We start from the raw sequence: 144,179 nt of genomic DNA on the forward strand, positions 1-144,179 counted from the left end.
TCTGGCAGGTGTGAGGTGGTATCTCATTGTGGTTTTCATTTGCATTTACCTGATGTTGAGCATTTTTGCGCATGCCTATTGGCCATTTAGATGTCTTTTTTTCAGAAAAAAGTGTCTATTGAAGTCCTCTTCCCATTTTTTACTCAGGTTGTTCGGTTTTTTGATATTAAATTGTGTAAGTTCTTTATTTTAGATGTTAACCTCTTATTGGATATACGATTTGCAAATATCTTCTTCCATTAAGTAGGATGCCTTTTTGTTTATTTTTAATGATTTCCTTCACTGTACAAAACCTTTTTAGTTTGATGTAATACCATTTTTTAAATTTTAGCTTTTGTTTCCTGTGCCTGAGGAAACTGCTCTAAAAATTTTTGCTAAGATTGATATGAAAAAGCCTACTGCCTATGTTTTCTTCTACAGGCCTTACATTCAAGTCTTTACTCCATTTTGAATTTTTTATATATATATATAGTATAGGATAGTGGTACAGTTTTATTCTTTTGCATGTAGCTCTTAAGTTTTTCATTAACCATTTATTGAAAAGACTGTCTTTTTCCCATTTTTTGTTCTTGCCTCCTTTGTCATACGTTAATTGACCAAATACGTGTGGGTTGATTTCTAGGCTTTCCATTATACTCCATTGATCTGTGTATTTGATTTTATGACAGTACCATAGTGTTTGGATTACTATAGCTTTGTAGTGTAGTTTGAAATCAGGGAGCATGATACATCCAGGTTTGTTCTTCTTTCTCAAGATTGCTTTGGCTATTTGGGGTCTTTGTCATTCCATACAAATTTTAGAATCATTTATTCTAGTTCTGTGAAAAATGTTATTGTTATTTTGATGGGGATTGCATCGAATCTGTAGATTGCTTTGTGTAGTATGGACATTTTAACAATGTGAATTCTTCCAGTACACAAGAGCAGTGTATCTTTGCATTTATTTGTGTCATCTTTAATTTCTTTCATCTGTGTCTTCTGGTTTTCAGAGAAAGTCTTTACCTCCTTGGTTAAGTTTATTCCTAGGTATTTCATTCTTTTTGATGCAGTTATAAGTGGGATTTTTTCTTAATTTCTCTTTATGAAAGCTTGTCATTAGTTTACAGAAATGCAACCGATTTCTTTATGTTAATTTTGTATTTTGTGACTTTACTGAACTCATTTATTAATTCTTAGTGTCTTGGTGAAATCCTTTGGACTTCCTGTATATAGTGTTACCTGCAAATGGCGACAGATTTACTTCCAATGTAGATGTCTCTTATCTCTTTTTGCTGCCTAATTGCTCTAGCTAAGATTTCTTTTTTTTAATATTTTTTAGTGTTTATTTTTAAGAGAGAGAGAGACAGAGTGTGAGCTGGTGAGGAGCAGAGGGAGAGGGAGACACAAAATCTGAAGCAGATTTCAGGTTCTGAGCTGTCAGCACAGAGCCCGACATGGGGCTCTAACCCATAAACCATGAGATCATGACGTGAGCCAAAGTTGGATGTTTAACTGACTGAGCCACCCAGGTGCCCCTAGCTAAGATTTCTAATATGCTGTTGAATAAAAGTAGTGAGAGTTGGCATTCTTGCCTTTTTCCTGGTCTTAGAAGAAAAGCTTTCAACTTGTCACCATTGATTATGTATAATGCTAATTATGATTATGCTTGTGGTTTTGCCATACATTTATTATGTTGAGGTACATACCTTCTGTCCTCACATTGTTGAGAATTTTTATCATAAATACATATTGAATTTGGTCAAATGCTTTTTCTGCATATAATGAGATGATCATATGAATATTATCCTTTGTTTTGTTAATGTGATGTATCACATTAATTGATTTATGGATGTTGAAATATTCTTGCATCCCTGGAAAAAATCTCACTTATTCATGGTATATGATCCTTTTAATCTATTACAGAATTAGGTTTGCTAATGTTTTGTTGAGAGATTTTGCATTTGTATTCATCAAAGATATTGGCCTGTAATTTTCTTCTTTTTTCTTTTGGTGTTTTTTTTTTTTTTTTTTTTGTCTGATTTTGATATCAGGGTAATGCTGGTCTCATAAAATGAGTTTGCAATCATTACTTTCTCTTCCATTTTTTTGGAACAATTTTAGAAATATAGGTGTTAACTCTTTTTAAATGTTTGGTAAAATTCACTAGGGAAGCTGTCTCATCCTGGACTTTTAATTTTGGGGAATTTTTAACCAATTTTTAACCAATAACTTTCTAGTTCTTCTTGATTAAGTCTTGTAAGGTTGTGTGTTTCTAGGAATTTATTTCTCCCAGGGTTTGTCAATATTTTGGGCTATAATTATGCAAAGTAGACTGTTATGATCCTTTGTATTACAGTGGCATAATTCATTTCTGATTTTATTTATTTGGGCCTTCTCTCTCTCTCTCTTTCTCTCTCTTTTTTTGTTGATGACTGCAGCTAGAGATTTATCAATTTTGTTTATTTTTTCAAGAACCAGCTTTTAGTTTCATTGATCTCTTCTAATTTTTGTGTGTGTTTATTGTTTTTAGTGTCTGTTTATTTCCACTATGTAATTGTTTCCTTCCTCCTACTAACTTTGACATTTGTTTGTTCTTTTTCTAGTTCCTTTAGATGTAAAGGTAGATTGTTTATTTGAGATTGTTTTTGTTTCTTGAAGTAGGTCTCTATTGTTATGAACTTCCCTCTTAAAACTGATTTTGCTGCATCCAATAGATTTTAAAAGTTGTATTTTGCTTTGGTCTCAAGGTATTTTTTGATTTCCTCTTTGATTTCTTTGTTGACCCATTGGTTGTTTAGTAACATGTTTTTTTTTTTAGTCTCCACATGTTGTGGTATTCCAGTTTTATTCTTGTAACTGATTTCTAATTTCATACCATTATGGTTGGAAAAGATGCTTGATATTATTTCAACTTTCTTGAATTTATTGAGACTTTCTTTGGTCTAAAATATGATCAGTCTTGGAGAATATTCCATGTGCCTTCAAAAAGAATGTATATTTTTCAGTTTGGGGATGACATGTTCATAAATCTGTTAAGTCCATTTGGTCTAATGTGTCATTTCAGGGCAATGTTTCCTTATTGCTTTTCTATCTGGATGATTCATTGATGTTAGTATGGTATTAAAGTCATCAATTGTTATTGTATTACTGTCAATTTTTCCCTTTATGTCTGTTAATATTTGCTTTATATAGTTAGGTGCTCAGGAATTAGTATTTAATAACAGCAGTATTGAGTTGGTGTATTGATTATATATATTGAGTTTTATTGGTTGGACCACAAATATTAAAGCCAGAAAGCCTGGCTTATAATTTTGGCCGTACTAATGGATTTTCAGACAATTTGATCCCATCAGTAGCTGTGCTACATATTTCTCTAAATCATTTTCAGTTCTGTAATTCCACGATTTTGTGATAAAATATTCAAATTCCAACAGTGTAGTTAACTCACCACTATATTATTGCAATGGGGTGGCATAATGTTCATACATATGTGATTTACATAGAGGTGTTCAGAACGAACCTCCCCAAAATATGCCACTTTGGCATGTGGAGTATTTTGAGCTGAGGGCAGTCAGCAGACTCCGGAAAAGCTTTTACTTCTCCCTTAATTGGCATAAAGAATTTAGACAGGAAGCTTCTTCCGGAAAAAAAGCTATTTGCAGAGATAAATTTTGTATCTAGAAAGACGTATCTGCATGACAGGGGAAACATCTAATTACCAAACATTTTCCTTTCTTATCTTCCTGAGAACATTATCCTTCTCCTCTTTGAAGCCCTAGGCACCTCCATTCCTTAGCTCAGAATGGCTTATAAGCATCAACTGCCCAACTTACCTTTGAGACTCATGACCTATGGGGCTCCTGTATGTATGTAATTAAATTTGATTTTCTCCTGTTAATCTGTCTTATGTAATTTTTATTCTTAGGCCATCCACTGAACCTAGATGGGTAGAAGGAAAAAAATTCCTTCTTTAAAATGTTAATAAACCTTTTACAAATTTCATATTTCATGTTACCTACTTAGACATTAATTAATAGATTCAACAATAACAAAAAAACACTTTTTTAAAGAGGAACTACATACAAACAGTACATTGGCATGGGGTTATAATACTGGGTAAAGTAAATAAATTCATGCTCTTGTCTGCAAATATATCTAAAAAATTTAAAAGTAAATGTGATTAAAACAAGACAGACTCAACGTTTTGAGCAAAAATAAAACAAATTATGTAAACCGATGGAATATTATCTCATTTTGTCTTCCCATTAACAATTTAAAGTTTTTAAATCACTGTTTAAAAAATGAATGAAATGAGACCAGAAAGTTTACTTGACTTACTTATGGATGATCAGATAATTAGCACTCAGTCACCCATATCTGATAATCCAAATATATACTTTCTAACTTTACCACTCTTTATGCAGAAACAAAATTTATTGTTAATTTTATATACCTATACAAATATATTTATTTTAATAAGCTTTTAGTAAAAATTTTTCATTGCCTAAGTAAATAATAATTAAAGTTTTAGATATAAAATACAGTGTTTTCTTGAAATTTATTAGAACTTTTTTTTTTTAATCTCAGACATGGTAAAATGTAATTTCAACATGGTACATGCTCTATCAGCAGGGTCCTCTGAAAAACTAAGATGAATATAGCCCTCAAAGACACATGATGGATATTTTTGTGAGGGGATAAAGAGTGAAATTGATTTGTATAATATATATATATAGTATGTAATATTTCTATAAATTATAAATGTATATATAATATGTAATATATATAATATAAATGCATACATATATATAAAATCAGTGATGTCTTAGTGTATTGAGTTTATAATTATACTGCTGCATACATTATCACTTTAGATGAGTAAATTTGATTTCCTGCAAGAAGCATATTCTACATAAACGCAAGTAACAGTGACTTTCTGACAATACATAGTGACTTTTTGTAATAAATTGCCTCTAAAACTTAGCTTCATCAAAACATTACATCAGAACAATACACATTTATTTTCTCACACTTAATTATCTGATTTACCTTATCTGATAGCTTCTGGCTTGAGGACTCTCGTCAGCTTGGGCTGTGGCTCTTCTGAAGCCTCTACTCTGAGGATGAGAATCCTCTTCCAAGATCATTTATATGGTTTTTTACTGCAGCTCACAGTATTTTGTCACACAAGTCTCCACACGGCTTCTTTAAAAAATGGCAACTGGCTTCTGCCAGGATGAGTGACCCAGATAGAGCTAGAGAGTATGTGCAAGGTGGAAGCCACAGTTTAATTGTAACCTAACATTGGAAGGAGCATACAATATGAGATCACTTCTATCATATTCTACCACTTAAAAGTGTGTCAATAAGTCCAGCCCATATTCAAGGAGAGTGGATTGTAAACATGCGTAAAAATTGGGACTTGGGGAGCTTTGAAGGACCATCTTAAAGGCTGTCTACCATAATCTTATTATAATTTTGATTATAAAAGCTTATTTTATAAACTAATTTTAGTAGCACTGACATATGAAAAGCATTTATCTTCCATCAAAAGGTAAGGATTAGTAAATTAGGGAAACACTCCACAAATTCTCTGCTATTTACTATTTCATTGTTTTTGAAAACATTCTGGAACTCTTCTTAAGGCTATAAAACTCAAATCACTCATTTTCCAATCTTTTTTCCTCATTATGCTGGTGAGCTGGACCACACACATTGTTTTATGTTCCTCTCGCCCTGTGTGTTTCTCTATAGCTATTGTTTTTTAAATTTTTATTCCAGTCCTATATAATAAATCTGGAAAATGACTGTATCATGGGCCGCTTCTAATTATATGGGAAAGGGTATGATGTGATCAAAGGGAAAAATCTCTGAAATCTTCAGTGTGAGCCTGTTAGAGTGTCTGCACATCCACACATGGTTGCTATGTTCCCCATAATATCCAGTGAATGTTGACATAGAAATTTAATCTGTGGTTCCAATTTAAGTAAAGGTTTACTTAGATTCTGAAAAAACAAACAAACAAACAAACAAACAAACAAACAAAAACCAAAACATTTTCAGAAACTAAAGGCCTAGAATATGAGTTTAGCTTCCAATATACTAAGGAATAAAGAATGTCTTCATATCATAGAAAAAAAAACTGATTTTATGGTTGAGTAATATTCCATTGGTATTTGTGACAACATGAATGTACGTAGAGGGTATTAGGCTAAGTGAAATAAGTCAGACAGAAAAAGACAAATACTGTATGCTTTCCTTCTATGTAGAAACTAAAAAACAAAACAAATGAATAAACAATCAAAAAACGGAATCAGACCTATGCATACAGAGAACAAACTGATCATTGCTAGAAGGGAGGCAGATGGGAGGATGGGCAAAATGGATCAAGGGGCGTGGGAGGTACAGACTATTATTCTAGTTATGGAATTTAGTTAATTCCAGCTGTGGAATGAATAAGTCACAGGAATAGAAGGTGCAGCATAGGGAATCTAGTCAATGGTATTGTAATAGCTTTGTTCAGTGACAGATGGTAACTACAATTGTGGTGACCATAGCATAAGGTAACAAATTGTTGAATCACTATTTTGTACACTTGACACCAGTGTAACATTGTGTGTCAACTATACTCGAAAAAGAAATAAAAAGAAAAAGTTGATTTTAAATTTCAAGGGTCATGTAAAGCCATCATGTCGTAAACTTCATTAATTAATGAGAAGGTTAATTTATACCACTGAGAAGATACTCACTAAACAGGAATTATAATAGCTATGTATTTATTGGTTCATCAAAACTGTCATAATTATTAAGCGATAATTTATAAAATATAGGATATACAGTTTATATAACTTATCAGGTTAAAAGGGAAAATCCACAATCGCAGGCTATTTTGTTATAGAATCCCTAAAAACTACTGATATTTGATTCAACAAATTTTCCTAGTGATATATTATACATGCACATCAATTACAAGTGAAATTAATTTTTTAGAATACATTTGTAATTTGATTTAGGCCAAATTTTTCTATTTTTAAAATGAGTTTTAAATTGTGCCTTTTCTGAAAGGTTTGAAATCAATTTTCCAAACGAAGTTTACTTCAGCAAAAATTTTAAAAGTATTTGTTTTATTACAGCCGTATTTTACCTTCAGATATGAAAGATCCCTTAAAGCTCATTATAAAATTGAATCCTGGAGAAGTTCCAGGAGTTTTATGAAGTCATTTACAGAATTATTATCATATCTAATCCTAAAAACAAACTTTGCCCTCATATATTTCTTCCTAATACATACTGTTGTATATATTACTTTATATGGAATTATTATTAGGAAATAATGATAAAAAGTAAAACGATTCACAAGTAACTTAATACCATCAACTGGCAATATATTCAATTGCATATGAAGAATGAGAGATAAATACCTCATCATATTAGTGGGCAACACCATTCGATATTAAAAAAAAAAAACATGAAGAGTCTTAGAAAGACCCTGTGTGATGTAGGCATTTATAGCCAATCCAGAGAACACAACCATCGATGGAATTCATGGATATTAGAATTTTCAGTAATCTTGTTATTTGAAAATATGGGTTCCATCATGTTACTTTATATTTAATTTCCAAAACATGTTTCCATAAAAAACTATAACCTATAGACTGTAAACACTATAAATTATAAACTTTAAAAAGCAGGAAAGCACTGCAACTACTACATTTATTATGGTGTCAGAGTTTGAAGTTGGTATTATAAAAAATGTCAGACTGAGTAACAATCTTACGTACTTATTGGAAATGGTTCAAGGCATGGGTTAAGTTCTGCTAATAAATAATAACTACGTCATGAGTCTCAATTCCTTAATTTTCACTTAGATATTTTATATCTCCTGATGTTTTTACATCCTTGATGATTTATGGAGAGTTGTGGTAACCTTTTACTAAGTTAGTAAAACTTCCCTTTCTTAGAAAGAAACCATATTTTCCTTCATAATACACAAATAAAAAGTGAAACCCTATTGTTATTTAGAACCCACAAGTCCTATTTTTTCCTGAGCTGAGAGCACAATAAACAATTTATATATATATATTTTTTGTTGCCTACTGGAGCCAAAATAGAGCTATTTAGACCACATGAAATAAAATAACAAGAAGATACCTACTCTTAGGTACCTTACAATGCAATGCATTTTCCTTAAAGTGAAAGAGCATTTTCTGTTTTCTTTCTGCTTATTTTTTCTTTTATACTTAATATCAACTTGATACAAATTAATATTTCCCCAGGAGATATGGCAATATTTGATACTTATTTATGCCCTTAACTTGTATTGTCATGTTTGATTCCCTGTTTAAAATGCTTATTACAGAGCAGATTCAGGAGTATCTAGCTCCAATGTACACAAATCATTGGGTAAAGGATATAAAGAGTGATGACCACTTATAGTGTATTAGGTTTCTTTTTTTTAAAATATAATTTATTGTCAAGTCAGCTAACGTACAATTTATACAGCGTGCTCTTGGCTTCAGGAGTAGATTCCCATGATTCATTGCTTACATACAACACCCAGTGCTCATCCCAACAAGTGCCTTCCTCAATGCCTATCACCCATTCCCCCCACCCGCCCCATCAATGCCCATCACCCATTCCCCCTTGCCCCCCATCAAACCTCAGTTTGTTCTCAGTATTTAAGAGTGTCTTGTGGTTTGCCTCCCTCTGTCTGAAACTATTTTCGCCTTCCATTTCCACATGGTACTCTGTTAAGTCAAATTCCACATATGAGTGAAAACATATGATACCTATCTTTCTCTGACTTAGTTCACTTAGAATAGTACTCTCCAGTTCTATCCACATTGTTGCAAATGTTAAGATTTCATTCTTTCTCATTGATAAGTAGTATTCTGTTGTATGTATAAACCACATCTTCTTTATCCATACATCAGCTGATGAACATTTGGTTTCTTTCCATAATTTGGTTATTGTTGATAATGCTGCTATAAACATTGGGGTACATGTGCCGCTATGAATCAGCACTCCTGTATCTTTTGGATAAATTCCCAGTAGTGCTATTGCTGGATTGTAGGGTAATTCTATTTCTAATTTTTTGAGGAACCTCCATACTGTTTTCCAGAGTGCCTGCATCACTTTTCATTCCCACCAACAGTGAAAAAGGGTTCCCCTTTCTCCACATCCTTGCCAACATTTGTTGTTTCCTGAGTTGTTGATTTTAGGCACCCTGACCAGTGTGAGGTAGTATCTCAGTGTGGTTTAGATTTGTATTTCCCTGATGATGAGCAATGTTGAGCATCTTCTTCTGTGTCTATTGGCCATCTGGAGGTCTTCTTTGGAAAAGTGTCTATTTATGTCTTCTGCTCATTTCTTCCCTGGATTATTTGTTTTTTGGGCATTGAGTTTGGTAAGTTCTTTATAGATTTTGGATACTAACACTTTAGTGGATATGTCATTTGCAAATATTTTCTCCCTTTTTGTCCGTTGCTTTTTGTTGATTGTTTCCTTCACTGTGCAGAAGCTTTTTATTTTTATGAGATTCCAGTAGTTCATTTTTGCTTGTATTTCCCTTGCCTTTGGAGATGTGTCAAGTAAGAAGTTGCTGTGACTGAGGTCAAAGAGGTTGTTGCCTGTTTTCTCCTTTAAGAATTTGATGACTTCCTGTCTTAAATTTAGGTATTTCATCCATTTATAATTTATTTTTGTGTATGATGTAAAAAAGTGGTCCAGGTTCATTTTGCTGTATGTCACTGTCCAGTTTTCCCAACACCTTTTGCTGAAGAGATGGTCTTTTTTCCATTGGATATTCTTTCCTGCTTTGTCAAAGATTAGTTGGCCATACATTTGTGGGTCCAATTCTGGATTCTGTATTCTATTCTGTTGGTCTATGTGTCTGTTTTTGTGCCACTATCATACTATCTTGATGATTATAGCTTTGTAGTATAGCTTGAAGTCTGGAATTGTGATGCCTCCAGCTTTGATTTTCTTTTTCAACTTTACTTTGGCTATTCGGGGTCTTTTGTGGTTCCATACAGATTTTAGGATTGTTTGTTCTAGCTCTGAGAAGAATGTTGGTGCAATTTTGATTGGGAGTGCATTGAATGGGTAGAAGACTTTGGGTAGTATTGACATTTTAACAATATTTGTTCTTCTGATTCATGAGCATGTAATATTTTTCCATTTCTTTGTGTCTTCAATTTCTTTCATAAGTTTTCTATAGTTTTCAGCCTATAGATCTTTTACATCTTTGGCTACATTTATTCCTAGGTATTTTATGGTTCTTGGTGCAATTGTAAATGGGATCAATTTCTTGCTTTCTTTCTGTTGCTTCATTATTGGTGCATAGAAATGCAGCTGATTTCTGTACATTGAATTTATATCTTGAGACTTTGCTGAATTCATGTATCAGTTCTAGCAGCTTTTTGGTGGAGTTTTTCGGATTTTCCATGTAGAATATCTTGTCATCTGTGAAAAGTGAAAGTGTGATTTATTCTTTGCTAATTTGGAAGCCTTTTATTTCACTTTGTTTTCTGATTACTGAGGTTAGGACTTCCAACACTATATTAAACAATATACATCCCTGTTGTGTTCTTGATCTCAGGTGGAAATCTCTAAGTTTTTCCCCATTAAGGATGATGTTAGCTGTGGGCCTTTCATATATGACTTTTATGATGTTAAGGTATGTTCCTTCTATCCCAACTTTCTTGAGGGAATTTAATCCATTCAAATTCAGAGTAATTATTGAAAGATATGGATTCAGTGTCATTGTGTTATCTGTTGGTTTTATGCTTGTGCTGATGTCTCTAGTCCTTTGTAGTCTTTGCAGTGTTCCACTCACAGAGTCACCCTTAGGATCTCCTGCAGGGCTGGTTTAGTGGTCATGAATTCCTTCAGTTTTTGTTTGTGTGGGAAAGCCTTTATGTCTCCTATTCTGAATGACAGCCTTGCTGGATAAAGGATTCTTGGCTGTATATTTTTCCTATTCAGCACATTGAATATTTCATGCCACTCCCTTCTGGCCTGCCAAGTTTCAGGGGACAGGTCTGTTACTACCCTAATGTGTCTACTCTTGTAGGTTAGGGCCCGTTTGTCCTTAGCTGCTTTCAGAATTCTTTCTTTATCTCTGTATTTTACTAGTTTCACTATAATATGCTGTGGTGAAGATCTATTTTGTTGATTCTGAAGGGATTTTTCTGTGTCTGCTGGATTTGGATGTCTGCTTCCTTCCTTGGATTAGGGAAGTTCTCAGTTATAATTTGTTTAAATAAGCCTTATGCCCCTTTCTCTCTCTCTCTTCTTTTTCTGGAACTCCTATGGCACAGATATGCTTGCATTTCATGAATAACTTAGTTCTCTAATTCTCCCCTTGTCTTCTAGTATTTTCTTTCTCTTTTTCTCAGCTTCATCATTTTCCAAAAATTTATCTTCTATTTTACTTATTCTCCCCTCTGCTTCCTGCATCCTTGCTGTCACTGCATCTAGTTTATTTTGCATCTCATTTACAACATTTCTTAATTTGTTGTGACTATTAGTTCCTTGATCTCTACAGCAGTAGATTCTCTGCTGTCTTCTATGCTTTTTTCAAGTCCAGCTATTAATTTTATGACTATTCTTCTAAATTCTTGATCAGATATATTGTTTATATATGTTTTGAGCAATTTGCTAGCTGTCATTTCTTCCTGGAATTTCTTTTGAGGAGAATTCTTCCATTTCATCATTTTGGCTAGTTTTCTGTCCTTTACGTGTTTTAATAGCTTGTTATATATCCTGCACCTGGAAGCACTATTATATTAAAGAGGGGTCATACACTGTCTAGGGCCTGGCACTTCAGGTGTTTTTGGAGTGTGCTGAATGCTCTCTGCTGGTTGCTTTATCTCCCTACTTAGAGTGGTGGTTTGGACCTTCTATTAGGTATGCTTTGATTTCTTCATTGAAGTAATCCTGGAAAAACTTTAAAAGGGGGGTAGTGGTAGAAGAAGGCTTATCCCATACAAAAAGAGAAATGATAGGGGCAGGGAAAAAGAAAATAAAAAGAAAAAAAAATGATCAGGCAGAGAATCAGAGAAGCTATATGGCTTAATCCAGAGAGAGAGAGAGAGAGAGAGAGAGAGAGAAAGAGGGAAATAAAGAAGAAAGAGATAGAGAAGAAGTGTAAAAATAACAGATTAAAAATGTCTGCTTAAACAAACCAATAACCTGAATAGAGAAGGGAAGATATAAGAGGAAGAAAAGAAAGAATATAACAATAATTGACCAAGAACCAAATCAGAAAATGCAAAACCGGTGGACCTATATCTGATGGTGCCTTGGAACTGGTCACTGTCCTGTTCTGGAGGAGGGGCCCTCTTGTTTGGTGAATCAAGCTCGCTCTGGTAGATAGGCAGTTACCAGACACATACAGGGTGGGGTTTGGTGTAAGCAGTTCCTACCTTCATTGGGAGCCCACTGTCCTATTCCCTGTAGCCCCACTGGGTTGGTGATGATGAGAGAAATCGTGACACCCCTGTCACTCCTTCCCAGACTGGGTGTCCCAAACCACTCTGTTCAGGCCATCCTCACAGTGCCCCAAGGGTGCAAGCGGGCCAGTTTGTACCGCTCCACAGCCCGCTGCAACTGCCAAGTGCTTGGCTGGGATTCAAACCCCGATGTCTCAAAGGATCCTGCTCCAAATGCCCTGGTTCCAGGGCAGTGCCACTCTGCTCAGCTGACAAAGGGCCTCTGGCTGGTGGGCACCTGCAGGGTCTTTTGTCCTTGGGGACACTATATACCTTCTTCAAACAGAACTCAAGGGAGGGGGCTGCTCTCCCAGTGCCCCTCTGAGCTCACTACCAAGCCTGGGCCTGGCTCCCCTCCTCCCCAGACCTGTGCATAGGGTGGCACTTCCCAGTCTGGAGGAGGACCTGCAACCCTGTATCATCACTCCTAAGGTTGTTTGCAAACTAGACACTGGCTCTCTCTCCATTTTTTCTGTTTCCTAGTCCATGGTCCAGAGAGGTTTTTCTCTTGTCCAAATACAATCCTACACTTCCACAGCCTCTCTTTTTCTTTCTTTTGTCTCTCCACAGAAGGAGAAACCTTCCCTCTGTGCCTATGCTGCTCATTTTATCTCTCCCAATTTGTAATCATGAACTTATGGCCTGCCTAGCTGTTCCCCCGTGGACTCCTGGTGATGCTGTTTCAGTCACTTGGTAGCTTCCATACTATTGTGTTTGAGGAAAGAGGGATCTTTGCCCCCTCCCCCCACTTCTTTGCCATGTTGACTCCTTCCCCAGTGTATTTGGTTTCAAGAAAAGTACCTTATTTGTTTTTATGTTGGATACTAGGTTTCTTTAACAGCTGACAGTTTTCAAATTGTACTTGTTGGTTGAGCAAGATGAAATATTTTCCATAAAGTTTATTTAAGAAGTATAAGATGCAGTTTCATTAAACTGGAATTAATGTGTTCACTTGATACACTTAAAACTCAGTTAATATATTTAACAGTATTTAAAAAAAAAACATTTTGAATAATAAAAATTCCAGATAACCTCTGAACAAGACAATGGCATTATTTTTATTTGAAATGAATATACAGTTGCATTTCTGAGTAAGATAGAAATATACTACTTTACCTCTTAAAAGTTTTCCTTACTTTAAAAACTTTTTTATGGGTAAATGGCATCACTAGTCCTTAACAACAAATTAACTCAGAAGTTGGCACAACAACTTCTTTTGATTTCGTCCTGCTTATGATAGGCTTACAACTGAGCTATAAAGAGCATTGCAGGCTCAATTACAAGTTATGGCACAAGTTATGTTCACCCATGGAAGGCAACCTCGGGAAAAGAACATAAAATGGGAATGAGAGCGGGTTCAAAAGCCAAAGGAAAAATGAAATGAAGGTTAGAGATACATAAAAATCTACCAAATCAAGGAAACAACCTGAGATTAAATAGTTTTAACAAATTTAAATACCTAAGGTGAGAAGTGTCCATGGGAAGGAGATATAAGGAGCAAAGGGGTTTAGAAGAGTTGAAATCTTTAATAAAATGATGAAACTGACATTAGTGTAACCAGTTCCTACCAAAGCTGCATCAGTCTGTTTAGCAATTTGTTCACTAGAAATTTAAGTGAGTGGCAACAAATGATAAGGAGGGAACATTTGTAAGAATCAGGTGATAAAAGGCTAGGTACTTCTATTAAGTTTGGATGGCAAATTGAAGCCACCAAAGAATTTTAATTGTTATGTGTATTGATGTGTATTTATATTTTCATTTTAAATTAATATATTTTAGTTTTTATGAAATTGATGCACAAATATTATTAAAAACAAGATGTAATAAATAGCTCTATAATGAAAAGTAGTAGAATACTCCATACATCTCACCTGTGCTTTGCAGGGGAATATATCTTTAATTATTTTATGGTAATTTCTTTTTGTTTCTAATTACATTAATTTCATTAAGTAATATGCTTTGCCATTATATATTTATTATCTATTATAATAAATAAGAATTTATCTTATCTCAACACATTTTACTACATCCACCCAACACATATTGTAGGATAGATATGTAATTAACTTTGTATCTTATACTATTTCCTTCATAAATTTAACGAATACATTCACCTTTGTTTCTTGTACCTGCAATACCACCTAGTCTTGTTTTATCTACAATACAGTTGTCTAGTTAGAGTATTTGCTTTACAACCTTCTAGAACTGTCATCTTGGTTCTTGATTACCTCTTTTTGCCTCTTTTCCCTCATTTATGAAAAAGCAATAAGAATAGAACATACATTATAGAGTGGCTATTAAAATTCTATGAGTTTCTGCATTAGAAAAAACAATAAATTGGCACACAGTAAGGTTTTTTTTTCTTTAATGTTTTTATTTATTTTTGAAAGAGAGAGAGACAGAGCACGAGCGGGGAAGGAGCAGAGAGAGAGGAAGACACAGAATGCAAAGCAGACTCCAGGCTCTAAGTTGGCAGTACAGAGGCTGAAATGGGGCTCAAACTCATGAACTGTGAGATCATGACTGGAGCTGAAGCCGGATGCTTAACCGACTGAGCCACCTAGGTGCCCCAGCACATAGTAAGTTTTTAATAAGTGATAGCTATTGTTAGAGTTTTCACTCTTTCATCAATTCCAATATATACTCTTTTACTATTGATTGCAGATCATATTTTAACTGTTAGTGTTTTTCCCTGGAATATAAAATAATGGTGTATCTTAGAAATGACTGACCTTTGGATACCATACTATAATGGTGTATCTTACACTGACTGACTCTTAGATTCTACAAAATATTCTTTGTCTTGTAATTATTGATAGTATTAAACCTATATATTGAATCAAATTTGAAAATAAAAAATGGTGTGAATATTATCAATGTAAATACAGTTTGTGCAAAGTTATTCAAGTATTGTGATTGAGGGTTCCTGGGTGGTTCAATCAGATAAGCATCCAACTCACGGTTTTGGCTCAGGTTCATGGTTTGAGCCCTGCATCAGGCTCTGCGCTGACAGTACAGAGCCTGCTTCAGCTTCTCTCTCTTTCCCTCTCTCTGTGCCCCTTCCCTACTCATACACACACACTCTCTCTCTCTCAAAATAAATAAATAAAACTTGAAATAATTAAATACTTTGATTGAATTTTCTTTATTTTTTCCTATATTAAAAATATTATTAGTTACTTAGAATTGTGAAATGTTAGAATGTTCTTTTCCTCTGGAAACCTTCCTCCTGGACTTCTTCCATCATTTTGATTTATTTATTTTTTTTAATTTTTTTTTTCAACGTTTATTTATTTTTGGGACAGAGAGAGACAGAGCATGAACGGGGGAGGGGCAGAGAGAGAGGGAGACACAGAATCGGAAACAGGCTCCAGGCTCTGAGCCATCAGCGCAGAGCCTGACGCGGGGCTCGAACTCACGGACCGCGAGATCGTGACCTGGCTGAAGTCGGACGCTTAACCGACTGCGCCACCCAGGCGCCCCATCCATCATTTTGATTTAATCTTAACTCAACTCTTATTAGGAGAACAAGAGAGGAGTTCGTTGGGCACCATTTCACTGCTCTCCTGTTTTGATCCTTTGTTTCTTCAGTTAGTTCCATAAGAAAATTCAAATTTTGATGAAGCACATCATGCATAATGTGCCAAGAAATAGATTGTGAAAGGTTTTTTTCTAAGGACTTGTTTTTATGTGCAAAATGCCTTTATTTTGCCCGTATTATTATTCAGTAATTTAAGTGAATTTCATAATTCTATATTAAATGTCTTGTTTATTTTTTAAACTGCTTTCTGGCATCGGTGCTGCTGATGGGAAGTCTAATTTCAATTTAATTATCATTTATAATCTGTTTTGTTTTAGGTAATTTGGGTGATATTTTGTTTGTTTTTATTTTTTATTTTTCCTTCCAAGAAACTTTAATAATCATCGCTCTATTAGTGTTCTATAATGCCACAGTGCATATGTTGAATTTTGTTTGTGCATTTGTGTGTGTGTGTGTGTGTGTGTGTGTGTGTTCTGTGAACTCATTGATCTCTTTTCAGCTATAGAATTTTATCTTTTGTTTCTGTGAAATTATTTTGCATTATTTCTTTGGTATTTGCTCCTCCTATTTTTTTCCTTGCTTTTTTTTCTTTCCAAAACCTATCTATTTATAGACTGTTTTACCAGATAGATTGTGTTCTACATACATTGTTTTTTAGTATCATTAACTATTATTGACTATTTGTCTCACTTCCAGGAGATTTAACTAATTGGTGATAGACATGATCAAATTTGTGCTTTAAGAATGTAAATGGCCACTGGAAATGATAAAATACCTAGGAATAAACAAACTAAAGAGGTAAAAGAACTGTACGCTGAAAACTATAGAAAGCTTATGAAAGAAATTGAAGAAGACACAAAGAAATGGAAAAACATCCCATGTTCATGAACTGGAAGAATATCGTTAAAATGTCCATACTGCCCAAAGCAATCTAAACATTCAATGCAATCACTATCAAAATAAAACCAGCATTCTTCACAGAGCTAGAACAATCCTAAAATTTATATGTAACCAGGAAAGATCCCAAATAGCCAAAGTAATATTGAAAAAGAAGACCGAAGCTGGAGGCATCACAATTCCAAACTTCAAGCTGTATTACAAAGCTGTAATCATCAAGACAGTATGGTGCTGGCACAAAAAGAGACACATAGATCAATGGAACAAAATAGAGAACCCAGAAATGGACCCCTAATTGTATGGTCAGCTCATCTTTGACAAAACAGGAAAGAATATCCAGTGGAAACAAAATAGTCTTGGGGAAGCTGGGTGGCTCAGTTGGTTAAATGTCAGACTTTGGCTCAGGTCATGATCTTGAAGTTCGAATTCGAGGCCTGCATCAGGCTCTGCCTGACAGCACAGAGCCTGGAGCCGGCTTCAGATTCTGTGTCTTCCTCTCTCTCTGCCTCTCCCCGTTCATGCTCTGTCTCTGTCTCTTTCTCTCTCTCAAAAATAAATAAACATTATTTTCTTAAAGAAAAAAGACAATCTCTTCAAAAATCTATTGGGAAAACTGGACAGCAACATGCAAAAGAACAAAATGGGACTTTCTTACACCATACACAAAAATAATCTCAAAATGGATGAAAGACCTAAATGTAAGACAGGAAACCATCAACATCCTAGAGACAGGCAACAATTTCTTTGTACTTGGTCACAACAACTTCTTTCTAGGAGTGTCTCTAGAGGCAAGGGAAACAAAAGTAAAAATGAACTCTTGGGACTTCATCAAGATAAAAAGCTTCTACACAGCAAAGGAAACAATCAACAAAACTAAAAGTCAGCCTACGGAATGGGAGAAGATATTTGCAACTGACATATCTGATAAATGGTTAGTATCCAAAATCTATAAAGAACTTATCAAACTCAACACCCAAACAACAAAATATCCAGTGAAGAAATGAGCAAAATACATGAACATACACTTTTCCAAAGAAGACATCCAGATGTCTAAGAGACACATGAAAAGATACTCAACATTGCTCATCATCAGGGAAATACAAATCAAAACCACAATGAGATACCACCTCACCGCAGTCAGAATGGCTAACATTAACAACTCAGGCAACAACAGATGTTGGCGAGGATATAGAGAAATGGAAACCTTGCACTGTTGGTAGGAATGCAAAGTTATGCAGGCACTCTGAAAGACAGTATGGAGATTCTTCAAAAAATTAAAAATGGAACTACCCTATGACCCAGCAATTGCATTACTAGGTATTTATCCAAAGGAAACAAAAGTGCCGATTCAAAGGGGCACATGTACCACAATGTTTATAGCAGCACTATGAACAGTAGCCAAACTGTGGAAAGAGCCCAAATGTCCATTGACTGTTGAGTGGATAAAGAAGTGGTGTATATATATATATATATATATATATATATATATATGTATATGTGTATATATACACATATATATACACATATATATGTATGTATATATATGTATATATGTATATATACACATATACATATATATATATACATATATGTGTGTGTGTATATATATATATGGAATATTAATCAGTAATCAAAAATAATGAAATCTTGAAACAAAGTGGATGGAATTATAGTGTATTATGCTAAGTGAAATAAATCAGAATGATGAATATCATATGATTTCACTCATGTGGAATTTAAGAAACAAGAGATGAACATAGGGGGAGGGAAGGAAAAATAAGATAAAAAGAGAGAGAGAGAAACAAACCATAAGAGACTCTTCAGTTACAGAGAACAAACTGAAGGTTGCTGGAAGGGTTTAGGATGGGAATATGGGTTAAATGGGTGATGGGCATTAAGAGAGTACTTGTTGGGATGAGCATTGGGTCTTATATGTAAGTGATGAATCACTAAATTATACTCCTGAAACCTTTATTACATGCACTATATGTTAACGAAATTGGATTAAGTAAAATAAAAAAATAAAAATAAAATAAAAATAAAAAGGTAACTGGCTGCATTGTAGAAAACTGTTAGTAGTCCTTTCTCCAAAGGATTTTGCAGGAGAAATGAAAATACCCAGATAATAAGCTCAGATTTTTTTCATCCCTCATAAATCTTCCTTCTATCCTTTTCTAACTCTGAGAACATTAACTCTTGCTCTTTATATGAAAAAAAGTTTCCTAAAAATTGAATTAAAATAAAGTGCTTCTGACAGACCTAGAATAAGTATATGTAGCCTAAGCTAAAAATTATCTCTGTTATACTATTAAAGATGTATATCTACATATAAACTTGGAGGAAATGTGTAGCTGATAATCATCTCAGTTTAAATAACATTTTAACGCCATTTCAATGTTTAAGTAGTAAAGAGGAAGTAATTTTCCTGGAAATTTATAATATATAGTGTTATGCAAGGAATAAAAGAAATATAAATCTCAAGGAGTTCATAGTGTATTGAGGCTTTGGATATATGAACAAGTAAGTTTAATAGAATATTTAAGTGCTGTGAAAGAAACATATACAAGCAATACTTGAAATTCAGAGAATTAATGCAGTAATTCCCAGGTTTGTTTTGTGGGGCTTTGTTTGTGGTGAAGTGGGCATTAGGAAGTGAAGATATTATAAGTTTCTTCGAAGAAGTAACTTCTTAATTAATTAATTCGTTCTGGATTGGTAGGATGGTACATAAACCCAAAGACCAGATACAGTGAATCACATATATAACTCCTGTGATAATCATATGCCTTATTAATTGAAAAAGTATAGCAAGCTCAGTATTTTTTTTTAATATCCCCAGGTTCTTTCACTGATGGGTTTATGAAACATAATGTTGAAAATTGTGTTTGAAGAGTAAAGGTGAGACGAAGTTAATCGGCCTTGAATGTCAAGCTAAAGACTTTGAATCTTATAAAGATGGAAATATTCCGGTGAGTTATAGATTTTTTTTGAAAAATAAGTGTGGTATTATTATAATGTAGAGATGTGAATTTTTTTTTTTAATTTTTTTTTTCAACGTTTATTTATTTTTGGGACAGAGAGAGACAGAGCATGAACGGGGGAGGGGCAGAGAGAGAGGGAGACACAGAATCGGAAACAGGCTCCAGGCTCTGAGACATCAGCCCAGAGCCCGACGCGGGGCTCGAACTCACAGACCGCGAGATCGTGACCTGGCTGAAGTCGGATGCTTAACCGACTGCGCCACCCAGGCGCCCCTAGAGATGTGAATTAAGAAGTCTTCAAGTAACTCTTAAATCCTAAAAAAATTCACTATATTATTTCAGCATAGCACACAAACCATATAATTTACTCCTAAAATATAATCTGCCATTCATTCAACTTCTACTAAATTTAAAGAGAATAATAAACATGACACTGGAAACACACACCCTATTGATAGTCTTGCTTTCAACTTTGATCTTCATCTGGAATTGCAGAAATGAAATTTATGGCTGGGCTTCTTTTAATAATTAGAATCAGATTGGAACCATTGGAAAGGATGCCTAAGATGGTATAGTTTTATTATTGTCTGTGTAACCATATGGGAGTTTCACTCTTTACTCTCTGTCGAGTTGATTTATGCCAACACATTAGCATTATTTTCCTAAGTATATTTTTAACAGAGGGTTGCCATGTAAGACATTTTGCATTGTTGGACTTAATCTCTGGAGAAGAGAGGTAAGTATAGCCCAAAATGTTATAGAACTGACAGAATCAGGAAGAAAATTTCATTGCTCAATATGTTATTGCCTTTCTCTACCAATAGATTTCATATGGATATATCAAGAATATGTAATTTACTACAATTTCATAACTGGAAGTCAGATGGCATTACTTAGGCTAATCAAATGTGATTTAAAAACTTTATCTGCCTACTGTTTATTCCATCTGTTTGCTTGGTTCTTACCATATATCTTAGCATATGAAAGCCGCTTCAATGTAAAAAAAATAAGGCTTTAACATTTATTTTTATTCTTTTTAATTTTTATTTCTTAATTGAAGTTTAATTTACATACAATGTTATATTCATTTCATGTGTACAACACAGTGATTTGGTAATTCTGTACCTTGTGCTGTGCTTGCCATAATAAGTGTAATTACCACCTATCACCATATGTTATTAAATATTATTGACAATAATAGGTGAAGGGTGTAAATTTCCAGTATAACATTTATTTTTATATGTTCTTTGCAATGGTCAACTTGGAGGAAGTTCACTGAAAATGCAAAAAGTTGCTTCTCTGTGAATAGTATTTAACAGATCAATATTTTATAACATAAATATGGATAATTCAATATTTTGGAGGTATCAGTCTCTGGATGCCTTCTAGCCATGAAGAGTCTAATCTCTTTCAAGTTGAACTACAGCCATTTATGTTGGCAACTGACAGAAGAAGACTTTGACTTTTCTCCAAATGTGCTTGGGATCTGCAGGGCTTGTAGGAAGTGGGAGTCAAGGAGGAGAGATTTGCCAGTATTGACTTAAGCACACTCTGGAGAAATACTGACTTAGGCTGTTGAACATTTCGTTAGCTGCTGTCCCTGTTCAGTGTTTGGGATCAACTCAATTCTCTCTGGTTAAAAAAACTGTAGAGGAGTATTTGCAAGGGCTGTGGTCTGCCAGGAGGCAGTAGAGAAAGCTTATTCTACTTTTAAGTGTATGCTGTTTTAATATTTACAGTTCATATGTAAGTATCAATACTAGCTTATATTTGGTTATTTTCTATAAGTCTTTACATTCCTATGGCAATATATCACTTCCTAGTTTCATGTCTTATGCTCTTAATCATATGGAAAATTCATTAAAAATAATCTTTATTTGGGCAATGTGCATTTAATTTAATTACTTTTCAGTCTATGGTTGTTTCCCACCTCCCCCTAAATCCTTCAAAATTAAGTTTTTAAAACTGTCTTTTACTTTCACATTGGGTAAAGGTGAGACATATTAATAAGGATTTCATCATGTGATATATTGGAAGAATAAACACTGTTTCTGGATCCATTTCTTTGAAGTAATGATTATCCTTAAGAATCAAATATGTCAATAATTATATTTCAGATTATTTTCCAATAAACATTTTTAAAATATTGAACATGCTTAAGTTTAATATAATACAAATGTAAGTTGAATATTTCCAGTTAACCCAATACTGGGCTAATTGCCATTACAGACACAGAAAAATGTCCAAGTTGGTTCATGGTATCGATCTATCTATCTATCTATCTATTAGTTATCTATTTCCAATATATCATATCCATGGACTTGGAAGGTGGAATCCTAATGATTTACATAGGAAGCCTTCCCAATAGGGCTCTTTGGATGTCATATTTTAAGGACGACAGCTGATATTTCTAACATACCCTGGCACTTTTTATTTTTCATACAGAATCTCTCTTCAAAACGGTGTTCTCTGTAGGATTTCTCAATTTTTCTTTCTCCTGATGAATAAGAAACCACTTTTGAGGGACATTTATTAATTTATTTTCTATTCAGGAAATTCAAATTATAGATTCATGGAAATTTAGAGATGAAAGGTTGCAAATTCAACTCTCCACATCAGACTAACATTGAACTACTGACTTAATGTTCCTAAGCCTCAGTTTCTTCATCTATAAAATGAGTAAAATATTAACTGTGTTATAGGGATACTTGTGAGGTATAGAGTGAATGTGCTAAACAGTGCCTAGGATAAAATCTTATGCATAGTAAGTGCTCAACTCATGTTATTTTCCTCTTCTGTTACTCTACATATAAGGCAAATGGTCTAACTTAGTAAAAAACAACATAGTAATATATCCTAAATAAGCCGTGATAAGGAATGTGTTTATCTTGATCTTGATCTTGAATCTAAGTGATGTTGAGTGCTAGCCAAAATATCAAGTTGATAAGAAAGCACTGAATTTATTCTTATAGAATAAAAGAAAGAATTGCTTTATCAGATTAAAAAAAAATAAGTTTCTTTATTTTTGAGAGAGAGAAAGAGAGAGAGAGACAGAGTGCGAGCGGGGGAGGGACAGAGAGAGGGAGACACAGAATTTGAAGCTGGCTCCAGGCTCTGAACTGTCAGCACAGACCCCAAGGTGGGGCTCAAATTCAAGAACTGCAAGATCATGACCTGAGCTAAAGTTGGACACTTAACCGACCGAGCCACCCAAGTGCCCCGGCTTTATAAGATCTTAATAGCATCTCAGAGAGAGGGAAAGTAAATTTGGTATTATGAGGTTTTGAAGTCTTCGACCCAGGTATTTGACTGTATAAGGGGTCATAATATAGTGGTTTAGAACTGAGGGGCACATCAAAGTGAGTTTTTGTTTTGATGTCTTTAAAGAGTCCTGAAAAGAAAATAATTGTTTGATGACATCGTTTGCAGAGTTGAACAGTTTGATGTTCATTTTAGGAGAAAAGAATAATTACCGAAAGGAATACCAAAATTACTCTCAACATTTTCCATCCTGGACACAACTTTACTATATTAATAAAATTGTATTAATAGAGACAGTGGAAAACAATGCTGTATTTTTTATATAGTTGTTTTTTACTGTTTATTTTATTTAATTAATTAATTTATTTTTTAGAGAGAGAGAGAGCGAGAGAGAGATTGATTCAGAGTGTGAGCAGAGGAGGGACAGAGAGAGAAAGACACAGAATCTGAAGTATGGTCCAGGCTCTGAGCTGTCAGCACAGAACCCTACATGGAGTTCAAACTCATGGACTGTGAGATTATGACCTGGGCTGAAGTTGGCTGCTTAACTGACTGAGCCACCCAGACGCCCCTAACAATGTTGTATTAATATAAATAGTAAAATCTTTGTTTTAGGGTGGTTTGAGGTCTCGTTGTCTTCCTTTGTGGTCATTTTTCAGCCTAAGCTAAATGATATATCATTAATATATAGGGGTATGATTAATCCAGATAATGACAGCATGAGGTATCATACTCTCATTTCAAGTTTCCTGTTAATGGTTGTTTAAACCTCTATATGTGCCAACCTTTCTTATTTATTTCTTATGTATATTTATATTTATATATGTACCTATGTATAAAAATATATATGACTATATATATGCTACATATAAATATATATGATATATAACTATGTATATACTATATATACTGTATATAGTATATATACACTGTATATATTATATATACACTATATGACTATATAACTATATGTAGTTCTATTATTTATATATAATGTATATTTAATATATTTATATATAATATATATTTATATAATTGAATATATATGTATATGTATATATATGTGTGTATGTGTGTATATATATATATATATATATATATATATATACACACATATACATATACATATATATATTCTATTATAGTCCAGTACAGCAGTGAACATGTTGAAGATCACAAGTTGAAAATTTCAGCATAGTCAACTGAGAGAAGGATTATCATCAGAATTTATAGTCCACTTCTCAGGTGCCAAGGGTGTCTGAAATAAACCAGGAGAATAGAATAAAAATCCTGTAGAATAACACCATAACACCAGATATGGTATTATTCACCAAATAATCTATTTTTTTTCATTCTTTTCTTTGATTAGCAGGTCTTTTTGTAATAGTGTAAATTCTAGTGAACATTGCGGGAATATAAGCACAACATTCTGTTCCCCTGAAAGGCCAAACTTACATCTAAATTGATTTTCCTCTGAACCACTGCTTATCCAACTTCATGAATCTCCCAGGTTCTATAGTCTGGTTGGCATTATCTAACTCTGATATTCTCTAATCCACAGCACCTGGGATCCTACTTTGTGGGTAAAGTGTGTAAGGAGAAAAGAAATCAATCAAAAATTTCCCTTGAATAATTAAGATGTTGGCTCTCAACTCAGAGCCCATTTTTTATTCTTCTTAAATTATTATCTATTATCTTTTTATCAAAGAGGGTAAACTGATGGTAAAAATTGGACCCTGGTTGCCATGTCAGTAAATGTTTTTTTTTTTTTTTTTTTTTTACTTCCAAATTTTAATTTAAATTCCATTTACTTAACATATAGTGTGATACTGGTTTCAGGAGTAGAATTTAGTGATTCACCACTGACACATAACATCCAGTGCTCATCATAGCAAGTCCCCTCCTTAATACCAAACACGCATTTAGCTCATTCCCCACCCACCTCCCTCTATCAACCATGTCAGTAAATATCTTGAAAGAAGGAATTAGTTGAACAAGTTTGTATTTAGTCAGCAGATGGCTTTTGTGTCACAAATATAACACCGGGCATAGAAAGTCATACAATGATCTGTTAAGGACCAAGATACTCCAGTAGGATTTCTGAACAGTGTAAACAGTGTTAAAGTGTTATGGCACGACTCCTTTAGAATTGTCCACTGCCAAGAAATTAACTTATAATGGTGAGATCGTTAGGTAGATCTAAAGCAAAAGAGAAGTTTGTCTTCCTTGTAAGATCTGTGAAGTTGAGAAACTCCAAATACACACCATCTGTTTCCTTTTTTTCTTCCAAGTTCTATTTCTTAACAGTTCAATTAAAAACTAGTTCCCACATAAGGTCTTCAAGTCATATTTTATTGAAGAAAGTAATCTACTTTTCTATGAAAATTTGTCCTTTAGATGCTTAGACATTGGGATGTCTGTCCTGTTGTTGTGTTTGTCATCTATAAAAGTCACACGTAGATTGAATCCAGTTAATCAGGAAATGAACTGACTCTTTACAAATAACCAGTATTAAGAGAAGCTGAGTGGTTGTCAAAAAACTGTGTGTACAAATTCGACAGTTTATTGTTATGATTTAGCCAGTTCACCAGCCAACTGTAGTCAAGTATTGAACTCATAACAAAAAATGTATAAAGAAGTAACAATGTTAATAATAGAGACTTACTCTATAGTTAACAGAATTAAAAGTAGCCTTAAGCCAACCAAAGGGGAAAGAAGATTACTAGAAAAATGAAGAACCGGGGTGCCTATGTGGCTCAGTTGGTTAAGCATCTGACTCCTGGTTTTGGCTCATGTCATGATCTCATGATTTGTGAGATCGAGCTCCATATTAGTTCTGTGCTGTCAGCACTTGTGGTTCTCCCTCTCTCCATCTCTCTCTGTCCCCCCCCCCCCGCTCTCTCTCTCAAAAATAAATAAATATACATTAAAAAAAAAGAAAAAATGAAGAACAAAAGAATGAAGATCAAAATGTAACAACTCTTGGTTTTGTTTTCTGAATCTTCAGTGAAGACTATCTATACCTCACGTAGTTGATTTGGTCTGGGAAGTGTTGGGTGGAATCTGTCTCCTTACAGAGGTCATAGGCTTCTGGAGTTTCCCTAATAATCCTCAACTTGAAGACTCCAGAAGGAATTGTCTTCTAGTGATTCAAGGATGTTATATGCCTCTTTAATTGGGAGATGTGGACCAGTTTCCAACAGATTCCAAGGCAGATCTCTAGGTTTTAATTACTGCAAAATTTCTTTTGAAAGAAAGTGAAGAAAGGCTCTCATAATTGTTGATGACAGCCCTGGGTGCATTGCTAAGTCACCAGTAATTCGAGCAATGTGTTCTTGCAATAATATGGTGTTTATAAATGGAGATGATACATCCAAACACATGTTGCTGCCTGTTACTATCACATAAAGGGAGTATTGATGATACCCAGAAGGAGCTGATCTCATTGTCATTAATCGAGAGTAATACTTAATTTTTTTTATTTTTTTAAGTAATTAAAAAAATTTTTAACATTTATTCATTTTTGAAAGGCAGAGAGAGACAGAGCGTGAATGGGGGAGGGGCAGAGAGAAAGGGAGACACAGAATCCGAAACAGGCTCCAGGCTCTGAGCTGTCAGCACAGAGCCCCACGCGGGGCTTGAACTCACGAACCATGAGATCATGACCTGAGCCGAAGTCAGCCGCTTAACTGACTGAGACACCCAGGCGCCCCAAGTTTTTTAAATAATTTTAAAAAATGTTTATTTACTGGGGTGCCTGAGTGGCTCAGTTGGTTGAGCGTTCAACTTTGGCTCAGGTCATGATATTGCAGTCTATGAGTTCAACCCCTGAGTTGGGCTTTGTGCTGATAGCTCAGAGCCTGGAGCCTGCTTCAGATTCTGTATCTCCCCCGGTCTCTGACCCTCCCATGCTCATAGTCTGTCTCCCTCTGTCTCTCAATAGCAAATAATCATTAAAAATTTTTAATTAATTAATTAATTAATTTATGTGATTATTTATTTTTGAGAGAGCGTAAGCAGGGGAGGGACAGAGAGAAGGGGACAGAAGATCAAAGCGGGCTCCATGCCGATAACAACAAGCCCCACATGGGGCTCGAAACCATGAATCGTGACATCATGACCTGAGACAAAGTCAGACGATCAATTGACTGAGGCACCCAGGCACCACAATCCAGTGGTAATACTTTAAATGCATCTAAGTTGGAGAATCTCCGAGAGTTTTGCTACTTTTCCTTTCATGATTACATTTGATATTTCTACTTTTCTCAAAATTGCAAAACTTTGTAAAATTTTTGATATGACATTTCAGTAAAATGGGTACATCTGTCACTAAAGGATGCTAGAGAGACAGAATGAGATTTCTTGGATTGGTGACACAAAGTACAGTCATTGTTACTTATGAAAAATTAAATGAATGAAATTTATTTTTATAAAATTAAATCACATATATATATATATATTTTAAGTAATTATCACATTCTTAGGCAACAAGAAGGTTCAATCAATTCTGAGAGTAAGAAAACAATTGTAGACACATATACAATAGCCATTCAGGTGATAGTTATGTGAAAAAGAACTAATCAGGGGGTTACTGAGGTTTGGGCTCTTGAACCTTAAAAAAAATTTTTTTAATGTTTTTATTTTATTTCTGAGAGAGAGAAAGAGACAGAGAGAGACAGAGTGTGAACAGGGGAAGGCAGAGACACACACACAAACAAAATCTGAAGCAGGCTCCAGGCTCTGGGCTGTCAGCACAGACCCTGACGCAAGGCTTGAACTCATAAACTGTGAGATAAAGATCTGAGCCTAAGTCAGACACTTAACCGACTGAGGGCTCTTGAACCTTGTACTCACCTTTAGAGTTTTACCAAAATTATGCTGGTGACAGATGAGACAAACACTATAGACACCCTCAGAAATTTTAGTGATGTTCCCCCCAGTGTTGATTGAATACAGTAGTCTTGTGGTAGGCAATTTCATGTGTAGTTGCATGCTTTCATTTGTGGTACCCCAGTGCTCCTAAGCAGCCATCTTTGAAGATTATTCTCATGTAGCCTGCATTCATATTTTTCCCAGTACCTTTGTTTCTGACTCTGGTGCAATGACTCTGGTACAATAGCCTTTTGAAGCTTTTAAAGGATTTTTCTCTTTGGGTATGTAACCAGGATGTTAGTGAATGCAGTCTGTCTAGCAAAATGAACATCATGGGCATTATCTATAGTTTTTAGGTTATTCCCTTAATTCCACCTTTTAGTGAATCATGAGGGCGCACAAAAGTTCTTTAATGGATTGGCTACTTGTAGATATGGTCAAAAACCCTCTCTTCTTTTTAAAGCATTCCAAAATTATGGTCAATTCCCAAAAACTTATTGTATACATTACATTAATTCTCCTATCTCCAGCTAACTGACAAGCTGTGGTGAGAACATTGATTTCTACTTTCTGCGTAGACTTTGCCTCGGACTGGAAGTCATATTCTTGGGGTAAAGTCAAATCTACTGGGGACATACTAAGGGTGTTTTTCTGTTTTGGTCTCAAGATATAACCAAGTCTTAATATAATCAACCAAATTAAGTCTGTGTATTATAAAGGGTTTTCCAATAAATCTCCCTGAAATATAGCTCATGAATAAGAGGTTAGACAATTATGATTTTCCCTTCTCTATGTAATGAAATAAAAGTAGCAGTATTAAAAACATTACAATGATGAATAGAAAATAATAGAATTTCATAGAAGTAAGCCTGTTTGCTAAGAAATGTGTATTTTTTTGAGCAACCATTATAAAACACGAGGGATCATCAAGTGTAAAGGAGATGCTAAAATAAAATTGACGGAAGTGTTTGCTTAATTATCTATCATGACTATTACCTGTAGACAAAGTGGATAGGCTTTGGCAGGGAGTCAAGAAAGAGTCTATAGTTAGCTACTTGTCTGTGGTCATTCTCAAAACATTAATCAAGAATGCTGAGGGCTTGTCCATAACTCTGACATAATGAATAAGTAGAAAGGTTCATGATAATTAAGTAAGCCTACATCAGATGTTGAAGAGCTAATTTCATACACACACACACACACACACACATACACACACAGACACACACACAAATATGTCACTTCTTAGGTTTTCAGGGAAGAGTCTCCCTTGCCATAAATTTGGTTAAGTCATATAGTGTTTTGGTGATTTCAGAAAAGTTAAGGCCTATTACCTGTAGAAGTCAATAAGTCTATCTTGAAAGTGTCTGATCCTGGAAACTAAGCAGGGTTGGACCTGGTTAGTACTTTGATGGGAGGAGTCAATAAAATCCAGGAATTCCTTTATCTTTTTCTTTTTTTAATTGATCTGGGATAGTTTGAATGGATGTAGTGACTCAGGAATAAGAGATCTATCTCCTTGGAATAAATCATACTCTTGGGGGTAAACTTTATTTAAGAAAACATTTAAATACTCTTTGGAAATCTTTTGCCCTTTCTAAACTGTAATAGTAAGTAGATATATACAATCAATCTTAGAATTTTCCTTATCTTTAAAACACACAAAAATAGTCATACACATATTGAGTAAGAGTAGAATCACAAGGAAATGTAATGTTTCCTTAAGGTCTTAGTTGAGGACTTGTGAAAAGCAGTAAAGTTCCTTACTAAATCCTTGGGATATTACAGTCCAGGTATTTTTTGCTTTTTGCTTTTTTTTTTTTTTTCCAGGAGAAGGCAATTATTGCCTATATTGATCTAACTCTAGAGGGACAATAAAGAAAGCAGCACACAGATCAACAACTGCAAAATATGCAGAATCAGAAGGTACTGAAGGTAAAACAAATCTCAACTCTGTAATACAGTGAAAAACTAAGACCATTATGTTTATTTATAGCTCTCAGTTCCTAACTAAGCAGAGATCCTTGCTTACTGGTTTTGATAGGGAGGATAGGAGTACTCTAAGATCTAGTAAAGGTAGGTTGAGTTCTTCTCCATTATTTGGATTTTGACAGTTGGTTTTAGTCTCCTTTTACCTTCTGGTTTAAGAGCTAATTTTGTTAGGTTGGCCAGAGGTTTACATGGGTCAATAGGAACATAAATGGATTCAGCACCCAAAATCCAACCCCAAAAAAAGTAAACCTTTTCCCCCCCCTCAAGTGGTCAGCACCTCCTTGAAGTCCTCAGTTTGGACTTAGTTTAGGCACAAGGGTATTGGCAAGTCAGTGACCAAAATAGCTATTATCTCATTATGAAAAGGGATAGTCTCAGGAATTTCAAGATCACAAGGAGAGCATTTACACTGGTAATTCCACCTGCCAGGTAAAAGTCTCACAATTAGGTTGGTGGGTGTAGGGCCAAAAGGAAAGAAGAATGTTTCTTGTTTATAACGATGAGATAACAGTTTGGGACTAGAACACAGGGAATGTCTGAGGATTATGTTTATCAGAGATACCCACAATCTAAGAGCTTACTGAGTCTGAGAGAGAGAGAGAGAGATTATGTAACACTGTTTGGGTTTAAGGTGATAATGTAGTGCCTCTATCAGTGAAACTTTTTCAAAAAGCCTAAAAAAAAAAAAAAAAGGAATTTTTGTTTTTACTTTTATTTTATAGCCTTGTTGAGATACGTTTCACATACCATTAAATTCACATATTTAGGGTAAACAGTTCAGTGGTTTTTGTGAATTCACAGGAAAAAAAATACATATCACCAAAATCTAATTCTAGAACAGTTTTTCAACACCCCCCACCAAAAAACAAAAAACAAAATAAAAAACAAAAAACCTTGTACATATTAGATGCCATTCCAAATTCCCACCTCTTTCCTACCCAGCACCAGGAACTAGGATCTATTTTTAGTTTCAATGGATTTTCCTATTCTAGATGTTTTATATAAATGAAATGATGTAATATGTGGCCTTTAAACTGTCTTCTTTGACTTAACATAATACTTGAAGCTTTATCCGTGTTGTGGTGTGGCGTGTATAAACCCTTTTTTTCATTTCCAGCCGATATTCCGTTGTATCAATATACTACATTTAAAAAAAATCCATTCATCAGTTGTTGAGCACTTAGTTTGTTTCCACTTTTTTTAGCTGTTATGAATAATGCTGTGTGCTTTTGCACATACAAAAATACTTGTACATGTACAGGTTTTTACCTGGATATGTTTTTGTTTCTTTTGGATATAAGTCTAAGAGTAGAATTGCTGGGTCATTTGTAACTGTATTCAAGATGTTGGGGAACTGAAAAACTGTTTTCTGACACACTGACAAAGTGTCTGTACCAATTTTGCATTCACACTAGGAACTTATATGATGGTTCCAAATTCTCCACATTCTTACCGACATTTGTTCTTTACTGTCATCTTTTTTAGCCACCTAGTGGGTGTAAAGTGACATCTCATTGTGGTTTTGATTTGCATTTCTCTGATAATTATGTTGAGCAACTGTTCATGTGTTTATTGGCCATTTGTATATTTTTCTTTGGGGAAATGTCTTCAAATCACTAGCTCGTATTTTAATTGGATTTTTTTTATCTATTGTTAAGTTGTAAGAGTCCTTTATATATTCTGTAGAAAAATATCTTGTTAAGTATATGATTTGCAAATATATTCTAATACATGAGTTGTCTTTTTACTTTCTTGATAATGTCTTTTAAAACACATTTTTTTTTTTTTAATTTTGATGAAGTCCAGTCTGTGTATTATTTCTTTGCTTGGGTTTTGGTGTCATACCTAAGAAATTACTGCCTAAGTTAGTAAAGATCACAAAGTGTTACTTCTGTGTTTTATTGTAGAAGTTTTATTCTTTTAGCTATAACATTAAAGTAAATGATCCATTTTGAGGTAATTTTTGTGTGTCATGTGAGAGCAGGGTCTAAATTCAGTGTTTTGCTATGGATATGTATTTGATTCAACCTAATTTCTTGAAAAGACAATTATTTCCTTATTAAATTATCTTGGCACCCTTGTTGAAAATCAGCTGACTGTATATCTAAGGTTTACTGCTGGATTCTCAATTGTAATTTGTTGATCTATATGTCTACGTGTAAGAATGCATTGTCTTAGTTACTGAAACTTTTTAGTTTATTTTGAAACCAAGAAGGATGAGTCATCTAAATTTGTTCTTTTTAAGAGTGTTTTGACTATTCTAGGTGCTTTGCATTTCCATATGAATTTTAGGTATAGCTTGCCATTTTGCTAAAAATAAAAAAAAAATAGCTGGGATTTAATAGGAATAGTGTTTAATCTGTACATCAATTTGGGTAGTATTATCCTCTTAACAGTGTTCATTCATTCAGTTCATGGACATGAACTCTTTCATTTATTTAGATCTTTTTAAGTTTCTTTCAATGATTTATAGTTTTCAGTGTACAAATCTTACATAGTTTTGTTAAATTTATTCTTCATATTTTAATCTTGTAGATGTTATTATAAGTAAAATTGCTTTCTTAATTTGACTTTTGGTTTTTTTTTTACTGTTAGTGGATAGAAATGCAGTAAAGTTTTGTATTAATATTGTATCCTGTCACATTGCTAAATTTGTTTATTAGTTCTAATAATTATGGTATGTTCCTTATGGTGTTCTGTATATAAGATCATGTCATCTGTGAACAGGGATTATTTACTTCTTCCTTTCCAATATGGATGCTTTCTAATTCTGTTTTTGCCTAATTTCCCTACCTGAAACTTCCATGTTATTGTTGAATATAGGTGGCAAGATAGGATACATCCTTGTTTGGTTCCTGATTTTAGGTATAAATCGTTCACCATTAAGCTCGAGGCTAGTTATAGGTTATTTGTAGATGTTTTGTCAGGTTAAGATGGTTCCCTTTTATTCCCAGTCTATGTGTTTTTGTTGTTGTTGTTGTTGTTGTTGTTAATCATTAAAAGGTGTTGGATTTTTGTGAAATGATTTTGCTGTGTCTGTTGAGATGATTATGGTTTTTTTTAATCCTTTATCCTATATATATGGTATATTACATTGATTTTTGGATGGTAAATGACTCTCTCCTGTCTAGGAGAAATACCACTTGGTCATGGTGTATATCCCATTTTAATTGTTGTTGGGTTAAGTTTGTAATTTGTTGATGATTTTATGTCTATGTTCTTAAGGGATGTTGCACTGTGGTTTTCTTGTGATGGATTTTCTACTTTTGGTATCACCATAGTAATGACTTCATATAATGAGCTGGGAAGTGTTCACTCCTCTTCTATATTTTGAAAGATATTGTGATATTAATTCTCTAAATGAGAATTAATCAATTTCATTGATTTTACCATTGAAGCCATCTGGTGCTTGATTTTGTTGAATTTTTTAAAATTATTAGTTCAATATTTTTACTTTGTATAAATCTGTTTAGATTATCTATGTTTTCTGGGTTCAGTTTTGGTAGTTTGTGACTATCTAGCAATTTGGCCACTGCACCCAAGTTATCTAATCTGTTAACGCACAATTGTTCATAGTGTTATTTTATAATCCTGTTTTAAAATTTCTCTAAGAACAGTAATGATGTTCCCTCTTCCATTCTCAATTTTAGTAATTTGAGTCTTTTCTCTTTTTTCATGGCCCATTGAATTACATGTTTTCATTTCAGTTTTCAACCTTTTTACTTTTTTAAATGTTTGTTTATTTTGAGAGACAGAGAGTGCCTATGTACTTGTGCGAGGTGGGGAGGGGCAGAGAGAGAAAGAGAGGGAGAGAGAGAGAGAATCCCAAGCATGCTCCATGCTGTCAGTGCAGAGCCCCGCTTGGGCTCAATCTCATAAACTGTGAGATCATTACCTGAGCCAAAATCAAAAGTCAGATGCTTAACTGACTAAGCCAATCAGGTGCCCCGGTTTTGACCTTTTTAAATATATGATTTTTATTTCATTGATTCTTCTTACTGCTTTCTATTTTAATAATTTAAATTTTAATCTTTATTTTTATGCTTTAGATTTAACTTTTTGTTCATTTTCTAATTTTTGTGGTAGAAGGTTGATTATTGACTTTATATCTTTCTTCTTCTTTCAGTATAGATATTTACAATTATAAATTCCTCTGTAAGCACTGCTTTTGCTGCATCCCATAAAATTTGATATGTTGTAGTTTTATTTTCTTTCAAGTCAAAGTACTTTTTCAATTTCTCTTGTTATTTCTTCTTTGACCATTAGTTACTTAGGAGAATGTTTTTCATTCCATGTATTTGGGAATTCTCAAAGTTACTCCTGTTGATGTTTTACTTAATTTTATTGTGATCAGAACACATAATAAATATGTTAATGTTTCAATTTTCCGAGGCTCCTTTTATGGTAGAGATTTTCCTAGGGGCTATAAGTTAAGATAAATTTATTGACTGTATTCAGATTATAATGCTTTTAACAGACCATCAGAAAAGGTGTGCTCTGTCTGTTGTTTGCAGTGCTACTGGTCTTTGGTATCACATCAATGAGCTGAGGAGGTAGGAGATAAGGAAATCGTTCCAAGTTAAACATCTCCAAACCTACTGTTTTGGTTTAGTGATTTTTATTGGATAGATGATTTTCAACTCATTCTGTGGCTTTGATTAATGGCCAGAGTTCTGATATGGTTGATTTTAGTTGTCTAGCCCATATATTTGTTCTTATAACAAGTTCACTGAGGTACTCCCTAATCTAGTCTGAAAGTCATTTTCTTAAGGTTGTCTTTGAATATTTTGAGAAAATTCTTTTTCAGGTTAAGAGAACAATAGGAAATTGGTGCTTAATTTTTTAGTAACAACTTAAAATTACTAACTTAAATTATTAACTTAAATTACTAACTTATTTTATTTTCTTGGCTAACACAGGAAACTTAAAAATAATTATTTTTCTCCTGTATACAGTATCTAGAAACCCTGTTTAAATAAATAAGGGTGGAAATTTTTATTTTGATTTTTGTTTGTTTTAATTTTTTTTAATGTTTATTAATTTTTGAGAGAGAGAGAGAGCACGACTGGGGGAGGTGCAGAGAGGGGGAGGGGACAAGATCCAAAGCAGGCTCTGTGCCAGCAGCAGAAAGGCTGGTGTTGTTCTTGAACTCACGAACAGTGAGATAATGACCTGAGCCAAAGTTAGGTGCTCAACCAACTGAGCCATCCAGGTGTCCGTTGTTTGTTTTATTCTTATCTGTAATACCATCAATTTATCAGAGTTATAGTCTGCTTTGGTTCTAAGATTCTGAAAAGTTTCAGCAAAGTATTGGGAGGTTTGCCTGTGGGGTAATTTCTGATTCTAGTTTTTATTGCATATCAAATTTCCCACTTTTGACATAATATTAATAAAACTTGAGGAAAGAGCTAAGATTACATATATTTTAGGTTTTACTTCTGAATGTTGTCTATTTAAAAGTGTTAAAGAACTATTCCTAAAGTCCCAATGATTCAACCTTTGATTGCTTAGAGGACTAAATTGTAACAAAGCTATTTCACAGGAAAGATTTTGAAGACAGACTTCAAAATATCTTGTCCAACATCTACAGTTTTATCCAAACACTTCTTAATTCCTATTCAGTTTAGAGTCTTGTTAAGTCACCCTTGGAATCTCCCCATTCTTCATTTTCCATCCAAGGTTTTGCAACTGAGATTTCCACTAACACAAATTAGTTGGTATATGTCTAGAAGCCCTGGATTATATATTCTTATAATTAATATATGTTCTTCTGCAGATTTCTTTCTATCTTTTCAAAATCTTTGATGATGGCTGTCAATTCAGTAAAACACCGAGTCTTACATGGTCCTTCTTTGTTTTGAGAGTTATTTTACTTTAAGAAGTAATTGAGATTTGGGGCTTCGGCAGGCCTAGGGAAAAGGAGAGCGGTGCAGATAGAATTAGGTACAGAAGGAAATGAAGAAGCAAAGAGTGAGGGAAGTTATTAGTTAGATAAAGCATTTAGATTCTAGTTATGATGTAGAGGATCTAAAAGAAAGATAGTTTTAAGTTTTTTATTATATATATGTTTCAGAATTTTTCTCAGCTTGGCCAAGGAATAGATTTAGGAAGCAATTTTTGGATCTGAATTTTTTGGAGAATGAGTTTTGTGCAAATAAAAATAGACAATATTTTTGGTATGATGTCCCCCCATCTTTTCATTTTGAACTCAAATATTCAAAGACTTACAGTTAAAACAAACAAACAAACAAACAGAACAGTCTTTGATGTTGTTTACCAAAATTTGAGTGGTTTCATAAACATTTAAATGTTTTATTTTTCCCAAATCGAAAAATACAGTTATTTACAATTTGAATATTCTATTAAAGTGTTTTCAGGAATAATAAATTCATGTTGATAAATACAAAGAAATAGTAAAGTTGTGTTAAAGTACACAGAGAGTTAACTGTGTGAGTGTAAATCATTTAAGGTTTTTGTAGAAATGTCCAGTAGACAGTTAAACATATAACTAGATGCAATTTCTTACCAATTATTTTTTTCATAAAAATTGAACAGAAGAGATGGCTAGATATTTTATGAAAAATATTGTAGATAGCTTTGTTTTGTTCTGTAACTATTATCAGATGTACACTATATTTATATAATTTTCAGATGCATACTATATTTATATAATTTTCAATTCAATAAATATGAGATATAAATGTTTATTATGATAAATGCTACTGTACTCATTCTGACCGTGCATGAGCCACTTATAAAATATATTGTTAACTTTCAGTGTTATTTTGCAAGGCAGTTGATTAAGCATAAAGTGAAGTGTGGTGTGAACAGGGTAATGGAGAGATAAAAGGTAAGGTCCTGTTGTATGATGGCATTGTAAACATGAGCTCTTTTGAAGATTGCCACTTTTTGTTGCTGACTGAACCTAATCGCATGGCTGATTGCATGGATTTCTAAAAGCTAGAGGCTACACATATCTGCATGAACTGTAGGAAACCATGCTCTATATATTTAGTTATCAAATGAAATACATACTTTGATATTATGAAGGACTAAACATATTTTATACTTTCCAACACCATTCTAAGTGTCCATGTCTGTAAAATGTAGATAAATAATGTCCACTTAAGAGGATCTTCGTATTTAAGTCACTTAGGGTAATATCCACCATTGTTAGTTTCTTAGCTTATACCTTTATCATTGTCCAAATGAAAGTGATTCTAAATTGACCCCAACTTACATGACTATTAAGTTCTTGGTTCTCATGGAACTTCTTAAGATGGAGAGTCAATTTCTCATGTCTTCACACGTTCATCGACTATACTTTACTCTTAGTTAATCTTGGATATTAATGTATAGTTGACATTAATTCATCTAATTTGAGACTCTAAGGATATTTGATATAAACCTAAAGAAAGACCAAATTCAGTGATTTTCTTTAACAGTTATTGTTGGTCTCCAATCTCTGCCTGTGGGAAACTGTGCTGTGTCATGTAGTGTCCTTGTTCCATAGTCTTTTTTTTTTTTTAATGGACCCTGGAAACAAAGTTGGGCTAGTTTAATTCTCTAGCATCAATTTGTATATGTTCTTCACTCAATCTCTCTCTCTCTCTGTCTGTCGTTATTAGTAGTAGTTGTAGTGTTACCATCATCAGCAACATTTATTTATTTTATTTTTTTAATGTGAAATTTATTGTCAAATGTGTTTCCATACAACACCCAGTGCTTATCCCAACAGGTGCCCTCCTCAATGCCCATCACTCACTTTCCCCTCCCTCCAATCCCCCCCCCATCAAATCTCAGTTTATTCTCCATTTTTAAGAGTCTCTTATGGTTTGGCTCCCTCCCTCTCTAACTTTTTTTCTGCCTTCCCTTCCCCCATGGTCTTCTGTTAAGTTTCTCAGGATCCACATAAGAGTTAAACATATGGTATCTGTATTTCTCTGTAGGACTTATTTCACTTAGCATAACATTTTTAAAACAGCTAGATTTATTTTTTTCATGTAGAAACACTTTATTTATTTGGTGTAAGTATAACTTTATTTTTATTTCTTTGTAGTGTTATATTAATTTCAGCTATATAGTATAGTAATTCAACAATGTCTTAAATTATGCATATGAGTGAAGTAATATGGTATTTGTCTTTCTCCGACTGATTTCACTTAGCATTATACATCCTAGCTCCATCCACATCGTTGCAAATGGCAAGATTTCATTATTTTTAATGGCTGAATAATATTCCATTGTATATATAAATGTCTTCCAAAGAAGACATCCAGATAGCCACAAGACACATGAAAAGATGTTCATGACTTACCGTCAGGGAAATGAAAATCAAAACTACAGTGAAAAATCACCTTACACCTGATAGAATGGCTAAAATCAACAACACAAGAAACAGCAGGTGTTGGCAAGGAAATGTAGAAAGGAGAAACCTCTTGCACTCTTGGTGGAAATCTAAACTGGTGCAGCCACTCTGAAAAACGGTATGTAAATTCCTCAATAAATTAAAAATAGAACTACCTTACAAACCAGCAATCACAGTACTGGGTAGAATACAAAAACATTAATTCAAAGGGATACATGCATCCCTGTGTTTATAGCAAGATATGGAAACAGCCCAAGTGTCCACTGGTTGATGAATGGATAAGAAGGATGTGCTATAAAACTGCTAGATTTAATGGCAACCTCCTCTGAAAATTTTACTTGTCCTTGCTTCAGGAACTGCTAGGTGCAAGTCTGAACTTCCTATCCAGAAACTTAGATACCTACTTACCAGTGTATTTTGAAAAACACTAAATAGCATCCTTTACCAAAAATATCTCAACTATTTTTCTTCAGCATCTAAAATTTTATTTACCAGAAGTAGTGTGTGGTATAATGGAATGATCTGTGGACCTAATGCTAGAAAACCTTAGGTTATACTCATTTCCACATCAAACACTGTATCTGGGGCTAGTGGAAAGTCATCTGAGACATTTCCTTGCCTTAAAATTGGGACAATCTTGATAGTTTGATGTGTTGAGGTATAGACTGAGGAAGAGAACTTTCCAGAAAGTGGGGCACCTAGAAGGTTGGTTTTCCAAGGGAGAACAAAGTGTATATCAAGAAGAACTGAGAACATGCATATAATTCTCCACAAACACACTATTAGCTTTGGGGTAAGATTGTTCTTTGCAATTTTAACTGTCCCATATTGCAGATTATTTAGCTTTATCAGCTCCTACTCCACTAAATGCCAATAGTGACCCCCTTTCCATTTATATTGACAAACTAAAATACCTAGACCTGTCTCTTTGAGGAACATACTTCACATGGTTAGAACCTCAGTTAGAGTAGTTGGAAGAGGGGCACATGGGTAGCTCAGTCAGTTAAGCATCTGACTCTTGATTTTGGCTCAGGTCATAATCTCATGGCTTGTGAGATTGAGCCTTGTGTTGGGCTTGGGCTCTGTGCTAACAGCATGGAGCTGGCTTGAGATTCTCTCTCTCTCTCTCTCTCTCTCTCTCTCTCTCTCTCTCTCCCTCCCACCCCACCTCCCACTCTGTCTTTGACTCTTCCCTGCTCATGGCTCTCTCTCTTTCTCTCAAAATAAATAAATTTTTTAAAAAGAATAATTGAAAGATATATACCAAGAATAATAGATACCCTAAATAATGAAAGTAGATATGAGTGTTAGTGAATATTCTGTGAAAGAAAGTATCGTGGGAGGAAAACCACAAAGATTCAAAGACACAGTGAGACTAGAGGCAGCATTATTATTTGCCTTCTCAACTACAGTATAGAAACTGCATGAGGGCAGGGATTTATTCACAGTAATGTATTCATATTTGTATCTCTAAGGAATATCAGAATGCCCCAAATGCAGTAGATGTTCAACTAAGAATATGTCCAATAAACAATTAATGGGTATAAATTATTGGTACGACTTAAATGAATTCTCCCATTTTTAAGAATTTTGTGTTTTTCTTTTTTTTTCCAATATAATTTACTCTTACACACTTAAATTTAGTCTTGTTTTCTATTTGTCATTCTTGTCTTAGGTTTTGAAAAAAAAACACGTATTTATCCACTCCACCTACTGATAGCCCTTTGTATCTCATCTTTGTGGACTACCTCTTCAAGTTTTGGTATATCCAGTTGCCTTGAGATACTTTCTGAGCTTCCAAGAAGTTGATTATGATATTTAGTTGATTATGATATTATCCTCTTCTTGACTACTGAGTCCCAAGCTTGGTAATTCAACTCCACTGAAATGGAAAGACTTTAGACATAAGTCACATTTTAAGATTTTTCACAATTTGTTTTAATTTGTATAAGTTAATTCACCGGAGCCTTTCCTAAATACATGAGGGAAGGGATGATATAGAAGGGGAAATTCAAAAGTCAACCAAGAGTCCAAGGTATAATTTAGTTGTCTATTCAGCTAAAACTAGCTTCTAAAATAGATGAATATTTTTTTTTTTCAGAGAGAATCAAAATAGTTGTTCAGTGTAGCAAGACAGCTGCTTACTTTTAAATTGAATACCATTCTGTGCTCAGTTTGGGGAGCAAAGACCTATAAAAGTGGTTTACCGGTTTCATTCCAGCACAGGTAAATGTGTCACATGGTTAAACAGAACTCTTACCCTTAAACAAAGCTATAAAATGATAATCCAAGATTCTTGCTATTTTCAGTCATATATGTCATAGTACAAAGAATAGTTTCATGTTTAAAAATTAACACCAAATAATTCTACATTATCTGGATTTGTTGGCATAGCAATTGTTCTTTGTAAAAAGGTCTACTTATTTAGTATAATTTATATTTGTTAGCCTGTCATACGGTAATTTTTTTTATTCTTTCCATTTTTCTGTTTCATTTGCAGTCTTTTGTATAGTGACCCCTGAAATGTTTCTAACTTAATGTCATTTAAGTGTATTTTATATATTCTTTAACACAATCTGTATTGTAGTAAATTTATATTCACTCTGCAGACTCTCTCTTCTCTAATTATAAGGTGAATTTAAAATGTTTTATTTTAGTTAATGTTTAACTTCTAAGCCTGTCTATCTTTATTTTTCTTCCCATATTTCAATTTATTCAGCTTGAGAAGACAATGTAGCAGGTTGTACAAAAAGCGTTCTTGTTGAAAATTCCCAGTAATGATAAATGAGTAATCCAATTCCAATGAAATAAGTGAACCTATAAGAAGGGAATTGCTCTATATATTAGTTTACTGTTATCCACACTTCTACATCACCTTTTGGGTTGATGAATTCGGAATTATGCATATGAATAAGACCTTTCCCAGCTGTCAATTCATTATTGCTAACCCATAATATGGAGTAGTAATATTTATTGTACATTACATTCATCTCTAAATGTAGAATCAGATTTACTCATTAGTTCTCTCATCAGACACAAAGTCCATTTCAAAATGAGTCATGTTACATGAAGGCATAACATATTGTCCTATAAACTCTGGATATCTTATTTTGAAGACCTATTGTTAAATGAACTGCAAATCATTTCTTGATTATACCTCTGATGCTTCTGATGGATGGTGTGAAGAGAGTTTTGTCTCAGTGGTTAGATATATTTCTGACATGCAGATAAGGTATATGAGCATGTTTTAATTAATGCAATTGTTATGATGAGGCTGTTGGAAGAATTATAAAATCATAAAAGCCTGGAACTTTTGGGAAGCAGTAAATAAAAATAAATCTAACAAAGAGCCTAAATAATAACTTAAAAAAAACTTGTTTAGAAGTAGTTTTCCTGAGCAAACTATGCCAGAAATTATTTTAATGCTTTGCTAATGGAAATATTCACTCCCTGAGCCTTATATTTTATATATTTGTCTAACACTTATGAGTGGTCTATAAGTAGACCACTGCACACCTTGGTAAAACATACCTCACCCATGCTGGAGGCTGAACCCTGTCCACAATAGGCAAAGAGAGTCTCTGCAGACAACTGGACTGAAAGAAAAAGAGGCCAAGTCTCAAAATCAGAGCATACGCGACACACATAGGCCTGGGGGAACAGCTGACACTGAACTGCAGGGCACTACAGGACCTCTTCATAACACTATTATTGTTAAGAGAAAGAGAAACAGCTGACCTTCCTAACACACAGAAACAGACACAGAAAGTCAGATAAAATGAGGAGACAGAGAAACATCTCCCAGATGAAAGTACAGGACCAAACCACATCATGGGACTAAAACAAAATGGTTAGAAATAATATGCGTGAGAGAAGTTAAAGTACTGATCCTAAAGAAACTCACTTGACCAGAGAAAAGAGTGGAGGACATTGGTAAGATCCTTAACACAGAGATGAAAAAAACAAAAAAAACAAAAAAAAAAAAAAAACAAAAACAACCAATCAGACATCAAGACCACAATAAATGAAATTAAAAATATATATGATGGAATAAATAGCAGGCTAGATGAAGCAGGGGAGTGAAATAATGACCCAGAAGACAAAATAATGGAAAGTAACCAAGTTGAGCAAAGGAAAGGAAAGAGAATCATGCAAATAGAGTAGTCTTAGGGAACTCAGAGACTCCATCAAGTGTAATAACATTTGCATTATAGGAATATCAGAAGAAGAAAAAAAAAGGGGGGCAGAAAAGTTATTTGAAGAAATAGTTGAAACTTCCATAATCTGGGGAAGGAAACAGGCAGGTACAAAGGCACAGAGATCTGGGAGGCACAGAAATCTCCCCAGAAATTCAAAGCAAGGAGGTCCACACCAAGATACATAATAAATAAATTGGCAAAAAGCAATGATAAAATTGAATGTTTTAAAAGATGTGAAGTATATTTCTTTCTTTGAAGGTACTTTACAATGTAATATGTAAAATAATATTACATTTTATCTTTAAATCAAGTATCTTTAAATGAAGTATTAGTTCATTTTTGCATCTGTTGGATATTTACTTTTTATTTGTAAGGTTCAGTGAGCCCAGTAAATATATACCTTTTAGTTTTGGTTTAACTCTTTTAGATGTGTGTTTCTTAGTACAATAAATATTTTCCTCCAGTTCATTGCTCAGTTAATTGTTGAGGTAAATTCAGGAACTATTTCATGTGATTAAATTTATGACTTTTATTTGTCTTTGAGAGCTAACTAAGGGGAATGTTTTTGAAGAGATTTGTGGAGATACAGCTAAACATCCCATAATATACTGTAGAAGCAGAAGCAAAGTTCAGTCTGTTAGAGACAGATAACCATATCATTATTACACCTGTTCTGTCTTCAGGCTGAGTGTGAGTTTTTTGGGTCCTGATATACTTCTTGTCCAGGTCTGTGAATCCTTCGATGCCCAATACCAGAGGAAAACATGTTTTTGGCAGGAAAGCATGTTCTTATGTGTCATTCTTCCAAGATGAGTAAACACTTCTAGCTGGGAAATATAACCTTACCTACTAAATAAGCACAGCCTCTTATCCATTAGGCTACAGCATCTACCTAGGTAAGCCCTTCATTCTGTGGTGACACGCGCCTGATGGAGAGCAGAAAGAAATGGAACAAAGACAAAGGAAAATTGGGGATTACTGGAAAGCATCATGATTTTAGTTTTTGAAGATAGTGTTATTTCAGGAATGGCTAAGACTAGATCATGAAAGCTCAACTTTCCTCATCTACCAAATAGAGCTGTATTCCTTCATCATTTGAGGGTAGCAATCACAAATATTAACTCCAGAGTTACACTACCTTGTAAATTCTAGATTTAGTACTTTTAACTCTGTGATCTTAGGCAAGTTATTTACTTTCTCTGCCCCAGTTTCCTAATATGTAAACAAAGAAAATAATAATCCCTGTGCAATAGTCTTACTCGATTGATTAAATGGGTTATTACAGGTAGAACTCTCCAAACATTGTTATTATTCAATAAATATGAGTTATCATAGGGCATTGCTGTCCCTTGGAAGCTGGTAAACTTCCAAAGGAGTAAAGCATGTTCTGTAAATCACCTTCTGTTAGTAAAATGACTACCACTGTTTGTAATCACTGTCACAATGAATCATAGCAAACTAAAGGAAAAATACTACAGAATATTTCAAAGTCTTATTTAAATGCTTTGCTAGAACAAAGACCATAGGGTAGCTGAAGGAAGGTTAAGATATAGTAAATGTATAATGTCTATATATAACAAACTATAATCATATGACTCTTTCACATGATTGCATTTATTTTACACTTTTTTGTGTATTATGCATGAGCTTATTGAACACACAAAAAATGAGTCTAGGATATCCCTCTTATATTTCACTGATGAGCAATTATTTGTTCATTCATCAAGCATTTAGAGAAACTACTGAGTCAGACATCACGCTGCTTAACTTTACTGGATCATCAAAGGAGAAAAAATAAAAGCCGTAGCCTTACAAAGGTGGCATTCATTCATAGGTTGATACATTCGTATATACATAATGAGCAGTTATACCACACCAGATACAAGCATAGCTACTGTATATCCAAATGGATCTGAATACACACCATGTGGTCCAGTAGACCAGTTGCCAATTCACAGCATTATATTAGCATATGTCAGCAGAATTTAACAATCTGCTTATTCACCAAAAGTGAAGTTGACCAGATAGAGGGACAATTACTCCAGGTTGAGATTATAAACAAATTGACAGCATAGTCAAGAAGAGGAGCTGTAGGTGTGCGTGGGTGGCTCAGTCCATTGAGCATTTGACTTTGGCTCAGGTCATGGTCTCATGGTTCAGTTTGTGAGTTCCAGACCTGCACTGGGCTTGCTACTGTCAACGCAGAGCCTGCATAGTATCTTCTGTCCCCCTATCTGTCTGCCCCTCCCCTCTGTCTCTCCTGAAGTAGAAATGAAATGATCCAAATATCACACTGCCATAAAGCACTGCTATGGTGTTAAATATATATACAATAATGACCCTGAAATAGATGAAGACAAATGAATATGAAGAACTAACAATATTATAATAAACATGGTATTTAAAACCTAGGCATTAAGCTTTCTTCGAATGAATAAGTTTAATGTAAAAAAAAAGGACATATTTCACTTAGCATAACACTCTCCAGTTCCATCCATGTTGCTACAAAAGGCCATATTTCATTCTTTCTCATTGCCAAGTAGTATTCCATTGTATATATAAACTGCAATTTCTTTATCCATTCATCAGTTGATGACATTTAGGCTCTTTCCATAATTTGGCAATTGTTGAAAGTGCTGCTATAAACACTGGGGTACGAGTCATACGGAGAAAGACAGATACCATATGTTTTCACTCTTATGTGGATCCTGAGAAACTTAAGAGAAGACCATGGGGGAGGGGAAGGAAGAAAAAAGTTAGAGAGGGAGAGAGCCAAACCATAAGAAACTCTTAAAAACTGAGAATAAACTGAGCATTAATGGGGGGTGGCAGGGAGGGGTGGGTGGGTGATGGGCATTGAGGAGGGCACCTGTTGGGATGAGCACTGGGTGTTGTATGGAAACCAATTTGACAATAAATTTCATATTAAAAAAAAAGGATAGTACCTATAGGTATATACATCATCTGTTTTTACAAAGGTTCTTTCCAAATCTTGTTGAAAAAAACAGTATATTCTCATTAGATTACTCTCTTAAATTATTTTATGTCAAGTTCATGAAACTCAGTTATCAACTCTAGCAATGTCCTGGTTGCAAGAATATGCAAAGTATCATCTTAAATATTTTGGACTACATATATAAAAGTATATAAAAATTTTACCTACACACAAAATTTGAAATTAAAAAAAAATAGTAATAAATTTAACGGTTGAGCTCTTTTCATTTACAATCCCTAATTTTATATTTATTTAGTTCTTTTAAAATTTGAGTATAACTGTGGTGCCTGGGTGGCTCAGATGGTTGAGCATCTGACTTCAGCTCATGTCTTGATCTCGCCATCTGGGAGTTCGAGCCCCGCGTTGGGCTCTGGGCCGACAGCTCAGAACCTGGAGTCTGCTTCTGATTCTGTGTCTCCCTGTCTCTCTGCCCCTCCCCTGCTCACATTCTGTCTGTCTGTCTGTCTCTCTCTCTCTCTCAAAATAACAAATAAACGTTAAAAAAATTAAAATTTGAGTATAGTTGACATATAATGTTACATTAATTTCAGGTGTACAGCATAGTGATTCAACAATTCTTATATTTCACTGATGAGCAATTATTTGTGCTCATCAGTGCTCACTATGGTACTTACCATCTTTCACCATACAAAGTTATTACCATATTACTGACTTTATTCCTGATGCTGTGCTTTTCATCCCTGTGACTTCTTTATTTTATAACCAGAAGTTTCTACCTCTTAATATATTTATTTAGTTTTTCTGTTATGATAAATACTGATTAAGCCAAGTACTTGTGAAACATTTTGAATCCTGTATTATCTTAAGGGACATCTTTATCAATTTGTGTGTATGAGTGTTCAGCAGATACAGTTATCCTTAAACAAGAAAATGACACTGCAGGACTATCTGATTTTTTTTTTAGCTAAACATAATGCCAATACCAATAGGTAAAGCAACACTGGTATAATGCCAATGTTTGCATTCTTTATAATACTACTAGAGATCAATATTTGTTTGGTATTCTGTAAAACACCTGCATTTCTTTCACAGGATATGCTGATGAATGTCTGTTTTTCCACAGTGGAGAAGTGAGTGTTCAGTTATATTTTATAGAAAATTGATATGATTTCACTATCCTCAGGCAGACTTGTAATTCTTACTTTTTGATGGAGTATGCATATGATGGATTGCATATCTTGTATGAGGCAAATATCAATCACATTGATATGGAATTTTTTTAAAAGACATTAAAAAATTTTAATACACATTTACTTTCTTCATATATCATGCAGAATGTACTTAAAAGGTATTTGTCTTTGTAGATATATGTTCATAAGACAGAATTTGCAGTTGCATGCAACAGAAATTGATTCTGAGTAATTTAAGCATTAGGAGAATTTACTGATTGATTATTAGGTAGCCCATAAATTCACCAGCAAAATAAAAGGACAAGGCTTAGCAAATGAGGAAGGAAAAAGGGAATCTAGAGAATAAGGACTGCTGTCTAAATCATTTCACAGAAGCAATCTGTGAGGACCATTTTTCTTCCAGTGGACACAGATTGTTTCAGCTTGTACTACCACAACCACAACTACCAACGTCACCAACCATAAATTGACTTTGCTGCCATTTTTGCTATGGATGACCCTGAAAACTGATATGGCTTCCATTGATGTCATTATTGAATTTTTTGTCTCTGCTTATTTTAATCACTAGTCCAGATTAAAAGATCCACATAAACATGTCTGATTGGGAAAAATTTATACAGTGGGGAATTTCCCATATATAAGAATGGTATTAAATTGCTTGACAATAAAACAAGTAGAAACATCCAGTACATTTCATGCTACGGTATGCCACAACCGATATACACGATTTTTCCCCCAGAGGGTAATTCCAATAAAAAAAAAACAAACAAAAAAAAAAAAACAGCAAAATGTATTCCTAAAAAAATGCAATGATATCTTCTCAATTAAGCCTCACATAGCTAGTTTATAATTAATTCCCTCTCCGGGGCGCTTGGGTGGCTCAGTCGGTTAAGCGTCCGGCTTCAGCTCAGGTCATGATCTCACAGTCTGTGAGTTCGAGCCCCGCGTTGGGCTCTGTGTTGACACCTCGGAGCCTGGAGTCTGCTTCAGATTCTGTGTCTCCCTCTCTCTCTGCCCCTCTCCTGTTCGTGCTCTTTCTCTGTCTCAAAAATAAATAAAATTAATTCCCTCTCCAAAGAAGATTAAGGAAGGAAGGAAGGAAGGAAGGAAGGAAGGAAGGAAGGAAGGAAGGAAAAAAGGAAGGGAGACCATCAATCAAATACAAAATATGTAAATGTGTATCTCTTGGCTGCATTCAGGTCCAAGTTCAGAATCTCTCAGTGATGTATATTTCCCCTCTGGTTTTAGTCCTTATACTGTCATGGTATTCTGCAACCTATAGGCAAAAATGTTAAGAGAAGAGAAAGAAAGAGAAATTATTTAAAATGCCTGAACTTTGGGGCACCTGGGTGGTTTAGTCAGTTAAGTATCTGACTTCAACTCAGGTCATGATCTCATGGTTTGTGGGTTTGGGTTTGAGCCCCGCGTTAGGCTCTCTGCTGACAGCTCAGAGCCTGGAGCCTGCTTCAGATTCTGTGTCTCCCAATCTCGTTGCCCCTACCCCACTCATTCTCTCCCTCTCTCTCTCTCTCTCTCACAAATAAACCATAAAATAAATAAATAAACTGCCTGAACTTTTATTTTTCAGCAATTATAAGCTCTTAGTTGTTGAATTTGTATAGAAGTAGAGTGAACTTTCATTGATATTTTCCTCTGGATGTGGCAGTACATAGAGCATTCCAGGGAATTACCTGGATTCCATTCCTTCCCTCCCTTGCTCTGTTCTATAGAAACAACCTTATCTCCCCTGGATGGTCAAGATCAGTCATCCCAATCAATACTGTAACCCCACTGATTTCTGCTGACTCAGAGGTAAGAGGAAACCAAAAGATTGGGAGGTAATCTCAATCTCCATTTAAAATGATATTATTATGTATCTCCTGATGGAAACATTTTTTCTTTGGGTGTTGCATCTTCCAAAACTGAAGAACCCATAGTTGCGGGGAAAGGAAGCAGTCTTTGTGAAAAGATCAGTAGGCATCATTGTGAGAGGTGTCATTCTAATTTCCATCCTTTGACTTTAGAATGCATACCTTCTAGTTAGATAAGCGAGCTTACCATTTTATGATGTCTGGTTTGGGTGCTGTACCACTTCTGGAGGGACAGAATCCTCAAACTTGGAAGGAATTTTATACTTCTGAAACTGTAGCAGTATCTTCAATAAGTTATTCCATACATCAATAAAGCTAACATCTGAATATTTTATAAATAATTAAAAGAATATCTTCATCAGAAATAGGTTGTATGGGGGCCATGATGGTGAATAATATATATTATGGTTGGCAGAAAAAAAAATAGATGTAGTTGCTCCTCTTTAAGATGACTCCAGACACTTCCCCCCACTGCGCCCCCTGGCATGTATGTGCCTTTTTGCCAGTGAGAAGTGGTATTTGTGAAAAGATTTCTTCCTTCTACTTAAATCAGGATTTCCTTAGTGACTTGATTGGCCAGTAAAATGCACTGAGGTGATAGTTCAAACTGCTAAAGGTTGGTGATATTAAGCCTTGCCACTTTTGCTCAGATTCATTGAAGTGCTTTTAGAACACTGAAATAATTGACTTGGGGCATTGGCCACCTTTTAAGAAGACCAAATACCCAGAAACAGTTATACTATGATAAGTCCAAGGCAAATAGAATCTGAAGGAGAAATACCATATGGAGAGAAAGAGGCGAGGGGCAGAGACTCACTAAGGAACACTCAGGAGTCAGACATGTGAATGAAGAAGCCAATTTGGCAGTGGATTCTCCAACATAAGCTCACCTCAGCTGATGCTATTTGATTTAGAAATGAACAGCCCAGTTTTGAGGAATTTGTTATGTAGGAACAGATAACTAGATAAGTGATAGATAAGGAAGTTCAATCCAAATATAGTATCTCTTCTCATGAGAACATATTTCTAGTCCTTCCCTGAAGGAAAAAGTTCTGTATAATCAAGCTGCCAACAAATGGCTTGTCCACTCAGGTTTAGAGCACCATATCAGGTGCTTGGGTTGCTCCTTGCCACTGAGCACTGAGAAGCAGTAGTGGCTAGATTGGCCTGACCTAGAGAATCCATGTTTTTGACCCCATGCATAGTCTCCGTTGTTGCCATTTTACTTTGTTTATGGGTATACCAAACAAGCTGGGAGTTAAGGGTGACTGACATCACCTTTACGCTCAATCAGGGAGCATGTCCATAATGGAGATCTATGCAAGGGATTCCATGGGACAAAGATTTTCTTAAAGATCAAGCGTATTTTTACATTTTATTTTATTTTATTTTATTTTGAGAAAGAGACAGCGACAGAGAGAGTGAGAGAGGGAGCAGCAGAGAGGCAGAATCTGAAGCAGGCTCCAGGCTGTCAGCATGGAGCCTGATGCAGGGCTTGAACTCACGAACCGTGAGATCATGACCCGAGCTGAAACCAAAGTCAGATGATTAACTGACTGAGCTACCCACGTGCCCTGAGCCTATGTTTAATAGTTATCCCTCAAAACATTGTTCAAGTCTCCTTCTCTCCAGTCTTCTAACCTTTTATCTTCTAAGTCCCAGTTCAAAATCATTAATTACTTCCTATACACTAATATAGATCCTTATCTCAAGATCCTGATAGTATAGATCCTTCTCTTTATTTCCAGAAAAATTAGCAATATTCTGCTCAGATTTATGTTTTCCTCATTTACAGATCTTGAATTGAATTGAACCATAGCAACAATCTCCTTCCAAATGGTTTCAGTATGTCATTAAGAGTTGTTTGTGAACCAGATTCTAGTTTGTTTGTTTGTTTGTTTGTTTAGAGTCAACTAGTCATAGGCAATTACCCTTGAAATCATATGTGGGAGACTAAGGATGCAACTTAAGTTCTATCACTAGACCAAGATCTGTTTTTCAAAAGAAGAACATTATAAAGAGGGAATATCTTGGCTCCAAAACTAGTGGACTCCATTGTAAGCCTATTAGCAGGGATTTCTGCATCTTTACAGTATCCCTATCCATCGTAGACATTTTGATATTCAGAAAATTTTGATATTTGATATTTAATTGTTGATATTTAAGTACTGAATAGCAATGCTGCTTTTTTATAGGCTTGCCCAAACCAGCTGGGAAACCTTGCACTGAAAGCCACCCAAAGCTACAAATCTCTTATGTCATTTAAGGAATAAATGAGAATATCAGAATGCTTAGCATTCATTTAATTCAAAAAATGAAGCAAAATCACCTATATTACAACTTTATTAGTAGTCGAGGGTGTAAGATGCAGAATAGTTCTTCACTTTGGAGGGGATATGTAATATTTCTCTGGCAAATAACCAGAAATTTTGTTAGGGGAGCAGGTCATGGGTGTTGTCTTGGACCTCTAGCATGCATCTATCTTGTCAAAGCATTTAGGAACAGCTCTACAGATTCATATAGTATTATTTAACTTAAATAATCATTTATAGTAATGTTTTGTGTAATTTTTATATGACAAGGATACCTTGAATTTATAATGGTTTAAAGCCAATAAATTTTAGAGCAAGGTAGGAAATGTATATTGCTGTCTCTTACAGATAAAAGGCAGCTAGTTATGCTATTCTCCATTTTGGACAAGAGATAAAAGTGTTTTTATCCTAATGAGTGTATACTGATTGCCAGGGACTGTTTGATTTGTTCAAGCGATAAGTTCCTATCAGGAACAATAGCTGTAATTACATGCAGGTGATTAATTGTAAGACAATCCACTGCCATTCTCAAATATAATCTATCCCTGTACTAGAAAGTACAAATGTGGATGTGATAAGAATCAATATTCTTGAACCCTACAATCCTTCAATATGACACTAATTCTTCTATTCCCCTAGAAGTTATAATATTGGTATTAAGTTGCTATTCACTATTTTGTTAGTGGGAGTTCCACATCTTTCCACTTGACTGTTCTACCATCATAACTATTATATCTATATCAAGCAAACATTGTGGGTGTTCTTCCAGTGGGTAAAAGTATTTATTATAGTAATACATATTGGGGATAGGAATAAATATAGTATGGTTGATAGCTATGAGTTAAACTACCATGACGTGGATTTAGAACAAAATGAAGTTTATCTTCTGGTTCCATTACGCCTGCTCTTACCTATGGATCACAGAATTATTCTTAAATCTTTAGGAATTAGTATTATCTCAGAATCAGTGTCCAATAATACCTCAAGGATCTGAATATTGCACCTAGTGTAAACAAGAGGTCTAAAAGAGTTGAGAGAATAGCAGCATTACTTGTGGATGGCCAGAGAATTTCCATTTTTCTATTGCTCTTTGTGTTAGGAGGTGGGAGAAAAGTCCCACATGTGGATGATTTTTGTGCCCATGTGCCTCTGTGGTTTAGAATGAAGTGATCAGAATATCGTCTAAAAAATTATCCACATAGTATACCAAATAAATATATCTATTTCAGATTAATAAGGTCTAAACTGAAGTAATTAACTTTATAATTTGTAATGAATAAGTATGTTTTCAGAAACGTAGTATAAAAATACAGATCTTGGCTAGAAGATGTGTTATCTATCGATGCAAAATCTAAATTTAAAAGGCTCTCTAGTCTACACACCTAATATCAGTGAATATAATCTCTCTCAAAAAAGCAAATGAATGACATAAATAAGAGTATTTTAATTTTATTTCAAAATAATCAAGTGAAGTTGTTTTAGTAGCTACAAAATTCAGAAGCAATCTTGATAAATCTAGAAGAGACTAAACTTTGTTATTTAGATGGCTCAGGAGAGTTTATGCAAAGGTATTTTGGCTCACTGAATATATTTTACACTTACTCGCACTATTATTTTAAAGAATTTTACTACTCATACATTTTCTCTGCTAGAACACTAGTGTAAATACATTGAGGACTCTATGAAGTAATTGCATACTCTAGGGGTTTAATTAACAACAAAGAAAATATATATTAATGACACAGGCTGTTTTCAATTAATAACTTATCTAAATTAATTATTACTATTATGGTTAATATTAAAGGTATATTGTTCAAAACATGACTAGACTTTCAAAATTAATAGGAAGAAAGTATTGTGTTCTACTTTATGTATTTAATCTTAAAAGCTGAAAATAAAATTTATGAATTACAATATTTGAAGCTAAATTTTATTAACATTAACAGTAAATATTTCATTTAATTATTTTTTTGTTTTCCCTTATTTATAGTCTGGCATATTATATTTGTTAAATAGCTATATTGTCAAAGAGGCTTTTCTAATGTTAAACACCCAATGACATTTTGTCTTCTGAAATGTATAGTCAGTGATTGGCTTAAGGGAAGAGTTACACATTTCTTCTGTTTGCTTTTTTCTTTTTTTTTTTTTTTTTAAGGGTTATACTTTTCTGAAGGAAAACGGGGTGTTAGTGCCCCATGATTTCTCAGGTTATTAAATAGGAATGTTAGTAAACATAAAAGGAGTACTGAAAATGTTTTCTTTCTCTGGATCCTTTAATTAACAAATATTTAATGCATGTCCCTACTTTACCAGTCTTTGTGGTAGGTACTGGGTATGAATACTGTATAAAATAGATAACAGCTTCCACTTTCATGCAGGTCATATCAACACCACTTTTTTGACTCTCTTCATTAAACCCTGTTTATTCTTTGACTACCTTTTTGAATCATGTTTTTTTTTTCCTCCACACCATTCAGTTAAAATTGATCTTACTGTATTTGCTAATGACACCCTACTTAGTATATGTGTGAAATATGTTTATGTCCTCATAGTATTCGATGGCTATGAATTTGACATTGTGGAAATGCTCTTGTGTTTTCTGAGAATTTTTAAAAATATTATTTCTTTTATTCTTAAACAAGACTCTATTATCTGTGTGTTTTTTTCTTTGCTTCTCTTCCTCCGCTTGCCTCTTAGATGATTATGTTGTATTGCAAGACTTTCCTAAATGCTTTACTCTTTCCCTGTGTATATGTACACCCTCTTTTTGCCTTAAGACCTATAAAAGAGGAGAAAATTCGGAAAATTCAGGAAAACACACAACCAAAACTCACACAATTTTGATGTCCAGTGATGGACCTTTCATGGACTTAAAGCCAATAAAAAGGCAGTTTTTCCTGCTGAATTGCTTTCTAGTCCTCAAAGGAACTGATTTCAACGTGCAGTTGCAGTTCAGGAGAGGATGAGAACAAAGGCAATCTATGGATATTTCCCCCGAGTGTTCCTAGAACCCAGTGAAAGGATTTATTCTGAGAAATAAGCATGTGTGTATGTGAACAGAAGTAACCACATACAGTACAGGCTGAGGAAAATTTTGTGACTGGAAAATTAGGTGAAGAAACAAAATATTTTACTATGGAAGTGGTGGAAATTGAGGTGAAATGCTTTAGTAGACTATTTGCTTACAAAATTCTTAGTGGCTCAAAAAATTTTTACACAGCTAATTTTATGTATGTTTCTCATTTGAATTTGTGAGAATTCTGTACTTTACCTATTACTGAGGATATTCTGAGAATTTTTTAAAAATATTATTTTTTTATTCTTCAACAATTCTTAAACAATTGGGAAGAAGGGTCTGCCATTTTTTGAATCCTTAAAAGAATTGTCAACTTTTTCTTTCCTACTTTTTCTCCTCTCATTCTCTACAATACCACTGAATTGCCTTGTGTCCATGTCACTCCATGTTTGCTGCTCTTGTCAAAGTCTGAACTGACTTCTGCCTGCTAAGTTCAATGTTCTGTTCTTGGTTCTCATCTCACTTGCCTTCTCAACATTATTTAGTATTTTATCACTCTCTCTTTGAAACACTTGCATTGACACACTTCCAGGAATCAAACTGTCGTGTTTGTCTTTCTTTTTCACTAACTGTACTTTTTCAGCTAGCTGCACTAGCTGTGCTTTTTTTTCCTCACCTTCCTGTTTCTTTGATTCCTTAATGTAGGAGGGGTCCTTGGACTTTTCCATCCAAACTCACTTGCATGGCAAATTTATTTGATTCCGAATAAGTATGTTAGGCCCATAATTCTCCTTTGAAATTCAGACTCATTTAGCCAAATGTGTCTTCAGTTTGTTCACTTCAAAATTGGGATTACCCAATCTAAATTTGCAACCGGCCCCGTCAACCTAGTCCACCATCCATCTTCTTTAACTTAGATGTGGTTAAACATCTTAAATTACCTGTAGTCATCTCTTTTGATCACACTGCATCCTATATGTCAAAATATCTGGCTTCTTCTTCCTTCAAAATACAACGGAATGGATCTTCCACTTCTAACACTGGTTCCATCCTGGTAAAGCTGCTATCTTTGACCAAGATAGTTGTGATAACCTGCTATATGGCCTTCCTGCTTAAACCCTTTTTCTTGCAGTAAATTCTTGGCACACTTGTAGGAGTTTTCCTTTGTAAATATACATCAGTCTGTCACTCATGGTTTTCCATTTTATTCAGATAAAATCAAAGTCTATACAATAATCTATAAAGCCTATATATATAGGGATTCTTTATGTCTGCGACAGAATTTTATCCTACTCTCTCCCTTGATGATTTATTTCTGTTCATCCTGGCCTTTCTAGTTTTCCAGTGTCCTCCTTTCAAAGGTTTCTCTTGGCTCCTGACCTTTGTACTGGCTATTGGCTTTTTTTCAAATATCCATGACTTATTGCTTCATTTCCTTTAATTTTTGCTAACATTTCACTGGTCATTGAGGCCTCGTCTGACTGCTTTTTTTTTTTTTTAAGTTTATTTGTTTATTTTGAGTGGGAGTGGGGCAAAGAGAGGGAGAGAGAGAATCCCAAGTAGTCTCTGTGCTGCCAGCACAGAACCAAGAGTGGGAGGCTTAGTCAACTGAGCCACCCACGTGCCCCTAATCTGACTACTCTTAAAATAGTATATGGGGCGCCTGGGTGGCCTAGTCGGTTGAGCGTCCGACTTCAGCCAGGTCACGATCTCGCCGCCCGTGAGTTCGAGCCCCGCGTCGGGCTCTGGGCTGATGGCTCAGAGCCTGGAGCCTGTTTCCGATTCTGTGTCTCCCTCTCTCTCTGCCCCTCCCCCGTTCATGCTCTGTCTCTCTCTGTCCCAAAAATAAATAAACGTTGAAAAAAAATTAAAAAAAAAATAGTATAATCCACTCCTCTTATTCTGTTTTTTGTTTTTCCATGCCATACATAATCTTTTAAATATACTACCTAGCTTACCTAATTATTTTTTTTGTCTTCGCTAACATATGTCTTCTCTAACATGTAAGATCTATGATGTTAAACATTTTAATCTGTTTGTTTCCTGCTGAATCTTCGCCATCTAGCATAATTCTTACTGCATAATTGTTAGATAATTGAATTGACTGGAGGTCCTGAGATTACAGAAAACTCTGTATGTTATAAAGAACATTGGAGGGGTACCAGCTTTGTCTTGTTCTTGGCCACATCATTTGTGCCTAGCAGCACCAAGAACATAAGAGACTCCTAGTAAATATATGTTGATTTAATAAATGTCCTCGATAACAAGTGCTATAGATTAAATGTTAGTATCCCCCAAATTCATATGTTGAAATCCCAAGCCCTGAGGAGGTGAGGCCTTTGGGAAGGTGGGGATTATGATGTTTGTACCATCATGAATGGGATTAATGTCCTTATAAAAGAGGCCTGAGAAAATTCCCTTGCTCTTCACGATGTTAGCTTCTGTAGCCATCAGAGAGGATGGAGGCCCTCACCGGATATCAAATCTTCTTGTGCCATAACCTTGGATTAATAAATCTGTTATTTATTAAGCTACCCAGTTTATGGTATTTTTTTCTATTGAGTAGACTAAGGAAACCATTTTATTTAGCAAATACATTGAATATATATTATATATACATCTATATTTTGGTGCTATAAATATTTTGCCCAGATATTTGTATTTGATTTTTACCTAATTAAAAGTATATACATACTTATCTTTGAAATAAAAATATATTCCCCTATGTTTTAGATTTTGAAATAGATATAACATTTTATACATGTGTGACATATATAGTTCTGTGTGTGTGTGTGCACGCATGCATGTGAGTGTGTTGTATACACATATATGTTATAGTTTGGTAAGTTGTATCATCTTAAAATTAGCCAGGAAGGAAAATATTGTGTAAATGTTAATTGGCAGTTTACATATACAAACATATAAAGATAGTGTAATTTTAATATGATTAATCTCACATATTTATGACCACTATAGATTCAATCACAAGGAATCCACTTAAAGCAAGATAAAACATGAAAAAAGTATATCATTATTGAAAATAACAAAAGTCTATATGATTATAAATAGTAGTCATTTTTGCTTGTGTATCAACTAAAGTTTCCAAACAAGTAATCAAACTCTACAATTAAATTATGCAATAAAAGGATGGAAATGGAGTTCATTTAACAAGAGTCTTCTTTTCTGGTACATTTGCTCCTTTCTCCTTGGCTTGTCCCTTGATATTGTGTCCTGTTTTATGAATGTCACATTAGCTGATAAAGAATCAACTGAAATCTGAAGAGAGTGGGAAACACCTGTCACATTGTTGAATTACTCTAAATATTTCCTGTTAATGAGTAATGCATTTCAAAATTATATCCATATTTTTTCTTGGTCTATATGAATATCACATAAAATAACAGTCTGATACTTTAGTTTTGGTTCCTTTTTTAATTTGAATATTTAAAAATGAGACATTACACTCCTTTGTTAATGACACAGTTATTCAACTAGTTCATTGATTCATTTATTCTTGAAACATATACTGAACATTTAGGAGCTGTATATGTTAGCAAATCATATTTGGAGCTTACCTATTTTAGAGAAGCTTATAATCTAAAAGCAGAGGCATATATGTATACAACTAGTTATAGAATACAGACAGAAGTGAGTTCAAAGGTGAAGGAATATAAAAACAGATGATAGGAATGAAGAGGAAGTAAAGATTATATTATAACAGAAGGTATCAACTAATCTAAAGACAAATATTTATTTGCCCAAGCAAGAGAAGTCAGGAGTTTTAATCAAAGCATATAATAAGCATTAGTGGTAGGTGTTTGCCTAAAGAGATTCCATTTTTCATGCTGGCATCTGGACTAGCTCTGAAGAAATTGGAGAAAGGAGGGGATGTCTACAGAGGGTCTTGCCTATCTGGCTGTCAACTGCCCAAGCCCTGAGGGGAGGGTACTTGGAAATGAAGTTGATCCTCTTGTGTCTCCCTAGATAGCCTAAAGTTGGGAATTTTAAAGGAATGATTGCATTGACACTGAACATTTTGAATGAATGAAGTCTGAAGTACTAGGTCAGAGTCTTGTGGTTCTTCAATGGGACAAATGATAATCCTTTCATTATGGACATGGGGAAAAATGGGGGATTGTCAAGGAGAGGATAGGAGAGTGAATGACAGAAGAGGCACTCATAAATTTAAGACAGTGTCCATTAGTCAATGAGTAAAGAGTATTTCAAGTTTTAACAATAGAATACAGGTTTTCTTGCCATTGCCTAAATATCACCACTTTGAGGAAGAGTTTCATATCATAAGAGCAAGAGTGTCATTGAAGCCAACTTTCGAATACTTTTATTTAAAAGGTATTGAATATGGATGGGATCTATCAAGGAATAGAATGTATTTATGAAAATTCCTTTGTAATGTCTGCTAAAATTTTCACCGCAAAACTTTTTTTTAAAATTTATTTATACAACATACTCAAACATGTAATTCTAATTCTAACAGGAATCTTTCATCCCACGCATAGACACACACAAACAAATAAAGAATACAAAGAATTGCTATTTTGGTCAATAAAGCCCATATTTGAGTAACAGATGAAACTATATTGCTTTTTTACTATGTTGACATTTGGCTTGCTTCTTTCACCTAAAATTCAGAAATGCTTAATTTCAGATAAACTTAGCATGTTTACAAATTACTCAGCAGTTGACCTCCATCATAGATATTTTATGGATATATAACTGTAATATCAATATATTCTGAGAATAATAAACATTAAATAAATAACCTTAGTAGATTCATTATGAAATATACATTTTAGAAATAAATACATTATTTTATTCACAGATATCTTATGACCACAAATGAATACCAGAGATATATCAATGGTGATGATTTTTAATGTTTCCTCAGTTAACATTATTAGCTAGTGTTGATAGGAATGTATCTTCTAGAATAGCATATTTTATTACCAAAATCTATCTTTTTAAATAATAAGTAGAATTTTTCAACAAATTCTGTCTTCCTTTAAATTAATCTTTCCTCCCCCCGTTCATGCTCTGTCTCTCTCTGTCCCAAAAATAAATAAACGTTGAAAAAAAAATTAAAAAAAAAATAAATTAATTAATCTTTCCTTTCCCAATAGGTTAATTTTCTGTACTTTGTATCTTCAAAGGAGAGAGTTTGTAACTTCCCAATATAATTTATTTCAGAAATATGTAATAGATTATAATAAGTGCAGTAGAAAACATACTGTAGTGTCAAAGATTGGAAATTCTTTTCTAAAATTTAGAGATGTAATTGATCATTGATGAATCAATCATGCACATTGTGTTTATATAGTTTATATATATATATATTATAGGCAATAACTAAACTTATTCTTTGTGTAATTAAATTTTATTTATGAACAGTAAAAATATTGTGACAGTGCTTTCAATAAACGTAGTCATTTTTGTATGTAAGTACAAACAAGATAAGTAGTAATTTTCCTTTACTGTCATTGCAAACAACGTAAGGCCTAGTTTAAGACAGCTATACACTGTAGAGTCACACTTTATTGGAAATATTGACTAAGGTATCAATAGTTATGTCTTTTCCACTTATTTCAGATCAGGTCTTCAATGTAATTTTTCTTTCCTGTCAGTATGGTGAGAGTAATAACAGAAGTCTGTTGTTTATATGATATATATGCAGTGCATATGTATGAAGTCCCAGAAAGTGTTCTTCAAATTATTGCTTCTGTAGCCCATTTGGGAGATTGTTATAGTGCCAGTTTCTAGATCCAACACCATGAGATTTCTGATCCTGTAGGTCTAATGAAGTCTAAGGAACACACTACATTTTAAGACACACTGGTTTCATGGTGTATTAAAAAGTAAACACCCACAAAATGATAAAACACATAAATTAAGAGTAAATCTTAGTTTTTCTTTTACTTAAAATCATTTAAACAGACTTATATTCAATGAAGGACATAATACATAAAAATAAAAGAATTTTATCCTTTCATTCTCTTGAGGGAAAAATTTCACTTGAATTTTTCAGTTCGGTGAACAAATGTCTTAAATACTTTCTATGTAACAAACACTGAAAATACACAGTTATGTCAGTATAGTCAACTGGAAATAAAAGTGTGAATTTATTTTTTACATATGAATTTCTGTATAAATTAATTTCAGTCTTTTCTGTAACAATGTGGAATATGAAAGCAAAAGAAAAATAGTCTTTTTTCCTTTGTCTTTTAAAATGTTAGTGTTTTAATATATTGTCAGTCAGTAATGGAAGGAAGAAAAAAATGCATGATTAAGCCCACCTGATGAACTAACAAAACTCTAAAAAGAAGACTGTGCCTGAATACAGATACTGCTTATACCTTTAAAAATATTTGCCTATGAAAAATTTAAACATTTTAAAGCTGTGAAAACTAATATTAGGCAGCCATAGATTCACTGTTCATATTTTAACAAAAGTTAACTTTTTTGCCAAAGTCAAAGAAAAAATGTGAGTTAACTGGGAAGATAGGAAAGGTAACACACCTAATGATATAACCCTGAAGATTCACTGGGTTATGTCATCCTCTCACCTTGAGTGAAGATGAAAACTGACTTGCTTACAATCAAGGGAGATAGGACGTCACTCCTATGAGTACATCGCATTGTGTAAGACTCCATTATAGTAGACTATAAAGAGAGGCTCTACTATTGGCCTTGAAGAAGCAAGCGTCTAAAATCACTCTGGGGATGGGGTAAGAAATTAACTTGGAAGCCCTCCTTTCAAGAGCCTTGTAGTTTTCTAATAATCAAAAATATATTCACATATTTAGTGTAATAATATAAATATGAATACCAGTGCATGCTTCTTACATAATCGTTTATCATAACTGAAATTACCTTTATTGTGAATCTGTGGATGTGCAGTAAAACAAGGTTGAAGAAGAAACTAACACAATGTCAATAGGAATAACCAAATGAGCATGCAATTTTATAGGTTTCAAAGCACATGATGTTTCTTCTATTCAGAATATTTTCCCTCTTGATCCTGAATAGCTACTTTACTTGTGTTCAGTTTTACAAATCACAGAGCTCTTTATCATTCAAGATTTCCATAACTCTACTCTTCTGCAGTAACTGTGGCTCCTACTCTTTCATATTTTCTTATCATGATGCACTTTTACCAGTATCTGAGATTATTGATAGATTGTTCTGAAGAATTTCCATAAGAACTTAAGCTCGCGTAAGAATAAAGACTACATTTTTCATCACTGCTATCCTAGCAGTAACATCTCAGACATGGTAGTCATTTAAGGAATACTTGTTGAATGAATAGAAACCACAAACACACTGCTAAATTTCGCTTGATGCCTGCTGCAGCTGTAAGTGGTAATGATAGGAAAAACGCCTAAGAATATCCCCAAAGCAAAATATCATTGAAACAATTTAAGGAAAAAAGTCTACTAGAGTTAGGATATAATTCTGGCATGAAAATGATGAAATCTGTGGTTTTTCGACATACTTACTAAACATGAAAGAAAATATGAAATGCCCTCTAAAACCTTTAATTTCATAATTTAGAATGCTTTCTAGACCATTTTGGATCTTTTCTTTTCTTTTCTTTTCTTTTCCTTTCTTTTCTTTTTTTTTCTTTTCTTTCCTTTTCTTGAGATAGAGAGAAAGATTGGGAGGGACAGCGGGGTACAGAGGGAGAGAGAGAAAGATAATCTTAAGTGCTGGACGTAGGGTCTGATGTGTCGCTTGATCTCACAACCTTGAGATCCTGACCTGAGTTGAAATCAAGAGTTGGACACTTAACCAACTGACCTACCCAGGTGCCCCTAGACCTTTTTAAAATTCAGTCTTTCTCATTTTTAAAATTCATTCTTTCTCATTTCCTATTTTCTGAATGGAATTAAATATGTATGTATATATGTATTATTGTGTATGTATATATATATGTGTGCGTATATATATATATATATATATATATATATATATATATTAGTACATTTAGGATAAATAATGGCTACTTATATAGCTTGTATTGGAGGAAAATACCAATGGACTCATCACATTTACTGCCTTAAAACAAATATAATGCTAATTAGATTATATAAGGATAGTTTCAGTTTTTGTCTTTAATAATGTAAACTGACTTCTTAACTTCAACTCAGTCATATGTATGTTTAAATATAAATGATCTATTTGCATTGTGATGTTTTAGTTCTACACTTTTAAAAACAAACATTTGTGTTTTTAATAAAATCAAGATGAAAAGACTTGATGCATTATTTTATGTTTGTGAAGAAAATGAAAAAACATGCTATGTGAGGGTCACTCATAATTATATAACGCATGTGAAATATACTGCTATGAATCCCAGAATGATAAAAAGAATAGATTGATGACAACAACAAAAGCATTATTCCACTTAATGTTTGTTTAAACTACAAAAGCAGATTTCAGTTTTATTGAAAAATAATTGATATACTTTACTGTATAAGTTTAAGAAGTTGAGTTTGATGGTTTGATTTGTACATATTGTGAAATAATTACCCAAATAGATTCAGCTAACATCCATCATCTCCTATAGATATACTGATAAAAAATAAATGAAAAAAATTCTCCTTGAGATGAGAACTGTTAGGATTTACTCTGTTAACTTTTCTGTATATCATACAATGATGTTAACTATATCATCATGTTGTACATTACATATCTAATACTTTATCTTTTAACTGAAAGTTTGTACCTTTTGAGCATCTTCCTCCACTCTTCCCTTCCCCCACTCTTTGTCTCTGATAAACGCAAGTCTGATCTTTTGTGTTTTTTAAATTTAAAATTTTAAAGATCTCCACATATAAGGGAGATCATACAGTACTTGTCTTTTTCTGACTTATTTCACTTAGCATAGTGTATTCAAAGTCCATCCATGTCGCAAACAGTAGGCTTTCCTCATTTTTTATGGCTGAATAATATTCTATTGTGTATATGTAACACAACTTTTTAAGTCCATTCATCCATCAGTGGACACTGAGGTTGTTTCCATGTCTTGGGAATTGTAAAAAATGGTACTGTGAACATGGGGGTGCACATATCTTTTTGTAGTTAGTGTTTGCATTTCCTTTGGATGTATACCCAGAAGTGGAATTACTGGATCATATGGTAGTTAGATTTTTAATTTTTTAGGATTCTTCATACTGTTTTCCATAGTGCCTGTACCAATTTATAATCCCGCCAACACTGCACAAGGGTTTCCTTTTATTCACATCCATGCCAGCATTTGTCTTTTTGATGATGGCCATTCCAGCAGGATTGGGGTGGGTGACATCTTACTGTGATTTTAATTTGTGTTTCCCTAATGACTAGTGATATCGAGCATCTTTTCATGTACTTGTTGTCCTTTTGTATCTCTTTGTTTGAAAAATGTCTATTAAGATTCTTTGCCTATATTTTAAATTGAGGTTTTTTTTGTTTTTTTTTTTTTTTTTTTTTTTTTTTTTTGCTATTGAGTTGTATGGGTCCTTTATATATTTTGGCCTTTAACCTCTTATCAGATATATGGTTTGCAAATATTTTTCCAATTCCATTGGTTTTATTTTTACCGTGTTCATGGTTTATTTTGCTGTTCAGAAGCTTTTTACTCTGATGTAGTCCCACTTGTTTATGATTTTGTTCTCTGTACTTTAAGGTGTCATATCTTAAAAGTCATTACCAATATCCGTATTGAGCTTTATTCCTATGTTTTCTTATAGGGGTTTCAGGGTTTCAGGTCTTATTTTCAGTCTTTAATCCATTTCAAGTTAATTTTTGTGAGTTGAGCAAGATAGTGTTTCTGATTCATTCTTTTACATGTGAACATCCAACTATCTTAGCACCGTTTATTGAAGAGACTCTTTTCTGCATTGGGTATTCTTGGCCCCTTGTCAAATATTAGTTGGCCATATGTACTTCTGCTTATTTCTGGGCTCTTGATTATGTTACATTGACCTATTTGTTTTTATACAAGTAATTTTTCTGTTACTATAGCTTTATATTATAGCTTGAAATCAAGGAGTGTGGTGCCTCCTTCTTAGTCCTTTCTCATGATTTCTTTGTCTATTTGGGTTTTTTTGGTGATTCCCTATACATTTTTTCTACTTCATTTTTGAGATGATAACCTAACATTTAAATATTTTAAATAATCATCCACTAGGTGGTGAGGAAATTAGAGTTTGTGATGTGCTTCCAAGAATTTCATTCGGTCGGGGGAGATAGTCTTTCCCATTTCTGGTGCCATGGGCATAAAGGCACACTCTTTTTTAGTAATTTCATTACTCCTGACTATATTTAAGATACAAATAAATTTATGCTCATAAACCTTACTTTCAAATAACATGTATCAGGACACTTTGATTTTTTTTTCTGTCAAATAATATTGCAATTCATCATTTAACCTAAAGTATTTTCTTCTAATTTTATTTTAGAGGAAGTTTTTCTATTTATGCAATAACTAATAAAGAAAAGTTCTACAGTCTATTAATTTAACCCAAGGAACAGTAACATGGAATGAATCAAATACTCATTGAAGGTGACTGGGATGGAGTTTAAGGAAATAAGAAATGTATATTTTTATGTATACCTCTGTTCCTTCCCCTGGTGTCATCTACACAGTAGAACCATAAATTACAATCCATTCACTGCTTCATTTTATGAGTAAAAAGGTGTGAGGATGTTCATTCAGTTGGGAAATCAAATTGACTTCATAACTCCATAGTGAAATCATGGGAAATGCTACATAGTTGCTGTTTTGAAAATATATTTAAATTTATGTATGCATTTTCAGAAATAGTCATCTCATCTCTACACATTTAATAAAAGCAATTTATTCCAATATAAATCACTTTGCTGTCATTGTAATATCCTCAGGAAATAGTTCAAATTTAGTTGATGTTCTAATATGGGAAACTGAGGCATCATGAGATTAACACATGAGTTCAGTTTTGCTTCTGACTTTTTTTTTTTTTTTTCTACTGTATAGGAAAAGAGAACATAGTTTTCTGTCATCCCGCCTATTCTGTCCTATTCAGGAACATTTCTGTCTACACCTGTTGACAAACCCTGGGTCATTTACATACATACATGTTTAGTATGTAGGAGATAAAATCACCCACATATAGCTTAGGCAGTAATAACATATTTGAAAATAAACTCTTGGTTCTTTTCTTTACAATCTATGCTGCATAGTGTTTTCCATGTTTGCCAATAGAAGCTCTATCCTCCCAGTTTTTTCAGAAAAAAATATTTTGAGATATATACATGTTCAACTCATTCTTGACTCCTCTCTTACTTCGTATTGTATTAGTCAGGAATTATTGTTGATGGTACTTTCAAGATATATCCAGGATCCGACCTCTTCCTGTCACTTCACCCATCACATATATTCATCCCTGCAACCCTGTTAGCATCCTAAAGATATTTAGCTGAACAAAATCTCACAGTCTATTAGGAAGTAGTGACGCTTAAAAACAAGACGTCCGGACAGGGCAGTATAGGAAAACAAAGTATAATTTCTAAGATTACAAAGGGCAGAAATAAATATAAAGGACAGAAAATAAAGGGCAGACTCAGCATAAAGTTTATTTTTTATTCTTATACTTTAAGTAAGATGATAGATTAAAATCAAAAAGTGTTCTTTTCATATTTGTATAAGCACCTGACTGATTTGCATCAATATGTGCTCAGTGCATATTCACAGATAAATTTTAGCTCAGTTTCTTGGTAAATATCTATTGAATATTTCAAAACATGCACTAATATTGACCCTAAGGTGTTTTCACATAATGCCTATTCTGATGATCACAACAGCCCTGCAAATTTCTATTGCTATTCATTCCTCATTGCCCATGAAGATGCTGTCTTTTCTGTATGTTCACGTAATCCTAATCCTCTCTGCAGAGGTTTGGCAAACTTTTCTGGTAAAGAGTCAGATAGTATATATAAATATATAATCTTACTTTGCTTGCCATGTAGTCTCTGTGGCAACTACACAACTTTGTCAGTGCAGAGAGAAAACACTCATAGTAAATAAGTGTAAGTGAATGGATAGGTCTGAGTTCCAAGCTAACTTTGTTTACAAAATTAGATGGCAGGGCAGATTTGGCCCATAGGCCATAGTTGGATGACTGCTGTACATTATAAAGGTTATGGCAGTTCCAGTTATAGAGAAAGTGCCCTCAAAACTTTATTGAATTAATGCTTATATTAGTTTGGTCAGTTCATATAGTTTTACAAACCTAGGAGGAATAAGGATTTCTAAAAAGCATTGTGAAATTTTTAAAATTAAATCAATAGGAAAGTAAGTGAATATACCAAATATTTCCTTTAGCCTTCTAAAGGATTATATTAAGTAATACAATATATATCATAAACATCTCTCTCTATAAGATTAATTGATGAAACTTAGTTTATAGCCCTTTAAATTTATGTCATTGTACATAAGCGTGTGTAATATGCTTATAAAAGAATTTATAAGTTGACCTGTTTGCTATAATTCAGAAAAACAAACTGATATGGCAAAATATCAAATGAGTTTCTTCCATTTTATGTATGATTTAGAGTAAATATAGCACATATTCATATGCCATGTTCAGGCTATACCTTTGTTATATTTTTTATTATTAAGTAGAAAAATACATGCAGGATAATTTTGGTCATGAAAATTGATAGAAATATTTTAAATATCATTTTCCAACATATAATACCATTTGCAAAAACATTCCTTACTTTGGAACAGCTAAGTGCACTTAATATAATTATTTATGTGTTTAATATGCTATAACTAGGGGCATGTTTTTATGGTAGCTATCTAGTTTTGATTATTAAGGATGTTATAAGCACCACATGTTTAAATGCAGAAAACAGAACAGCTAAATTCAAAGGCTTATGAGTAGTGAAAAATAAGCTAGCTGTTCACATACCCCTGGGGCTATGGATTAGTTACTGTGTATTTCAGTCCCTTACTTTTGGTATACTTTTGAAATGTATTGTATATGATTTGTATTGAAAATCTTGGGTGTTACATTGATTTTATTCAAGGATTACAGTTCATCCAACTTCAGAGTTGTTATCTTGGTATCTAAAATTTCTAAAATTGCTTGCCAAGTTCTAACAACAAGCTGTATAATCCCAGATCAGACACTGCCTCCTGTGTATTATCCAACAACAAATTGGGTAGAATAGAATATCAGTAAATTAAGTATCAGAATAAGCATTTTTATGTACAATGCAGATTTATAATTATAATTTATTTAATCACTAAAAGCAATCTTATCATTATTAATTTTTTTCTTATTTGTCCTTTAAAATTTTTAGGCTTAACACAGCTCATGCCACCTAAATTTCTTACTAATTAATTTCATAGCAAGTGTTCATTCATTAACATGATGCTGTATCCCTAATTCATATTCCAAATTTGATTTACGTTTCAATATGATTTGAGAAGAGGAGATTTGGTAAATTTATTAATGTATATTTCTTTTATAAAGGTCAGACAAAGGGAAATGTCTTACCCTCAATCATAGCCCACAATAATTATGTTTTCAATGTTTTGCTTAAAGTTTGGGGGAGAAATATTATCAACTCTTTCCATCAAAAGCAAGAACAATGATGCTAGGTCTGTTGGTTAAAGGTAAATGCATAATACAGTCAATGTAGACATAGAGGTGAGGAAGGGACAGGAATATTAAACTTTGTTATGCCTTCTTGTATAAACAAATACAAGAATATCAAAGTAAAAGAGTGAGGGACGATGATTGCTGAATAAGGTACTTTTCAGATTCTGGATGTTATGTTTTTTACTTTTTATTATTTTTGTGACATTGTTGTTGTTTTTGTTGTTGCCGTTTTATGGATTGAATTGTGCCCCCCCAAATTAATATGTTGAAGCCCTTTATCCCCAGTGTGACTGTGTTTGTAGTCAGGGCCTTTAAGGAGGTGATTAAGGTTAAATATAGTCACAAGGGTAAGGCCCTCATCCAATAGGATTGGTGTCCTTGTAAGAGGAGGAAAATACACCAAAGATGTGCACGTAAAGAAAAGATCATGTACAGAATACAGTGAGAAGGCGGCCTACTGCAAGCCAAGGAGAGAGGTTTTGGGAGAAACCAAACCTGCTGAGATCTTGATCTTGGACTACTAGCTTCCATAATTGTGAGAAAATAAAGATATTAAGCATATGCTATGCTTTAAAATACCTAGTCTGTGATGTTTGGTTAGGGCAAACCTTGTGGACTAATTCAACAGGTGTATAACATATATATGGGATTAAGTATTGCTTAATGAATTTCCATATAGAACATAACCCATGAAACCACTCCACATATTAAATTACATAAATTTATCAGCACCTCAGAAACTCCAGAAAGTATCTTTCCATTTACTCCATAACCAAAGGACACACACACACACACACACACACACACATAAATAAAACCTGTGTTATACACTATATATATATGTATATATATATATATATATATATATACACATATATGTATATATATGTATATATATGTATATCAGTTTATGATAAGTACTCTTTTATCTCTAACTTATTTAGCTCAACACTGTGCTTCTGAAATTCATTTGAATTGTTGTTAATTCCTATATTTTACTCATTCTCATTAGCTTTTACCATCTGTTAGATGAATGTAATACATACATTTATTCATTCTACTCTTGATGGACATTTCAGTTTGAGACTATTGCAAATAGTCCTTCTTTGAACATTCTTATATATATCCTAAGCTGAACAGATACACACAGTTATAACTGATATAGCTAATGTAAATATAATATACATATATATTAGGTATGTAACTAGACTTAAAATTGCTGGGTTCATATATTCTTTTGACTAGATTTATAGTATTATTGCTTCATTTGTGACCATGACCAAAGCTGGAAGAAGAGACAGAAGAATGTGGAATCTTGTCATGTTCTGTTATGAGGATTTTACTGTAAGGCTACCTATTTCTTCTTAGAAATAGGTCCCATTGGTTTAAAGTCATTAGAAATGATATTAGGATCATACATGAGAAAGTGTGCATGTGTGTGTGTGTGTGTGTGTGTGTGTGTGTGTGTGTGTCTGTAATTAGTTTTGGAATGTGAGAATAAGTCTTGCATAAATTTAATCTCTTCTGATATATATCCTCTTTCTTCTATTTATCCTCATATGTTGTATTTTATAATTTTTTTAACATTTTTATTAATTTTTGAGAGACAGAGCATGAGCAGAGGAGGGGAGGAGAGAGAGGGAGACACAGAATCTGAAGCAGGCCCCAGGTTCTGAGCTGTCATCACAGAGCCTGTGGTGGGGCTTGAACTCACGGACCACGAGATCCTGACCTGAGCTGAAGTCGGACGCTTAACCGACTGAGCCACCCAAGCACACCCTCATATATTGCATTTCAGAACCTTTATTGTCATGTCCACATAAGTTAATTTCTAAGTCTCCTTTGTCACTATGCTACTAACATGCATAAGCATTATCATATCAGTGTTTGCATCAATGTTGGAGGGTAAATTAGGATGTAGGAACCATGTCTCTTCATTTAAAAATATGAGATTATTTAGTAAAAGCCCAAACTAAATATTTCATTGAATAATTTAAAATAATTCATAATTTAAATTTTAAAAGATGTGAAAAATACTTAATAAAAGCCAGCTTCCCTTCTTTACATTGTTTTTTTTTTGTCAGACATTCATTGTCTGTCATCTTAGTGATTGGAATCTTTTTTGTTTGCTTGTTTTCAGATTGATGTATCCCAAGTTTCTCCTTACCGGTATTTCCATTTAATTTGATACCTGAGATATTTTCTACATAAAACAAATACTATTGTATTTTCCCTTGTGTCTCTGTTATCCAAAAGAATCCCTTCTTGACTCCATATTTGCTCTCTAGTTTCAACTTGAGTAATCCATATTTGGCCTAGCATCATCTCCCTTTTCTACCTTTAATGCATCTTCAACACTTTGACTTCCCTTAATTTCATTCTGTGGGACATAGTTTTATCCCTTGGTTTTTGTTCTAACATGGATATTTACAGCTCTGACTCCTTTATGTTCAAGACTGGACATTTTCTAAGGTTATCTCTTATGTTCCTTTCTTTTATGTACTTGCAAGCCGTCTCTTGACTCTCTCATCTGTTCTTAAAATTTAAATACTACATCAGTGTAGAGAATATAAAATTGCATTCCAATTTGAGTTCCAAAACACAAAGACTCAGATCTGTTGTTGATGTGAAATAAAACACTTCATCAGGTACACAGATGATGGAAATAGTCTGTCCCACTGCAGTCAGGTGTAGTCATGGCATGTTAAGCACACTCATGTTTTGGTCAATTCTACTTGTAATAGTTATAAGTTCAAGAGCTTTATAAACCAAATATGTTTGTGTTGTTTATCACCTGAATCATCCTAAGGAAATTAGGTTCTCCACCTGAATCCTATGTTTCTCATTGTGAAAATGGGGAAAATGACACCTATTATGTTGTGATGACTTATATATAATTGTGGTATTAGTAACATCTCCGAATAGGAGCAGCAAATTGCTCAAAGTCAGGTACAAGAATCATAAAAATACTTTCTTTCTCTCTTTCTCTACCAACTTCAAAAATGCAAAAACATACTTGAAGGCTGCCTGATAGTCCAGCGAGAAATCGGGGCTATATGGCTTTCACTTCCTCTAGGTCCTGTAGAATTTATTACTTTAAAAATGCAAGGACTAGGGCTGGGCTTCAGGTATAGTGTAGAATGAGCACAAAACTTATATGCAGGCTGTGGCTGTGACTTTAGACAAGGCACTGAGATGTACAACACTTCTTTCAGTATGAGTTGTCCCAAGGACATTGTGGTTTAAATACATTTCTGAGTACCAGGTTCCAGATTTATGTTTCTTTCTCATTGTTTAAAATGAGCTGATTTAAATCTTACAGCTTCTAAACTTGAGGGCACCATATTTATAAAATTGTTATATTGTGACAAATGTTTTAAAAGAGTAAAACCTCTTTTTTCTCCTTAAAAAAAAAAAATTGGTAGCTTAGCTCTGACACATTACATGATTGCCTGCCTAAGTATCTTTGTACTTCAGATTATAAACATTGTTTTATAGTATAAAATACTTAAAGGGAATTTAATAGAAATGCATTTTATTTGTTAGATAATTAGTCGGTTGCTTTTGAAAAGGAACAGTTCATTTCAGTATAAGGTAGCATCCAGACTATGAAGAAATGTGAAGCATTTGATAGCCTGCTTATTTTGCTTTTATTTTGCAAGTCTTTTGCATACTCATACGGGGCTTGCAATCTCTGACATTATCCAGGGACCTGAACTATCATTTCTTGAAGCAAGATGGATGTTTACCCTGCTTGGGAGGCACTTAACATGGCAACAGCACAGGCAGTGTAAGTGACCTCTCTCTGGGTGGAAGCCTCGAGTGTATACATAGATTAATGTGCTTCTCCAGAGAGTGATCACTGGGCAGATTCTTATTAGTCAATTTATTCAGTTGATTAAAGATGACTAATCATATTGTATTTTGAAGAACTCTCTTAGTTATTAATTTGAGCCACAGAAAACAGGAGAGCCAGTTCACCTTAGCTACAGAAATTGTGTGCAGAGAATTAGACACTGCACATTGCCACGCATGGGCACTGGTTAAGCATGGGGAGGGAATATAAAGTTTCAGCTGTTATGTTCTGTCTAGGTGCAAGTGCAGATAAGCCTTTGAACTTTAAGGCATATAGAATCTGTAGTTAATTGATGGAAAATTTACCTTCTTCTCAAGGTGCATTTTGCAAAGTGATTGTAAAGGTGCTTGCTGAATGCAAAACAGATTTAATAGATAATTTGGATTGCATTGACTTTACACTCATTGTGATTTAAACGGAAACTTATGCTAGCAGGATTGGATTTTAACATTATATTGTTTTGTGAATGTATCTGTGGATTGTAACATTAAATTGTCTTATGAAAGGATCTGTAGATATTGATATAGAAGTGTTTATATTTTGCAAGAAAGGTTCGTTGTGACATCCTATGCTTAATTTGAAGTGCAATTCTTTTTGATAATAAACTATTTGCATAGAAAATCATAATGTTATTAAGACAAATATTTTTAAACATAAAATTCTTTAAAAATAATCTTTAATTCTGTCAAATTTCTGACAAAGTATGAGGCAAACCATTGTATCTCCAGAATGTCTTGTAGGCGTGGGGTTAGGGCCGTTATTGACAGGGATGTTGTCCTAAGTCTGTGTTTTCATAGGGTACACACTTTTATTTTTTAAGAGATCCGTAAAAATATCTTATTTTAAAGTTATGTAATTATTCAAAGCATTAAGACAATGTAGGACACTAACAGAATGATGTTTGAAAATCCCAATTCTAATGCTCATAAGTAACAACAGATTGGGCATTAAGTCAACCAGGTATATTTTAATATACTGATCTAGATACACTAACAACTACTTTATGAAAACAGAATCAAATTATATATACTATATTTACTTTTAAAAATGATGAACAGAGATATGGGTTTGTGTAAGAAAGCCTCAGCATGTTGACCACATGCCCGCTGCCTTCTCTGTCTTCTGCATCCCTTCAGATATATCGTTATGATGTAAGCAAAATCATGGGCACTGGTCTAGACTGGGAGGGAACAGTTGACACCAGGGGACAAAACCTAGTGACCAACTGTGGAAAGCCCTGAAGCAAGAATAAGACAGCATTTTCTAGAGATACTTTGGCCCTTAGGGATGTAAGAAAAAGAACCATTCTGGCCTGAGTGAATATCTGTGGAAGGACCTGCTGACATACTCCCAGTGATCCTAAGGCTGAGGACCAGGGTTCGCTCTCTTGACCTCTACAACTGTTGCTGATGCAACTGTGCAGGTGACGAGAGAAAAGAACAGAGGCAACCCTTTCCACTATTGTTTAGGATTCTAAACATGTCAGTTCCAATGTGTGAACGTTTTCGTACTTGCCTTTTGATGCATATTATGAGAGTTTCTATAGGATATATATTTCAAAGTAAATTACAGAGGTTTCTAGTTGTCTTCCAGTATTAATCATCTCCTTTTTAAGGTAACATTGGATTTCTTCATGTTGCACTGGGCACATGGTGTCTCAAAATATAAGTATACCTTTGCCCAAGTTATATTCATATGTGCCTAAGTACTGGCCAATAAAGATAAGATACTATAATATACTGGTTTGTCAAATTAGCCTCAGACAAATCAAAGATCTAACCCATGATTAAACTTTACCAGTAATTTAAAGTACTCAGATAATCGCAAGGTGTTATAAAAATTGGTCGAGGACTTACAATGAGCTTCCCAGGATACTTCTCATTGCGTCCTACTTGTTCTATCCTGACTTTAATGTGAGCTTTCAGGTGATGTGTGCAACTGCAAATCTTACACAGAAGAGAGTCATTTCAGTTATAAAACATTTCCATTTTATATTCAGTGAGTGATAGAGCTTCAGTGACATTTTCCAGGGAACCATTCCCCATAGATCCATAGATTTTATGTTTGTTTCTTATAAACAATCCTAGACAACCTGCTAAGTATCTCCTGCTAAATGTGTCCCATAGATACAGACTCTGCTGCCTGCAAATATCATTAGTTTGCTTGCCAGGAAGTCTGTGATTAACATGCCTAAAAGGACATTAAAACAGGTCACTGACTTCTTTCTTTCCTTTAAGGTGGATTGGATTCTTAACTCTTTCCTTCCCAGATGTATAAGCAGAAGCAGTCCCTAAATCCTAGGCAGTATCATTTGCATTGGAGAGTTTTCTTCTTCTTTCCTCATTCCAAGTAGAGTGTGGATGTAGTGGATGGAAATCCGCCAGACCTTTGCAATGGAAACTTTTTGCCAAGTAGACAAACAAGATAAGAAGAGTCTGCATCCCTGTAGAATTGCAGGGACATAGCAGTACCAGCATGCCAACTTCCAGCCTTTCTCAGTATCAGGGAGAATTAACTATCTGTTTAAACTCCTGTTATTTAATATGTTTTGAAACTCTCATATGACTCTAATGACAAAACTGAAAAAAATTAGAACCCAGCAGAATACTGCACATGACAGAATCTATAAATGGCTTTGGAATAAGAGAAGAAGATAGGTTGGCAATCTGATGATGCTTGTTAAACAATGGAAGTCATATTATGACATTAAAAATATTTATTTATTTTGAGAGAGAGAGAGAGAGAGAACAAGGGAGGGGCAGAGAGAAATAGAGAGGGAGAATCCTAAGCAGAGCCCAATGCGGGATTCAATCCCATGAACCATGAGATCATGACCTGAGCCAAATATGCTTAGCCAACTGAGCCACCCAAGTGCCCCTATTACATTTTTGGATAGAGTCACAAGCAGAACTAGGGGGAATAGTTGAAAATCAATAACAGCCTTAGTTGTCCATTTTTTTCCTACTTCTAATCCTTCAAGAGAGAAGTACTCTATTAGAATTAGATAGTCAGTCTTTACATAGAGAGAGAGAATGAATGAAGCCTTATTAAAGGAAACATAATTGGTGGCTAAATGTGTAGTTTGGAACCTTGGCAGATTGAAGAAATGGCTTTTTTACTCCAAGCCATATCCTCATATAGATTTTGGTTGTAACTCAGAAGACTTAGCAGTTAGTAAGATTAAATATTTCTGGCTTACATCCTGCTGGGTGTGGCTATGTTACTAAATTTTGCCAAAAAATGTAAGAAGATATAATTTGGGAAATTTGGGGGAACTGACGTTAAATGAAAGGGACACTAGTGTATCTTTTTTTTCCTAATTTTCTGTTGGTTGAATGTTAATATAATTTCTCGAGCTCCAAAAACAATTTTAGAACCTGACTTGGTCTTGGGGATGGAAGCCAAATACGGAAGAGCAACATAAATGTATAAGCCTGACATTCTGACCAAATTGATGCCCTGGTTTTCCACACTTCTCGGATAAGGGAGAAGATCAAATTCTAATAAGAAACTCATATTATTTGAGTTGCTTCTGATACTCAAAATAAAACCCAACTAAGGAATATTTGTGAGAAACAAAGTGCTAAATAAACATTTACAAAACGAAGGTCAAGAAATATTAAGAGAAAATGACAAATAAACAGAAATACACATTCCATTTACATACATGCCAATTTTGTGTTGAAAACACTAAAGATAAGGTACAATAATAAACTAATAAAAGATAGTTTATCCTTCCCAAAATTAAAAGCCATATTCACCAAAGAATCCAGCTAAATATTTATGATCAGAATTATTTGAAATGCATGCTTCAGTTTACATTAGTATATTTGATTAGCTAATATAAACAATAAAAATCTAAAAGTCTGAGGGACAAATAAAATTGTAAGGAATTAAAAACAAAATGAAACTAGAAATTTGGGGAGACAATTAAGCACCCAAGTCAACTTTCATCCGCTGGTGTCTGCTAAATCCTAGATAAGTTGAGTTTTTGTTTCTGTGGATGAAGAAAAAGTCTAGGACTCACTAAAGTTCGAGAATATAATTAGAAACTAATAAAAACTTAGGATTCAATGGGATACACCCTGTGTAAATTAGTATAAAAAAGAAATATACAATACAATGATAAAAACTACACTTTTCCATTCTGATAGTACTGTATGGACTGATGCTAGAGATAAAATCCTCCTGGACATTTATAACCAGGAGCCCATCCTCACATGATTTTGTATTCTAAATCTATGCTACTTTTTGGTCAAAAATACCTAATAAGTGAATTTAAGTGAACAGATTCCTGGGTTAGTAGTGCTTTAAATGACTGGTAGAACTGAATGCATCTGTATCTATATATCTATCTATATCTATATCTATATATCTATATCTATCTATATCATCTATATCTATATCATCTATATCTATATCATCTATATCTATATCTATATCTATATCTATATCTATATCTATCTATATCTATCTATATTTATATCTATATCTGTCAACACAGAGCCCAACGCGGGGCTCGAACTCACGAGCTGTGAGATCATGACCTGGGCTGAAGTCAGCTGCTTAACCAACTGAGCCACCCAGGAGCCCCAGGACTCATATTATTTTCATTCAAATTCAGAGGGATAAATAAATTTCGTGAAGGACCCACAAAATGTACTTTGGATATCCCAATAATACATCAGGCTCACTGGTTTAATAAGAGTTCTCAAAATTTGATCTTTGATCTCATAATTGTATTTCTGATTGTGACATATTTGTATCACACAAATGAGTCAGCAGTTTTATTTTTTAATTTAATTTATTTATTTAAGTTTATTTATTTATTTTGAGAGAAAGAGAGAGTGAGTACGGTGGAAAAAAGGCAGAGAGAAAGAGGGAGAGAGAGAATCCCAAGCATGCTCCCCGCTGTCAGTGCAGAGCCCCTATGCAGGGCTGGATATCAAGGACCACAGGATCATGACCTGAGTCGAAATCAAGAGTTGGATGCTTGGGGCTCCTGGGTGGCTCAGTCACTTAAGCATCTGACTCTTGATTTTGGCTCAGGTCATGATCCAACAGTCTTGAGATCAAGCCCATGTTAGGCTCCAGGCTCAGCAAGGAGCCTGCTTGGTATTGTCTCTTCCTCTGCCCCTTCTCCCTCCCCCAAAATAAATACTCTTTAAAAAATTTAGATGCTTAACCAACTGAACCACCCAGGCACCCCAAGTCAGCAGTTTTGTAGTGATCTTGAAAGAGTACACTCTCTCAAATGTCTAAATATAAAGACTTCTCATTTGAAAATATAAGTGGAAAAGAGTTGAATAAGTAAATAATTATTTTGTATACTAGCTTTTGAGTTTTCTTGAAACTGGTAGTATATTTCTTATCAAAAGCACATTATAACATCTAATTTTTATTTATCTACATATTAATTAGGAAACCAAAGTGTATACTAAGATGTTATGATGAGCAGTGGGTATTATATGTGAGTGATGAATCACTAAATTCTATTCCAGAAACCTATATTACACTATAGATGACTTAACTAGAATTTAAATAAAAATTTGAAAAACAAGTGTATAGTAAGAAAGGAATCTGTTTTTTAAAGGCTGAAATCAAGTCAATGTTTTCTTGCTTCACTTGATTAAAGAAGCAAAATCATTCTAAGCATATTTTTAGGCAACCACTCCTTTTATTTTAAGATTTAATGCATATTTTGTATTAAGTTGCAGCTCAAAGTACTTATTTTTCCGTTATTCTACACTAAATATGCCAGGATGGCATCAATAATTCTATAATATATTGTAGGAAAAGCACCAACTCTGAATTCAAACATGTTGGTTTGAACTCAAGTTTTGCTGTTTACCTTTAGGATGATCAAGGAAAAATTACTTACTTTATTGGAATCTAATTTCTTTATTTTTAAATTGTAAATACTAATAGTAACAAGGGCTCACAAAAGACCACAGGGGAACTAAGTATTGACCAGATTATGGTGCAACCCATCATTTAACTAAAAGTTAAAATGGATGGATACTAACCAGAGATCTTTTGTATCAGATCAGGAACACACAAAAAGCTCATATATTATATTAAAACTCATTATATTCATTTTGGAGAATCAGAGTCATTTAAGAATATTTCATCAGGTTTATTTTTTATTTTAAACTTAATCTTAACTCTTAGGTAGGTAAACCTAGCTTTTTTACTTGATTTTCTTAAAAGGTCAGTATTCTTGAGGTTTTTAAGTAATGAATACTCAAAACAATTACAGGTATGATTTATATGTTTTTATTTTAGTGTAAGGTAAACTTTGAGAAGGTTGATGTATTTAAGTGTCAAATGTTAATGTTTTAATTTCTTAAAATATACAGAAGCAACCATTTTTACAGAGCATCTGAGGTTATAAATCAGCCCTGTACTATAAATGACAACTCTGTCTCCATTATCCACACAAGTATTAATTGTAAACTCCTAATTACTTTTTTGTATTTGATGAACAAATATTTTAATATAGTAAGAATTTCTTATGCAAAATGTCTTTGGAAAACCAAATATGTTTTTGGTGGGCTTTTAATATTCTCAGAATATGTATTTAGGCTTTTTAAATGCTACAGTCATTCATGATTTTAATAATGTTTCTATGGTTTCCCTAACATACACCAGGTAAAGCACTATTCTCTGTACTTTGTATGTAGCTTTTTCAATAAACCTGAAGTTTGGTACTCTTACCCCTCCTCAACCATCTTTACTTATTAAATAATTGACTTTCAAGCAGATGAAAAGCCAATTCTTTGGTGCATTTCATGAGTTTTAATGGAAAAACAATGTAAGCTTGAAAAATAATCACTTTATGCAAAAAAAAAAAAAAAAAGAAAAAACCCACAAACAAACAAACAAACAAACAAACAAATAAAAGTAGGCAAGGAGGATATTCACCTTTAAAGATGAGAACTTGGGGCGCCTGGGTGGCGCAGTCGGTTAAGCGTCCGACTTCAGCCAGGTCATGATCTCACGGTCCGTGAGTTCAAGCCCCGCGTCAGGCTATGGGCTGATGGCTCAGAGCCTGGAGCCTGTTTCCGATTCTGTGTCTCCCTCTCTCTCTGCCCCTCCCCCGTTCATGCTCTGTCTCTCTCTGTCCCAAAAAAATAAATAAAAAACGTTGAAAAAAAAATTTTAAAGATGAGAACTTAACATCTTACTTTATAGTTTCTAGAATTTAATTAATTTGAGAAGTTGCTAATAAATACTATCCATGGTAACAGTCACATAACCAAAGTATGAGATAGAAGCAAGAAAATAAAAGAATTCATATTATGAACAGTTATTATGTTATGAACAATTGACATTTAATCCTCACAGCAAATATATTTGGTAGATACTATCATTCCCACTTTAGGGATGATCTTTAGATTTAAGGATGTTAGAGATTTTCATGGCATATAACAACCCCCTCTCAGAGTACGACAAAGCTCACGTCTAATATCTTTGCATTGTAAAGAAAGAAAAATCCAGATTAGTTAAATTCATAATCAGAATCACATTTTTAAAAAATTACCATCTTGTTCAAAGTAGGTAGGAAAGGTAGGCCCATGTAAACATTATGGGTGGAGCTGTGGAGAGACTAGAAAACCCCTGAGTATTTATGGATGTGAATATTTCAGAGAATTTAAGTCATTGCACATATATTTTTTTTCACTGAAACTCTGATGTTTTACTATGAATCTTGAGCCCAGGACCAATCCAGATATTGACAGAAGGGGTTTGAGCGAATCTAGCTCACTCTTACCAATAAATAATACTTATTTTTACTTTGATTTATATTTGAGTTTGAAATTATGTTCACTTCATGCCACAGTTGTCAAAACTGGATTCTATAAAATCTCTATCTGAGAGAGTATTTTGGTGGTGCTGTCTGCACAAGTAGGGCCTGCCTAATCATGTCATACTCACCATATAATGCATTAGGCCCTGTTAACAGGCTGACGTCAAATGCTTTCAAATTCTTCATTTCCATTTTCTTTCAGTGTGAGGCCAATCTAACCCTGTAAAAAAGAAAGAGAGAGCAATAGAGAGAGAGAGAAAGAGAGAGAGAGAAAGAAAGAAAGAAAGAAAGAAAGAAAGGAAGGAAGGAAGGAAGGAAGGAAGAAAGAAAGAAAGAAAGAAAGAAAGAAAGAAAGAAAGAAGGAAAGAAAGAAGGAAAGAAGAAAGAAATTTTATTTTCTCGAAGTTCTGGAGGCTAGAAGTCTGAGATTGAGATGTCGGTGGAGTTGGTTTCTTCTGAGGCCCCTCTCCTTGGCTTGTGGATGGCCACCTTCTACCCCTGTCCTTACATGGTCTTTCTCTCTGTGTCCTAATATCCTCTTTTAAAAATTAAAAAAAAAATAATTGAAACATAGCTGACATATATCATTTCCAGGTATAGCATAGTGATTCAACAGTTATATATGTTAAGAAATATTCACCAAGATAAGTGTATTACACAATTATTGACTATATTCCCTATGCTGTACTTTTCATGCCCACAAATCTCTTTAAATATGTATTTTATCTCACTCTTCAGACTTGTTGGAATATTATGTATTTTCTTTTGATATTTGATATGTATAGCATATTTTTTTAACGTTTACTTATTTTTGAGAGGTGGGGGAGGGGCAGAGAGAGAGGGAGACACATCTTCTGAAGCAGGCTGCAGGCTCTGAGCTGTCAGAACAGAGCCCGACGGGGGGCTGGAACCCTTGAACCATGAGATCATGACCTGAGCTGAAGTTGGAGACTTAACCGATTGAGCCACCCAGGTGCCCCTGTATAGTGTACGTTTTTAACAGTCATATCACCACACTGATGGATTTCATCACTTGGGAGTTGTGGACACCTTTTGTTAAAACTGGATAGGACAGGCATCAAGGAAAGTAAATGTGGAGTTTTTCTGACACTGCCAGGTAATGGTATTGACAAAGATTGTCTAATTCAATAAGAATCACATGTCCAGGGGTAAAGGAAAAAAAAAGCGATAGGTGAAATGAACATAGTAATGGTAATATAGGAGAGTAAACATCCTATAAGAGGAAGTGAACACCAGGGAGTTCTAGCAGAATACCTGGATTGTAGAGTTCTGTTGTTGTCATTTGTTTGTTTTGATAGTCAGTGCCTAGTTACATATATGTATTATCTTAAATTTCTGAGTCATTTCTTTAGAAGGTATAGTGTTTTGACTTTATTTACTTCATATACATCTACATTTCTAGATTTGAAAGATGACCCCTCAAAAGTAATATCTGAAAATAAAGACAGAAGACTTTTTTTTTTTTTATTTTTTTTTTACTAATTTTTTTTTCAACGTTTATTTATTTTTGGGACAGAGAGAGACAGAGCATGAACGGGGGAGGGGCAGAGAGAGAGGGAGACACAGAATCGGAAACAGGCTCCAGGCTCTGAGCCATCAGCCCAGAGCCCGACGCGGGGCTCGAACTCACGGACCGCGAGATCGTGACCTGGCTGAAGTCGGACGCTCAACCGACTGCGCCACCCAGGCGCCCCAGAAGACTCTTGATAAATTAAGGCAGTACTAGATTGATTTGATGATAAAAATTACTTTAATTCTAAGCAATGTAGTACACTTTAGTAACTTTGAGGTGGTGGTGGGATATGGATGTAATGATTTTGTGGAAAAAAATGTAATTATTCCAGAGAAGAGTAATCAGCTAATTCTGGATAGATGAATTGTTTGACAAGAAAACAATTTGAGATGAGTCTAGTATAACTACAAGACACTGAGGGCCTGGACCACATCTGGAAAAAAGGAATAGATGCAAGATATATTACAAAGTTAGCATTTCATGCCAGAAAAGATACGAGTAAATAATTTATGAACAAGCTGTGCATGTACTAAAATTGATAGAAGGCAGGTAATAAGTATAGTCACATCATTGTTTTAAGCTACACCTTGTATTTTCAAAGTCCATTTCTCATTCTCCTGTGTCCTTTCACTTGAATTATCTGACTTCTTTGCTAAGATGAAGTTTCATTTTTGATTCTAATATTTGTTGAAAGAAAATGCTTACCTATATTATATTTAAATTTTTTATAGTACCTTTCATTAGTTGTGTGTTTCAGTATTTTAGCAATAATTGATCTCTTCAAATGAGAGATATAGATAATGATGGTAGGTAGGTAGGTAGAAACAGAAATACCCAGTTACAGAGGAGAAGAGAGAAAAAAACCCTATTAAAAAGACTTGGCATTCAAATCTTAGTAGCAATTACTTGAAGGCATTCATAGAATGGGTTTTAATAAATATTTTCAATTTATTTAAAATATCAGAATGGGAGACATGTTAACAGTCTCAATGTTTAGACATGTGCTAATTATTTAACTAATCATCATTTCCTCTTTGTGAAGTTGAGTTAATTTAAAATAATTAGATCACCATGTCCATTTCACATTTTGAGCCTTCCTAGAATAAGCAATGAAATGGCAAATGAAATTGAAAAATGATGGTGCCTCAGCTCTTTTCGAAAAATAAATATACAACCAGAGCATGTAAAGCCACTGTCACTTCATATAGTAGCAATCTAGGCTAAAATGAAGATGAAACAGCTTTCCTGGCTGAAATGAAGATATCAACTGCATTAAATTAGATTTTTTTGGTACTTAAGTGAAAGACAGTTTTTCCAGTATCTGAATTACCTGCCTTGAATCACTTCATAAATTGGACTAAACAGTATTGAGTTTGAGGGTTGTTTTTCTATTCCCTTCTGTTGACACAAAGTTCAGTGCTCCATTTCTTCTTTAACTATGAGAGAAGCTGTAATAACAGAGACTATAGAAGTAATGTAGAAATGAAATGTTTCAAATTGCATTTGTGTCCCCAATGTCTACTTTAGACTTGTCCCAAGAAAAGCACACATTTTGAAGTAGTTTTAGAGGGCCCTTCTTTTGAATGGATAATAATTTATTTCATGAGGTACACATTTTCTCTTTTGAAAACAAGAGGAAAATAATTTCCTCTTTGTTCACTTTTCAGTGTAATTGTGTAGAGAATATTGGTACTTATACTGATGACCTCAATTTCCACAATGTTAGAATAGATAGTTTAATTGCAAATACTTACATATATACTCTTACTGTTAATCTTCTTAATATTACCATGGTGATGGTCCTCTGAATCCAAGTTTATTGATCTGTACGTAAATAGGGAGGTGAAAGGAAATTTCTACCCCAACTCCTCCCATTATGCTATCATTACATAGACATGGGAAAAGTGTTGTAAATACGCTCATGATACAAAGATAAATAGATTTATGAAAATGAGAACATGGCAGGCAGTGGTAGTGGGGGAATAATTTAATATTCATGTTATCCTCTAAATACTATTGGAAAATCAAAAAAGAAATTCTTAATAAATGTATTCTAAATAATAACAGGAACCTCAAATTTCTATTATTTATGTATTATTAAATCAGTTGTAAACTTTTAATAAAAATTATTTCAAGGGGGATTGAGTGAGATATTGCTTTAATCTAGTCTTATGTCATAAGATCTAAAATACTGTTTCATTAGCCTCAACACTGTACTTTCAGAACCTACTAAACTACTGAAAACATATAAGGAGAAGTTTCTCAATGAATGCCTATTGAATTGAGTTTATGGTAAAAAGGTTGTTAGTGAAATTGAAGAGTGATTACCAAACTCTTTTTACCAAACATTAGTCGTTTACCGAACGTTTTTTTTAATTTTGGCTCTGCATACTGATACCAACTTTACAACCCCATAAATTATATACCTGATTATTTAAAAAACAAATATTTTTATTCAATTTAAAATTAACTCTAGGTTTTAAAAGATTTAACAGCTTGGTCTTAAGCCAGATATATATATTTCCCTTACAGTAGAATTTTCCAAAGTAAAACCAAGATACCTGAACATCCAACTGTATCTTTATTGGATTTAAGTACTACTTAAATCGATAAAATTCTAGTTTAAAAGAGGCTACTTCACTTTCAAGGCATTTAATTAAAGCTACATTCCATTAGTTAGAATAATCTAAACTTGACTTCATCTACTAAGTCATTTGGATCGTTTTATCGGATCCTTCCCTTCTGAAGATTGTTGATTTACTTCTTCCTTATAGATCACACTTTACTCACAGAATATCCAACACTTAGTCATTATATGTTTAATTATAAAATACATAAGACAATGAAAAATTTTCTTACTCTCATTAATGGGTATATGTAAATTCTCACACATGTAATTTTTGTCTGAGATTGTAAACATTCTTATTCCCCAAATCCCATCTTTAGTCCCGTGTTGTCTCATAGCACACACTGTCCCGTGATCATTTTCCCAATAACAACAATGGCAGTAATGGCAGTTACTATTTATAAAACAATGGCTATGTGTAAGGCACTGCTTAGGACTCAACATTATTATGTTTAAATTGATTGTCATTAGGTATTATGGACCGTTAGTTGTTTTAAGATAAAATTACATATTTATTTTTGTAGTTTTAAGATAAAACTACATATACATATTTATGAAATCATATTTAGGATGAACACATTAGCATTACAAACAAATAAAATAAAATGCGACCATCTGGAAACAGCCATGGTAGAGCTGTGTTTTGCTTTGTGGTTTTTTTTTTTTTATTTTTAATTTTATTTGAGCATATAGTGTATGTAGTGGCCTTCTTTTTACCACTTGGGCCAGTGCTTTTTCTCCAGGCTCTGTCTATTCTTAGGTATCATTATTTTTCCTATTTTTACAATCAAGGGGAGAAAATAGAAACTTACTGGCTTATTCTTTTGAATGTTTTGAAGCAAAATCTTTTACATATGTAGATTACTGGCCATTTGTATTATTTTCCCCTAATTTTCTATTTCTTTCTCCTGTTAGATATGTTACCATTGTCATGGCTACATATGTTTGGGTTTTCCAATGATATATTGAAAAAAAAACATTGTCTTAGTGTCCCAAAAACATTAACATAAATAGGTATTTATTGAATAGTATTCATGTGACCGACACTGTTCAAGAGATAAGGGATAAAACAGCCTGCATAATACATATGGCCCCTCCAAATATGGGATTCACAGGCTAAGGGGAAGTGACATTATATATTTATAAATGGCATTACTACTCTGAAACAGTAGCCTTGAAACCAGAAACCAAAGCAATTCTAGGAGGATATAGTTCCAAAGTGTTTGACAATTTTCTTTGTTCAGTCTTAGAAAGGTCTTTTCAGCAAATTTTCCAGAGTTTATTTATAATTGCTGGTATAGTTTATTTTCCTAAATTTGGCCTCCCTAGTGAGGAAACATTATGTTGATATTTTAATGAAAGAACAAATTACACACCTGCTCCCCCTTCTCCTCATCCTCCTACCCAAGTGTATATTTGAAAAGAAGACAAAAGAATATGTATGCATCCCTGTTATAGCTATTTGGAGAACTTGGCATAGGACTACATCAATTTCCCAATATTTCACTCCAGGATTAGTTTCATAAGGTTTCCATAACAAATTACCACAAGCTGGGTAGCTTAAAACAGCAGAAATCTCTTCTTGCAGAGTACTAGTTGCTAGTAATCTGAAATCAAGATGTCTGCAGGACCATGTCCTCTGTGAAGGCTGTAGGGAAGAATTCTTTCTTGCCTCTTCCTAGTGAATGGTGATGGCCAGCAATCCTTGGTGTTCCTCAACTATAACCGCATCACTCCAATTGTTGTCTTCATCTTCACATAATCCTCTTACTTCCATATCTCTGTGTCTCTCCAAATCTCCCTCTCCCTATGAGGACACAGTCATTGGATTTAGAGCCCATCTGAATGTAGTATGACTTCATTTAGCTTGCTTACATCTGCTCAGATCACATTTACAAATAACGTCACATTCACAGGTTCTGGTGGACATGAATTTTGGAGGGCACACTATTCAGCTCAGTAATGAAACCACTCAGTCACAAGCAGAACTAGATAACTGTGACTTCTAGTTGGATAAGGATGTAAGAACCCCATAAAACCAAGAGAAAGCTGCTAAATTCTGCATAATTTCCTCTCAGTAACTTCATTTAGAATAAATATGTCTTGTCTTTGGTAAGGAGTGAGAAAGGGAGAAATACAATAAACTTTTGGGAAAAAAAAGAATCCATTCAGAGAAATTGATAATACAGTCAATTAAAGAAAAATCTAGCGTCTTTGAAAATAATTTTAAGGTGGTATAAGGCCCACAGAATCAAATCTTTCTGGTTGTGTTAACAGATAAATTGTAGCTGAATCCAGTGTCCATGCTCAAAACCAAATTAAGAACTTCTGTAAAGGGGCATATAAGTGGCTCAGGCAGACTTTGGCTCTGGCTGTGATCTCACAGTTCATGAGTTGGAGCCCAGAGTCGGGCTCTGTGCTGACAGCTCAGAGCCTGGGGCCTGCTTCAGATTCTGTGTGTCCCCCCTCCTTTTCCTCTCCCTGCTCCCTGGCTCTTTCTCTGTCTCTCTCAAAAAATAAATAAACATTAATTTTTTTTTAAAGAGCTTCTGTAAAAATTAAGGGACTTTTCTTGATGGGGGGAGAAGGGAATTCTCTAACCCTATCCCACCATTCTATAGGTAATGGAGTTTCAAGGAAATTTCCGCACTTCTCAAACTAACCCCTGAGTCCCCAATTTACCACCTATTGGCACAGTGGCTTTGGGCAAGTTGTTTTATCCATGACTGTGCTTTCTATTGTGAGTCTCCATGCATCCCAGCCTTCATTAAAGCATACTCCGTAGTTCGATCTCTGATCGTTTCTGAAGGCAATTAGCCATAAAACTCTTAGTTGTCACCTGAACAACAGTAACTGAATGCCCCAGCAGCACTTTAAATTTAATACCATCTATTCCATAAATTTCATCTTTTTAGCCTGAATCCACATCCTCTCATGTCTCCTAAGGTAATGGCATGCTTTCCTTTAAAGCTTAAAGACATCAGGTCCAATGAACCCTTCCCATCAATTTCTTGACAATATCTTTTGATTATGTTATTAACAGTTTTGATATTGAAGTATCTAGCATTTAATGAACACTTTCTACATGTCAAAAGCTATTTTAAGCAATATTACATATATATGTGTATGTGTATATTTGTACTATGTATGTGTTATATATGAGAATTATTTAACTCTCAGAAAAACCTTATGAAATAGAAGCTATTAGTCAACATATTCTAATGACTATTTCATATTCTAGATGAAATATGTTCTAGGTGAAACATGTTCTACTGAAACATATTCTAGATGAAAAAAATAATACACACAAAGTCTAGTTTATCTACTCAAGATATACATCTAGTTAGTGAAAAAAAAAAAGATTCAAATTCAAGCAGGACCTATTTAGAGCTGGAAAACCAAGTAAATACTCCTCATATTATTTATTACAATTTATTGCTCTTTATTCATTTTTACTTATTCTGAAATTTTATGAAATGAATCACCTATCAGTTTCTGCATTAAACATACATTTTCTTTTGTGATTTTATTCATGTTTCTTTCATTTTCATGAGATTGTCCTCCACTGCATTGACATAAGTGTTTCCTTTATCCATAAATTTTAATTAACTCAATCCTTTCCCTTTTAACTCAATCCTGTCCCCTTTCCCGGCAAGTTATAACTTTTATTGTGAACTCATAACATCTGTTATAGTATATTATATTAATTTGTATTATAATAACTAAACTGTTGAAGTTACTAAGTAGTATATGTTCCAAGCACAATGCTTAGCCTTCTACATATATGTCAAACTGTATATTATTTAATTTTCAAACTGTATACCAGGTACTATAATTATTTCTACTTTATAGACAATAAAACTAAAGTTTAGAGTTAAAATAATTTGCCCAACCTCACATTAGGAGTAGAGTCAGGATTTTAAGAGAGGATTTTTATAGGATTTTTAAGGATTTTTAGGATTTTTAAGGATTTTTCAGTGCGATCAACTATAACATATTGTGTTTACATGGGAAATGCATGGCCATTGTCCAGAAATTTGAATTCTTCTATGGGAGATATGACAGATAAAGTCTTATAAGTAAAATAAACATGAGTAAAATAAAGTTTCAATAAAGTCCAAATTAATTTATCATTCAAACTGAGACACTTTGGAAAACAAAGTTATGCCATTGATAATTATGTCAAGTCAACATGTTTATATCCAGATTTGGATTCAGAGTCACCCTGAATAAATGGAACTATAAAGTAGTTCATTGTCAATACATGAAAGTTAGATTTCTGCATGCAAATCATTCTTGCACCAGTTTCTGAACCTGTACAGAAAGAAGCAGAATATGTTTCCAAATGTCTCAGATTGCCCAGACCTCCATCCAACAGGGATATTTTGGCCTATTCAGAGTTTCTAAGCTTCTATACCTTGGAGACACCTTAGTTAATGTGACTCATTTTTTAGTGAATCTAGAGAAAAACCTTTTATTCACTGTTATTACAAATTTACATTTTACCTTATCAATCTGTCTTATCCACATTTCGGCACAGAGTTTCTAGGATTAAACGCATGCTTTGTCCTTATTCCTTGCCAAGTTCCTGTTATTACCCCTTATATTTAGAGACCTAACCTGAAACTTTTACCAGTATGATAAGCATACTCTCTCTCTTTCATTGACCAGAGCTTGTTCTCATATTTAGGCTCCTAGATTGGATCTTGTTGATATTGACAAGTCAATTATCAATCCATCTTATTGAGTGTTCACTCATTTGAGAAATAACATTTAGTGCTCAGCTTAACACTCAGAGATCTGCTGATACAAAAGCAAACAAGATGGAACCCCTACTAACAAGGAGCTATTACAATCAAGTGGTAAAGACAATAGATACTAAAGTTAACAGCTTCCTCTACCAAACCTCACCTACAAGGCTGTACTTTGAGAGAAAACATTTGCAGTTGGGTCACTTTACTTTGTACCCATATTTGGTACATATTTCATATTGTTCATATATGCTTGCTCCCTGCTACCATGGCAATTTAATTATGCTCCACTACTTTGAGAGAAGCTTAACAGATAGGACTGTATACTTAGTAAGGAATGGTTGAATCCCCAGTACATAGAAGTTAAAGGACAACTTTTTTTTTCTTTCTGCTGGTTTTGTATTGCCCATATAAAAGCAAACATATGTCCTCAAATATGAAAAACCACCACAATGTAAACATAGTCAAGAATCTTATTGGTGGAAATTAGAAAATCGTATGTGAACATCTTTAATCCTGGATTTACAGCTTTCACAGTTAACTTCCTAACTTTCAGAAATCTCATTCTCCAAATAGGTAAAATCACTGTATTTTATTTTTTTAAGGTAATGAGACACAAATGCAAAAGTGAATGGAACATCTGTTATAGGCACTGGCATATAATCAAAGTACATTGAACACGGGGGTCCTCATGTGTAATGAAAACAAACCACGGCTGCCTCTGCATCCAGGTACTTGGTGGGTTGCTGCAGAAGCCCTGATGGCGCAGGGTGGCATGGAATTCAAGCAAACCTGACCTAGTTTTTAAGGGAAGACAGAGTGCAACTTTGGGGATCTTTGTATACAGTTGAAAATGAAGAAGTTGGTTTGGCATTGAAGGACCTTGCTAAGGACTCTGACAAGCTAGTAGGTTGCAAAAGTAAAGCAGGAAAGATAATAGAAGAAGTATGTTAAAAAGCAATTGAGCATGAAACAGGAAATGAAAGTTATAATACAATAGGAATTGCCACAGTTGAGTATTTTCACCTCCAAGACCAAGAAAAGGTAAAAAAACAAAACAAAACAAAAAACACTTGTTGGAGGACTGGTTGTATATTAAAAGCAGAGAACTGAAGTCTAACAGAGCTGAAACCTTTGGCTTTCAATAAAACAATATCAAAATTGTCATAAATGAGAAAGAACTTCAATTAGGAGAAACACTTAAAGAACGAGTAGTAACACAATGTAAAAACTATAGTGCTCTAACTAAAACAGTCTGAAGAGGATGTGAGATAAACCTCAGGTTGGAGAAGAAGAGAAAAATAACGCCAAAATAAAAGAATAAGAAGAATTTGGAGGATTTATAGACTATGAAGATTATCAGAGAGGGTTGAATAGGTGGTAAATCCTGAAACAACATGCAACTAACCAGACAGGCAGAGCAACCAGAATTCCTCCATCAGAAAGAAAAGCCCTTATTTTACCTATGGGATATCATCAGTAGGGCAGAGCTTTCCTGAAAAGAAAATAATATGGAATAGTCTTGCTGTGTCTGTTGGACACTGACACATTTTCTGAGTGTTGCAGAGAACTGAATAACTATGCAGTGCTCCAGCTGGATACAGCATGGAGCTACTTCTACTTGGAACAACTGGGATGCTTTGAAATTGCGGGAAAAAAAATAAAGTTATCCTAGAACTCCTTTAAAATTGCTGTGATGAAAAACTATCAGAGACTGAACCACATAAAGGAAATTGTGGGAAAGAGAAGGTACTGTTTTTAAGACTTACTTGGCTTCTGGGTGTCTGAAATTATCATGATGGAAATGTGGAGAACCTTGTGAGTATCTCAATAGGGCACATCAACACTTTAAACAGTCCTGTATTGATCTGTCACAAGTTCACAATTTGTTGCAGTTGGGATTTACTGCTGAGGAAGCCTGGCTTGGACTAGGCATGTGACAAGCACATGGATCGGGTAGCCACCCACACTAGCAACCAAAGAGAGGACTTGGCCCAAATAAGAAAAGAGGGCAAAGAACAAAAGACATTAACTAGAGAAAATACTCTTTGAAAGGAATGGGCTACTCTACTACTGTAGCCAAGCATGGCTCTCTATCAGGCCCTGAGGATTGCTCTCAGCAATCACCAGGTGTGTTGGTTAAATGATTCAGATCCTGATACCAACAACAGTCAAGAAAGCCCTCTGTAAGGGGTGCCTGGATGGCTCAGTTGGTTGAGCGTCCAACTGTGGCTCAGATCATGATCTCATGGTCTGCGAGTTTGAGCCCCGCATCAGGCTCTGTCAGAGCCTGGAGCCCGTTTCAGATTCTGTGTCTCCCTCTCTCTCTGCCCCTCCCCTGCTCATGCTCTGTCTCTCTCTCTCTCTCTGTCAAAAATAGATAAACATTAAAAAAAATTTTAAGAAGCCTTCTGTAAAATATTAGCCAGCTGGTGCATATGGGCCTTGACATGGTAGCATCATTCTGAATTTCTAATTTTGACAGTTGTGTCTTCAAGTCCAAAAATCTTCACAAAGAATTTTCCTTATTTCGGGTTCCATTTAAGAAATATTAGTGTTTGTCTAGACACTTCATAATAGTCCCTCTTAATATATTTAACTTTGTCATGTTAAAAAATGGTAAAATAATCAAAGCAGATTCTCTCTCTTTCAAATCTATGACTTAAATTATATTATGTATGGCAAAACTTTATAGTATATCTAGCCAAAAGATGGTTTTAAAAATATGAATATTTTGTGAGAAATAAAAATGCAAATAATATTTGAATCAAATTATGATTACTTCAAATGAATAAAGATATTTAAATGTAAACAGTTGCTCATCTAGTCTCTATGTTGGCACTAAAAATGCATAATCTTATTTGCCTCTGAATTTCAATGTTTAGTTACTATAATAAATTACTATTACATAATTTTTCCATTTCCAATTTGTGGTGGCAAATAAAATATTAAATATAATCCATGTATTCTTTTTGGTTTACTTATCTATGTATATATTTTGATTCAAATTCATAATATTTTTAAATCATCTAAAAAATTAAATAATAGAACTATTTCTTTTATTTCTTCTACAGAACTTGATGGCTATGGATTTTGTGCACTTAGCCTGTTATGCAAGATGGGATTTTTAGAAATTATGATTTTAATATATGCAGACCATCCTCAATTGAGAATAGGTGGGGTTCTAAAAAAATTGAATTGTGTGAAAGTTTCAACAATGCATGGAACACATGATCTCAAATTAACAATGTTATATACGAGGCTGAAATTTTTATTATTTTGCCTACCAAAGTTATTATTTCACCTCAGTAATAAACTGGAGCCATAGTAATATGTTGTATGCCTTCAAACGTAAGCAACCAGAATGAATTTCTTTCTATGATAAAATATATTGTTAAATTTAGCAAGAATAGTCACTCTGTAGCTCATTAATCACTGATCCCCAACAGGTCTCTCCCTGATAAACCCTAATGCTCCTTTTGCTGACCCCTGCCATCCTGGCTACATGTTGACTAGCAAGGGCAGGCACAGAGGTTATAGAGGAAAATGAATCATAGGCACCAGGATTTTGAATATAGGAGTAGACTGATATCCGGGAAGATAGAGAAAGGAAAAATGGGTCAATATTGAGAACAGATCTCTTTCACCTTTCTCAGGATATCTCTTCACTTGCCTCTTCACTTTCTCAGAATATCTCTTCACTTGCCTTCCTTTTCCTTTCCACTCACACTCCCAAAGATGACCACAGTTTCCTCTACTATCATCCTTGGTTATTATTAGGCTCTTGTTCATTTTAGCGCCTTTATTCAAAACAGTTGTCACTGAAGTTTTTAATTAAAATTTCTTTTTCAAAGCTAGAGCATGGCCTTTAAAGTTTTTGTTTCATTTTCTATTATAATAAATAGCAAAGAGGAAATGAAAGTATTTTAAACTTTGAACTCCTTCTTTTTAGTCATATAATCTATATATAAAAAGGTATCATCTGTCTTTATGAAAAGAATTATTTAATACAATTTGTTTGGGCACACAGCAGTTCTAGGCATTTTCTTATGGGGAATCTGGATAGTCTCAGCTGTTCTCCATATGTCCTAAATTCTTCTTTTGGAACTAGGTGTCTGGGCCAGGGATATTTTTCTCATGGAGTTGGCTGTATCACAGGATAGAAATCCCAACTGCTCATGCACTTTCTAGCCATTGGTCAACTTATACTTGCTAACATTCAATTGGCTAAAGCCAATTATTTGCAAAATTCAAAGTCAGGGGGTGGAAAAATATCTTCAACATTTTAAATGGGATAAACATCAAAATCAAATAGTGAAGAGTATAGCTGTGTGGATGCATAAAATAGTGAGGCCATTAATATACCACAATTCTTCAAACACTATTTTGATAGCATGTTGGAGAAAAGAATTCTGAGATTCATTTAGGATTAAATGGGGTAGAAGGTGGACAATAACTTTTGTCTTATTTTTAAAACTTTTATTTTTTTAAAAATTTATATTTGAGAGAGAGAGACAGAGACAGAGTGCGAGAGGGAGACGGATATAGAGAGAGGGAGACACAGAATCTGAAGCAGGCTTCAGGCTCTGAGCTCAGCACAGAGCCTGTCCGGGGCTGGAACCCATGAACTATGAGATCATGACTTAAGCCACAGTCGGGCACTTAACCGACCGAGCCACCCAGGTGCCCCAACTTTTTCCCTTCTAATAAGAATTTAGAAACAGATTGATTCTAAAGGGTAACCAATATTTCTGTAACTGATTGAGAAAGGAAGAATGTGCTATGAGAAATGATCAGATTGGTAAAAGACAAGATAGTGGAGAAATTTTGGTCTAGGCTTTGGTCTAAAAAGCTAGATGATTGTGTATTTAATTCTGTATGTAATAGTATGTATGTAATAATAAGTTATGGAAGATTTTGAACAGAGTAATGGCATACTGGCTTACTTATGAAAGGAACATACTGGCTGCTATTTTGGTCTGAGTAATTGGAAGCATGTAGTTTTCATTTACTGAGGGCTTGGGTACTTGAACATAATATTATCCTCTATCTAAACACTGATATTTTGTATTTAAAAAATACATTTACAAAATCAAAAATACTTGAAAGGTATTTAAAGTTATCAGCTAGGGGTTTGTTTTGGGTTTTTTTGGAGTTTTAGATACAATTTATTGAAAAAGTCATTTTTGTTGTTTCTCTGGAATCTTATTCCTTTACGATCACTTTATTTTTTTTTCTTTGCAAATTTTTATTTAAATTCTAGTTAGTTCACATACAGTACAATATTGGTTTCAGGAGTAGAATTCAGTGATTCATCACTTACATACACCCCCCAGTGCCCATCACAAGTGCCCTCCTTAATACCCATCCTCTATCTAGCCCATCCCCACCCACCTCCCTCCATCAACCCTCAGTTGTTCTCTGTCACTCAGAGTCTCTTTTTTTTTTAAGTTTATTTATTTATTTTGAGAGAGACAGAGACAGCATGAGTGGGGGAGAGGCAGAGAGAGAGGGAGAGGGAGAGAGAGAGAATCCCAAGCAGTCTCCATTCTACCAGTGCAGAGTGTGAGGTGGGGCTCAAACACACAAAGGCATGAGATCATGACCTGAGCCAAAGCCAAGATTCAGATGCTTAACTGAGCCACCCAGGCACCCCATTCAGAGTCTCTAATGGTTTGTCTGTCTCTTTTTTTCCATATGTTCATCTGTTTTGCTTCTTAAATCGCACACGTGAGTGAAAATCATTTGTCTCTCTCTGCCTGATTTATTTCACTTAGCATAATACACTCTAGGTCCATCCAAGTTGTTGCAAATGGCAAGATTTCATTCTCTTTGATGGCTGAGTAATATTCCGTTGTATGTATGTATGTATGTATGTGTGTGTATACATAATCTTTAGCCATTCATTAGTAGATGGACATTTGGGCTCTTTCCACAGTTTGGTGATTGTTGCTAATGCTGCTATAAACATTGGGGTGCATCTACCCTTCAAAGCAGTATTTTTCTGTCCTTTGAGAAAATACCTAGTAGTGCAAATGCTGGGTGCAAATGTAGGGTAGTTCTAGTTTTAATTTTTTGAGGAACCTCCATACTGTTTTCCAACATGGCTGCACCAGTTTGCATTCCCACCAACAGTGCAAGAGGATTCATCTTTCTCCACATCCTCACCAACATCTGTTGTTTCTTGTGTTGTTGATTTTAGCCATTCTGACAAGTATGAGGTGGTATCTCAGTGTGGTTTTGATTTGTATTTCCCTGATGATGAGTGATGTTGGGCATCTTTTCATGTGTCTGTTAACTATTTGTATGTCTTCTTCTTTGGAAAAATGTCTGTTCCTGTCTGCCCATTTCTTACCTGGGTTGTTTGTTTTTTGGGTGTTGAGTTTGATAAGTTCATTATAGCTTTTGGATACCTAACCCTTTTCCAGATACGTCATTTGCAGATATCTTCTCCCATTCTGTCAGTTGCTTTTTATTTTTGTTTATTGTTCCTTCACTGTGCAGATTTTTATCTTGATAAAGTCCTGATTGTTCATTTTTGGTTTTGTGTCCCTTGCCTCTGGAGATGTGTCTAGCAAGAAGTTGCTGGCTGAGGTCAAGGAGGTTGTTGCCTGTGTTGTCCTCTAGGATTTTGATGGTTTCCTGTTTCTGGGTTTTTTATTCTGTTCCATTGATCTATGTGTCTGTGTTTGTGCCAGTAACATACTGTCTTGATTACTAAAGGTTTGTAATATAGATTGAATTCTGGAATTGTGGTGTCTCCAGCTTTGCTTTTTCTTTCTCAGGAATTCTTTGGCTATTCAGAGTCTTTTGTTGTTCCATACAAGTTTTAGGATTATTTGTTCTAGCTCTGTGAAAAATGCTGGTGGTATTTTGATAAGGATTACATTAAATGTATAGATTGCTTTGGGTATTTGATGACACGATACTCTATGCAGAAATCCCAAAAGACTTCACCAAAAAACTTGCTAGAACTAATACGTGAATTCAGCAAAGTCACAGGATATAAAATCAAGGTACAGAAATTTGTTGCATTTCTATACACCATAATGAAGCAGCAGAAAAAGAAATCAGGGAATCAATCCCATTTACAGTGACACCAAAAATAATAAGATACCTAGGACTAAACTAACCAAAGAGGTAAAAGATCTGTACTCTGAAAACTATAGAATACTTATGAAAGAAATTGAAGAGGACACAGAAAAATGGAAAAACATTCCATGCTTATGGATTATAAGAACAAACATTATTAAAAAACTAGGGAATTTTAAATGTAAAATAAGAGTGAAGAGGTTGTTATTATATACTAATTCCTATAGCTGATCGCAAGGCCACAGGTGGTATTTTCAACTGCTTTTCTCTTTTATCTATGCTATGTTTCCTTTGCTCTCAGGCAGCACCACAGAATACTTTATCTGGTAGGCTATTCCAAAATACCTCATGCATGTAATTTGTTTTTTGTTTTTTGTTTGTTTGTTTGCACAAGATCAGTGGGCATGCACAGTCTTAGATTACAAGGAGTAGACCATATACTCTCAAGTAGGTCATGGATATGATCACAAGATTCACCTCTTCTTTCTATTTTTCACCCTCTGGATCCTTGTATTTTGTATGGGAAGAAAAATGATGCCCCATATTAGTCAGTTGCTATGATTTAGGATAAGAAAAAAAAAAAAACCTTTCAAGTTGTTGTCACCATTTAGAATATTAGATACGTATTTTATATTAATTCCAGTGTACTCTAGGGCAACTACTTCTGAAAGATGGAATACATGTCAAGATTGGTGAGTCCCATGAGTAATAGTGTACAGCCTTGTATCTTTAATTTTAAAAATCATTTTGGTCATAAGTATTATTGTTGGTTATATCATAATATTAAATAACACATTTAGTAATTTTCATAAGGTAATGCTTTCTAAAGTATAGTGTGTATAATGGTGATTTCCAATCAGTAATGTCTCTTTTTCAGGGTGGGAAACATTCAGTGTAAAAAAAAAAATCCACCATACTATTTGATTGTCTGAGGGGATGATGCCACATGGAATTGGTTCATGTCACTGGAAAATTCTACATCTACTAGTGTTGTCAATCAGGTCAGCCTTGATAAGGGGAAGTCAATATTCGGCTATGTACAGTGTTTATCCCTGCTGCCACTATCACTTGGTTCATGAGTCCTTTGTGGGAAAACTGAGTGCGGCAGGGTAAAGGGTTACTTGACATTTATAGGCTTTCCTACAGTTGAAGGCTTTTTTGAGCATTCATACAGGACGAAGATATCACACTCTTGGAACATTTGAAGCTGAGCATTTGCATCCCTTTTTCCCAAAGCTGATCATTAGGTTTCTAATATTACTCTTAAAAACTCACTTAAAATATAGTCTATTAGCCCCAAATGTTAGACATCCTTACCTCTAACCATCTCTTCTTTCTAATAGAGGTGGCAGTGAGATATATCATTAACATTTTCGGCCCAGGAGTGTTTCACCAAAATATTGCATGTTGTGCTGGTGCTAGAAAATGTTAGAGGTCTGTCTTTAAAATAAGACTAATTTTTTTCTGCATTATCTGTATATTTGTAATGTCTATGAAGCCATAAGTGTAGATTGAGGAAAGTGATAGGGTGGATATTTTAGGCTAATGAGCTGTGTGCTCATGCGACCTACTTGTGCCTTCAAACTTATTTGAACCTAGCCTCATCTCTAATGTTCAATAATAAATATTGTTCACTGTGCATACAACACCAGCTCATGATGGGTACTCAAGTGATATCACCTGGAGTGATCACCTGGTATCTCAGAGTAAACCATTCAGTTTATGTTAGTGCTCAGAAAAGCTAGGAACAACTTTTTAAAAAGGTATCTTTCCTTATTTCCCCAAGATATCATGGATTATCTCCAGAACTCTAGGGGCATCTACTTAGGATTTCCAGTAAGAGTTTCTTATGGATTAAAGAGAATTCTACTCTGTCATATACTTGTTCGGGTCACTATATATAATCATGAAGATTGGGCACTGTCTAATTCCAAGGAATCTCCCACATTTTTGTCAGCTTTGAATGGTATCCTTGGAGTTGCACAGTGAATGGAACTAATGCACCCTGAACATTGTACCTGTTGCCTCAAATAGTCCAGTAGTAGAGATGAGTATGTCTCTGGAGAAGATTGAGAACCTTCACTTCCTTTAGATTCCACATAAAGTAGAAAGCTTCCAGGTTTCCCAATATACATTTGTGTCCAAAATATCAATTTGTCTCCAAATTGTTAAAATATGCAATAGGTATGATATATCTTTTGCAATAATAAAATATGCTGAGGGCAGTACTTGGTACTTTACCTTGGATAATTTATTATAATATAAACCAAGACTACTTGACCTCTAAGACCATCATTGAATTGGGTATCTTAACTTTTTGTTATTCTTTTATTAACTCATAACTTGGGATATTTGGTGTTTTGAGAATGTCTGGTGATTCTAGCTTTCCAAATGTTAGTAGAATGCTGTCACAGTGTAATTGAGAGTAGGACCTCCTATGGCATGATAAGATGATGATCAAAGTCCTTGTGGACTAAACTGTGGCCCAAGTCAGGGAGTTGACATTATAAGCTGAATGTGTGCTAATATTACTGGCAGGTGAAAATATAGTTTCTAATAATCTCTGCTTGTTAGGATGGGTACAAGAGGACATTCTAGATCAATAGCTACATGGGGCGCCTGGGTGGCGCAGTCGGTTGAGCGTCCGACTTCAGCCAGGTCACGATCTCGCGGTCCGTGAGTTCGAGCCCCGCGTCGGGCTCTGGGCTGATGGCTCAGAGCCTGGAGCCTGTTTCTGATTCTGTGTCTCCCTCTCTCTCTGCCCCTCCCCCGTTCATGCTCTGTCTCTCTCTGTCCCAAAAATAAATAAACGTTGAAAAAAAAATTTTAATAGCTACATACCAGTCAAGGGCTGTGTTGATTTCTTTAGTAAAAGTAGACATCTGAATTAACGGACGAAATTTAATTAAGTTTATAATGAGCTTAATGTATTAAAAAAACAGTATCTCATCTGTGTTCTATTTAGGGAAACAGATAAGTTACATATAGGAATCACCATCTTTCCTTGGTCATCTAAAGCTCAATAGTAATGTTTATGATGACTGCAAGAATATGTTATTGCTTTTGGCTTACTGTTTGAAAAAAGAAAGCAGTTCCATTGGGTTTCATTAGACTCTTCCTATCATAAATGCTGTTTTATATGGGTAACTACTTCAACCATAAATTCAGAAACTAGAGATTTAACAGCCCACCATACCAATTATGTGTCAGGTGAAAATTTAATTTTCCCTCCTCAGTGCACAACAGTGTTATCCTGGACCACAGAAATAAACATTAATTTAGAGATGGTATCCAATCTAATCAATTTCCTAAATTTTGGTTATTTCCCTTTTAGCAGTGATTAATGATCCTGGTGAATGTTTGCAGGTGAATTTCTGTAGTGATAGAAGTATTTATAGTACACATTTGCATGTTATTTCTCAAAATTACCTACCATTATTCTATTTCTAGATACTCTAAAGTCTATGAAGTAACTCAGGTATAGGAACTGAAATTAGGTATAGAAATGATTCTTAATGTCAGTGCTCTGTTTGCCAAACCTAGCATAAATTTTGGTTGTGAATAAGGCAGAATCTATTTGAAATATCAATCTCAGTCCTATAGACTCCATGATAAATTAGCCACCTTCCTGTTTGATAATTCCTGTTTATCAAATTAGTCTGGTGATTTCTCTGATCTCATTTCTGGCCTATCCATTTTGTATCTGGGGTTAAATTTCAAGTGTTGTACCCCATCAACAGGCCATCCCCAGGAGCAGTGCCATTCCTGCCTTTTCACAGATGCATGTACTCTTCTCACTAAAGGTGTTCTCAATGCTTTGGTGAGTGTGATGTTTTCTGGGTCTCCTTAGTTTGGGGAATAGTTTAAGATATTATATGTGAGAAATGCATCCTTAAGTCCTTTTCTTCCTTCATCTACATATTCAAAGGAATTTTTAGGTTGTCCACTTATGTTAGTGTGAATGATCTTTCATCAAGATTTTAGTAACCATGCAAGTAAATTAAATGATTGTTTCTATGGAAGATTATATATATATATATATATATATATATATATATATATATATATACACACACACATATATATACACACACACACACATACTGTATTCTTTTTTGATACAAGCTTTTTTCTCTGGCATTTGAATATGTAATTTCATACATCTGCTGGAATCTGATTTTAGTTAAAGATAATAAGAGAGCTGTTGAGTATGGAAAATGGGAAGGATTGAATTCTCTTTGGAAGAAACGGCTTTGGTCAAATAATTTTAAGATTTTTGAGTAGGACAGGAATAGTCGCATAAGACAGAGGTAATGTCTCAGTTGGAAATAAAGGTTAGAGTCTGGATATTTGGTGTATTTTAAGACATCCAAATCTCTCAATAGGTCCTTATGCCTACATTCAGGGTTTTATTCTTTTCCTTATCAAAGCTTTGTCACATTTGATGCATTGTCAGGTTGTTAATTCAACCTACATAAATTGAAAACCCTTAGGATCAAGTTTTAGTTTGATTTTCATCTATCTCAGCCTAGAGGCAAAAAGAAATGAGAGATACTGAAAATCCTTGGTTGTCTGTCTGAGTTTTGAGCTGAGAATTTAGAACCTTGAGCTTGTTACAGTTTTCTTTAAGCTATTCAGAAAAATTAAAAGCAACCAACCCACCCTAGAGCCTTGAATTCCTCATACTCTTCATTCTGTTCTTTTTAGAGGTGACTCAATCTCTCAAAGCCTTGTCATTAATAGACACTTTATTCTGGGTGACCACAGGTAATAATTTAATTAGCTGTTTTTCCGCTAAATGTCATGGGCTGCCAGAATCCCATGTCTTAATCCTACTGGAATCTTCTCTGCCTTTAGCCACAAACCATAAGACAAATGCCACCTTCCTATCATGTTCCTAAAGTTTTCTGACCCACAATTAATCCAGTTACCAATTTTTATATCAGACAACAGTCTTAATTGTAAATGATCAACACTTATTATATATTATTAACTAAGTGATTCATTAAATATTGAGTAACTCAAAATATTTTTGAGGGCCGAGGACATCTGGTCTATGCTATCAGAAACAGTACCTCCGAAAATGAAATAATCCAAAATTTCAATTATATTGTAATTTCTGACACCTCTGTCAGGAAATTAACCCAGGGGCCATCTAAAGTGTAACCTGTTACTGATGAGACAGAGACAGAGAAAGAGAGGGAGACGCAGAGAGCATGAAAGAATTTAAATCCTGGAAAACTGAAATGATTGAAAAATGTTCAGTACACTGTCAATCCTTGTTTATTGTTCAAATTTAAGTCTAAAACCTTTAAACAGCTGCTTATGAGTTCTTTATAGGTTTGTTGGCCTTTTTGGAATTTTTAAATTTAGACTGGTAGAGTGGAAAACAGACCTCCACATTGGAGGGTAGCTATTGCTAGACTACAGATATGGAAACTTTGGTTGCTATTGTCTACATATATGGGGTCAAAGTCAAAGCCAGCAAATGAGGAAGGGTTGGCAGGAGTAATCTACTCTTGATAGATCTTAATTTGATCCTTATTTTACCCTCTACTCCATACTGTTTTTACTCAGTATGTGGGATTTCTTTTTTTTTCTCCCACAGGAAAACACATATAGAGTTACAAATTATTTATTTATTCCTGTACTATTAAAAAATAATTTCAGTAGAGCTACCACAGTGTTATATTAGTTTTAGTTGTAAAATATAGTGATTCAACAATCCCGTACATTACTCAGTGCTTATTATGATGTGTACTCTTAATCCCCATCACCTATTTCACTCATCCTCCCCACCCAACCTCCCCACCCACCCACCTCTGGTAGCCATCAGTTTGTTTTCTAAAGTTAAATAAAAAAAAATTAAAGTTTATTTATTTTTTGAGAGACAGAGAGAGACAGAGTGTGAGCAGGAGAGGGGGAGTCACAGAATCCGAAGCAGGCTCCAGGCTCTGAGCTGTCAGCGCAGAACCCAAGGTGAGGCTTGAACTCATGAACTGCAAGATGATGACCCGAGCCAAAGTTAGATGAAGTCAGATTAACTGACCGAGCCACCCTGGTGCCCCTGTTTTCTATAGTTAAGAATGTTTCTTCATTTCTCTCTCTCTCTCTCTCTCTCTCTTAATCTCCCTCCCTCTCTCTCTTTTTCCTTTGCTTATTTGTTTTGTTTCTTAAAAAATTTTTTTTTGTTTATTTATTATTGAGAAACAGAGACAGAGCATGAGCATGGGAGGGGCAGAAAGAGGGGGAACAGAATTGGAAGATGGTCCCAGGCTCTGAGCTGTCAGCACAGAGCCCAACGAGGGGCTCAAACTCATAAACCTCTAGATCATGACCTGAGCAGAAGTTGGATGCTTAACCAACTGAGAAACCTAGGTGCCTATGTTTTGTTTCTCAAACATACGGTATCATGTGAAATCATATGGTATCTGCCTTTCTCTTCCTGATTTATACTCTCTAGCTCCATCAATCCATGTCTTTGCAAATGGCAAGATTTCATTCTTTTTGACGGCTTTTTTGTAGCTGAATAATAACATATATATGTATATGTTATTTATAATATCAATTTATTTTTATAAATGAATTTATTTATTTATCCATTCATCTGTCAGTGGAGACCTGGGCTACTTCTATATTTTGGCTATTGTAGATAATGCTGCAATAAACATAGGGGTCCATGTATCCCTTTGAATTTGTGTTTTTGTATTTTTTGGGTGAGTACCTAGTAGTGTGATTGTTGGGTTGTAGTATCTGGGATTTCTAAATCCTAAGTTCTAAATCCTAAATCTGTATATGAATCTGTAAAGGCTCAAAGCCTCTCTTCCTAGGTGAGTGTCTGTCAATGCCTAATTTTGGTAGGACTCTTTCTTACCGTAAATATAGTAGGGAGGCTTGTGTACCACTCTTTTATCTTGATTTAAGAGTTAAGTATCTAAAATGCAATTGCAGAGTTTAAATCAGCTTTATAAATAAGAGAAACACAATGATGAAAATTAAATCAATGTTGAGCAGTTATATTTTACTCTACATTCCCAGTTTTCATGTGTTACTATCAGTACTTTTTACTTTACTTTTAACCTTTAAAATTGTCACAATGATTAACCAAATGAACATTTCCATGACTAAAATTTTTTTGAGAAAATATGTAGTTGCCAGTGCTTTATGCTACTCCTCTTACACTAAATTTGACCTCATATGACCTTGGAATTAAATTGGATTGCCTGCTCTTTGAGGTGAGAGACCAAATTAATCTATGGCAATAAGCATCGAGACAATAGTTGGCTATCCACAATCAGTTCACCATTTTTAAGATCACCAGTAATGTTGAAAAGATTAAAAAATCTTTCTGTTGCTAATTTCTCATGAGTTTGTTCAAATAATAATCTAAAAACTCTTTACATTGCAAAGATTGATTTTGAAATTGTGATTCAAGTCATTTGTCTCTTCCTCATCCATTTCATTTTTTTATTAAAAATTTTTTTTTAATGTTTATTTTTGAGAGAGAGAGAGGAGAGGCAGGCTGCAAGTGGGGGCGGGGCAGAGAGAGAGAGGGAGACACAGAATCCAGAAGCAGGCTTCAGGCTCTGAGTTGTCAGCACAGAGTCTGACACAACGCGGGGCTTGAACCCATGACTATGAGATCATGACCTGAGACAAAGTCAATCGCTTAACCACCTGAGCCACCCAGGCACCCCTTCCTCATCCATTTTTGAAACTTAATCAATAAAGTGATTTTTTCTTTTAATTTGGTATGTTAAAAATGAGCAGCAGATTCAGAGGTCTTTCTGAAATTTGCACTTCAAAAATAATAATTTTACTTCACATATTAGGAGCAACCTACATTTATGTAAAAATGAATATATTTAATTACATTAATTTACCTGTCATCTGAGTTACTTAAGCATACAAAATTGTATTTGCATTTTTTATATTATATTCACTGTTTTTTTTTTTTTCACTTTTGCCTTTCCAAACTAGCAGTAAATGACTTTTTTAAAGAGTGAACCTAACTTCTTATCAATGACCAAGTGAAATAGGGTTAATATTAAGTATAGGATTTTTTTTTCATTTATTCCAATCACTCCTTTTTGAGGATTGAAGGAAGAACTAGAATTTAGTGTTAATGTGTATTTCTGGCTGGCTGGGAAAGTCTTCTTTAAAAATAATTGTTTTAGTAATTAATGACCATGGAGATTGTAACTTCTCTAAATTCACGACCTTGGTATTAAGACACAGAAAGAGGTTGCATGTGGTCTGTAACTGACCTGTAGAGATGGTTAAGCAGCCAGACCATGAAACCTAAAGGTAGTAGGTATGAACTGTGTTAGTTTGCAAGGGCTACCATAATGAAGTAACCCCGACCTGGGGGCTTCAATAACAGAAATATATTTTCTCTTGGTTCTGGAGGCTAGAAAGCTGAGATCGAGGTGTGGCAAGGTCATTTTCTTCTCAGGCCTCTCTCCTGGCCTTGCAGGTGATCATCTCCCTGTGTCCTCACATGTCCTTTCATCTGTTTATGTGTCCTATTCTCCTTTTCTTACAAGGACACTGGTCATATCGGATTAGGACTCACCCCAATGACACTTTATCTTAAACACCTCTTTAAGGAACCTCTCTCTAAATACTGTCACATTCTGACATACTTGGGATTAGGATTTCAGCATGTGAATCTGAGGGCCACACATTTCACCCTATGATACCAACCAAAATGTTCACAGAAGTCTTCATCCACAGATTTTTTGAGCCCCAAAAAGAGCACACACTAAGCCATGCCCAAATTCTACCACTTGGGATAGCAACCTTTCTAGTGAAGAAGAAATTATATTTTGGGCCTTGATGTGAATTACAAATCTCTGTTCACTAATTCAAATTTATCATTTTTGTTCATATTTGCCCTCCTTGCTCAAGTAATTGATTCTCTGATAAGTGGTATACTAGTAAATGTAATGGTAGCCTATCAACATGCACAATACAGTATCATTTCTTTATTGTTGTTTACATACACATTTATTCTTACTTTTTAAAATTATTTTCAAAGTTTTTGTTTTTAATTTTACATACAAGTTAGTTAACATAGAGTGTAATGATGATTTCAGGAGTAGAATTTAGTGATTCATCACTTACATATAACACCCAGTGATCATCCCAACAAGTTTCCTCCTTAGTGCCCTTTGCCCATTTAGCCCTTTCCCCCCCCGCCCCCCCCACCTAACACCCCTCCAGCAACCCTCAGTTTGTTTTCTGTATTTAAGCGTCTCTTATGGTTTGTCCCTTTCTTAGTTTTTATATTATTTTTGCTTCCCTTCCCATATATGCATCTGTTTTGATCTTAAATTCCACATATGAGTGAAGTCATATGATATTTGTCTTTCTCTGACTTATTTCGCTTAGCATAATACCCTCTAATTCCATCCACATTGTTGCAAATGGCAAGATTTCATTCTTTTTGATAGCCGGTAATACTGCGTTGTATACATATACTGCTTCTTTATCCATTCATCAGTCAATGGACACTTGGGCTCTTTCCATATTTTGTCTATTGTCAATAGTGCTGCTATAAACATTGAAGTTCATGTGCCCCTTTGAAGTAGCACTCCTGTGTCCTTTGGATCAATACCTAGTAGTGCAATACTGGGTCGTAGGGTAGTGTTATTTTTAATTTTTTGAGGAACCTCCATACTGTTTTCCAGAATGGCTGCACCAGTTTGCATTCCCACCAGGTGTCCAAAAGGGTTCCCCTTTCATCGCATCCTTACCAACATCTGTTGTTGCCTGAGTTGTTAATTTTGGCCATTCTGAGAGGTGTGAGGTGGTATCTCATTATGGTTTTGATCTGCGTTTCCCTGATGATGATGAGGAATTTGGGCATTTTTTGATGTGCCTGTTAGCCATCTGGATGTTTTCTTTGGAGAAGTGTCTATTCATGTCTTTTGCCCATTTCTTCACTGGATTATATGTTTTTTTGGGGGAGTGTTGAGATTGGTAAATTCGTTATAGATTTTGGATACTAACCCTTTATCTTATATGTCATTTGCAAATATCTTCTCCCATTCTGTCAGTTGCCTTTTAGTTTTGTTGACTGTGTTTTTTTGTTTGTTTTTTGTTTTTTGTTTTGTTTTATCTTGATGAGGTTCCAGTAGTTCATTTGGCTTTTGTTTCCCTTGCCTCTGGGGACATGTCAAGTAAGAAATTGCTGTGGCTGAGTTCAAAGAGGTTGTTGCCTGTTTTCTCTTCTAGGATTTTCATGCCTTCCTGTCTTAAATTTATGTTTTTCATCCATTTTGTGTTTATTTTTATGTTTGGTGTAAGAAAGTAGTCCATGTTCATTCTTCTGTTGTTGCTGTCCAGTTTTCCAAACACCATTTGCTGAAGAGACTGTCTTTTTTCCATTGGATATTCTTTCTTGCTTTGTCAAAGATTAGTTGACCAAATGTTTGTAGGTTCATTTATAGGTTCTTTATTCTGTTCCATTGATCTGTGTGTATGTTTTTGCACCACTACCATACCAACTTGATGATTACAGTTTTGTAATACAGCTTGAAGTCTGGAATTGTGATGCCTCTACCTTTGGTTTGCTTTTGCAACATTACTTTCGCTATCTGGGTCTTTTCTGGTTCCATACAAATTTTTAATTGTTTGTTCTATCTCTGTGAAGAATGCTGGTGTTATTTTGATAGGTATTGCACTGAATATCTATATTGCTTTGGGTAGTATTGACATTTTAACAATATTTATTCTTCCAATCCATGAGCATGAAATGTTTTTCCATTTTTTTTGTCTCTTCTTCAATTTCTTTCATAAACTTTTCATAGTTTTCAGTGTATATATTTTTTAATTCTTTGGCTAGATTTATCCCTATGTATTTTATGGTTTTTGGTGCAATTGTAAATGGGATTGATTCTTTGATTTCTCTTTCTGCTGCTTCATTATTGGATATACAAATGCAACTGATTTCTGTACATTGATTGTATATCCTGCAACTTTGCTGAATTCATGAATCAGTTCTAGCAGCTTTTTTGGAGTCTTTGGGTTTTCTCCATACAGTAGCATGTTGTCTGCAAAGAGTGAAAGTTTGACTTCCTCCATTCCAGTTTGGATGCCTTTTATTTGTTTGCGTTGTCTGATTGCTGAGGCATAGTATCCAACACTGTGTTGAATAACATAAATGACTTTCTTATGTAAAAATATCACACCATCACAGTACACATCATAGTATATCAGGATTTCTTCTAAATTATTATCTATAATTATTATAAAATATTTTTTAATTAAGCTTTCCAACTGGAGAGATTTTACTAATTAATAAGATATTACCTTTATAGGTATACTTTTCAGCTTTAGAAAATATTGAATCATCAAGGAATTCTACAGTTCCTAACAGATGAAATTTATTAGTACGAACTGTATGTCCTCTGAAAAATGAACTTCTTATATCAGTAACTTACTTGTATGATTCAATTTAGTTATGATTTTTTTCCAGAGATGAGCTAGGTGAAGAATATATACAGAAAGGATCCTCCACCTTATTTTACCTTTGCAAGTGAGTTCTAGTCATATGTTCAGTATTTATTAGGCAAAAATAATTTTTCTATCAGATAGTTTGGTTTTTGATCATCAGATAGATGATCATTGTCATTTTGCTTGGGCGTCGGTGTAGATGAGCTACATTCAGGGCCTTTTGTCCAATGATTCTCCTAATATCACTGTACAAGCCTTTTCAATCACAGAAGATGTCTAGGTGTGTATAATCATTGGTATACATCTCTAGAGGATTTGATAAACAGATCCCTTCCTTTTCCTTTGACTACTATTACCATCCTTTTTCAGATATCACACTCTTATTCCTACCCTTTTTCCATCAGGCCATTCTTATTCACTTACTCTTCTAGAGTAATCTTCAGTTTTCCCCTGGATGAGTGTTCATATTCACTAGCACAGCTTTCATTACAACTATGGAGCTGACAATTATGAAGTACTTATTGCAACCTCAGACTTCGTTCTGTTTTTGAATTAGCTATTCAGTGACCTACTGAACATTTTCACTGGGATGTCCAAGAAGTGTCTCAACTCACCATGCTAAAAATTGATCTCTGGATACTCCTGTCACTGTCTGATTTTATAATAGCTAAATTCCTCGGGGCAGAGATTTCTGTGTTGCTGGACAATACTGTTGAAATTATCCAGACCCTCTCTCTAATCCTCTAAGAGGCTTATAATGGTTTATTTGGGGTGTATGGGGGATAAGGGAATGCTATGGTTTCTGGAGAATAGATTGATATGTTATCATACAAAGCCAGTAATGCCAAACTTAAACCAGGGAAAGAGTAAGCACAACAGTTCAACAAAACTCTCATTTCACATGTTCTAATTTTTCACTTTCTCTGCCTTCATTGCCAGATACAGGGTGAATATATATACTTGCCAAGGATGTATCAGGAAAATAAGAGGGAAGAGGCTTACGACCAGTATTTTAAAATCTGCACTATGACTAGGAAAATGATGGTATTATAAATTGTTTATCTAGTAGTAATATATTTTTTAAAATCAAGGTTGCTGAATATGTTTGTCCTAATAGCAGATTAAGTAAATTTGACCCATCCTCTTATGGAAAAAAAAAAGGCGGATATAATATTAATAAAATATCTTGATGGATGAATTGTCGAACTAACAAGGAATATAAAAATTATAGGTCAAGATTCAGGAAAATATGAAAACCTACAGTGGCTCTATGCCAACTTTGACAAATATGTTTCTAATTTTAATTTTTTGTAATGTTTATTTATTTCTAAGAGAGAGAGAGAGAGGCAGACAGACAGAGTGTGAGCTGGTGAAGGTCAGAGAGAGAGACACACACACACAGAATCCGAAGTGGGCTTCAGGCTCTGAGCTGTCAGCACAGAGCCCAGTGCAGAGCTGGAACCCACGAACCGCGAGATCATGACCTGAGCCGAAGTCGGACGCTTAACCTACTGAGCCACCCAGGCACCCCAATATGTCTCTAATTTTAAATGAGACTGCAGAGAGGAATAAGTGAGTAGAAGTTTGGCAGACTTGTAGGTCTAAAGGGATAAAAAATTAGAGTTCAATAACTAAAAGAAAAGGATCTGATAGACCCCAATATTTTGGATGCAAAAGCCCAAAGGCCTTTGGTATAGGATTAATGGTAAGCTAGAAATGACTATCCTTCACAGCAATCGAAATCAAACACCAAATCATCTCATACCCTATTTAGAATATGGCCAGGATGGTTATAGCTCCCTCTCCTAACTGTCTAGAAACATACATAAAACATCTCTGGAATAGTGTAAGTACACCTGAAGTCAAATTATTTTCACAGACAATTATCGGTACATATCCATTATGTAACATAGCATTGTATAAGAAAAAAAAAAAACACCTAAATAATGAGACTCTAGTTCTTTGAATTGTAAGAAATAAAATTGTAGAATAATTGTTTATTATTAAACTAAATAAAATTTGAAAATCAGCCAATATTTAGAAATTACAAAGTAGAACCAGAGAGTAAATTTTAAATTTCAAAATAAAATAATAATATAATGACAAAATAAGTGTAAGCAAGAATAACAGTCCTTAACAAACCTGAGTTAAGAGCAGATGAGATACAATACAACTGAAAAGATAATGAAAGTAATTCTAATTTTTCACCAATGGAGTGTTAGAAGGATAAAAGGAAGAAAATAGCACAGACTCAAAACCTTCAAAAATGATTGCTGAGAATTTGCTGAAACATCAAGTCTTTCTGCTATCATTTTAGAGGCACTATGAACTTCCAGCAGGAATACTACAAAGAAAATAACTCAAAACATACGGACTTCAGATTTTCCTTTCCATTTTTCCTTCCAAAATACTTGCATGAGTAAACCTTTATGGGACAATGGAATCTGGAGGACTCATAATTTCTTTCAATAAACCATTATTTGTTCTATGTTCAAAAAAAAAAAAAAAAGAAAAGAACTTAGAATCTCATAACAAGACTGTTGACATACATAGTAAAGGACAAAAATCTCAAGTAGCCAGAATAAAATAATAGGTTACCTCCATGCAGATCGGTCTAATGTGTGACTTTTCAATAGAGACAGAGCCAAATGATCAAGGGACAATTTTTTAAAAAAAAAAATTTTTTTTCAACGTTTATTTATTTTTGGGACAGAGAGAGACAGAGCATGAACGGGGGAGGGGCAGAGAGAGAGGGAGACACAGAATCGGAAACAGGCTCCAGGTTCTGAGCCATCAGCCCAGAGCCGGACGCGGGGCTCGAACTCACGGACCGTGAGATCGTGACCTGGCTGAAGTCGGACGCTTAACCGACTGCGCCACCCAGGCGCCCCAAGGGATAATTTTTAAGTGCTAAAAGAAGACTGTCAATCTAGAATTCTACAGCCAGTGAATAAACAAAATAGTTTCAAGCAAATACAGAGATAACATGACTGAATTAAGAAGCACTGGATGCTTTCTTTAGGCAGAGAGAAAATGATTACAGATAGAAGCTCAAAGATACAGATTGAAGACTAAAACTTTAAATCTGTAAGTAAACATAAATTAATATTCATTACACAATACATTAACAATGTGTTATGGAGTATTATACAAAAGAAAAGTTAAATGTGCAGTATCATGAAAGGCAGAGTTGTACTAGTAAATAATAACCAACAGAAAGATGATCAGGCTATATTAATATCTGACAAATTAGACTTTAAGAGAAAAAAATATGAGTAGTCAGAATATATATATTCAGTAGTGTGAATATATGCATGTAAAGGAAATTGGATATTTTGACACATCTTTCTCAGAAATGAATAGAACAAATGAGTAAAAAATCTATAAAGATATACTTGATTTGAAAAGCAATATTAACAAAACCGTCATAATTGAGGCTTAGAGGGCACTGCATCCATACCACTGCAGGTTACACATTATCTTTAAGCACACATGAAACATTTACAATGTGACCATATGCTGAGCCATAAAACATGTTTCAAAAACATCCAAAGGACTGCAACCATACAAAGAATATTGTGTGACACAATAGAATTAAGATGTGAATCATTAACTAAAAGGAAAAATAGAAGATCCCCATGCCATTCAAAAATAACAAATACACTTACAAATATCACAAAGATAAAAGAAGAAATCACAATGGATATTGGAAAATATAATGAATTGAATGAGAAGTAAAATACTTTACATTTGTGGGATTTAACTAAAGACAGATTCAGATAAGAATTCTTAGACTTGATTGAATGTATTCAAAAATCAAAGTTGAAAATCAACAACATCATTCCTTTAAAGAAATCATTAAAATGAATGAAACTGAAATTCAGAAGAAAAAAACTTAAGAAAAACATGTAAAGATATATGAATTGCAAGAACAAACGAATAAGGAATGTAAAAAATATTGAAGACAAAAATTAGGCAGCCAAAATCCTTAAAATAACTGATAGACAGCTGTGAAGCTCATCAAGTAAAAAAAAAAAAATAAATAATGCAAGCACAAACTACATTAAACATAAAAAAATTGACATCTACCCTCAAAACTAATGCCAGAAAAAGTGCATATTACAATCTTTTTAAAAATTATCATGAAGGTTTAAATCACGTGAAAAAAATGCCTAGAGAAATAAACTAGCAAAACTGACACAAGAAAACACTGAACTTCCTATACTGTAAATTGAATTAATCCATCAATCAATTGTAAAATACTTTCCCACAGGGAAAACATCAGTCCCCTATGGCTTTAATGTTGAAGTTGCATTTCAAAAGAAACATTTAAGAAGAAAAAAGAACAAGAGAGATTTCTTCCAGGGGCGCCTGGTTGGCTCAATCAATTAAGCATCTGACTCTTGATTTTAGCTCAGGTCAAGGTCTTACAGCTCATGAGTTCAAGTCCTATGTCTGCTTGGAATTCTCTCTTTCCTTCTCTCTCTGCCCATTTCTCTCTCTCTCTCTCTCTCTCTCTCTCTCTCTCTCTCTCTCTCTCAAAATAAATAAACATTAAGAAGATAAACAAAAGAGATTTCTTCCTGCCTGACGGCTTTAAACATCATCTTTTCCTTGACTTAGGTGAACTGAAACACTGGTTGTCGCTGAGTCTATTTCCTGGAACCTACTCTTGGTGAACGTGCTGTGAAGGTTTTTGAAAGGACAGTAAAGGATTTGAAAAGTTACATAAACTTAGTTGATAACGTAGTGGCAGGGTTTGAGAGGATAGACTCCAGTTTTGAAAGTGCTACTTGTGGGATCAAATGCTATCAAACAGCATTGAATGTTACAGAGAAATAATTTATGAAAAGAGGAGTCCATAGATGTGGCAGACTTCACTGTCCTCTTGTTTTAAGAAATTGCTGCAGCCACTTCAACCTTCAGCAAGCACTACTCTGAACACCCGGCAGTCATCAGAATGGAGACAAGACCCTCCACTAGCAAAAACATTACAACTTGTGAAAGTTCAGGTGGCGATTAGCATTTTTTAGCAATAAAGCATTTTTTTACTTAAGTACACACATTGTTTTTTTAGACATATGCTTAGTAGACTATGGTATAGTATAAACATGACTTTCATGTGCATTGAGAAGCCAAAAAGCTTGTTTGACTTGCTTTAATGTGATATTGGCTTTAGTGCAGTGATCCAGAGCAAACTCACAATATCACCAAAGTATGCCTGTACTGTTTATATTGGCTATTGTTTTGGCTCCATATCCTAATGTAGAACTCTATTTCATGCTACCTTTCCTTTTGGTGGTAAGTATCATTTTAAACCAGAAGCTAAGAATGCAACATTTCAAAAGGAAACACAGTTAAGCATATGTCCTCTACAGGACTACCTATATCTGTGTATAGTAATATGAAAATACATATAATACATATTATAAAAAATATCCACATGTAATAGACATATATGCTCTCTACTTGAAACTCACTATTCAGTGTTTCATAATTTTATCTAGAAGATTGCTCTTGGAACAAAACTAAAGGTTTTGGGGAGGAGTGAAGGACAATGAAACCTTTCTCTTCCATCTCGCAACTCATAATCCCAGAGTGAAGGCTATTACTCTACTATTGTTCAGTCTCATGAGCCCATCTTCAAAAACATCTGCAATTACATTCTGATTGTTAATGGCTTATGGTTAGAGCTCACTGTATAATGTCTCTTGTTTTTAATTTTACTCCCCCAAAATTTGATTCATAAGAGTATATTTTTATAATCCTTGAAGTGATGATGCATGCATGGTTCATTGATATCTGAGTGAGTGAATAGGACATTTTTGGCTAACACTGTTTATTTTGTTTATTTGGTGGTTAGTGTCATCTTGTTTCTTTATAGGTAGAGTTGAGCTTCCCTGTTCTGAATATTTGAGCATTCCTTTTTCTAATATTTGTTTGACATATGTGCACAGGGCAACTTGGTTTTCCATCAGGTTTTCATTAGAAATTGTTGTACAATTACACGATCACATATAACTTAGGATATGTATTTTCTTGGGTCCACTTGTAATGGTCCTAATTAGTAATGAATTCTAATGTGATGACAAGAAAATATTGGCTAAAACAAAATTGTTCTATTTAGTGGACTATGCAGATTATTGATGTATGGCAATGCCAAATTATTTCCAAGAATGTGAAGAAATACAACACTTTTTAAATACTATCCTAAAACCAAAAAAAGTAAAAATAAGTAAAAATAATGAATAAGAGGGCTCTTTATTTTATTTTATTTTTTTTTATTATATGAAATTTATTGTCAAATTGGTTTCCATACAACACCCAGTGCTCATCCCAAAAGGTGCCCTCCTCAATACCCATCACCCACCCTCTCCTCCCTCCCACCCCCCATCAACCCTCAGTTTGTTCTCAGTTTTTAACAGTCTCTTAAGCTTTGGCTCTCTCCCACTCTAACCTCTTTTTTTTCTTTTTTCCTCCCCCTCCCCCATGGGTTCCTGCCAAGTTTCTCAGGATCCACCTAAGAGTGAAACCATATGGTATCTGTCTTTCTCTGTACGGCTTATTTCACTTAGCATCACACTCTCCAGTTCCATCCACGTTGCTACAAAAGGCCATATTTCATTTTTTCTCATTGCCACGTAGTATTCCATTGTGTATATAAACCACAATTTCTTTATCCATTCATCAGTTGATGGACATTTAGGCTGTTTCCATAATTTGGCTATTGTTGAGAGTGCTGCTATGAACATTGGGGTACAAGTGCCCCTATGCATCAGTACTCCTGTATCCCTTGGATAGATTCCTAGCAGTGCTATTGCTGGGTCATAGGGTAGGTCTATTTTTAATTTTCTGAGGAACCTCCACACTGCTTTCCAGAGCGGCTGCACCAATTTGCATTCCCACCAACAGTGCAAGAGGGTTCCCGTTTCTCCACATCCTCTCCAGCATCTATAGTCTCCTGATTTGTTCATTTTGGCCACTCTGACTGGCGTGAGGTGATACCTGAGTGTGGTTTTGATTTGTATTTCCCTGATAAGGAGCGACGCTGAACATCTTTTCATGTGCCTGTTGGCCATCCGGATGTCTTCTTTAGAGAAGTGTCTATTCATGTTTTCTGCCCATTTCTTCACTGGGTTATTTGTTTTTCGGGTGTGGAGTTTGGTGAGCTCTTTATAGATTCTGGATACTAGCCCTTTGTCCGATATGTCATTTGCAAATATCTTTTCCCATTCCGTTGGTTGCCTTTTAGTTTTGTTGGTTGTTTCCTTTGCTGTGCAGAAGCTTTTTATCTTCGTAAGGTCCCAGTAATTCACTTTTGCTTTTAATTCCTTTGCCTTTGGGGATGTGTCGAGTAAGAGATTGCTACGGCTGAGGTCAGAGAGGTCTTTTCCTGCTTTCTCCTCTAGGGTTTTGATGGTTTCCTGTCTCACATTCAGGTCCTTTATCCATTTCGAGTTTATTTTTGTGACTGGTGTGAGGAAGTGGTCTAGTTTCAACCTTCTGCATGTTGCTGTCCAGTTCTCCCAGCACCATTTGTTAAAGAGGCTGTCTTTTTTCCATTGGATGTTCTTTCCTGCTTTGTCAAAGATGAGTTGGCCATACGTTTGTGGGTCTAGTTCTGGGGTTTCTATTCTATTCCATTGGTCTATGTGTCTGTTTTTGTGCCAATACCATGCTGTCTTGATGATGACAGCTTTGTAGTAAAGGCTAAAGTCTGGGATTGTGATGCCTCCTGCTTTGGTCTTCTTCTTCAAAATTCCTTTGGCTATTCGGGGCCTTTTGTGGTTCCATATGAATTTTAGGATTGCTTGTTCTAGTTTCGAGAAGAATGCTGGTGCAATTTTGATTGGGATTGCATTGAATGTGTAGATCGCTTTGGGTAGTATTGACATTTTGACAATATTTATTTTTCCAATCCATGAGCAGGGAATGTCTTTCCATTTCTTTAAATCTTCTTCCATTTCCTTCATAAGCTTTCTATAGTTTTCAGCATACAGATCCTTTACATCTTTGGTTAGATTTATTCCTAGGTATTTTATGCTTCTTGGTGCAATTGTGAATGGGATCAGTTTCTTTAATTGTCTTTCTGTTGCTTCATTGTTAGTGTATAAGAATGCAACTGATTTCTGTACATTGATTTTGTATCCTGCGACTTTGCTGAATTCATGTATCAATTCTAGCAGACTTTTGGTGGAGTCTATCGGATTTTCCATGTATAATATCATGTCATCTGCAAAAAGCGAAAGCTTGACTTCATCTTTGCCAATTTTGATGCCTTTGATTTCCTTTTGTTGTCTGATTGCTGATGCTAGAACTTCCAGCACTATGTTAAACAACAGCGGTGAGAGTGGGCATCCCTGTCGTGTTCCTGATCTCAGGGAAAAAGCTCTCAGTTTTTCCCCATTGAGGATGATGTTAGCTGTGGGCTTCTCATAAATGGCTTTTATGATCTTTAAGTATGTTCCTTCTATCCCGACTTTCTCAAGGGTTTTTATTAAGAAAGGGTGCTGGATTTTGTCAAATGCCTTTTCTGCATCGATTGACAGGATCATATGGTTCTTCTCTTTTTTTTTGTTAATGTGGTGTATCACGTTGATTGATTTGCGAATGTTGAACCAGCCCTGCATCCCAGGGATGAATCCCACTTGATCATGGTGAATAATTCTTTTTATATGCCGTTGAATTCGATTTGCTAGTATCTTATTGAGAATTTTTGCATCCATATTCATCAGGGATATTGGCCGGTAGTTCTCTTTTTTTACTGGGTCTCTGTCTGGTTTAGGAATCAAAGTAATACTGGCTTCATAGAATGAGTCTGGAAGTTTTCCTTCCCTTTCTATTTCTTGGAATAGCTTGAGAAGGATAGGTATTATCTCTGCTTTAAACGTCTGGTAGAACTCCCCTGGGAAGCCATCTGGTCCTGGACTCTTATTTGTTGGGAGATTTTTGATAACTGATTCAATTTCTTCGCTGGTTATGGGTCTGTTCAAGCTTTCTATTTCCTCCTGATTGAGTTTTGGAAGAGTGTGGGTGTTCAGGAATTTGTCCATTTCTTCCAGGTTGTCCAATTTGTTGGCATATAATTTTTCATAGTATTCCCTGATAATTGTTTGTATCTCTGAGGGATTGGTTGTAATAATTCCATTTTCATTCATGATTTTATCTATTTGGGTCATCTCCCTTTTCTTTTTGAGAAGCCTTGCTAGAGGTTTGTCAATTTTGTTTATTTTTTCAAAAAACCAACTCTTGGTTTCGTTGATCTGCTCTACAGTTTTTTTAGACTCTATATTGTTTATTTCTGCTCTGATCTTTATTATTTCTCTTCTTCTGCTGGATTTAGGCTGCCTTTGCTGTTCTGCTTCTAGTTCCTTTAGGTGTGCTGTTAGATTTTGTATTTGGGATTTTTCTTGTTTCTTGAGATAGGCCTGGATTGCAATGTATTTTCCTCTCAGGACTGCCTTCGCCGCGTCCCAAAGCGTTTGGATTGTTGTATTTTCATTTTCGTTTGTTTCCATATATTTTTTAATTTCTTCTCTAATTGCCTGGTTGACCCACTCATTCGTTAGTAGGGTGTTCTTTAACCTCCATGCTCTTGGAGGTTTTCCAGACTTTTCTCTGTGGTTGATTTCAAGCTTCATAGCATTGTGGTCTGAAAGTATGCATGGTATAATTTCAATTCTGGTAAACTTATGAAGGGCTGTTTTGTGACCCAGTATATGATCTATCTTGGAGAATGTTCCATGTGCACTCCAGAAGAAAGTATATTCTGTTGCTTTGGGATGCAGAGTTCTAAATATATCTGTCAAGTCCATCTGATCCAATGTCTCATTCAGGGCCCTTGTTTCTTTATTGAGCGTGTGTCTAGATGATCTATCCATTTCTGTAAGTGGGGTGTTAAAGTCCCCTGCAATTACCACATTCTTATCAATAAGGTTGCTTATGTTTATGAGTAGTTGTTTTATATATTTGGGGGCTCCGGTATTCGGCGCATAGACATTTATAATTGTTAGCTCTTCCTGATGGATAGACCCTGTAACTATTATATAATGTCCTTCTTCATCTCTTGTTACAGCCTTTAATTTAAAGTCTAGTTTGTCTGATATAAGTATGGCTACTCCAGCTTTCTTTTGGCTTCCAGTAGCATGATAAATAGTTCTCCATCCCCTCACTCTCAATCTAAAGGTGTCCTCAGGTCTAAAATGAGTCTCTTGTAGACAGCAAATAGATGGGTCTTGTTTTTTTATCCATTCTGATACCCTATGTCTTTTGGTTGGCGCATTTAATCCATTTACATTCAGTGTTATTATAGAAAGATACGGGTTTAGAGTCATTGTGATGTCTGTATGTTTTATGCTTGTAGTGATGTCTCTGGTATTTTGTCTCACAGGGTCCCCCTTAGGATCTCTTGTAGGGCTGGTTTAGTGGTGACAAATTCCTTCAGTTTTTGTTTGTTTGGGAAGACCTTTATCTCTCCTTCTATTCTAAATGACAGACTTGCTGGATAAAGGATTCTCGGCTGCATATTTTTTCTGTCTAGCACACTAAAAATCTCGTGCCAATTCTTTCTGGCCTGCCAAGTTTCAAAAGAGAGATCAGTCACGAGTCTTATAGGTCTCCCTTTATATGTGAGGGCACGTTTACCCCTTGCTGCTTTCAGAATTTTCTCTTTATCCTTGTATTTTGCCAGATTCACTATGATATGTCGTGCAGAAGATCGATTCAAGTTCCGTCTGAAGGGAGTTCTCTGTGCCTCTTGGATTTCAATGCCTTTTTCCTTCCCCAGTTCAGGGAAGTTCTCAGCTATTATTTCTTCGAGTACCCCTTCAGCACCTTTCCCTCTCTCTTCCTCCTCTGGGATACCAATTATGCGTATATTATTTCTTTTTAGTGTATCACTTAGTTCTCTAATTTTCCCCTCATACTCCTGGATTTTTTTATCTCTCTTTCTCTCAGCTTCCTCTTTTTCCATAACTTTATCTTCTAGTTCACCTATTCTCTCCTCTGCCTCTTCAATCCGAGCTGTGGTGGTTTCGATTTTGTTTTGCATTTCATTTAAAGTGTTTTTCAGCTCCTCGTGACTGTTCCTCAGTCCCTTGATCTCTGTAGCAAGGGATTCTCTGCTGTCCTGTATACTGTTTTCAAGCCCGGCGATTAATTTTATGACTATTATTTTAAATTCACTTTCTGTTATATTATTTAAATCCTTTTTGATCAGCTCATTAGCTGTTGTTATTTCCTGGAGATTCTTCTGAGGGGAATTCTTCCGCTTGGTCATTTTGGATAGTCCCTGGCGTGGTGAGGACCTGCAGGGCACTTCCCCTGTGCTGTGGTGTATAACTGGAGTTGGTGGGCGGGGCCGCAGTCCGACCTGATGTCTGCCCCCAGCCCACCGCTGGGGCCACAGTCAAACTGGTGTGTGCCTTCTCTTCCCCTCTCCTAGGGGCGGGATTCACTGTGGGGTGGCGTGGCCCGTATGGGCTACTTGCACACTGCCAGACTTGTGATGCTGGGGATCCGGCGTATTAGCTGGTGTGGGTAGGCAAGGTGCACAGGGGCAGGAGGGGCAGGCTTAGCTCGCTTCTCCTTAGGTAATCCACTTCAGGAGGGGCCCTGTGGCAGCGGGAGGGAGTCAGATCCTCTGCCGGAGGTTTGGCTCCTCCGCAGAAGCACAGAGTTGGGTGTTTGCGCGGAGCGAGGAAGTTCCCTGGCAGGAACTGGTTCTCTTTGGGATTTTGGCTGGGGGATGGGCGGGGGAGATGGCGCTGGCGAGCGCCTTTGTTCCCCACCAAACTGAGCTCTGTCGTCTGGGGGCTCAGCAGCTCTCCCTCCCTTTGTCCTCCAGCCTTCCTGCTTTCCGAGCAGAGCTGTTAACTTATGACCTCCCAGACGCTAAGTCGCGCTTGCTGTTGGAACACAGTCCGTCAGGCCCCTCCGCTTTTTCAAGCCAGACTCTGGAGCTCTGCCTGGCCGGCGAGCCGCCCCTCCGCCCCGGCTCCCTCCCGCCAGTCCGTGGAGCATGCACCGCCTCGCCGCCCTTCCTACCCTCTTCCGTGGGCCTCTCGTCTGCGCTTGGCTCCGGCGACTCCGTTCTGCTAATCCTCTGGCGGTTTTCTGGGTTATTTAGGCAGGTGTAGGTGGAATCTAATTGATCAGCAGGACGCGCGGTGAGCCCAGCGTCCTCCTACGCCGCCATCTTCCCTCCGGCTCCTAAGAGGGCTCTTTAACGGATGTCTAAACTCAGTCATAATGTATGGGGATCGAAACAAAATAAGAGAGTATCCAGTTTCACACTTTATACTGTAGTTCGGTCTTTCCTGTAGGTGAAAAAGATGTTTCAGCTTTAAAATACTATGTACAGGGGCACCTGGGTGGCTGTCGGTTGAGCATCTGACTTCGGCTCAGGTCATGATCTCACGGTTCACAAGTTCAAGCCCCACATCGGGCTCAGTGCTGACAGCTCAGAGCCTGGAGCCTGCTTCAGATTCTGTGTCTCTCCCTCTCTGCCCCTCCCCTGCTCATGCTCTGTCTCTCTCTGTCTCTCACTAAAAATAAATGTTAAAAAAAATAGTATGTGTAGCATTACTGTCAACAATACTAACTTAACCATGGTCGTGGTGTGTATATGTGCACACAAATGTGTGAGTGAGTATGTGTGTGTGTTCATAATCTATTAATAATGAACAGTTGATCTTATTTATACTCCTTATGAAGGTCAGTAAATATGATTTTTCTGGTTTTTTTGTGTAAGAGGATGGCTCTTCAACTCTTCATAGTGTTCCCTTTTCTATTTTTTACTCCTCAAAAATTGATTCATAAAATTGTTTTTGTAGTCCTTGAGATGCATTGGTTCATGGCTATCTGAATAAATACACGAGGGCATTTCTGACTACATTTAAAAAGCATGTGTCATAATAGAGCTTGGTCAAGAATAATGACTAAAGGAATTGTTTATGAATTGGTGAAAATTTTATAAGTAAAATTAATATTTAACTGTTGTGTATAGTTCGGTAGGCTTGAAATCTGGGATAGTTTCTCCACCTTATTCCAAAGAGTTGGGGTGGCACTTTAGAGCATGGTCAGCTGTACTTTCTGCTATGTAACTTTAGTAGTACAAAAATATGAGCAGATTCTTAGAAAACATGACAAATACCTGTAGTGACAGGTAATATACATGATATATTTAAGCCTCCTACTAAATCATAATAAGTAAATCCAAATAGAAAGACCCAGAGTTGATGATGAATAAATATTGAATAAATATTGATCTTTCAATAAAAAGTAGCTTAATGTGAAATAGTCAATCTCATTGCAAGTGCATATATATAAATGCTTAGGTTTATAAGGGGGTTAAGGACAACTTAACCAGTCATGAATAGGTTCTCTAATAACATATCATTTCTAGTTATAAAGTATTTTTAAGTATAAATAGCATTCAGGTGTGAAATTTTAAATGAGCATAACTGAATCATAGAGGATTCATAGATGAATCATAAATGAATCATAGAGGATGATGGAATATATGCTTTAAATATTTAATAAACAACAATACATTTTTCATGGTAATTTGACACTTATAATATAACATACCTCAATTAAGACTCTTTATTGCTTCAGGTACTGAAGGATTCATACTTATTTTGATATGATGGGTTCATAGTCTCTTACTTTAGGGGGATAAACCCAAATTGAAAATGAAAATGCTTTTGGTAATTATCTGTCCCAATGGGCAAGCGCTTCAAAATTCTCCTCTTAAATACCAACAGAACACTTAAATAGGTTCTGGAGATATGATAATATTAAAGTTGTCAAGGAAGGCCTATCACAAAGTATGTTTTGGTAGTTTTCCTTTATTACTTTAGTTATTGTGCTTTAAAAGGCAATTTGGGAAGATTTTCCTAATTGTTCCTACTAAATACTAATAGTGAACAAGCATAATAGATTTTGTTTTTGTTTTTGTTACTCAGATGATAAAAATAACTGTTGTATTATTATTTAGAATCCCTTATTAAAAATGCTTGGGGGTAAACAGATAGAGGGGATTCCATTTATATTGTAGTTTGTACCTCACTTAAGAAGCTTTTGTAGCTTTTTTTTTTTTTCACCTGGGAAGCTATTCTATAGTGTGAAAGATAAAATTACAACAAACAAAACATAGCCTAATTTATTTACTGACTAGCCACAGAAGTTTGACTTAATTATTTTCCATTTAACTATAAAAGAAAGGACCACTTACCATAGCAAGCAATTTTATCAATTAAGAAGTAATTCATGTTTACTATTTAACTGACAACTTTACCTCTCCTTTTGAAATAATTAGTTAGCTTCTGTATTATTCTGTAAATTATAATTTTGTTATAAATTTTGCTTTTGAATTTTGTCACCCACCTGTTAGAACTTAAATAAATACACGATAACTTGTTTCCTTATAGCACAGCTTCTCACTCTATCCATTTTTCCTAATAAAATCATAAATTGTTCAAAACACATTCAAATACATTAGAACGCTATTATACCGTTTAAGCTATTTAGTATGCATTTATTCATTTCCATAATGAGGATAAATGGGTGTTTGACTTGAATTTCAACTTCAAATTGTGTGTCTGCAATAGAGTTTATCCCAAGATGTGAATTTTTCTTTTTTGCAAATAACTCTGTTAGATTTAATAGACATTTGCTGTGTATTTGGATGAAATTATTACTTAAACCATTTGATCTGCCAGGTGTTAATAGGCAAATACTAAACATACTTGTGTGCTTTCCAATTCCCCTTTGTTTATTTTCTTCATCTCTATCAGCTGTAGACATAATTAAGGGAAAGCCTTTGCAAAATTACTTTTTACACAATTAAAGTGAGTTTTAGCAGATTGTTCTTGAATATATATACATATTTATACATATATGTGCATAGTATATACATACGTATTTTCTGCATTAGGCTAGTCATAGTTTACTGTCAGTTTTCAATATAAATAAGAGTTATTTTTTAATTGCTTAAATGCTGCCTATCATACCTCTGTTTAACATATTATATCTTCAATAGTGATGTAGAATTATTTCTTATGGGAAATGGGAAGCTTCCAGAAAGACATAACTGTTCTTTCCTGTTAATTCATATCACACTACTGAATTTTAATAAAGCCTGGCCAGTTTATTAGTCATCAATAATGTTTTCATATAAGCGAGCTAAATACTAACTCTAAGGGAGCAGCGTGTCACTTATACCAACAACCAAACCACAGCTCTCTTTTAACGTGAGTTGCTTTTGTACACATACATACACCATGATGAAATAAAGAGGAATTTTGCCTCTAATAGAATCAAAAAAGGAAAGGGAGAAACATTCTTTGATTATTTTGATATTTTTTTTTTTAATTTTTTTAAACGTTTATTTACTTTTGAGACAGAGAGAGACAAGGCATGAATGGGTAGGGTCAGAGAGAGAGGGAGACACAGAATCCGAAACAGGCTCCGGGCTCTGAGCAGTCAGCACAGAGCCGGAGGTGGGGCTTGAACTGACGGACCCGGGAGATCATGACCTGAGCCGAAGTCGGACGCTTAACCGACTGAGCCACCCAGGCACCCCTTGATATTTTAAAATTGAGGTATAATTGACATATAACATTATAAGAGTTTCAGTTTACAGCATGATTTGATGTGTACACATTGCAAAAATGATAACCACAAGTTAACATCCATTACCTTACACAGTTAAAATTATTTTTTTTGTGTGATGAGAAATTTTATTAGCGACTTTCAGTATGCAATCTAGTTTGTTTTCTATAGTCAGCTTTCTGTACATTACATCCCCATGACTATTTATTTTATAACTGGAAGTCTGTGCCTTTTGATCCTCTTTACCCATTTATTCTGTCTTTCTAACCCTGCCTCTGTTCTCTGTATTTGAGATTGGTTTTTATTGGTCTGTTTTTGTTTTCGTTTATGCTTTTGTTTTGTTAGATTCCATATAGAAATGAGATCCAGATGGTTTTTTTTTCTTTCTCTATCTGACTTACTTCACTCAGAGGTCCATAATCAGAATGACTTAGAGGTCTATCCCTGTTGTCACAAATAACAGTATTTCATTTTTATGGATAAATAATATTCAAGTGTGTATGTGTGTGTGTATGTGTGTGTGTGTGTATCACAGTTTATTTATCCATTCATCTGTTGATGGACACTTAGGTTGTTTCCATATCTTGGCCATTGTAAATAATGCTGCAATGAACATAGGAGTGCATATATCGTTTTGAGTTACGTGTTTCCATTTTCTTCACATAAATACTCAGAAGCAGAATTGCTGGACCATGTGATAGTTCTAGTTATTATTTTTTGAGGAACTCCAATACTGCTTTTCATAGTGACTGTGCCAGTTTATATTCCAATCAACAGTGTACAAGAATTGCCATTTCTCCACATCCTTGCCAACACCTGTTATTTCTTGTCTTTTTGGTAATACCCATCCTAACTAGTGTGAGGTGATATCTCATTGTGGCTTTCATTTTCATTTCCCTAATTGTTAATGATGGTTGAATATTTTTTAATGGCTCTCTGAACATCTTCTTTGGGAAAATGTCTACTCGGATTTTCTGCCCATTTTTTAATGAGGTTGTTTGTTTTTTTACATTGAGCTATATGAGTTATTTATGTATTTTGGATATTAACCCCTTATCAGGTATAAGATTTGCAGATATGTTCTCTCATTCAGTATATTGACTTTTCATTTTGTTGATGATTTCCTTTGCTGTGCAGAAGATCTTTAGTTTGATTTAGTCCCACGTGTTTATTTTTGCTTTTGTTTCTTTTCCTTTTGGTGATAAAGAACTTATTGGTGTTTTATAGTTTTATGCCCTATGTTCAAATCTTTAATACTTTTGTGTATAGTGTAGGCTAGTGGTCCAATTTCATTTTTTTTTTAAGTAGCTATCCAGTTTTATAATCACCATTTTTTGAAGAGACTGTTCTTCATACACTTATATCTTGGTTCTTTGCCATAATTTAATTGATAATATATGTGTGCCTTTATTTTTCAGCTCTGTATTCTGTTACATTAATCTACGTATCTGTTTTTATGCCAATAGTATACTGTTTGTTTACTATATAGCCTTGTGGTATAGTTGGAAATTCCAGCTGTGTTCTTTCTCAAGATTACTTGGCAATTCGGAGTCTTCTTGACTCCCTAAAATTTTAGGATTTTTTTTTTACTGTGAAAAAGTTATTGTGAATTTTTGTAGAAATTATATTGAATCTGTAGATTTTTTGGATAGTATGCACATGTTAACAATTTTAATCCTTCCAATCCATGAGCATGGATTTCTTTCCATTTATTTGTGTCTTCTTTATTTTATTTTATTTTCTCTTATTTTATTTTAGAGAATGTGAGTGGGGGAGAGGGTCAGAGAGAGAGAGAGAGAGAGAGAGAGAGAGAGAGAACCTTAAGCAGACTCCATGTTCAATGCAGAGCCTAATGCAGGGCTCAATCTCACAACCCTGGGATCATGACCTGAGCTGAAATCAGGAGTGAGCTGCTCAACTGACTGACCCACCCAGGTGCCCCTTCTTCCATTTCTTTCAGTAATGCCTTGTAGTTTTTAATGTATCGGTCTTTTATATCCTTGGTTAAGTTTATTTCTAGGTATTTTATTCTTTTTCATGAAATTATAAATGGGATTTTTTTCTTGATTTCTATTTCTGATAATTTGTTATTAATGTATAGAAATATAACAGATTTTTAATATTGATTTTGTATCCTACAACTGTACTGGATTATTTTAGTCTAACATTTTTATGGTATATCTTAAGGATTTTCTATATATATGATATCATGTCCTCTTCAAATACTAACAGTTTTACTTTTTCTTTTCCAATTTGGATGAATTTTATTTCTTTTTCTTGCTTAATTGATCTGGTTAGAACTTACAATACTATGTTGAATAAAAGTCCTAAGTATAGGAATCCTTGTCTTATGTCTGATCTTAGAGGAAAAGCTTTCAGCTTTTCAACATTGAGTATAATGTTAGCTCTGAGCTTGTCATATATGATCTTTGTTATGTTGAGGTATGTTCTTTCCACAGTCACTTTGTTAAGAGTTTTTAATCATGAATGGATGTTGAATTTTGTCAGATTCTTTTTATTCATGTATTGAGATGATCATATGATTTTTATTCTTCATTTTGTTAATGTGATGTGTCACATTGATTAATTTGTGAGTGTTGAGACATTCTTTCATCCCTGGAATAAATCCCACTTGATCATGGTGTGTGATCTTTTTAATGTTTTGTTGAATTTGGTTTGTTAATATTTTGTTGAAGATTTTTCATATGTGTTAGGGTTATTGGCTTGTATTTTTCTTTTCTTGTGGTGTCCTTGTTTGATTTTGGTATCTGAGTTATGCTGGCTTTCTAAAATGAGTTTGGAAGGATTCTGTCTTCTATATTTTAGAAGAGTTTACCAAATAATTAGTATCAATTCTTCTCTGAATGTTTGGTAGAATTCATTAGTGAAACTGTCTGGTTCTGGACTTTCGTTTGTTGGGAGGTTTTTGATTACTGATTCAATGACTTTTGTTAAGGTTGTCTGTTTCTTCATGATTTGGTCTTGGTAGGTTGTGTATTTTAGGATTTTTTTCAATTCTAGGTTTTCCAATTTGTTGGTGTATAATTGTTCATAGTCGTCTCTTATGATCCTTTGTGTTTTTGTGGTATCGATTGTAATGTCTCCTTTTTCATTTCTGATTTTATTTATTTGAGTCGTTTCTTTTTCTTGGTGAGTTTTACTGAAGTGTTGTCAATTGTGTTTATTTTTTCAAAGAACAAGGTCTTAGTTTCATTGATCTTTTCTATCATCTTTTTAGTCTTTATGTCACTTATTTCTGCTGTGACCTTTGTTATTTTTTTTCAAATGTTGGACTTCGTTCCAGCAATTTCAGTTATTTGAGGTGTAAAGTTTGGTTGTTTATTTGAGATTTTTTCTTGTCTCTTGAGTTAGGCACTTATCTCTATGAACGGCTCTTAGAACTGCTTTTGTTGCATTCCATTATTTTGTCATGTTGTATTTGCATTTTAACTAGTCTCAAAGTAGTTTTTAATTTGTCTCTGATTTCTCCTTTGACCCATTCATTTGTTGTAGCATGTTGTTTAATTTTCACATATTAGTGATTTCTCAGTTTTCTTCTGTAATTAATTTTTATTTTTGTACCATTGAGATCAGAAAAGATGGTTGTGATTATTTCAGTCCTCTTAAATTTATTAATACTTTTCTTCTGATCCATCTGGAAGAATGTTATAGGTGTATTTGAGAGCAATGTGTATTCTTTTGTTTTTGGATTGAAAGTTTTGTATTATTTGTTGAATCCATCTGGTCTATTGTTTCATTTAAGACTGTTGTTTCCTTATAGATTATCTGTATGGATGATCTATCCATTTGTGTAAGTGAGATATTAAAATCCCCTACTAAAATTGTGTTGCTGATTATTTCTCTCTTTAGATCTATTGATATTTACTTTATATATTTAAGTGTTTCTATGTTGGGTACATAAATATTTGCAAATAACAGAAAAATAAAAAAAAAAAATATGCTGGCACCTACCAGACAGAGGGAGAGCACAAAGTTGGTGCCTTCCAGTCTCTGTCCCTGGAGATAGGTATTCCAGTAGTCTACTAGATTTTTGTATTAAATTAGATGCCTGCCCCTCAGGCCAATACATTAATATGAGCAAATGAGCCTCTTTCTCTTAACGTTTGAACATGATTGTTTGCCCCTGAGCTGGGTCCTGGGTTTAGTGAGTCTTAGTGTATAAGCCATCTAGGGGGCCACGCAGGGGCCTTTTCTCATTTACAATAGTCCTTGGTCTTATGGATATGAATTCTATTGGTTTTTAAAGCTAGATATTTTGGGAGATTTTCCTTCAGGTGAAGTTCTTAAAAGTTGAGTTGCCCAAAATGAGGTTCAAACTGTTCAGGTCTCAGGGAGAAGCTTTGGTCTTGAGTCCTCTCCTGATTGTGGTTTGCCATTCTGGGTTGGCTTTATCGTGAGATTATGTCCCTACCTACTTCAGTGTTGTTTTCTTCTTATTTGCCCAGTGTGTAGTTATTGTTCTATTGTTTCCAGAGGAAATTGCTCATATGTAACTCTGGGCTTGGTATGACTGTGAGAGGACATAAGTTCAGGATCTTCCTATGTTGCCATATTGAACTTAAACACATTCTTTGATTCATTTAATAGGTGTTTATCAAGTGCCTAAGATAGAAAGACACTGTGCCAAGTACTGTTAGTAATCCAGATAAAAGGAGCATACAGACTTCTCTTTCTGGGATATGACAAGATGAACTATTTTAACTGACTTTCTCATTGAAAATGCAATGCATAAAATTACTAGAATATAGTTCTAAAATATTCTTGATAAGATAAAGAAAATGAGGTATAATCACTATAATCCAGGACATTCATGATAGAAACATTCATCTATTTCACTGGTAATATGGTTACAAGGGATTGTAAGCAAACCTGCCCAAACTGTGCCTGGAGGGAGTATATTTTTATTATCTTGGAAAACAAACATATATGCATTCTGCTATTGAGAGAGACATTGTCTATGTTCCAAAGCTATTTAGTATACAAATAATATTGAAAAAATTGTCCAAATCACAAGCTGTTAATGCCTTTGATTAGAAGAAGAAATATGAGAGACAAGGAATTTGTCTCTCAACAATACTTCCTAATGACAGGTCTGCTTCAATTATTATTTTTGTTTGCCCATAGGTGATGTGCTTTTACTCCTCTAGCTGTCTCATGATACTCTATTCATCATTGTACTTTACTGTTTTCTTTAAATGTTTATTTATTTAGAAAGAGAAAAAGTACACACATGCGTGCGATCAACACAGGGGCAGAAAGAGAGGGGGAGAGAATGCCAAGCAGCCTCTGTGTTGTCAGCATGCTTGACATGGGGATCAGTCTCACGACTGTGATATCGTGACCTGAGCTGAAGTCAAAAGTTGGACACTCAACTGACTGAGCCACCCAGCCGCCCCTGTATGTTATTGTTTTAATTATAATTTTTTCTAGTTGTATTGTTGTTGCTGCTGGTGTTGTTGCTGTTATAATTATTTATTCTCTTTTGTGTCGTCTGAGTTTTTGGCTCTTTGATTTTATGTCTTTTATTTCTTTTGAAAAATGCTCACCCAATATCTTTTAAAATACTCTTCTACCACATTCTGTCTCTAATCATATGAGATTTCAGTTGTCCTTATGTCAGTCCATTGGAAATTGCCCTACAGTCCTTGGCTGCTATGCTCTATTTAAGTCTCATTTTTTCCCTCAAATCCTTTTTATTTATTTATTTTTTGTTTTTTTCAATGATACTTACTTTGGAAAATTTCTTTTAACTATCTTCAAGTTCATTGATTATTTTCTTCAGTTATGTTCATTCTACTGATGAGTCTAACAAAGGCATTCTTCATCTTGTTACCATATTTTTCATTTTTTAATAGAATTGAATAGATTTATATAAGACTATATGGAATTCACATTTAGATATAACATACTTTTCTGAAAAAAATATAAAAACATAATTCTTGTCTCAAGAAAGAGAATTATCGTTAAGAAAAATAGGAGCTTATCAAGAATTCCATGTAGGATAAAAACTATGCTGAAAGCTTGGAAATGAGGAGCAAAATATTTTCAAGTGTAATCATGCTAAGGAAAGAAATACCTTGGTGGCATGGGCCTTAAACAAGAATTTTCCAATCTCCTTATAAAGACATTTGACAAAAGCTGAAGGTGAGTAGAGTTGTAGATTGAAAGGCAAGGCAACATTGGAAACAATGCTTGTTATTTTCATAGGTTTTTAGAACTGAAGAGGTGACTATTTTCCTGGAATTCTTTCAAAAGCTCGTAAGTCAAAAAGAGAAAGATAAACACTGTATGGTATCTCTTATATATGGAATCTTAAAAAATATAAACAATCATAAATAGTCAAATTCATAGACACAGAGCGTAGAAAAGTGATTGCCAGGGGCTGGGGTTTTGGAGAATTGGGAGAAAGTGGTAAAAGGGTACAAAATCTCAGCTGTAAGGTAAATAAGGTCTGAAGATCTAATGTAAAATCTGTGACTGTAGTTGTTAACACTATATATATGATTGAAATTTGCTCAGAGTAGAACTTAAACATTCTCTGACACATAAAAAATCAAGTCACCATGATATACTCTACTTTAAATATTTTATAATTATACATGTCAATTATATCTCAATAAAGCTGAAATTTAAAAAAAAATATAACAAAGTTAAGAACAAAAAACAAAACCAAAAACAAGCAAACAAACAAGAAACAAATCTCATTAGGGACAGGCACAAGAACAAGGGAAAGCTAGAGGTGGTTTGAATCTTTTTTTTTTCAATATATGAAATTTATTGTCAAATTGGTTTCCATACAACACCCAGTGCTCATACCAAAAGGTGCCCTCCTCAATACCCATCACCCACCTTCCCCACCCTCCCACCCCCCATCAACCCTCAGTTTGTTCTCAGTTTTTAAGAGTCTCCTATGCTTTGGCTCACTTCCACTCTAACCTCTTTTTTTTTCCTTCCCCTCCCCCATGGGTTTCTGTTAAGTTTCTCAGGATCCACATAAGAGTGAAACCATATGGTATCTGTCTTTCTCTATATGGCTTATTTCACTTAGCATAACACTCTCCAGTTCCATCCATGTTGCTACAAAGGGCCATATTTCATTCTTTCTCATTGCCACGTAGTACTCCATTGTGTATATAAACCACAATTTCTTTATCCATTCATCAGTTGATGGACATTTAGGCTCTTTCCACAATTTGGCTATTGTTGAGAGTGCTGCTATAAACATTGGGGTACAAGTGCCCCTATGCATCAGTACTCCTGTATCCCTTGGGTAAATTCCTAGCAGTGCTACTGCTGGGTCATAGGGTAGGTCTATTTTTAATTTTCTGAGGAACCTCCACACTGTTTTCCAGAGTGGCTACACCAATTTGCATTCCCACCAACAGTGCAAGAGGGTTCCCGTTTCTCTACATCCTCGCCAGCATCTATAGTCTCCTGATTTGTTCATTTTGGCCACTCTGACTGGCATGAGGTGATATCTGAGTGTGGTTTTGATTTGCATTTCCCTGATAAGGAGTGATGTTGAGCATCTTTTCATGTGCCTGTTGGCCAGCCAGATGTCTTCTTTAGAGAAGTGTCTATTCATGTTTTCTGCCCATTTCTTCACTGGGTTGTTTGTTTTTCGGGTGTGGAGTTTGGTGAGCTCTTTATAGATTTTGGATACTAGCCCTTTGTCCAATATGTCATTTGCAAATATCTTTTCCCATTCTGTTGGTTGCCTTTTAGTTTTGTTGGTTGTTTCCTTTGCTGTGCAGAAGCTTTTTATCTTCATAAGGTCCCAGTAGTTCATTTTTGCTTTTAATTCCCTTGAGAGAGAGAGAATCCCAAGCAGGCTCTACACTATGAGGACAGAGCCCGACACAGGGCTCAAACTTACAAGCCATGGGATCATGACCTGAGCTGAAATCAAGAGTCAGATGCTTAACTGACTGAGCCACCCAGGCACCCCTATTATGATTTTCTTTACCATACTTATTAAAGGAAACATGTAGTAACAACTTATAAAATCTTTATCTGAAAAGGAGAAACTTTTTTTGTGAAGTTAGCATTTGATACCAAACCTGAGAACATTGTGTGAAAGGAAATTACGGGCCTATTTTTTTTTCATGAATATGGTGTGCACAATCTCATAAAAAGCAATACAAATATAATTCAGTGAATACACCATGATGAAAATAACAAAATGTAATTTATTCCAAAAACAAAAGATTGGTTTCACATTTGAAGACTTAAAAAAATCCAATGCAAACACACACACAAAAGTAAAAAAAAACATTCATTTCAAATAGCTACAAAAATTTGTTATTGTTATTATCATTATTAATGTTTATTTATTTTCGAGAGAGGGAGAGAGAGAGAGAGAGGGAGACACAGAATCCAGAGCAGGTTGCAGCCTTTGAACTGTGAGCACAGAGCCTGATGTGGGGCTCGAACTCACAAACTGTGAGCTTATGACCTGAGTCTAAGTCAGCCAAGTGAGCCACCCAGGCACCCCACTGCAAAAAATTATTTGAAAAAAATAATATTCAGTGAATGTTAGAACTCAAGAAATTAGATAGATTTCTTCATGAAGAAGAAATTTCTTCAATCTAATAAAGGATAGAAGAAAGAATTTATACCTGTTAAACTTTATACTGAAATATTATCTTTGGTTAAAAAAATCAAATACATTCATAAATACTAGTTTTATTCAACACTGACCAATAGGATTCAAAGGGAAGGAAGAAACAAAACTGTCTCACTTATACATAACATAATCCCCTAAAAGGTACAGAAACTACTATATTTAATAAGTAAAACTGATAAGGTTATAAAGTCAAAATTTTGAAAAAGATCTATTTTACCTTTATATGTTGGCTAGTAAGAAAATATATTGAAATGCTAGGTTTATTAAAGATGAAAAACATCTAAAAGAAGATGTGCACAGTTTCTACTTTGAAAAACATGATATAATGTTGAAAGAAACTGGAGATCTGAATAAATGGAGGAATGTACCATGTTCATGGATTTGAATACTCAGTATTGTGAACATGTCAGGTAACCCCAACAGACATGAATTTCATGGAAGTACATGTAAAAATCTTAACTTTTTGGGGCGCCTGGGTGGCTCAGTTTGTTGAGCGTCCGACTTCGGCTCAGGTCATGATCTCATGGTCCGTGAGTTCTAGCCCCGAGTCAGGCTCTGTGCTGACAGCTCAGAGCCTGGACCCTGTTTCAGATTCTGTGTCTCCCTGTCTCTCTGCCCCTCCCCCGTTCATGCTCTGTCTCTCTCTGTCTCAAAAATAAACGTTAAAAAAAAAAATCTTAACTTTTTGAGGAGAAATTGACAACCTGGTTTTGAATCATACAAAAATGAAAAGAATTCAGAATGATCAAGGCAATTTTGAAGAACAAAGCTGAAGAAATCATAAAAACAGATATTAATTCTTAAATATTTTATAAGTATATCAATTAATGTATTGGAACAAAGGTGACAAAAAGAACCAAGTTGAGAATTAAGAATTAATCTCTAAGATATGTACATTTATCAGATATATGGCCTTTTTAATAAATAGTGCTGGATGAATTGACTATCTTTGAAATATAGTTTTGAAATATCCATGAAATATAATGAGATAATAATTTTGCAAATTATGTTACATCATATACACACAGTTACGCTGAAATAAAAAGAAAAAGAAGAAAATCAATTTCAGATACAGTAACTTGGTCTGTGAGTGTTCTGCAAGACGAGCAAACATTTTAATAAATTTTAACTTGATAAATGAGTGGTATCTTGCAGTACAAGTAGTTTGTGACGCCAAATGTCACATGATCCCAAGTGATCCACTGGTTCTTGAAATTCACTTTGATATGTAAATGCTTTGGATTATAAGCATGTTTCCAGAATGAATTATGCTAGCAAACCAAGGTTTTACTGTACTTTTAGACTTAATTAGAATAGAAAAAACAAAATTTTAGGAGACAACAGGGTATCTGTATTGCTTGGAACTGACAAAGATTTCTTATATAAAACTAACAGTAAAATAATAAGTCAAATTGCACTTATTTATATGTTTAATACGACTTAAGCTGCACATAAAAATTTACCTAAATATATAAATTATATATTTAAATATATTACTCAAAATCAGCCATTAAGAGACTACAAAGAAAAATATCAGAATTGAAGATATTTGCTCTAGATATTCAGCAAAGGATCATGTACAGTATTTGTATTAAAAATTTTCAAAAATCAATACATAAAAAATAAAAATAATAATGGTATATTGGATTAAAAAAAGAATATACAAATGGCCAATAAAAATATAAAAAGGTGATGAACTTCATTAGTCATCATAATTCAGTTGGTCTACACAGTCATCACAATGAATACAATGAAAAAGGGAGGAGATACCAATGGTCAGAAAAGATGTGGACTCACTGAAATTTTCATTAACTGCTAATGGAATCTAGATTACTCTGGAGAAACTCTGGCCTTATTTGACAAAACTTAATTGGTGTTACCCTGTGACCTTCGAATTATACTCCAAAAAGTCCAATATAAATGTAAATATTGAATAATCAAAAGACATGTACTAAAATGTTCTTAGCGACACTAAAAATTCAAAATTACAGGGGTGCCTTGTGGCTCAGTTGGTTAAGTGGCCGACTCTTGATTTCCACTCATGTTGTGTTCTCTGGGTTCGTGGGATGGAGCCCCATGTCTGGCTGTGTGCTGACAGCGTGGAGTCTGCTTGGGATTCTCTCTCTCACCCCCTCTCCCTGTCTCTCCCCCACTCAAATAAATAAATAAACTTAAAAAAATCCAAAATTATAAATATCTAAAGGTTCATCAACAGTACAATGGATAAATAAATGGTCTTATAGTCACACAAGAGTGTATAGTACCTGGCGTCGATAATGAGCAATATAAAACTACACAAATAAGATTGATAATGAGAGACAAACCTGGATGGCCACAGAGCCTCATTTCCTTTCTCTTTTTGGTTGCTTAGTGCAGAGCTGGCCCAGCTGAACTAATGTCAGCATTCTTATCTGGTGGAGTCCTTTCCCTAGCCTTAGTACGCAATCCTTGATACTCCTTATATACACTCCCACATGCTGTTCCTGAGCAAGAGATCCAGTGATATATTTCTTGTCACTTAGAAAACCAGGTGCTTCCTAAGGCCTTATTTGGCCAGGAATTCACAAATGTACTCCAGTGTCTGTGTGGGGCTTGCTCTCATTCTTGAAATATTTCTCACCTCAAATCTCTTTTAGCTAGAATCTTGACTGTGGTGCACAAGGATCATCTTTGCCCAACCGGTGCTGTAGAATAATCAGAGTTAGGATTCTGGGCACTCTTCTACTTGTCTGCTTTTTAATTTTCCCTCTCCTGCCCCACAAAATCTGTTATATTTGTAGCATATGGTGCCAGGGGTGTGCATCCATGACCTTATTGCATGACACATCTCACAAACGTAATACTTCGTAAAAGAAGCCAGGTGCAGAAGACTATGTCTCCTTTCATATAAAATCAGATAAACATCTATGCCTTTATAAGCATCATACTGTTTTGGTGAGGGCTAATGATAGAAAGAATCAGAGGGGATAGGGTTTCTGAGGTGCTGACAGTGGCCTATTTTTATCAGGATTTTATTTACTTGGATTTAATTCAGTTTATGAAAATTCATTGAATTTAAAACTCATGATGCTTATGTGCATTTCCTGAAAATGTACGTCAGTATTTTTAAAAAGAAACACACAAATGCATCGTCATAAGAAACATTCAGTTCATTGATGTATTCACAATATATATAGTAGTTTTACATTTCACACTAAGTTCGTGACAAAGCTAGGTAACTAACTAATAAAAGCTAGGTAAATAATTTCTAGATACTATTTATAAAAACAATATGCCTGTTTAATTAGTTATTTTAATTAGTTTAATTAGTTATTTCATGATAATTTTTGAAGACAAATATGTGATTTTGGCTCGAGATTGAATGTCTTTTAGAGCAGTGGGACCGTGACCATGCCTAGTATGAGACATCTCCAGTGACGAGATGACTAGCTATTAGAACCGTAGCCTAAGTTGACATTAGGAATTTTTGAAACTTCCCTGAGCATTGATAAACTTAAGTCTTGTTAAATGTTTTAATATTTGTTCGTTGGGAAAATGATTAGAGTTCATAAGTCAGTATATGGAAGAATCAAGCTCTGTCTCTCAAGTACAGACCTCTAATAGAGTCTTACATGGCTTGGTAACATTTGCATTTTTATTTTGGAGTGTCTCTAAGAGGCATATTGAAGGCAAAAGCACCAGCTTTGTCATCATACGAAGGGAAATCTGTGTTCTGTCAGTTACTGTACCACGTTATGCAATTTTTCCCTCTTTTTTTGGCATTAGGTTGTCTCCTTTGTGAAGTAATACTTCTTGCTTTACAGGGATTAAATGAACTATTATTTATAAAACATGAGTTATTTTTGTGCTTCAAAATGATCACTGTTTATCAAGGGAAGCAGAAAACTTGAGAGTATTGGACATCATATGCTGTGACTGTTATGACAAGATATTAAAACATTTACTATTAAATAATTTCATCATAGTTTGAGATGCTGTCTATATCAATAACTGGAAATTACTCTAGTAGTTATAATAGCAATATGTATGTGAAAGAGAAATATATATTAACTATTATAAGTGTTGTTTAAAAGAAAAAGTAAGAGTTGCTGTTGTATAGAAATATACTATTGAAACTTTTTGAGGGGAATAGAAATATTTAGTTAGAATTTATTCATTTAAATAATTCAGTTTGGACACTAAGTGTACATTTTGAGTCTCATCTACTTTTAAAATATTGACAAATGGATTGGATTAGTGGGTTATAATACAATATCCTTTGCTAGACACACTTCATTCACCTTGGACAAATTCAGAATATATTTTAAAACAACTGTTTGAGATTCTATTATTATTAAGGTTTAGAAGAGTAAAACAGTGGGAAAAGTGGATTAACCTAAAAAACCTAAGCATTTAACTAAAATCAGATGTACAAATTAGCTAACTTACGAAGATTTTATCCCATCTCAGTCTTCGATTTGAAATCTGCAGGTATCTGATAAAAGGAATAAGAATTATTACCTTGTTTGCAAAGTTCATTCAATGATGCCCAAGAAAAAGGAAATAACCAAGATTTAAGAAATCAAAGAAAGATGAAACTATTTACAAAAACAAATGCTTCCTAATTATACCCTTTTCACTTATAAAATTGATTTATAAATTTTAGAACAGATTATAAATAACATTTTTATCATTCCTATTAATATTAAATTTAGAGACTGTAAATTCAGTGTGTTGTGTGTGATTTATTTTAATAATAAAAGCATAGCAGCAAGATTGTAAATTTGATTGTTAGAAATTAATCATTGAAATGATATAAGATGAAAGTTTTAATATGACTGAAAAATCAGTTATTTGGGCCAATAAACAGTCCAGAATGTCTTATCTGCAATGACCACTATTATGATATTTATGTATATTCGTCAACTGGATGCCTAATTACCAGGAAGTTTTGTTTAGTAACTCGAGCCTTAATATACTGATTGAACTGTATACCTTGGTTTACTAGCAACACTGTGAAAATTATACTTTTTAAAATATATAGATATTCACTAATGCATTTGTTTTTATGGATTTTCTCTCCTTAATATAGACTTTTTTTTTTGTCTGTCAAATTTCAATAACAATTACCTTAAGGCATATTTAATTATAAATTTAAAATAAAAGTTCAGGAGGAATAGGGGAAGGATAACCATTGAAGGGGATTCTTAACTCTAAAAAACTGTCACTCGTTTGGAGTTTTAAATGTTCTGACCTTCATGGCATGATACAAATCCCATCTGTTTATCCAAATGTTTACTTGAAAGTGGTGGTTTGAAGTGGACACTTTTTGGGAGGGACTTAGATTGGTTAGGAGATTTTATCATTTAATTTGATATTCTGAAGGAGATTGCTGTCAGAATTAAAGGGCATTTTTAATTATGTGAAGATTTTAATGTTAAAAATAATTTTACCGTAGTAATTAGATGAAGAATATTAAACTAATGAAATCTAAGTGTTATTTTACAAATTGTTGCAATAATTGGGTTACATTAAAATGAATATTTGGATTATGATTTGTTAAGTTATAAATTTTCAGAAAACGGGAAATTCTATGATGATCTGTTCTTATTTAATAAATCTGAAATTGGTTATTTGTATAATTTTGATTTTTAACAATGATATCAAATTAGATTATGAAAAATAAAGGATTTTTCAAACACATAATGATCTGTATTTTAAACACTGGGATCAGTCTTTAATAAGGATAGATACATACAAATGTGTTTTAAAAATATGCCTGACAATCACTTATGCCTTCCTTTTATTCAAATATTGGATTGATTTAACTTCACAAATTATCTTAGATAATATATGAGTTTAGAGGTGAGATAATTATATAATTCAAAAAATCAAACATTTCACTAGTGGTTGACTTGTGTTTGGAATCAGAATTTTTAACTGATAATTTCTGAAATTTCACATTAAATTGAAACAAACTCAAGCTGGCAAATATATTCAGAAAATGGACAGAAATGAAAATAAAAATTACTAAGGAAATGAATTATTCATCTATGCATTTATGTCATGAATTATTAAGTAATATGGGTCAAAATATGAATATACCATATTCCAGAGGGTCAAGGACTTAAAATTCTGATGAGTTTAAATATGTACAGAAATAATTCTAATATAAATTAAATATAAATATCAATATAAATTCAATTAAATTTATTGAGTCTTAAATTTGTGCCAAGAACTTATCTAGGTAAGGTTTCTTTCCTAAGGAATAATGTGTATTATTAAAAAGTCATTGTGTTATTATTAAAATATTATATATTGTATTATATATAATTATATATTATTATATACATTATATATCATATTATAAATTTCATTATGTTAATTATATTATTATATTATCATAAGTGTATTTATTAAAATTTATTAAGGGTTAAAATAGTAAATATTGATTCCTAGTAAATATTGATGATACTGATAAAAAGATTTTCATGGAAAAGTTAAAATTTGTGCTGGACCTAGACAGATGTGAAACATGTAAAGAAGGTAATAAATGGTATATAAACCAAGTCTTAGGAACACAACAAGCAAATATAAGGGATGTGGAAAAAGTCTAAGTCGTGTTTGAGAAATCAGTAGTAGTCTAATTCAACAGAAGGTAGGGCATGTGTAGAGGATGAGAGTTAAAGAGAAGGCAAAATCCAGGCCGTGATGAGATCATGGGAAATGTTCACTCTGAAGCTAAGAGGCTTAGAATATTTTCTATATTTGGTAAGAATTCAATAAATATTTTTGACAGAGTAGTGCATTAGTATAATTCATGTGACAGTAGAGAACAGGAATAAGTACAACTGACGTTATTAAAGATTATTTAGAAATGCAAATAAATAGCTAGGAGGACCCTAATTTCTGTTGACAGTAATGAAAATGGAAGTTATTTTATGGGCAAAAGAGATATTTTGCAGGAAGAATAAACAATTTGATGACTAAATATAAGGGAGTGGGCAGAGGTTAAGGTTAGTATTCCAATAGATATGCTAATGGTATTATGACCAATAATAAAAAACTAAATGAAGAACTGACAAGAGGAAAATATTTGTGTGGAAGAATAGAGAATGTTTAGAAATAGATAAACATATCAAAACAAAATGGCAGATAGTATGTACAACTGAAACTCTTGAAGAGTTCTTGATAAGGAAATGGAATACTCTATGTTAAGGTATTTCTATTATTCTGCTTGGGATGCCATAATGAAATGCGACAGACGGGGTGGCTTTAACAAGTGAAATTCATTTTCTCATAGTTCTGGATGCTAGAAATCCCAGATCAAAGTCCTGGCAGATTATGTTTCTGGTGAAAGCAATCTTCTTGGCTTGCAAATGGCTGCTTTCTTGCTGTGGGAATACGTGGCCTTTCCAGTGTGGGCCAAGAGAGAGAGTGAGAGGGATCTGGTGTCTCTTCCTTTTCTTATAAGGACATCAACCCTTTCAGATTAGGACTCCACCATTATGACTTCATTTAACCTCCTAAAAGCCCTATCTCCAAATATAGTTACATTGAGAGTTAGGGCTTCAACATTTGACTGTTTGGAGGTGGGGACAAAATTTAGTCCATAGTAGTATTATTTGAAACAATGGAAATACAATAGAGTAGTTTATAGTGGAGAAGAAGAATCTGTGGGAAGATATGTATCTGGAGGACATGAGGTTGAGATGTTGCAATTTTAGAGACAAGGAGAAAGACAGAGAGGAGATAAATAAAACTTAAGAATAACATGGAAATCAAGAAAGAAGAGGTTTAAGGAAGGAGGTAGTGATTCATAATGTAAAATGCCATAAGTGATAAAAAATGCTGAAGATTATATAAAAGTAATTAAATTTGGCAATTATTTAATTGAGTGATAGTTAAACAGTTTCAATGAATTAAGGGGAATGAATTAGGAAGGAAAACTTTTAAAGAATTTTTAAAAGTAATTTTTACATAGTTAGGACAAGGAACACCTAAAGTAAGCTTTTAAGAAAGGAGTGAATTAGAGTATATTGAGGTATAAGAAATGTGAGAAGTTTAGCCATATATGTAATGGGTACAATGGAAAAGTTTTTGGAAAAAGTATGACTCAGGAATATGTATTTACAAAGTAAAGAATTTTTTAAGTGTATAAACACCTGAAACATATCAAGTGGAAGTAGAATATTTAAAATTCTTGGCAAATGAAATCTTCAAATAAGTAAAGAGATATTATTTGGGCACTCAACAATTAACAAAAGCTCCTGAATCATTGTAAAATTAGAATCAAATCTATATGGCCAAATATGGCTGACATAGTAATAGGGCAAATAAACTGAGAAAGCCTCATTACAAGAACCATGTAGGGGGGCGCCTGGGTGGTTCAGGCAGTTAAGCATCCGACTCTTGGTTTTGGCTCAGGTCATGATCTCCCAATTTTGTGAATTCAAGCCCCACGTTGGGCTCTGTGCTGGCAACCAGAGCCTGCTTGGGATGTACTCTCTCTCTCTCTTTCTCTCTCTCCCTTCTCTGCTTGTCCTGTCTCTGTCTTTCTCAAATTATAAACAAACAAACAAACAAATAAATAAACCATGTACAGAGAGCCTGACTAATCCTCAGGCTGGACCATGAGAAGGGAAAATGCCCTCCCCCTCCCCACCACATGTCTATACTCTGGTAGTAAGCATTTTTAGTCGACAATTGGTAGAGGTACAGTGTGGAGAGAGACCTCTTCTGTGATACACACATGTGGGTATGCTGAAAGCTAAGGGTAGAAGAGCAATGCTGAAGAAAAAGCTTTTGGCACCACAGGTCTTACACTAAGTAAAGGTAGGAGAAACCTACTTCTGTGTCTGTGGACTGTGACGGTGATGACAGGAACAATGAAAGAGAAACCTTTCTAGTCTAGTTGTGTAGACTAGATTGATTTCACCTCCCACCTTAAGTCATGCAGAATAGATTTGCCCATTTCTGGTAATAAGGCCAATTTATGTTAGTATCCACTGTTCTAAAAACATTGCCCAACATTCAATCAAATCCTATTAGATACACAAAAAGACAAGGAGAGACAAGAAAACACTTTATCAGGAGACAGTCAACAGAATCAGATGCAGTGATGGCACCTATATGCATGACAAAAATCAAGTGAGTAATTGTACTCTAAGAAACAAACTCTTAGACCTGAAAAAATGGCAATTTACAATGTTGTTTAAAGAATGAAATAGAGATAAAACTAACAATATACATGCAAGACTTGTAGGTTGAAAACTTTAGAATTTTGATGCTAGAAATTAAGACCAACATAAAGAAATGGAGATCTCTACCAGATAACAAATAAGGGACAGTCCAGTATTTTTAACATATCAATTTTCTCCAAATGGATCTCTAAATTCAATGACATCCAAATCAGTATTTCAGCAGACTCTTTTCTTTTGATTTGTCTGTCTGACCCTAAATTTTATACAGAAATATAAAGGACCTAGAATGGGCCAAAGGTTCTAAACAAAGTACAAAATTGAACTAGATTATAAGATGAATAAGTTCTGAGAATCTAACATACAGCATGAAGACTATAGTTAATAATACTGTATTGTGTTTTGTTTGTGATTCTCTGGGAGAGTAGATCTTAGGTGTTCTTACAGAAAAAAATAGGTGTGTGATGTGATGAATGAGTGGGTAATTGACTTGACTGTGTTACTCGTTTCACAATGCATACATATATTGAAAATCATGTACATTTTAAATGTATCACAATTTTATTTATCAATTATGCATCAGTAATCTGGAGGGCACAATAAACCTATCATTGATTAAATGTAAAGTAATATGCGGGACAGTGTATTTTCAGTACAAACTAAATACTAAGAAAAATATATATTCTACATATTGTATTATGATATGTAAACAGGTATGGAAATGAGGGAAGCGAGGAAAGGAAGAAAAGGTAATCCACTGATCTAATCATGGCTCATAGCTTACTAATAGCCTCCTATTATTATCAAAAGAAATATCAGACAAGGATATTATAAGGAGTTAAAATTTTAAAAGTGACCACCACATAAAGAATGCAACTATCTCCAAGTGTCACAAAATTCACATATACCACAAACAGAAGAAAATTGATGTCATAGAGATATATAATTTAAAATCTCATAAACAATGAAAGGAATGTTAATTCCTACAGAAAAGTAAATAGATGTCACAGAAAATCCAAAATTTATGCTGCATTCCAGAGACAGAACTTAAAAGAAGAGATTTCTAAAGATCGACAATTAAAGGACAAACATATGGCAAGTAAATGCTAATTAAAAGAAAACAGGTGTTGCTAACATGACATCAGACACTTTAGAATTCACATCCAAAACATTAAATAAAACAGAGAAGAGCCTTTATAATGCTGAAAGTTACATTTTATAGTGAAGATGTGTTAGGGTTATCTATATACACACATAAAAAGACAGACACAAATTATTTTTAAGAAGTTATAAACAAGGAAGATAAGAGAGACAGAAATACTCGGATAAGAAAAAATTACTTATGAGATAAAGTAAAATGAAGTAAAGTGAAATAATAAAATAAAATAAAATAAAATAAAATAAAATAAAATAAAATACTATTTGGCCAAATCAAGTAAAAGGAATGAAAGATAATGGTTAACTCTCCTATAGTTGGCCTCCTATAAAGCTTCACAGAAGCCTAACATGTTCCTGTGCTTAGGTATTCAATCCTAGTCATCTAACAGACTTACACTTCAAACCCTTGAGAGGACAAGGGGAGGGACAGGTTTCTTTCCCAAACATAAATAATGTCATGCATGGCTAATCCTTCCACTTATTGCCATTTCCTCTAGCTATAAGGCATAAACTCCCAGATGATCTTACCAAGAGTGAGTTCAGTATCTTCACAGCCTCAAACACACACACACACACACACACCACGCATATACATATGTATATAGCAAAGCTTATGCTGTATCATACTGTTATTGAGTGGTGACTCCTATTCATACCAGAAAAAACTGATGTGTCCTAAATACAAGTTGAAAATTTCACAGCCAAGAATCAGGTTCTGGTTTTGGAGTACTGAAATTCAGTACTCTTAGATCTTTGTGTGATGCCTTACAATGAATGGTGGATTTGCAAATCTGTTGCTGGTGCTGTATTTATGTTTTCTTCTACAACCACTCTTCCAGTGATACATGTATATGTTACTTGCTATTCCTTTGTTTTAAAAGAGTGAATGTTCAATAATAATTTAAAAAGTGATATGGTAGAGGTAATCTCATAAATTTAAAACAAACTTTGATTAATTTTATACAAATTAATATGAAATCCCAGTCAAATTGATTGAATACTTTTCTACAAAAATTCTCAAAAAAGACATGAGAAGAGATAAAAACTTTAGACAATTTTGTTGCTTATTAAGAAACGTGTCAGAGAGTTTCTAAACCTTCCTGCAAGAAAGCAGTAGAATCAGATGTTGTTACAAGGTAATTCTGCTAACATTTTTAAGACAAATGATGTCAGTGATCTTTGAATACTTGGGAAAATATTGAAGACGTTAATACAGAACTCGATAATTTATTAATCAAACTGAGAATTCTTCACTCAAATTTTTCATAAACCTAAATATCCTAATCATCCTCTAGTAAACATCCTAAATAAAATATTAACAAACATAAATTAGCAGTGTATTGAAAGAATTAGATGTTAGGGCTGATTAGGTTTTATTTAAGGGATGCAAGGATGTTTCTGTATTAGGAAAGCTGCCAAAACAGACCATCGTTAGTAAATCATAGGAAATAAATACTATGATTATACCAATAATTACCAGAAGTATTTGGAAAAAATAGATCTTCTTGATTTTCAAATATCAATCATAACAGAATAGATAGTTACATCTTTAAAATGATCAGATACATCCATCTCAGACTAAAAGACAGCATTCTGCTTAATATGGAAGGGTCTCTTGTATATAAAGAGCTCCCCAAAACTATAAGGAAAGGAAAATAAACAGGAACTAAAGAATAAGGATGAATAATCCACATTATGGGATGAATAGGTGATAATAATCTATGCAAGTTATAGATAACTCTAACTCACAAATTGATGCCTTATATGGGGTTAGCCAGAGTGAAATGAGATAACAGCATGGAAATGTGATACTTAAAGTTGTATCCATTCATTATCACCCATTTCAACAGTTCCTTCATCCTAAACCTAGTATATTTTTTCCCAAGCTTTTATCACCTTCTGATATATTATATAATATAAATTTTATAATATGTCAGCCTGCTTTCCTAGTTAACATGTGATGCCCATGATGACAGGGCTTTTGGCCAGCTTGGCTCAGTGATGCAACCCAATTGCTCAGTTAATATCTGTAGACGACTAAATAATAATTAGGATGTAAACAAAAATCTCATGATAGTAAGGGAGGCCATATTCATGAAGGCAATGAACTTGTAGTGTGTTGCATCTATGATGATTATTTTTTTAAGTTTCTATGTTTAGCTGATAAAAAATTACAATCCATTCTATGAGATGCAAATAGACGGCCTAACAACTTTACCTTCAAATCTTCTTGTGTGAGTCTCTGAAAAGGCATTTTGAAAGTAAAATATATTAATTGCTTACAGTTAAGGAAGAAAGGAAGAAAATGTTAGTCATAAGTTCTCTCTTGTGCAAGTTGTATTGCCCCAATATGGAGAGAAAACTAAAGTATCATTCTTGCTGCCTCAAAACCTTCACATTTTTCTATATTTCTACACCCCTCTATGTCTAACCAGTTTTAGATGCTGCACTTTTCATCTTCAAATAGATCTTTTGTTTCTTCTTTTTTGTTTCTACTGCTAGACTAATTAATACATTTTAGTATTTCACATTTTGATTGATATAGTAATTTTCTATCCATGTCCCCTACATGGTTTTCCTTCCTAAAATAGCAACTACATTTTTGCTAACAAAAAGTAGTACTTTGTTCTGCTATTGAGGTATTCAAAAACTTTTTTTAATTATTATTCTTCTGGATGAAATTTACAGAAAAGTGATCATATTATATTCTCTATGATAATGCTTATATTAAAAGATGTGTTTTCTTCAGTTAGGATAATATATTCAACTTCATTTATTTACAAGATAATTATAGTTTTGTTTTTTTGCATCTTCCAAACATTTTATAAAAAAAGATATTTCTTTTTATGATATTTTCAACATTCCAAAAAACATTGCCT

At 34.3% G+C, this 144,179-nt stretch overlaps 1 pseudogene; it reads left to right on the forward strand.

Moving 5' to 3' along the window:
* Nucleotides 1-12,460: 12,460 nt before the first annotated feature.
* On the forward strand, nucleotides 12,461-90,339 carry LOC123608353 (annotated as a pseudogene).
* The last annotated feature ends 53,840 nt before the right edge of the window (nucleotides 90,340-144,179 follow it).

This window comes from Leopardus geoffroyi, chromosome A1, assembly GCF_018350155.1.
Source record: "Leopardus geoffroyi isolate Oge1 chromosome A1, O.geoffroyi_Oge1_pat1.0, whole genome shotgun sequence".
Taxonomy (NCBI): domain Eukaryota; kingdom Metazoa; phylum Chordata; class Mammalia; order Carnivora; family Felidae; genus Leopardus; species Leopardus geoffroyi.